This window comes from Tasmannia lanceolata, unplaced genomic scaffold (assembly GCF_043159265.1).
Source record: "Tasmannia lanceolata isolate RefF3 unplaced genomic scaffold, GAP_Taslan_0.1 ptg000026l, whole genome shotgun sequence".
Lineage (NCBI taxonomy): Eukaryota > Viridiplantae > Streptophyta > Magnoliopsida > Canellales > Winteraceae > Tasmannia > Tasmannia lanceolata.
In genome coordinates this window covers 7,590,154-7,732,967 of record NW_027518703.1, presented here as the reverse complement: position 1 = coordinate 7,732,967, position 142,814 = coordinate 7,590,154, and the positions used below count along the sequence as shown (strand labels likewise).

Sequence of the window (142,814 nt, the reverse complement as noted above, 5' to 3'; positions counted from 1 at the left end):
CTCTTTCTTTCTTCCCTCTCAACCATATTTCTAAGGGCATTTCTGTCATTTTCTCCTCAACTGGAGAAAGCCCCTATTTAGTACACACTTTTTCCCTCTCTGGCGGTTTATGGAATTGAAGGATTCCCTGCCCTTTTACCCTTTTCACTTTTTGTTTTTTTATTTTGACATTTACTTTTTTGTGTAGAGAGCACATGGAAAGAAACCGTCTTTCAAGGCCCAGCTTCCGGAAAGAGGCAGACACGTGTCACTCATATCTGCATCCACCGTTCGTCGCATAACGACTCTTCACTTTGATGGGCCCCACCCATCTTAATTGTTTTCATGGTTTCAAATTTCGGTTTCTGAATGGGTTTCGGTCCTCACCGAAACTGAAATTTTAGCCGAAATCCGACGGAACCATTAGAATTAATATTTTATTCTACACCAAATTTCGGATTAAAAAATCAATTTTTTGGTGAAATTCCTAAATTTTCTAAATTTCGGGAAAAGCGAAATTCCAACCAATATTCAGAAATTTCAGTCGAAATAATGTAACGTTTCGGGTATCCCCAATTTCCAATTTAGGTTTCGGGGTTGACCGAGACCTGAAATTTCGGATTTCGGTCGAATTTTAAAACCATGATTGTTTTACATTCTTTTGTTCTATTTTATTCAATTAGGTCTTTACCAAAGTAGCCCCGGAGCTAATTAATAAGTTAAGACGGGTAGAATTGGGTGAATGGGCATTTTAGTCCAGTCATTCTATGTTTATTTTAAGCAGCCGAAACCAACTAACCTCCGAGGAAAGGAGCTAATCTTCATTCGGCTCTTCCATTTTATTATTTCTCACTAAATAGATAAAGTAATTTTCTTATTTTTTTTAATATTCTGTTTTGTTTGACATTTATGGTCAAGTAAGGTGAGCCCCACGGGGCTGTTAGGACATCAAAGTCATAACATAAAAAAATAAAAAATAAAAAAAAACAAACTAATATAGTAATATGAATATCTAAATAGAGGGATTAATGGCATATTCGATCTTTGTATTCTATTGTTGAAAAATAAAATTATTTTATTTATTATTTATGGATGAGGATTGATCTTGTCAAATAAAACAAAGTCAACCGATTTGTGGGCCCTTAATTTATTTGATGCCAAAAGTAGGCAATTGATCCAACGGTGAGGATTGATCAGTTGGTGGAATGTTGCGGCCAGGTCAATTGATGGAAAAATAGGCTGAGAATACTTTATACAAGGGAAATTATATCCCCCCTTCTACTGTTTCCACCCCCTTTTTGTTTGTCTTTCTGCTTAAAATATCTGCATTTTCACGTCCGTTAAAAGCGGTGCATTTTCACATACGCGGTGAGTAAAATGTGGGACCCACAGACTTAAATTGGGAAGTGATATATTTGCCCCTTTTTTACCTGGGCCAGCCCCCTCTACCCTACAAGATGGTGGCCTAAGATATAAAAAGGGGGGCGAATATTTCATTTCCCTTATGAAGGCAACATCACCATCCATATCCTTATCCCATCCCATGCATCCGCTAAACGGAGTTAGTTCGTTAACCGTCTATTTCCTATTTGAAATTACCAAAAAACCCTCCAATGTGTCTGAAAATAACCAAAACACCCCCCCCTCAATGGCAACAGGTTTTATTTATTTATCATTTTCTTAAAAAATGGGTCGGAAAATTCATAATCACGACGAAAACCGAAGGGAAATAATACATTCGCCCCCTTTTCTTCCCTGGGCCACCCCTTGCCTTGTAAAAAGTGTAGTCATTATCACGGTCTTAAACCCGAAACCGAAATGGCAATACCCGAAATATTTTTTTCCGAAATTTCATCTGAAATTTAAGGAAATTCAACCATAAATCTCCATTTTTTTAATTATTTAATATTCTCCTAAAACTTCGGCCGAAATTTGGTACGAAATAAAATAATATTATTAATTCTTTAGTCAGATTTCGGCCTAAATTTCGGTTTCGTTGAAGACCGAAATGTATTCCTAAACCAAAATTTGAAACCATGATCATTACTCATTACTACACTAATGGGGTGTGAGCCGGGAAGAAAAGGGGGAATTATGTAGGCTTTCAGTGTGGTCTTGATAAATAAGGTATACGGAACAAAAAATAAAAGAAGAAATAGAAAAAGGAGAAATCCATTTTTCCTAATAATTAATTAATAAAAAATGAAAAGGATAATAAGAAGAGAAGAACATAACCACCAAAGTCCAAACCCATATGAGACAGACAATCAAAACTAACGAATATTTTTTCCAGATTAAGAAAACAGATTCCACTAAAAAAAACTAATCTAACTACTAAAAAAAACTAATCAAATCAAAGACCCAGACAACTTTAGAAATATCGCGAGAAATTCAAATCTCAACCCTCCTTTTACTTCTTTTTATTTTTTAATTTAATTTCTATAAAAAAAATAGATTTATTTTTCCTGGTTTATATTCAGACCATCTGCATTGCTTGTTGGGTTGTGTGTGGGAAGAATAAAGTGGGCCTCTTTAGAGAGAAGAGAGAAGAGAGAAGAGAGAAGAGAAAAGGAAAAGTAATAAAAGGAGAGGCTTTTAAGCTGTGTTATAGCTGTCCTACGCGTTAGAAATTTACTCCGGAACCCTTTTTTTGTCCCTCCAAACCCTCTTTTTTCTCTCTCTCTCTCTCTCTCTCAGAAAAACAACAAACAAGAGATAAGAAGAACGCTGAAACCCTAGTTCTGTCTCTACAGAGAAGAGAATGAGATGAAGAAGAGACTACATTTTCAGAATCTTTTCCTCTTGTTCTTCATTTTCTCTTTATTGCCTCTTCTATTTTCCTTACCAGATTTATTTTCTTCTGAAAGAAATGTATTTCAAAGTGGCTTATCAGATGCAGAAGCCACATACATCAAGCAAAGACAACTTCTCTATTACAGAGATGAGTTCGGAGACAGAGGAGAGAATGTGACTGTAGATCCTTCACTGATCTTTGAAAATCCACGGCTGAAAAGAGCCTACATTGCTTTACAAGCATGGAAAGAGGCGATCTTGTCCGATCCTCTGAATCTGACCGGAAACTGGATCGGATCTGGTGTCTGTAACTATACCGGTGTGTTCTGTGCTCCGGCACTCGACGATCCGAAGATCCAAGTCGTTGCCGGAATAGATCTGAATCACGGCGATATTGCCGGTTATTTGCCGGAGGAATTAGGGCTTCTTGAAGATCTTGCTCTTTTTCACATAAATTCCAATCGATTTTGCGGAACTGTTCCTCATAAGTTCATCCATCTGAAACTCCTTTTCGAGCTAGATCTGAGCAACAATCGATTCGCAGGTCGTTTTCCACTCGTAGTTTTGAAATTACCGTCATTGAAATTTCTAGATCTACGTTTTAACGAATTCGAAGGGAAAATTCCGAGCAAACTCTTTGATAAAGATCTAGACGCGATCTTCATAAACCACAACCGATTCAAATTCGATATCCCTGATAATCTCGGAAACTCTCCGGTCTCCGTTATCGTCCTCGCGAACAACAAATTTCATGGCTGTGTTCCTGCAAGTCTTGGAAACATGTCCGAAACCTTAAATCAGATCATACTCATGAACAATGGCTTCAGATCATGTGTTCCTGAGGAGATCGGCATGTTAAAGAAACTCACTGTACTAGATTTGAGTTTTAATGAGTTGATGGGGCCATTGCCGGACTCATTCGGAGAAATGATGAGTTTGGAGCAACTCGATGTTGCTCATAACATGCTCTCAGGGGAGATACCGAAGAGTATTTGTGAGCTACCGAGTTTACAGAACTTCACGTTTTCTTACAATTTCTTCACCGGAGAGCCACCTGTGTGCTTGAACTTACCTGATTTTTCAGACCGGAGGAATTGTTTGCCGGCTAGACCTGCTCAGAGGTCTGATAAGCAATGTAAGTCCTTCTTATCCCGCCCTGTTGACTGTAATTCCTTTAAATGTACTCCTTTTGTCCCTCCTCTTCCACCTCCCCCTCCCCCTTCCCCTCCTCCTCCAGTTTTTTCGCCGCCGCCTCCTCCTCCACCACCTCCGCCACCACCACCACCTGTATACTCTCCTCCATCACCACCACCTCCTTCCCCGCCACCGCCATCTCCACCACCGCCCTCACCTCCCCCGCCATCTCCTCCACCACCTTCTCCATCCCCGCCGCCGCCTTCACCTCCACCACCATCTCCCCCACCACCTTCTCCAGCCCCGCCACCACCATCTCCACCACCACCATCTCCACCACCACCTTCTCCATCACCGCCACCTCCATCTCCACCACCACCATCTCCATCTCCACCGCCCCCACCCATCTACTGCGTTCGATCTCCACCACCCCCACCGCCAAATTCACCACCTCCACCGCTCCCCTCTCCACCACCTCCACCCCCAAGTCCATACTACTATAATCCGCCACCGCCCCCTCATTCACCTCCTCCACCTTCACCACATTCACCTCCTCCACCGCCCCCTCATTCTCCTCCTCCACCTTCCCCACATTCCCCACCGCCACCCCCGCCTACTTACTATTATAACCCACCTCCACCCCCACCTCTATCTTCTCCACCTCCACCCCCAAATTCGCCTCCCCCACCTCCTCCCTGCATAGAACCCCCACCACCTCCTCCTCCATGTGAAGAATATCCACCCCCACCAGTTCACTACTTGCCACCACCTTCACCCTCTCCACCCCCACCACCAATTGTCTACAATTCTCCACCCCCACCGCCAATTGTCTACAATTCTCCACCTCCACCTTCACCTTCACCTCCTCCACCACCCATTTATGAGAGCCCACCACCTCCTCCGCCTGTTTATGAAGGCCCATTACCACCAGTAGTTGGGGTTTCATATGCCTCTCCCCCACCTCCTCCCTTTTACTATTGATTCTTTTGAGAACATCTCTTTCTACCCTATAGTTGAAGCGGAAATATACCATTTATTTGCGCTATTATGGCTGCACTTCTTTTGCATTTTCTCTGTCAATCCCTCTGTTTTTCTCTCCCTGGGCGATTATCTCTCTGGCAAAATGGGGCGAAATGGGAATTATCCGGTGTTGATGGAAGTGACAGAGAAGAGAATACAGGGAGAGAGAATGGGAAATTCTCCATATTTATTTGGATTATGGATGTTGGAGTTGTGAATAAAAATGGTTCAGAGAGAGAGAGAGAGTAGTTTCAGGGAAATGTAATGTATAGGCATGAGATTCATCAAGGATAAGCAGGCATGCTGCTCTGGTAATTTCTCTTTATCATACTTTGTTCATTCTTCTTCGTTTATAATATGATGATTACTTATGTATTTTCAGAAATTAGTTTGGGAACCGATCATTTATTCTTTTTCTTCTTCTTTGATCTAGTATAGTTGTGCTTCTTTGCTGTATTCTCATGGGTGATTCTTATGTTCTTGAGCTATGCTTGTAGTTTTCTCGCTGTTTTTTTTTTTTTCCGGATGAGCTTTGAAAGAGGTAGGAAACATGTTTCTTCTTGTTAGAATTCACTGGCTTTATTTGTTTTTCCCCTTTTTTTTTGGTTTGGTTTTCTTCCATTATTGACGTCAAAGAACTTATTTCCAGCCATTGATAGTCGGGTTTATGACAGAGAGAGGTGGGAAACATGTCTTTCTTTCTCTTGTATTGAAAAACCTGTGATTTTGATCATGTTATCATGGGTTTGAATTTTTACTCTGATTTGATGTTTGAAATTGAATATCTTCCTGTTTCCAGCTATCATTTGACAGAGAAAGAAAAGCACAGCCCAAGACTCTCTAGTGGGCTTTTGGGTTTTAATTTGTGGCTTGGATTACATAAGATTTCTGTTCACTCTTGTTCTTTACTGCCCCCACTTGATTAGGATGATATATGTCCCTTTCTTGCCATTAAAATATAAGGGGAATGCTGATAAGGATGGCCAAAAATGTGGTTGGTCTCAAATTAGGAAAGAAACCTCCAGAGATAAATTCAGTTTGTTTAAACTGTAGACTGAACCTTGATGTATAGACTGTAGACCATCTCTAGCTTGCATCCAATTAAGAGGATGGACCCATTGCAAAGATTCCACCTACCAAACAAAAACTCATTACACATCTCAAGATAAGAAAATCAGGAAATGGCCATAACTGCAATTTTTTTCTGGAATTCATGATAAACAAATAATTTTTCCACCCCTTTTCAAGCATTTCTAACCCCTTGAGTTTCTCTTCTCCACAAAATGGGAAAGGGGCAATCAAACCCCTTGAGTTTCACTCTGATTTGGGCACACCAGTTGGATCCAAACCATGTCCATTGTATCTATATCCTAAGGTCCGAAATTATTTTGAATCGTGACCTTGTTGTGGCTGGAAAATCTCTGTCAATGTAAATGGGTATATCCATGTAATTAGATTAAAAAGTGCCTAATAAATTCACGAGGGTCATTATCATAACAACGTAAGAGTGTGGATGGATTTCTTTTTCCTAAGATAAGAATTGGGTAAAGCTAGGGCCTAGGCCTAGGCATTGACTGAAGAAAACTAAACTGTAAAAATAAAAAATAATAATGAAACTCTCCTAAAATATGAATAAAAAGAGTTCTCTTATCAGAATTTTCTGGTCACCAGAATACATGTGGCATATTCCAAGGCCTCGTGACTGGAGGCACGGGTCCGACAATGCCCATGCTTTCTCCTACCTATCTTCTTTTTCCTTTGAGACACCCCATGCCCTACGTTCTACCTTTACAAGTAATATTTCTTCTTCTCTGATCCTTTATTTAACCACTTCCCATTGATTTATCTAGGAACTCAGGACACCTGAAATTTTATTGATGAATAACATAAGTACAAGAGGGGGACATACCCCCTTACCTCAAAACCAAAATAAAAGGAAAATCACTCACGACGGATATTAGGGATGTCCTGCTCCTAGCCTTTCTAGGAAGGTCCTTTCACTACTTATGGGGCACTTTTGGTCTCAACTCTAAAACCAAAGATTGAAGCTCATCCCAATAATATTCAATGGAACATGGGGTTCCTTCTTGTCAATATTCATATCGATCGAACTTTTAGTGTCTTCTTCAAGCCAAATGTTAGATAGATCAAATACTTTAAGGTACCTCAACCCATCTAAAATACTTCTAGGCCCTGCCTGCAAGTTAGTGCCATTGTAAAACAAATAAAATCTCACTTTTAAGGTTAATTCCTCCTCCACCTGATATGAAAGGATTGCCTTTGAAGGCACCATCCTTGTTCAATTTGCTACACCAAGTCCATCAAAGACATCAAATTCAAGGGTATCTCCTAAAAGGGTTTAAATTTCACAGTGGCACCTGTGCAACACATCATGTAATGTTCCCTCAATAGCCCCGAGTCAGCCTAACCCACGTGATGTAGCCTTGTACCTGAGTAGGACTCTTGGACCCACAAAAAGAAGTACAATAGTGAAATAAGAAGACTAGGACTACAGTGTGGAATGCTTTACAAGTCGTAAGTTAAGACGGGTATTTACAAGAGGATAGGTCTCACCTATTTATAGGCTACTTCCTCTCGTAGCAATGGTTTGGATCGTGCCACCTGGCAAGCATTCAACATTCTAGAACCAGCCTAAAACTTATAGATCCGCTAGAATTCTACATGTCTCACCAAAGACAATACAAGAATACTCTAAAAATTCCCAATTTTCACATGCATATGCACTATTAGACTTATACAAAAGTCTAGACTTCTAGAAAGTTATCTGCTCCTCCAATGCCTATTTGAGCCTTCCATTAGGCTTATAAAAGAAAGTGATAAACCCTAATGCCCTGTTTGGATTGCAGGAATTTCTTGGAAAAGTTTGGAAAGGTAAGGTTCCTACATTTTTTGACAGACAGATAGATAACCTGGATAAGATAGAATAGAAGAAATTGATTCATGTAGACGAACCCAATTGGTGTCAGGATTAGACTTAGTCAATTTGAGCCGGGTAGATCCTTTCACCTTCTTCATGAAAATTTTATAGAGGATTCATTAGCCGACCCCAACTAGTTTGGGACAAAGGCTTAGTTGATTTGAGTTGAGTTCTTAAGCGGTGCTCTCTCATCTTCTCCTCAATTGGTTCCCCTCCCACCTTTTTACGGATGTCTTCATTTTTAATTCGATCTAACCTTGTGTGGCCGCACATCCATCTAAACATTCGCATCTCCAATACACTCATCTAAGCATTCGATCTAAACTTGGAGCAATACTATTCAATTTTTATGTAGAGGGACCTTCACTTTAGGATGATGTCCCTCTAAATTAACCAAAATCATTCTAATCCAAACGGGGCCTAATTGGCTAATTGTCACCCTCGACATTAACTCAAAATTTATAAGTCTAAGATTGAGAAATGATATCCACACTTCCTTGTTTAAATAATGGCCCTTCATTCGTTACTTTACACATTCTTACTTCAATTTTTTAAATATTACTGACAGAGGATGCTTTCAAGAGCCAATCAAAGAAGCAGTTTAGTCCGCCTAACCCTAGCTTACCCATAAAAATAAAATAAAAAGAGAGCCAGAAAGCCATTATTGAAACAAGGAACTGCAAATATCAATCCTATTTTTATTTTTATTTTTTCGGTGAATCCGTTTTTGTTTTACCATAACAGGCTACTACTTATCAGATTGTTAGGGTTGTAAGAATTTTTTAGCTAAATCTCATCCAAGAGGGATCCTGTCAATCGGACGGTCCAGATTGATTGAGTTTGCACCAATTAGCCAGTAGGGATGATGTGTGATAGAGGACTGTTTCTTCTGCACTTTTTTATTTTTTTGGGATTTGGTAGGAACGGATTTTGCTGGAAAAAAAAAATTAGGGAATGATGTATGATATGTTAGTTAGATTTCGGCTTAAATAGAAAGGAGTAGTTGAAATGGTGTGGGACAAATCTGGGTCATTTTCAGGTAAAAAAACAGAAGAGAAGGTGGGCCCTAATGTGATTGAAAGTAGGTTATTTATTTATGGCTCTTTTTAGTTAGGTCACACCTCTCTGTCGTTTTCTCCTTGCCCTCTTTAGATGATTTCCATTCCATGTATTGTATTAGTGATTAGTTAATGTTAGAATATGACTAATTCTACAAAAGTTTCTAAGATTTTAATATACATGTTGACTTAATTCCTTTGATTAGTGTAATATGTAGAGCCCAAACCACATGTTTTAACTTCGTCAAAAAAGAAAAAAATACAAGTGCATGATAGTATGATACACACCTCATTACCATCACACGAAACCCTCAGAATTTTCCTCTGATCATGATTTTGACACCCTCAGTTTCCACTTTTTCGATTCATTATTGGAGCAGATAGCAAGAACCATTTCATCGGACATGCGTCTTTTTTATTTTCTAATGAATTTACTTCTTTCATTAATGGAAATTGTTTGATGTAGTGAGTAATAGGCTCTGGTTGTTCGCCGTTCAAGAATTCTTGTTTAGGAGTTTTGATCTAAGATTTCAATTCTTCCATGTTTCAAATTTTACGCTCAGTCTCTGTTTCTTTCGACATAAAATGGGCATAAAACAAATTTTATGCGCAATTTTGCACTTAAAAATGAGCTTATGATTTGTTTTACCTGTTTTAAACCCATTGAATGTTTGGGGTGGGGGGAAGGGGGAAACAAGAGCCCATTCTATGCCAATTTAATGTAAAATTTGTTAAACCCACTTTTCCATTTAAAATGGAGGCAGAGGTAAATTTTATTTTACTCACATATTAGGTTGAAAGAAACAGTCTCAAGAAAAGATGCTCTTTTATTTCTCCTTTTCTATCCAAACAACTTGAATTGAATGATAATTTTGGAGTCCTCACTATGTCATTCAAATAGAAATAAAAATAAATAGATTAGACAGAACAGAGTCCTTAAATTGCCTTAGCTGGCTAGTTAGAGGGAAGGGAACTGAGTATGGATGCAGGGAGGAGTGGGACACTGTGTGTCATAGACACAATTATTTTTGGGGAAATGATGTACTCTCCCCTTCTATATTTTTAACTTGGGACAGTCCCCTGCAGAATAAAGAGTAGTCAGAATTCAGAAACACACTAGACTACTAGAGGGGCTGTCCCAGTTAATTGGATGGGACCTAGATTCTCCTAAAAATGTCTTTCCGTGCCACATATTCGGTACTTTATATAGCAAAAGACAGAAAATCACATTCGAACGAACAAATTCATGTCCATTGGTTGATGTTAATTATTTGAAGAAGGTTTAGAAGAAAAAAAAAAGTTTACATTTTAAGTGTTGATACAATATTTCTGTAATTGAGATTACTACTTGGTTTGAGAGAGCATAAATGAGAGGGTGACAATTTACTAGAAAATGGGGGGGATCAAGGTTTAAAATTTCGGTTTCGGACCCTGAAATTTCAAATTTTCAGTCGAAATCTCGTACAAAAATGGAAACTAATATTTTATTCAGTATTAAATTTTGGTCGAAATTTCGGTGAAATATTAAATTAATTTTTAAAAAAAAACAGATTTTTTGGGTCAAATTTTGGAAAAACCGAAATTTCGGCCCAAATAAATGACCGTTTCGGGTTTTGGTGGTTTCGGTGTCGGTCTCCACCGAAATCCAAAATTTCGGATTTCGGTAGAAATTTAAAACCATGGGGGGAATAGATCGCATTTTGAGTGGGTTTATATAGCAAAAGACAGAAATTCGCATTTCCGGTGCATAGAACTCAACAGAAATGTCTGCGCTCCTTTGTTTAATTATAGGTCCCAAGATATGAACAAACAACCCAAGAAAAAAGTGTTTAATAGACGAAGGGAAATGATATCAGCACAACCATGTTTTGATATTTTTACTAATTCATCTTGTCTTTTATTATTTAAAAAGCTGTCAAAAAGTTATTACAGCTCCCAAAAAGCTCACAAGCCAATTAAAAAAGAAAAGACAAGCTGGGTCTGTCAATTATTAAAAGATGGTTGTGCTGAATTCATTTCCATAATTTAAATGCAGTTATCAAAACAAGGGAGTGCGGATATCACTTCCACATGCAGAAATTCAAATCCCATCTTACTTCTCTCATTACAAACTACCATTCAATACTCGGATAAATGATTAACATCAAAATATCCATTTCTTGTTTTCATTTTATTCCTTACACAATAAAATTCAGTTTTGCAACAACACTGCAAACTGCATTACCAGTTATAGGGTTAAGAACTTGCAGAAATTCATTCATCTCTTGAAATAAAACATAATTATCAATGCACCATTAAAAAAACATAATTATCAAAGCTCACCGGCTACTGGGAAGGTCCGATTCATGCGAGCCGCTTGCAATCTGTGAAATTTCAGTTGGCAAAAAATGGGGAAATTCCACAGTTTGGTATTTATTATATGCAAAATCCATAGACGTGTAAGATTAGGATGTAGATCTCCCTCAGAATTCCCTGCAGTCAAAGTCATGTATAGCTTAATCTACCATCTTTGGTTAAAACTAAAAACCAAAAGAAAGAGAAGATAATTCAGAAGTACTAGTAAAGGTAATGTTAAACAAGAAAGAAAACTACTTACCATTATTATTTGATCTCTTGGGCCAAGCCAAGAAATTCAATATTTGCAAATAGATTCAGGATCCAAGAATTGAATTGGTCCTTTTTTCCTGAAGTCACGGGGAATCAAGTTAGCTTGCCCAATTCTTTGGTGTCATTACTGGATCAATTCCTCCCCGATAGAGGAGGTTGGGCTAGCCAAATGATGATTATCGGTTCAAGGATGCGAGGTGACCTTAATTTTTCAGGGGCAAGAAGGGGTATAGAAAATGCCTCAAACCAACGTCCGTCCTAAGAGATCTAAAGCCACTTCAGCCATGACGATCGGCAAGGAGCCTTTCTTACGATCTATCATACCTATTTCTTCCACCACCTCTCCAAATGATCCACACTCCCCATATCAGGCCAGCTTCAAACCTATCTTAACTCCACTCCGCCCCAAGTCCATCCACCAATGAGCCATGACTAGTGTTTTTTTTACTACAAAAGCATTATTCAAAAGGCCCAAAACCTTGTTAAACGAGCATTCCTCCGTCTTGCCATTTTGTAAGGGGCTTTGAACAGCTTTTAGATCGAGGTCCCACGGATGGCGCCAATCTGTTAGACCTAAAATCGGTAACAGATACGGCAGTGACGTCAGAGCTGAGCTGGAGGACCCGAGGAGCCAAAGTGAAGGAGCTAAGGAGTTGAGTCCTGCGCAAGGAGCAAACGAGGTCAGAAGACCAACCCGAAGCGTTACTCCGGACAGGCCCTTCGACACTCAAGTCAGTATGAGCAAGAGTGCAGAGCTAGTTTTAAAAGTGGTGGAGGAGAGGTTATTACCCATTGGTTTGAACCTTGAACCCCCTTTTATAGAGGGAAACTGGGTGACGTGGGATTACCCACCCCAGGACAGGTGTCGGTATCCTATAGGCTTGAGTTCACCTACTCCAGGACAGGTGTCGGCCTGCTATAGGCTTGAGTTCACCTACTCCAGGATAGGTGTCGGCCTGCTATATGTTGCTATTTTTATACCCCATCAGTTGCCCCCCACTTCTCCAAGTCATTGTAGTGATTTGGAGAAGTGTGGTGAGTCACATTCCAGATCGGGAGGAGTCAGTCCGGAAAATTCGTCAGTCCGGAAAATTCGTCAGTCCGGCCTGGAAATCAGTCCGGAAAATTCTTCAGTCCAGCCTGGAAATCAGTCCGAAAATTCTGTCTGGCCTGGGCCATCCTGTCCGGCTTGGGCCGGACTCATTTTTGTCGTTTAGTGAACGCGCCATATCCTGTCTGGCTTGGGCCGGACTCATTTTTGTCGCGTAGCCATTGCGCCATATTCTGTCCGGCTTGGGCCGGACTCATTTTTGTCGTTTAGTGAACGCGTCATATCCTGTCCGGCTTGGGCCGGACTCATTTTTGTCGCGTAGCAATTGCGCCATATTTTTGTCGCGTAGCGATTGCGTCATATCCTGTCCGGCTTGGGCCGGACTCATTTTTGTCGTTTAGTGAACGCACCATATCCAGTCCGGTTTGAGCCAGACTGAGTTTTGTCAACGCGCCATATCCAGTCCGGCCCAGGCCGGACTGAGTTTTGTCAGTGCGCCATATCCAGTCCGGTTTGGGCCGGACTGAGTTTCTTGACGGGCACAATCACTTTAAGAGCTATCCCTCACCCGAGCGCTTCGCGGATGCCCTTAGCCTCTTGGAGATATGCATGTGTCCGCTCACACCCTTGCCTCGAAGTATGTGTCCATCATCAATGAAAGACACGTGGCACCATTCAAGGGCCTCGAAGTGCGTGTCCTTCATTAAATGCGAACTCCCATGACCAAGGCTTATAAAAGGAGGGTTTTCACCCTTCATTTCTTACTTTTCACTTTTCTCTCCTTTCTGCTTTTTGCTCTGCCAGTTCGGCTTCGCGTAGCTCGTGGTTGTGTTCGTCTGTGGATTTGGGAGCTTTCAGTTCTGACCGGTAATCCTCTTGAGCGCGCTTTTTATTCGTTTCTTTTTCTACGTCCATGTCCTGTAGTAGCTCTAGTTCTGAGTCCGGTTCAGGTGAGTCGTCTTCCAGTAGCTCAGGGTCTAGTTCGTCTAGTAGGACCCAAAATAAGCCGATCAGGACTCCAAGGCCAAAAATGGCAAGTCCTGATGTCAGCGTGGAGATCGTAGATAGTGAGTACGAGGTTATAGAGGAGGAGGTGATTTTGGATCTGAATACCACCCCGCTCCCAACGGATAGTTATCTCCGAGCAGAGGCGAGTGTTGGTAGTGACGCCGCCGAGGCGTCCACAACATTTTTCCCTGGCTGGGCCGTTGAGGTCGTAGCTAGGGCCCGGATGGACGCCAATCCTAAATACAACGTACGGGCTCTTGACGAGGAGAATTACCATGATGAGTCCACGATGGGGGACATTAGGGATAGGTACTGTATTCCCCCAAGGTTCGGGCTGAGGGCAGCGACAGAGGGAGATAGGGCTTGCAACAAAAGCTCTGATGTCTGCATATACGACGAGTCGTTAAGGCCGGACTCAGGTTCCCTCTACACCCATTCTTCACCGCGGTCCTTCGATATTATGGGTTGGCTTCGGCTCAGGTTGTGCCGAACTCATGGAGGACGCTGACTGGGTTCATGTACCTCGTCCATGGCCGGCTTGAAAGAAACGTGTCTGTGTCGTTATTCCATGCTTGTGCGCACTTGAAGAGGCATAAGAACGGGAGCTGGATTTGCATTAGCCAGCGCCCGGAGGTGAAAATGATCACTGGCATTCCTTCTTCCATTCACTTATGGAAGAACAGGTTCTTCTACGTCGAGGACAGGGAGTCCACCGAGCCTTGGCCGGTTCCTCTAAAATGGGACGCCCTAGATACACATGCGATGAGCCGCAAGCCATTCCTTCAGGGCGAAGATGCGAGAACGTTCACCCTAATTTGTGAGGAGTTGGAACGAGGGGGCCTCATTCATTGCTCAGAATTATTTGGGGAAGCGGTTCTGGTCGGGCTTGGCCTTAGTACGGCGACCCCGGCACGTATGTGGCTTGTCTTGTTTTAAAACTCCTTTTCTTCTTTTCCTTGCTTCTGACTGGTTTTGTTCGTCTATGTTGACTTTCAGAGATGCAGCAGCAGTCCAAGATAGAGAGAGTGAGATAGGGGGCATTCGGGAGGGCCCAGCAGGGCCAGAAAAGGAAAGCCGCTGAGATATCGAGCCCGGCTCCGACCCAGGAGACGCCGCCTCCCAAAAGTAAGACTACGGTGAAGCTGGTCGGCGCCTATGGTAGGAGGGCGGGATCCTCAAAGTCGGGTGGAACATCCACCGGAGCCCGTCCACCTCCTGCAAGGTCTGGAGACAATAAGAATGACACCGGCCTTGGTGAGAGCCGGGTTGCTAAGGAGCTCCTCACCAAGTTCTCCTTGGCAAAGACAAGCTCCAGGTTCTCAACGAACCTCCAGCTGCAACGGATGAGGCCATATTCTCTACCCTTTACCAGGTAAGATGGCCTGTGTGTCTGCTTATCTTGTCTTTTGTTTTTCTTCTTCGTTGACACTTGCTCGCGTGCAGATTTCATTGTACTACAACAATCTTCGGGAGAAGAGTAAGAAGTTGTGGACCCCGATCCGAGATAGGCGGTGAGGGAATGAGTTCCTAACACCCTCTGGATCATCCACGTGTATGGGAGAGCTCTGCCAAGGAACTCTCGAAACGGATGTCACCCTCATAGCATAGCACGAGTGGCGATATAAAAAGAAAGAGATATGCCTCGATCCGGAGCCAAGGCTCGAAACCAAGACATATCTGAAATAAACTCAGAGTCGCCATCCATGGATATGCCATGGAACCCTAAAATCAAATCCTCTGTGCAATGGATAACCAGAAATATATATGGGTTCGTGCTTGGTTACGAATAGAGAAGGTCTGAGAGCACCTCCAATTCGTCCGAGTGCAAGCACTTGGTCTCTTATGCCATTTTCATTAACTCCAAAGAAGTTTGGGTAAAAATCATGTGAAATGGGAACAATCATCAGGAGTCGTCTACCTAAGCATGCATTTCCTGAGAATACAAATAATAAAGAAATATAAAATAAAATGAAAGATGTGTCACCTAAGCATAGCTAGGTTATGAGTGACAAGCCTAATGGGTGTCTAAGTTCTGATGTGCAAACACATGCAAGCTATAGCTAAGGGTATAGGATCAGTACAAGAAAGTAAGAAAACACATCAAAGCATAAGACACAAATCGATCATATATATGACAGGACAAAACAAATCCTAACTCTAATGCGACTTGACTCGGACCAAGATGGCCGTCCATCTCAGCTGCTCTACGTATCCCGGCCTCGGGAAGAATCGGAGTCAACGTAGTTCGATGACCTATTCTAACTACGATGCCTAACCATCTAGAACCACTAACCTAGACTCGATCCACTAGACTCGACTGATTTTTAAAGCTTTTTGTATAACTGCTTAAATTCATATGAATTGTTATTTTTAGGACTCTATATGTCCTAACTAATGCAAGTTGATTAGCCTTAAGCTAATGCAGGTGGGTCCTATAACCTATGTGTATCTAGGCTGTGCAACCTAATGAAAACCATGGGCTGACTATATGCTTCCTAGTCTAGCCATCGGTTCGACTAAATGTCTAACCGGTCAACTCGAGGCCTCCTAACTCTAAGGACACTCACACAACAGGACACACCATATCAAACAAATCAGGACAGACTCCTAACTCTAAAACAAACCAAACGGCTAGGACAGACTCCTAACTCTAGGGAAAGATCTCTTTGAAAAATGTTTTGAAGAAGTTTTAGCATTTTTGGAAGGTTTGACAAATTTATTTTTAAAGGTTTGGCTGGACTTGGGATGAAGATCCCAAGCTGCACTACGTACCTCGTGAAAGATGATCAAGCCAACGTAGTTCGAAACGAACTCCCCTAATGGCTAATTCTAAAAAAACACTCAACACTTTCGGTTTCTTTAAGGTTTTTCAAGTATTTTTGATGTTTTGAATTTCTAATGTTTTTGAGTTTTAAAATATTTAATGTTTTTTGGATTTTAAAACTTTTCCAATGTTTTTGAAGTTTTAAAGAGTTTTCACCATTTTGGTCATAGACCTAAGGGAATATACAAAGCAAAACCTTAGGGCCAAACCCTAGGGCAAACAGGGGAAACCCCTAAACCGAAAAAAAACTAGCTATCAAAAGCAACGAGATTATCTAAGATCACAACCAAGCAAAGCTTTAATAAGACTGTGCTAGTCTCTAATAAAGAAAAGCGACGACAATATTAAGGAGAAGCTCCTAAAACAACTATAGGGATGGGGAAATGAGTCAAAGACTCTCTAATACCGCTATCTAAAAGAATAAATGAGTCGCAAACTCTCTAACATTCTATAAGGGGGGACAAATAAGACATAGAATGTCTTTTAACTCAAAAGAGAGACAAACCAGAGAGGTTCTACAAATGAGGCACTGTATGCCTCCAATGGGAAAAAGGCAGGCTCTAAGCTACGAGGCTTGCTCCCAGAGGAGAGCTGCCTAACAAGACAAAGCGTGTCTCCTAAAATGGAACTCGCTAATAAGACCACAATGGTCTCCTAAATGAGGAAGAGAAACTATCATCTATTGGTTTCTAAAAGACTAAAGAAGTCTACTAAATAGAGGGGGGACACTACTTGGACTAAACAAGTCCCCTGAGGCTGGGCTCGCTCTATAGAGACACAAATTATCTCTCTGAAGGGGAGGCTCCGACTATCGTCATCATTGCCCGTACAATGATAAAGGGTTCTAAAATCTAAAGGTATCTAAAGATTAAGAATGTCTACCCAAAGAAAGAAGGGTGCACTTTTTGGACTGTGCAAGTCCCCTAAGGATAGGCTTGGGTTAGCACCTTCATCGCCTTCAAACAGAAAGGGTTACCTAAGATTTAAAGATCTTCAAAAAACTAAGTAAGTCTACCACGCAACGGAGGGAGTAATACTTGGACTCGGTAAGCTCTTTAAAAGACGGGCCCAGGTCTGAGACAATCAAAGGGAGAATGCATGACCTTAGAGCACCATCCAAAATCGCAATTATAAAGCATAGAAACTATAGGTCAGCAGATATACACTAATGGAGAGCAGATATATGCCTTTTAACATCAACCTAATCACAATTATGAAGCGCAGAAATCATAAGACAGCAGTTATGCACTAGTGGTCAGCAGATATGTGCCTTTTAACATCAACCAAATTACAATTATGAAGCGCAGAAATCATAGGACAGCATACACATTTTTTTTTATCACCAACAGAATCATAATAGTGAAGGATATAAATCATATTAGTAGAGTATAGAAACCCATAGGATAGAATTTGTACAAAACAAGGGCTGATCTATTGTGCAGAAAAGGTGCTGAATAGGGCTGTATTTATCAGAAATAAGGTGAAGGATGTGAACACCAAAGTAGTAAATGGGATCTACATATCAAAATAGCGATGTAGCTGCCAACCAAAGATTCCAAGAAAATTAGGATCTTCCACACTTAGTCATCAAAAGAAATCAGCAAATAAAGGGATAATAGAGAGATTGTAACCTGAATATGCTATCATTCCAGATCGAAATCAAAATCAGCAGAAATTATACGCAACTATAGGAAACCATAATAGATCTTGACAAGATTGGCATAATTCTCAACTAAAATTATGATCGTGCATCATTAAATGAATTATCACATGAATATCATAAACCATAAAGAGCTGAATCATACGAAATTAAAATCTGAGATCCAAATCAAAGTTTCCACAGCTATAGCAATTCAGGAGAATCTCAAAGGGAAATGATCTTCTTTCTCCTATTCAAACCTTGAGCTAATGAGGAAATGCAACTAGTAAATTCAAGCTGTGAAAAAGAATCTGCCTCATTATCTATGTAGGGATACAAATACAGAGAAGAAAAATAATGCTCACAAGTGAAATAATAATTATCAGAATCAATGTGAAATAGATGCTACCAAAATATTAAAGTAAAATACAACAAACATATTAGATGGGCATTCATACAGTAAGATTTTTCATGTGATAAGAATCCAAATACAAACTATACAAAAGATAACCATAAAAACTGCCATTACAGCGTTTCTTTTTGAAATAGTATTGTGATAAAAACCTACCCTCCAACTATAATTTTATCTTTATGATGTTCCTCAAGATATATTCACAAACAGCCTACGAAAATTTTAATAGTAGAAGAAAACTGTTTGGATAAAAAAAAATCATGCGTTGAAGTAGAAGGAACTAATATCAACATACATTTTGCCAAAACTGTAATGATCACAGAAATGTAAACTCCTCATTGTTTCAGCCAATGGTATTTTTAACAATAAGTGTAGGACTCAATCATGATAAAATGCAAGGTAAAACATCAAGAGATTGGCATTCATTATTTGAGAGAAATGCAAGGTAAAACAGTACTATTACTCAATCATGATAAAATTCATGTCATTAACTACAATATTACCATTGCCACCTTATGAGCATCATTACAGGTAACATAAAATTTGTAAAATTGAAACAATAACTGTGTAATGAATTATATAGATGAAGGTATAAGACAGATATTCAATTCTTCAAACTGTCACATATTACACATCATAACAACCACCCATGCAACTCATTAATGTTCAACTAAAGCTATGAAGACAGGTTCATCTTTGTACATTCCCAGCAGTACAATACAAATGTTGATAACTAAAGTATACCTTACAATAACAACAAGCTCGGCTCTATATTAATCAAAGCAAAACAGACCCTGTTATGATGAAAATCATTTTTAATATGAACAAAACCAAGCCAATATGACTAGTCAACATATCCAAACAGTGCACAAATTCCGCATATATCTATTGATCCTATTGATCTATAACATATGCCATGGATCATGAAATAAACACATGAATTTTGGAGATCATATAAAAATACACTAGGAATCGGGTCTGGGCTAGCATCCAGACAATTAAGATCTATCCCATCTGTTCATGTCAATTTGATAGACACCCATTTGAAAACATCAATTCGCTCACGCCAAGGTAAATTCCGGCTCAAAGCCTCAAGTATATTGATTTGAAATTTACAATACCCATACCCTTTGTATGTCTTTCATCACATACAGAGTAGATATATGACAAGAAAATTGGCCTACAAATTCTAATAAAAATTGATGTACAACACTGTGTAAACATATCATTAAGAAATTAACCTTATAAACAATCTCAGATTTCAATCTTAAATTAATAACTCAAACAAAAAGAAATATGCACACCTAACCCTTTCTCATCTAAATAAATAAATAAATAAAATAAAATAATAAAATAATAATAAAAAATGCAATCCATTAATCAATTCCTAGAAAGAAGACCTAAATCTGAGCATTCATCATCATCCCATCACAGCGACATGAACACAAAGTAATGAAACAAGGATCATACCTGAAATTTGAGATCAAAACCGTAAGGTACCTTGGATCGGATCCAATCTCCTGCCTCTTCTTCTAAAACATGCTCTGATTTACAGCTAAAAAGTACAGATCCAAGCTTGAAATGTGCAAATCTGAGATTTCTGAATTCAGATCTAAAGTAATTGCTCAGATCTCCACCATATATGATCAATTCCGAGCCAAAGTTAACTAGATCTATGAAAAGAATACAAGGAACAAAGGTGTAGAAGACCAGATCTAGGATTACTTAGAATTGAAGCTCTCTAGGGTTTCAGATCTAGACTAGGAGAAGCTGAATCATAGTCAACGATCTTAGATCTAAGATTTTCTATGAAGGAGATGATGAATAAAAGAAAATCAAAGAGGAAAATTGAGAGAATACACTGGCCGGAGCCTGAGCCGAAGAAATGGTCGGAAAAGAGAAATGATCGGAGAAGATGATCGGAAAGGGGAGAAAATGTGCCGATCGGAGATTAAATTCCGACCGGTAGATCTGCCGGAGAAGAAGGAGTAACCGGAGAAAATGAAGGAGTTATGATTTAAATCAGACAAATGAGATTATTGATGGCTGAAAAGAAAGATCAAGAGGCAAAGGCAACTATTAGAGATGAATTGAAAGATAGACTATAAAATGACCGGCCGGAGCTCCGGTCAAGCCACCGGAGAAAAGAAACTTCTCTCCACCTCTCTCATTCTTTCTTTCGGATTTTTACGAAAATCAGCTCTTCCTCCCTCACGTCTCAGATTTGAGATCTCAGATCTGAGATTTCAGATCTGAGATCTTGGAATCTAGCAAAGATACGGTCGGAGCTTGGAGGTGGATTTGGGGAAGAAGAAGAAGAAGAAGAATAAGATGGTGGAAGGAGGTGGTACGGCTGAGAAGGGAAGGAGATGAAGGGAGAGGTTTGGCCGGAGCTCCGATGGGGTGGCCAGAGAATGGTGGTGGCGGTGCGATTTCTCTCTCTTCTCCTCTCTCAGATCTCTATTTCTCAGCGAAAATGAAATTTTTTTCTTTCTTCTGATTTTTTTGGTTTTTTATATTTAAAACGAAAGCCACCGATATTGGCACTACTATACTAATGGGCGCACAAAATTGATAAGCGCACAATGATGCCGCGACAAAAACGGGCTTATTCACCCCCCTTTTACATACAGATGATATATTTACCTCCTTTTTCCCGCGGACAATCTCCTTTTCAGATGCTTCACCCCCCTTCTGGTCTGCACTGCGCACATTCTCTCGGCTCGTTCACTGAGCAAACGCGCTCGGATCTCGACGAAATTTTACCGAGACCTATGGGAGACCTTAAGCTACCCCAGGGTTCAATTTGGGATCTCAGCTCACTGATTTAACGAGGCTTCGCAGAAACATAGCGAACCTGGGTCTGGTCAAAATGGGGTGTCTACAGAAGTTCTCTGAGGCAATAACGAAGTCCGAGGAGGAGAGCGAGTAGCTGATGAAGGAGGCAGAAGAGTTTCAAATGACCATTGGCAAGACGGTCGAGGAGAACAAGCGGCTCAAAGAGGAGTGGTCGCTCAGAAGCACAAGGCAGCCGAGGCCCTCAACAATCAGAGAGAGAGAGAGAGAGCCCAGGAGAGGCAGATAGCGGCCGTTCAAAAAAAGGAGAACGAACTCTTCAGTTTGTCCAGCGAGTCCTACAAGATTGGATTCTTTGACTGCCTTGAGGAGGTTAAGGAATTCAACCCAGTCGTGACTTTGACGGGACTGGTTCTCCCTGACCCACCGGCGCCTGACGATGACGAGCCGACCACCACCGCTGCACCCGTGGTTCCGGAGGCGGATCCAGCACGGGCTGGCAGCCATGGGGTGCCTTGAGCTCCCCTTCTCTCTTTTCTTTTGATTGATTTTTTTTTGTAATGGTCCTTTGAAGGCCCAACTTTTGTAACAGCCTTTTGAGGCCTTATTTTTGTAATGGCCCTTAGAGGCCCGACCCTTTCATGAATAGAAATTGTGTTTTGTTGTCCATTCTCTACTTGCCTGTCCCTGGTTAATACCGTTTGATTCTAACATTGTGGGCCAAGAATACTACGGGCAGACGTGCGAGGCGAACTAACCAGTGAGGACCCAAGTTTTAGTGAACTGGGTTTCTAAGCAGCAAGTAGCCTAGTTTTAGCGAACTGGGTTTCCAAGCAATGAGTACTCGAGTTTTAGCGAACTGAGTTTCCAAGTAGTGAGTACCCGAGTTTTAGTGAACTGGGTTTCCAAGCGGCGTTGGTTTTTGCGTCCGGGCTGGTTCCGAACCAGGAGTGCGCTCCCGGTCTTTGTGGAGACGAGCCGTGGCGAACCAAGCAGCGAGTACCCGAGTTTTAGTGAACTGGGTTTCCAAGTAGTGAGTACCCGAGTTTTAGTGAACTGGGTTTCCAAGCGGCGTTGGTTTTTGCGTCCGGGTTGGTTCCGGACCAGGAGTGCGCTCCCGATCTTTGTGGAGACGAGCCGTGGCGAACCAAGCAGCGAGTACCCGAGTTTTAGTGAACTGAGTTTCCAAGTAACGAGTACCCGAGTTTTAGTAAACTGGGTTTCCAAGTGGCGTTGGTTTTTGCGTCCGGGCTAGTTCCGGACCAGGAGTGCGCTCCCCATCTTTGTGGAGACGAGTCGTGGCGAACCAAGCAGCGAGTACCCGGGTTTTAGTGAACTGGGTTTCCAAGTAGTGAGTACCCAAGTTTTAGTGAACTGGGTTTCCAAGCGGCGTTGGTTTTTGCATCCGGGCTGGTTCCGGACCAGGAGTGCGTTCCCGGTCTTTGTGGAGACGAGCCGTGGCGAACCAACCAGCGAGTACCTGAGTCTTAGTGAACTGGGTTTCCAAGTAGTCTTGCAAGGAGATTTTCAAAAGAGTTTCTATCATTCACGTTCAGTATATATTTACAAAGTCACTTCCACGCCGGGTGGTTTACTACTGATAGTACTTTCGGAGGTTCTTTGAGTTTCAGGCATGGGGTAACAGGTGCTCCTCCAATGTCTCCAGCTTGTAACTTCCCGGGCGGATCACTTCTTTTACTCGGTACGGCCCCTCCCAGGTCGAGGAGAGTTTTCAGACCTTTGGTTGGGAGACAGCAGCTTTCCTTAGGACTAGATTTCCCACTCGGAATTCTCTGGGGCGTATCTTCAAATCATGATAGTTGGAAACTTTCTGCTTGTAGGCGGCGATCCTGATTCGAGACTCTTCTCGGGCTTCTTCCAGTAAGTCCAGATTTGCACGGAACCCATCTTCATTGAGTTTCTCATTGAAGTTGGTAACTCTTGGAGACGGGGCGCCCACATCGACGGGTATTACGGCCTCCGTCCCAAAGGACAAGTTGAATGGCGACTCCCCTGTTGATGTGCATGGGGTGGTACGATATGCTCACAGGACATGATAAAGTTCATCCGCCCATCGGCCAGCTTTCTCGTCCAGCCTCTTTTTAATTCCCTGAAGCAGGATTCTGTTCGTTACTTCTGTCTGCCCATTCGTCTGAGGGTGTGCCACCGAGGTAAATCTATGTTCGATCTTTAAGTCGGAACAGAATTTTCAGAAGTTCCTGCAGTCGAATTGTCTACCGTTGTCCGTTATCAAGATGCGCAGGATCCCGAATCTGCAAACCACGGATTTCCAAAAGAAGTTCTGCACGTTCTGCTCTGTGATCTGGACTAGCGGTTCAGCCTCCACCTATTTGGTGAAATAGTCAATAGCAACCACTACGAACGCGCGTCTTCCGGAGGCCGGCGGAAAGGGGCCCAAGATGTCCATCCCCGATACTGCGAAGGGGAGTGGGCTGATGATCGGGGCCATTGATACAGCAGGCTGGTGGATGGTGGGAGAGAATTTTTGGCATCTCTCGCACCTTCTGACTAGGTTCAGTACGCTTGTCTTAAGGTAGGCCAGTACAGGCCTCTTAGCAACACCTTGATTGCCAGGGCTTTGCCCCCAGATGTTCTCCACAAATCCCTTCGTGCGTCTCTTGTAGGGCGTATGCGGCGTTGCTTGGCCGGAGACACTTTAGGTATGAGAGGGTGTATGACCTTTTGTATAGGTTCTCACCATCAAGGGAAAACCGAGCTGCTCTCTGCGTCACTTTGCGGGCATCCTTCTTTGCCTCGGGAAGCTTTCCACTGCGTAGATATTCAATGATTTCATCCATCCAGCAGGATTCGTACTCCAGCTGCATTACTTCCGTGGCCTTATCTTTGATACTGGACTTCTATAGAAACTCCATGCATATACTCCCGAGAATGGTGTATCCGGAGGCGGCCAGCTTAAACAGCACATCTGCTTTTGTATTTTCTGTTCTGGGGATTCTGATGACCTCAAAACTTTTGAACTTGCTGGCTAGCTGGCGGACCTGGGAGAGGTATTTGATCATACGCTCGTCGCGGGCCTCATAGACCCCTTGAATCTGGTTTGCTACCAGCTGGGAGTCACAGTATGCTTTCAGCCTCTGGGCGCTGGTCTGGACTGCGATATTCATTCCGGCAAGGAGGGTTTCATACTCTGCCTCATTGTTGGATGCGTGGAATCCGAACCTTAGGGCATAATCTGCAGTGAAGTTGTCAGGTCCGGTGAGAATTAAGCCGGCTCCACAGCCACCCTTATTCGAAGATCCGTCGACGTACACTTCCCGGATTGGTTCGGTGGTTGATGGATCCTGATTTGCTGGTGCGGGGATGATTTCTGTTTCAGTCCCATCTTCTGTTCGCTCCTCAGTCGTGGTTTCTATCTCCACAGCCGGGGTTTGAACAATTCCAGGTTCGGTGCTCGGCTGACGGATGGTGCATTCAGCCACAAAGTCTGCCAGGACTTGAGCCTTTATCGCAGGCCTAGGCACGTACTGGATGTCGAATTCGCTCAGCTCCACGGCCCATTTTACAAGACGCCCCGAGGTGTCTGGTCGGTGGAGAACTTGCCTGAGCGGCTGATCGGTCAAGACCTTTATTGTGTGGGCTTGAAAATACGGCCTCAACTTCCTGGCTGCCATCACCAGCGCGTAAGCCAATTTCTCGACCCGTTGGTACCTGATTTCGGCATCATGGAGAACTTTGCTGACATAGTGGACAGGCTTTTGCTGACGGTGCTCTTCACGAACTATGACAGTTGCTAGAGCCGTGGGGCTCACGGACAGATACAGGAGTAGCTCTTCACCTGGTTCCGGCTTTGTCAATAGTGGCGGAGAGGACAAGTACTGCTTCAACTCCTCGAATGCGGTCTGGCACTCCTCTGTCCAGGGCGCAGTCTTGAGTCTTTTGACGGCGTTGAAGAAGGGCAGGCACCTCTCTGCGGATTTTGAAATGAAGCGCCCCAGAGCGGCCACCATTCCTGTGAGCCGTTGTACTTCTCTGATGGTTTTTGGTGGAGTGAGCTCCACCACGGCCTTGATCTTTTCTGGATTGGCCTCTATCCCTCTTCGGCTTACCATAAATCCCAAGAACTTTCCCGAGCTGATGCCGAAAGTGCACTTGGTGGGGTTGAGCTTCATGTTGTGTCTTCTTAGGACTTGGAATGTTTCTCCCAAGTCGGACACATGATCTTGTGAGCTCCGGCTTTTGACTAGCATGTCGTCGACATAGACTTCCATGTTGCGGCCAATCTGATTCCGGAAGAGCTTGTTCACGAGCCTCTGATACGTGGCCCCGGCATTTTTTAGACCGAAGGGCATGACACGGTAAAAGTAGGTCCCTTGATCTGTCACAAAGGAAGTCTTCGGTATATCCGACTCATACATTCGGATCTGGTTGTATCCGGAGAAAGCGTCCATGAAGCTTAGTGATTCGTGACCTGCGGTGGCGTCAATGAGCTGATCAATTTTTGGGAGCGGATAGCTGTCCTTGGGACAGGCCTTGTTCAGATCAGTGAAATCAACGCAGGTCCTCCACTTTCCATTAGTCTTCTTTACCAGGACCACGTTTGCCAACCAGTCCGGGTATTGGATTTCTCGAATGAAGTCAGCCCTTAAGAGGCTCTCCACTTCTTCTTTTATCGCCTGCCGCCTTTCAAGGGCGAAATGTCTTCTTTTCTGTTTCACAGGCCTGCAGGTTGGGTCAACACCAAGTCTGTGCCTGCTGACCTCCGGGTCTATGCCGGGCATGTCAGCGGAAGCCCACGCAAAGACGTCTGCATTATCTTGGAGAAACTGGGTGAGGTGGTGCTGGATGCTGCTGCTTAGAGAGGAGCTGATCTGAACGACTTTCTCATTATCGCCCTTGCACAGAGGGATGGAGATGAGGTCTTTGGCGGGCTGAGTCCCCTGGGCTTTGTCCCTCAGGTCGAGTAGCTCAATCGGCAGCGACTCCATCGCATTCTTGCCTTTGAGTGCCATTGCATAGCACTCCCTAGACTGAGGCTGGTCTCCCCGGACTTCACCCACGCCGTTTGGCGTTATGAATTTCATCTTCTGGTGATACGCTGAAGCGACTGCGCGGACCAGGTTCTGGCCAGACCGTCCCAAGATAGCGTTATAGACCGAAGTGGCCATCACTACCAGGAAGTTGACCATGGTGAAGGCTTGGCAGGGCGGCTCTCCGACGAGGACTGGGAGTTCAATCTGTCCCTCCACTTTGACGACCTCTCCTGAGAAACCGAACAGATCTGAGTTCGCCGGCCTTAAGCGGTCGTCACCTATCATCATTCTTTCGAAAGCATGATAGTACAAAATATCAGCCGAACTCCCATTGTCGACCAGGATTTTCTTCAACTCCCAGTTTGCGACGAGCATGGTTAAAACCAGGGCATCGTCATGAGGCAGTATCAGGTTGTCGAGATCCGCATCTGAGAAGGAGATCGCATTCTCTGTCTTCATCTTCTTGCTGCATGTGTGCACGGCGTTGACTCGGCGTGCATATGCTTTTCGAGCAGCAGACGACGTGCCCCCAGCGGCGGGTCCGCCCATAATTGTGCCAATGACCCCCCTTGGCTGGGATCGATGTGCCTCTGGTTGTGGACTGGATGGAGGAGGAGATTGGTTCTTCGCAAGGGGCGGCTGCGGCCGTCGAGGGCTGCGGCCCTGAGGACTCTTCTCTCTGCGCTCCAGTCTGTGGCCGTCACTTCGGACGTACTTTTTCAAATAGCCCCGGCCAATCAGCAGTTCGATTTCTTCCTTGAGCTGCCAGCATTCGTCCGTGTCGTGACCGTGGTCCTTGTGGAACCGACAGTACTTTGATTGGTCTCTCTTATTTTCCTTGGAGATCATTCTGGTCGGCCACCTCACAAACTCTTCTCTACTGATAGGGGTCAGTATGAGTCTCCGGGAGGTGTTGAGAGGGGTGAAGTTCTCTTCCCTCCTCTGCGGGGACTTCTCTTTTCTGGGACCCTGTCATCCCTACGCTGCCTGGTAGGGTTTTTATCCTCAGAGGTTCTCTTCCGATTTGAGTCCAGGGCCGCCAGTGTCTCTTCAACTGCTATATACTCCTCAGCTCCGGCCATTAGATCCACCAGCGAGTGCGGATTTTGGCGAGCCACTGACCTACAGAAATCGTTAGATCTGGCACCCCCGAGAAGCGCATTTGTGGCGGCTGAGGGATCTAGATTTGGCACTTTGAGCGCCTCCCTGTTGAATCGGCTTACGAATGCCTTCAGAGGTTCATTATCCTCCTGCGGCAGGGCCATCAAGGATGCTGTTGTTTTCCTTGGCCTACGGCTGCTCATGAAGTGGCGGACCAGATCATCCCCAAAGTCCTCAAAGTTGCTGATAGAGTTCGGTTTGATCCTTGAGTACCAGTCCCGTGCCGCACCAGTCAGTGTGGTCGGGAAGGCTCTGCAGAGGAAGCCATCGGAAGCGCCGTGGAGGAGCATCATTGTCCTGAATGTCTCCAAATTGTCCACAGGGTCAGAGGTCTCGTCATATTGCAGGACGGTTGGCATTTTAAATCCCCTGGGCGTTGGGGCGCTCATGACATCGCCGGTGAAAGGCGTCCTTCTTGAGAACGTTCGCGGAGCAGGACGGCTATGATCTTTTGCCAGCTCTTCTATGCGGTGGTCCATTTTTTCCATCCTCCGTAACATAGGATCAGTTCTACGGTCTGGTCGGTCTGGTCGGTCCAGTGACCTGTTTCTCTCCGCTGACGGGCTCGCCGCAGGGCCGGACTGACTTTCCGGGCTCCTTCGACGAGGCCGGGATTTTTCTCGCGGTGCGTGGTTTTCGTGGGCTCGATGCTTTTGTGCAAAGCGGGACCACGACCTCCGGCGGCGGTGAGGCTCCTTGTGGGCGTGCCGGGCTCTGGAGTGTTGAACTTGTCTCATGGAGTGGTGAGTCTGGTCTTCATCGTGGCGCGCTGACTCTCCCCTGTGACCGCGCGACCTTTCCTGTACAAGTCGTGGAGCTTCTGGAGGATGTTGGGGAGGCGCTTGGATCAGCTGCTGGTACTGACCAACAAGAGCAGTCATCTGTTGAAAGAGAGCTTGCACTTGATCCGGAGTGGGTGTAGGATTGAGGTGTTCCGAACGAGCCGGGCTCTGTTCGGCAGTAGCAGAAGTAGCCACCACCTGCGAGGCGATTCGCTCACTCAGGGTGCTGCGAGGCAGCACGGCACGAGTAGTCCGTGCAGTTGGTACCCGAGCATTCCTCCGTCTTGCCATTTTGTAAGGGGATTTGAACAGCTTTTAGATCGAGGTCCCACGGATGGCGCCAATCTGTTAGACCTAAAATCGGTAACAGATACGGCAGTGACGTCAGAGCTGAGCTGGAGGACCCGAGGAGCTAAAGTGAAGGAGCTAAGGAGTTGAGTCTGCGCAAGGAGCAAACGAGGTCAGAAGACCAACCTGGAGCGTTACTCTGGACAGGCCCTTCGACACTCAAGTCAGTATGAGCAAGAGTGCAAAGCTAGTTTTAAGAGTGGTGGAGGAGAGGTTATTACTCATTAGTTTGAACCTTGAACCCCCTTTTATAGAGGGAAACTGGGTGACGTGGAATTACCCACCCCAGAACAAGTGTCGGCCTGCTATAGGCTTGAGTTCACCTACTCCAGAACAGGTGTCGGCCTGCTATAGATTGCTATTTTTATACCCCATCACTGGCCTTCATTCAAACCAGTTTCTTGGATTCTGATTTATAAAATAACTTTCAGCATGAATGATAGTAAAAATTCAGCCGAAACACAAAATCTTCCCCATCAGTTAAAATGCCCATTATCATCACCGACAAACAAGAGACTACTTCTCCAAAGCCGCATCGGAAACCCTCCAAGTGCAAGTAATGAAGCTCAACAACACTTGTTCTTCAGAAAATGTAAAGAACTCACTTTTCTGTGATAATCACTCACGCATTTCAACTCCAGCCATACCCTGACAAAGTGAAAGATTCAATGACCAAGGCACACCATCCACAGTAACAGAAAACAATCTCTGGTTAAGAGAATGTTTAAAAAGGAAAAAGAAAGAGATGTGAATAGTAACTGATGCACTCACCAAAGGTACTTTATCAGTCAGTATCATTCTCCATACAATAATTACCAACAAGAGTTTGGTCATTGACGGTGTTCCTCTGATTAGGTCCCTGAGGCTCTTTAAGTAAAATTAAGAACCTCTCTCATCTGAGTGCTGGTCATCCCCATGGGCACTTGCTCATTTGTTCCAGGGCTCATATTTCTGGGCCTCTTCATCTTCGTAGCCCTATCAACGGCTACGTTTGGTTGGGACATAATATTATCGGCAACATGGGCACTTGTTTCAAAGGGTAGCAGAGGCTGCAGCAACCCATTATTGGATAAGTCCTCCAAATTCGATATCCCTGATAATCTCGGAAACTCTCCGGTCTCCGTTATCGTCCTCGCGAACAACAAATTTCATGGCTGTGTTCCTGCAAGTCTTGGAAACATGTCCGAAACCTTAAATCAGATCATACTCATGAACAATGGCTTCAGATCATGTGTTCCTGATGAGATCGGCCTGTTAAAGAAACTCACTGTACTAGATTTGAGTTTTAATGAGTTGATGGGGCCATTGCCGGACTCATTCGGAGAAATGATGAGTTTGGAGCAACTCGATGTTGCTCATAACATGCTCTCAGGGGAGATCCCGAAGAGTATTTGTGAGCTACCGAGTTTACAGAACTTCACGTTTTCTTACAATTTCTTCACCCGAGAGCCACCTGTGTGCTTGAACTTACCTGATTTTTCAGACCGGAGGAATTGTTTGCCGGCTAGACCTGCTCAGAGGTCTGATAAGCAATATAAGTACTTCTTATCCCGTCCTGTTGACTGTAATTCCTTTAAATGTACTCCTTTTGTCCCTCCTCTTCCTCCTCCCCCTCCCCCTTCCCTTCCTCCTCCAGTTTTTTCGCCGCCGCCTCCTCCTCCACCACCTCCGCCACCACCACCACGTGTATACTCTCCTCCATCACCACAACCTCCTTCACCGCCACCGCCATCTCCACCACCGCCATCTCCACCACAGCCATCTCCACCACCGCCATCTCCACCACCGCCATCTCCACCACCGCCCTCACCTCCCCCGCCATCTCCTCCACCACCTTCTCCATCCCCACCGCCGCCTTCACCTCCAGCACCATCTCCCCCACCACCTTCTCCAGCCCCGCCACCACCATCTCCACCACCACCTTCTCCACCACCACCACCACCATCTCCACCCCCACCGCCGCCACCCATCTACTGCGTTCGATCTCCACCACCCCCACCGCCAAATTCACCACCTCCACCGCTCCCCTCCACCCCCAAGTCCATACTACTATAATCCGCCACCGCCCCCTCATTCACCTCCTCCACCTTCACCACATTCACCTCCTCCACCGCCCCCTCATTCTCCTCCTCCACCTTCCCCACATTCCCCACCGCCACCCCCGCCTGCTTACTATTATAACCCACCTCCACCCCCACCTCTATCTTCTCCACCTCCACCCCCAAATTCGCCTCCCCCACCTCCTCCCTGCATAGAACCCCCACCACCTCCTCCTCCATGTGAAGAATATCCACCCCCACCACCAATTGTCTACAATTCTCCACCCCCACCGCCAATTGTCTACAATTCTCCACCTCCACTTCACCTTCACCTCCTCCACCACCCATTTATGAGAGCCCACCACCTCCTCCGCCTGTTTATGAAGGCCCATTACCACCTGTAGTTGGGGTTTCATATGCCTCGCCCCCAGCTCCGCCCTTTTACTATTGACTCTTTTGAGAACATCTCTTTCTACCCTATAGTTGAAGCGGAAATATACCATTTATTTGCGCTGTTATGGGTTATGGCTGCACTTCTTTTGCATTTTCTCTGTCAATCCCTCTGTTTTTCTCTCCCTGGGCGATTATCTCTCTGGAAAAATGGGGCGAAATGGGAATTATCCGGTGTTGATGGAAGTGACAGAGAAGAGAATACAGGGAGAGAGAATGGGAAATTCTCCATATTTATTTGGATTATGGATGTTGGAGTTGTGAATAAAAATGGTTCAGAGAGAGAGAGAGAGAGAGAGAGAGTAGTTTCAGGGAAATGTAATGTATAGGCATGAGATTCATCAAGGATATGCAGGCATGCTGCTCTGGTAATTTCTCTTTTTCCAACTTTGTTCATTCTTCTTCGTTTATAATATGATGATTACTTATGTATTTTCAGAGATTAGTTAGGGAACCGATCATTTATTCTTTTTCTTCTTCTTTGATCTAGTATTGTTGTGCTTCTTTGCTGTATTTTCATGGGTGATTCTTATGTTCTTGAGCTATGCTTGAAGTTTTCTCGCTGTTTTTTTTTTCCTGGATGAGCTTTGAAAGAGGTAGGAAACATGTTTCTTCTTGTTAGAATTCATTGGCTTTATTTGTTTTTCCCTTTTTTTTTTTGGTTTGGTTTTCTTCCATGATTGACGTCAAAGAACTGATTTCCAGCCATTGATAGTCGGGTTTATGACAGAGAGAGGTGGGAAACATGTCTTTCTTTCTCTTGTATTGAAAAACCTGTGATTTTGATCATGTTATCATGGTTTTGAATGTTTACTCTGATTTGATGTTTGAAATTGAAGATCTTCCTGTTTCCAGCTATCATTGGGTTTTAATTTGTGGCTTGGATCACATAAGATTCATGTTCACTCTTGTTCTTTACTGCCCCACTTGATTAGGATGATATATGTCCATTTCTTGCCATTAAAATATAAGGGGAATGCTGTAGACTGAACCTTGATGTATAGACTATAGATCTTCTCTAGCTTGCATCCAATTAAGAGGATAGACCCATTGCAAAGATTCCACCTACCAAACAAAAACTCATTACACATCTCACAAGATAAGAAAATCAGGAAATGGCCATAAGTGCAATTTATTTCTGGAATTCATGATAAACAAATAATTTTTCCACCCCTTTTCAAGCATTTCCAACCCCTTGAGTTTCTCTTCTCCACAAAATGGGAAAAGGGCAATCAAAATGGATGAAATGTCTTGAAAAGGGGGAGGAAATGTCATTTCCCTTGACCAAATAGGCTTCTCTCAATGGGACCTTGGCACATTCTGATGGATCCAAAGGATTTGAACGGTAATGGACAGGATTTGGGCACACCAGTTGGATCCAAACCATGTCCATTGTATCTATATCCTAAGGTCCGAAATTATTTTGAATCGTCACCTTGTTGTGGCTGGAAAATCTCTGTCAATTTAAATTAGATTAAAAAGTGCCTAATAAATTCAGGAGGGTCATTATCATAACAATGTAAGAGTGTGGATAGATTTCTTTTTCCTAAGATAAGAATTGGGTAAAGCTAGGGCCTAGGCCTAGGCATTGACTGAAGAAAACTAAACTGTAAAAATAAAAAATAATAATGAAACTCTCCTAAAATATGAATAAAAAGAGTTCTCTTATCAGAATTTTCTGGTCACCAGAATACATGTGTCATATTCCAAGGCCTCGTGACTGGAGGCACGGGTCCGACAATGCTCATGCTTTCTCCAACCTATCTTCTTTTCCCTTTGAGACACCCCATGCCCTACGTTCTACCTTTACAAGTAATATTTATTCTTCTCTGATCCTTTATTTAACCACTTCCCATTGATTTATCTAGGAACTCAGGGCACCTGAAATTTTATTGATGAATAACATAAGTACAAGAGGGGGGGCATATTAGGGATGTCCAGAGTCACATCTTAAGGTGCTCCTAGCCTTTCTAGGAAGGTCCTTTCACTACTTAGTATGTATGATTCTCTTTTCTTTTACAGGTAAAATTAGCTGAAGAGTCGGCAACCTAGTTAGTTTCTCTAAATTTATGGGGCACCTTTGGTCTCAACTCTAAAACCAATGATTGAAGCTCATCCCAATAATATTCAATGGAACATGGGGTTCCTTCTTGTCAATATTCATATCGATCAAACTTTTAGTGTCTTCTTCAAGCCAAATGTTAGATAGATCAAATACTTTAAGGAACCTCAACCCATCTAAAATACTTCTAGGCTCTGCCTGCAAGTTAGTGCCATTGTAAAACAAATAAAATCTCACTTTTATGGTTAATTCCTCCTCCACCTGATATGAAAGGATTGCCTTTGAAGGCACCATCCTTGTTCAATTTGCTACACCAAGTCCATCAAAGACATCCAATTCAAGGGTATCTCCTAAAAGGGTTAAAATTTCACAGTGGCACCTGTGCAACACATCGTGTAATGTTCCCTCAATAGCCCCGAGTCAGCCTAACCCACGTGATGTAGCCTTGTACCTGAGTAGGACTCTTGGACCCACAAAAAGAAGTACAATAGTGAAATAAGAAGACTAGGACTACAGTGTGGAATGCTTTACAAGTCGTAAGTTAAGACGGGTATTTACAAGAGGATAGGTCTCACCTATTTATAGGCTACTTCCTCTCGTAGCAATGGTTTGGATCGTGCCACCTGGCAAGCATTCAACATTCTAGAACCAGCCTAAAACTTATAGATCCGCTAGAATTCTAAATGTCTCACCAAAGACAATACAAGAATACTCTAAAAATTCCCAATTTTCACATGCATATGCACTATAAAATTTTCATGAAGAAGGTGAAAGGATCTACCCGGCTCAAATTGACTAAGTCTAATCCTGACACCAATTGGGTTTGTCTACATGAATCAATTTCTTCTATTCTATCTTATCCAAGGTCATGTTCTTTGTTATATTCCTAGCCCTCGAGTCTTTCCTTACTGTTCCTACCGAAGTTGTTTTCGGTATGCCCCTACCTCTTTTTACTCCATCAACTTGGCACAAGTCACTTCTTCTCATTGGAGCATCCAAAAGCCTACGTTGGATATGCCCAAACCATCTTAAGCGGTGCTCTCTCATCTTCTCCTCAATTGGTTCCCCTCCCACCTTTTTACGGATGTCTCCATTTTTAATTCAATCTAACCTTGTGTGGCCGCACATCCATCTAAACATTCGCATCTCCACTACACTCATCTAAGCATTCGATCTAAACTTGGAGCAACACTATTCAATTTTTATGTAGAGGGACCTTCACTTTAGGATGATGTCCCTCTAAATTAACCAAAATCATTCTAATCCAAACAGGGCCTAATTGGCTAATTGTCACCCTCAGACATTAACTCAAAATTTATAAGTCTAAGATTGAGAAATGATATCCACACTTCCTTGTTTAAATAATGGCCCTTCATTCTTTACTTCACACATTCTTACTTCGTTTTTTAAAAATATTACTAACAGAGGATGCTTTCAAGAGCCAATCAGAGAAGCGGTTTAGTCCGCCTAACCCCAGCTTACCCATAAATAAAAAGGGGCCAGAACGCCATTATTGAAACAAGGAAGTGCAAATATCAATCCTATTTTATTTTATTTTTTTCGGTGAATCCGTTTTTGTTTTACCATAACAGGCTACTACTTATCAGATTGTTAGGGTTGTAAGAATTTTTTAGCTAAATCTCATCCAAGAGGGATCCTGTTAATCGGACGGTCCAGATTGATTGAGTTTGCACCAATTAGCTAGTAGGGATGATGTGTGATAGAGGACTGTTTCTTCTGCACTTTTTTATTTTTTTGGGATTTGGTAGGAACGGATTTTGCTGGAAAAAAAAAAATTAGGGAATGATGTATGATATGTTAGTTAGATTTCGGCTTAAATAGAAAGGAGTAGTTGAAATGGTGTGGGACAAATCTGGGTCATTTTCAGGTAAAAAAACAGAAGAGAAGGTGGGCCCTAATGTGATTGAAAGTAGGTTATTTATTTATGGCTCTTTTTAGTTAGGTCACACCTCTCTGTCGTTTTCTCCTTGCCCTCTTTAGATGATTTCCATTCCATGTATTGTATTAGTGATTAGTTAATGTTAGAATATGACTAATTCTACAAAAGTTTCTAAGATTTTAATATACATGTTGACTTAATTCCTTTGATTAGTGTAATATGTAGAGCCCAAAAAAGATTTAAAAAAATAAAAAATAAAAAATACAAGTGCATGATAGTATGATACACACCTCATTACCATCACACGAAACCCTCAGAATTTTCCTCTGATCATGATTTTGGCACCCTCAGTTTCCGCTTTTTCGATTCGTTATTGGAGCAGATAGCAAGAACCATTTCATCGGACATGCGTCTTTTTTATTTTCCAATGAACTTACATCTTTCATTAATGGAAATTGTTTGATGCAGTGAGTAATAGACTCTGGTTGTTCGCCGTTCAAGAATTCTTGTTTAGGCAGTTCATACCATCCATACATAGTGTTTTGATCTAAGATTTCAATTCTTCCATGTTTCAGCAGTAGCATATGTTTCAAATTTTACGCCTAGTCTCTGTTTCTTTCGACATAAATTGGGCATAAAACAAATTTTATGCTCATTTTTGCACTTAAAAATGAGCTTATAATTTGTTTTACCTGTTTTAAACCCATTGAATGTTTTGGGGGGGGGGGGGGGGGAACAAGAGCCCATTCTATGCCAATTTAATGTAAAATTTGTTAAACCCACTTTTCCATTTAAAATGGAGGCAGAGGTAAATTTTATTTTACGCCCATATTAGGTTGAAAGAAACAGTCTCAAGAAAAGATGCTCTTTTATTTCTCCTTTTCTATCCAAACAACTTGAATTGAATGATAATTTTGGAGTCTTCACTATTGTCATTCATTGCATAAATAAAAATAAATAGATTAGACAGAAGAGTCTTTAAATTGCCTTAGCTGGCTAGTTAGAGGGGAGGGAACTGAGTATGGATGCAGGGAGGAGTGGGACACTGTGTGTCATAGACACAATTATTTTTGGGGAAATGATGTACTCTCCCCTTCTTCTTCTTTTTAACTTGGGACAGTCCCCTGCAGAATAAATGAGTAGTCAAAATTCAGAAACACACTAGACTACTAGAGGGGCTGTCCCAGTTAATTGGATGGGACCCAGATACTCCTAAAAATGTCTTTCCGTGTCACTAATTTTGGAAAAACCAAAATTTCGGCCCAAATAAATGACCGTTTCGGGTTTTGGTGGTTTTGATGTCGGTCTCCACTGAAATCCAAAATTTCGGATTTCGGTAGAAATTTAAAACCATGGGGGGAATAGATCACATTTTGAGTGGGTTTATATAGCAAAAGACAGAAAATCGCATTTCCGGTGCATAGAACTCAACAGAAATGTCCGCGATCCTTTGTTTAATTATAGGTCCCAAGATGTGAACAAACAACCCAAGAAAAAAGTGTTTAATAGATGAAGGGAAATGATATCAGCACAACCATGTTTTGATATTTTTACTAATTCATCTTGTCTTTTATTATTTAAAAAGCTGTCAAAAGGTTATTACAGCTCCCAAAAAGCTCTCACAAGCCAATTAAAAAAGAAAAGACAAGCTGGGTCTGTCAATTATTAAAAGATGGTTGTGCTGAATTCATTTCCCTAATTTAAATGCAGTTATCAAAACAAGGGAGTGCGGATATCACTTCCACATGCAGAAATTCAAATCCCATCTTACTTCTCCCACTTCAAACTACTATTCAATACTCGGCTAAATGATTAACATCAAAATATCCATTTCTTGTTTTCATTTTATTCCTTACACAATAGAATTCAGTTTTGCAACAACACTGCAAACTGCATTACCAGTTATAGGGTTAAGAACTTGCAGAAATTCATTCATCTCTTGAAATAAAACATAATTATCAATGCGCCATTAAAAAAACATAATTATCAAAGCTCACCGGCTACTGGGAAGGTCCGATTCATGCGAGCCGCTTGCAATCTGTGAAATTTCAGTTGGCAAAAAATGGGGAAATTCCACAGTTTGGTATTTATTATATGCAAAATCCATAGACGTGTAAGATTAGGATGTAGATCTCCCTCAGAATTCCCTGCAGTCAAAGTCATGTATGGCTTAATCTACCATCTTTGGTTAAAACTAAAAACCAAAAGAAAGAGAAGATAATTCAGAAGTACTAGTAAAGGTAATGTTAAACAAGAAAGAAAACTACTTACCATTATTATGTGATCTCTTGAGCCAAGCCAAGAAATTCAATATTTGCAAATAGATTCAGGATCCAAGAATTGAATTGGTCCTTTTTTCCTGAAGTCACGGGGAATCAAGTTAGCTTGCCCAATTCTTTGGTGTCATTACTGGATCAATTCCTCCCCGATAGAGGAGGTTGGGCTAGCCAAATGATGGTTATCGGTTCAAGGATGCGAGGTGACCTTAATTTTTCAGGGGCAAGAAGGGATATAGAAAATGCCTCAAACCAACGTCCGTCCTAAGAGATCCAAAGCCACTTCAGCCATGACGATCGGCAAGGAGCCTTTCTTACGATCTATCATACCTATTTCTTCCACCACCTCTCCAAATGATCCACATTCCCCATATCAGGCCAGCTTCAAACCTATCTTAACTCCACTCCGCCCCAAGTCCATCCACCAATGAGCCATGACTAGTGTTTTTTTACTACAAAAGCACTATTCAAAAGGCCCAAAACCTTGTTTTCCAAAAAAAAGGGCAGAGCATGTTAAAGTGTGGTTTTGGACAGAAATTAGACCTGTTCAAGTCACTTTGCAGTGTCTACCTCCGTGCAACTGCTGCATTAGAACATAAAAGTTAATAGTTATCATTAGATATTAGAACTGATTTGCACACTGCTGACAAAAAAAAAATCAAAAACCTAAAATTCCAGGAAATGTACCTCAGACAACCACCAGAATAGATTCCATGCCAGCAAAACCAAGCTTTTCCACTTAATACTGCTAGTTCTGGCCTTCATTCAAACCAGTTTCTTGGATTGTGATTTATAAAATAACTTTCAGCATGAATCATAGTAAAAATTCAGCTGAAACACAAAATCTTCACAATCAGTTAAAATGCCCATTATCATCACCGACAAACAAGAGACTACTTCTCCAGAGCCGCATCGGAAACCCTCCAAGTGCAAGTAATGAAGCTCAACAACACTTGTTCTTCAGAAAATGTAAAGAACTCACTTTTCTGTGATAATCACTCACGCATTTCAACTCCAGCCATACCCTGACAAAGTGAAAGATTCAATGACCAAGGCACACCATCCACAGTAACAGAAAACAGTCTCTGGTTAAGAGAATGTTTAAAAAGGAAAAAGAAAGAGATGTGAATAGTAACTGATGCACTCACCAAAGGTACTTTATCAGTCAGTATCATTCTCCATACAATAATTACCAACAAGAGTTTGGTCATTGACGGTGTTCCTCTGATTAGGTCCCTGAGGCTCTTTATGTAAATTAAGAACCTCTCTCATCTGAGTGCTGGTCAGCCCCATGGGCACTTGCTCATTTGTTCCAGGGCTCATATTTCTGGGCCTCTTCATCTTCGGAGCCCTATCAACGGCTACGTTTGGTTGGGACATAATATTATCGGCAACATGGGCACTTGTTTCAAAGGGTAGCAGAGGCTGCAGCAACCCATTATTGGATAAGTCCTCCAAACCCTTAAGGTCCTGTTGCAAGCGGTTAACATGTAAAATAGCATGTTCTAGAACAACAGGATCATCTGGAGGGTTTTGGAGAAGGCTAAGTAATGACTGTCGATAAGTTTGGGCTGCTAATGATGGTCTTGCAACTTGACGATTCCTACATAAGATGCCCACCTTAATTACATGCTTACAAAGATTGCCCATCCTTGACCACTGGCAATCACAAAGTGAAAATTCTGACCCGGGATTCCAGATAGTATATGCCAAGGTCCTGTCAGATTGAGAAACAACCTTTACAAAGAGGAGGTCTTCCTCATCCAATATCACATCAGATTCTGCTATGTGCAAGGCCAGGCGCCAGGAATTTGGTTGGGACTCTTCCCTCAGATTTCTAAAGAAACCACTTTCTTCAGCATATTGGTCAAACCAATACAAGGAGTGGAATTCAGCAGTCAAAGTGTGGACTAGCCAGTCAACCCTCACCCAAGAACTAGCATGAAGGTCACTGAATAGTTTGGTTTTCAGTCTCAAATGATAGGACTCAATCGCAGCATACAACTCTAGGTTTGCCATAGGGAGAGTCCTCACTCCACTGACCCATGCCTCTGCAAGACAAGAAAAGAACTAAACAACATAATATGGGAAACAGCACATCCAAAGCATGGTTTGAAATTTCGGCCGGGACCGCCACCGAAAGTACATAAAGAAATACGAAATTTCGCCAAAATTGCCACCAAATCTTGTAAAATCTCGAAATTGTTTTTCCGAATTTTACATGATTTCGGACGAAATTTTCGGTTTCAGCTGTGCCCGAAACCGACACCGAAACCAACATTTAAATCCTTGATCTAAAGATCAAGAGGTCAACCATGATAGACTACCTAACCGTGGCAGCCAGCTGTTATTGAAGTAATCCACGAATGCCCGCTGATCAACAAAAATTTGCATAAACTCTTCTACAGTATCGATGACATTTGGGCTGTTCCTTGTGCAGTATATAATCTGGCCAAGGTGCTTAAACATTTCTCTTTGCACATCAAAATTGCAGGACTTCTTTAACAGGTTCCTTATCCAAGCTCTGCGCACATGCCAAAGGCATAATAGGACCCGACAATGGAAAGTTTCTCTGCACGTTGAGCTACATTTCAGCATAATATGTATTTTGAATCAATACTACCAAAAAAAGGGATGATGTTGGAGAAGAACCTGATAACAGATGCATCAAGAGATGGGTCGTCTATTAAAAAGGCATGCGGTCTCCATCTAGGGTCCTTTGTTCGGACTCTATCAACAAGGGCCCCCATCCATCTTTGGATATCTTGGCTATTTGAGCTAGATGAAATGACCCATGCAATAGGTATCGCATTTTGGCATGAGTCAAAAACTAATAAAGTACACAAAGGATACTGTCAACAGAAAATGCAGCACCAAATATCAGCTGACAGTGAATCATTATTAATGAAATAATACATGAGAGAAATAAATTCAAATACCCTGAACTTATTCAAGCCAAAAGTTGAATGAGAAGCTATGGAACTGTTTTGCCCATAATGGAACATCTGCTGCAACTGCCACTCCGTTTGTATTCCTAAAATAAATGATTCCGTAGGTGAGGCATCTTGGAAGAAAATAACATGTTTTTGGTGGCGTTGCACCCACATCTTTATGCTATATGAATCATTTGAATGTAACTCATATGTTGAATGTCGAACAACCCTTTCGATGTTTCGGACATCATTTCGAGTGAGAAAATCATCACGGTTGCTGGGCCCACCATGCCTCTCCACTTCTTCAATGTGATGTTGAATAATGTTATCCAAAGAAATCCCAACATAAAGCATCGACGTGATTCTTTGTCTTAGTTCCTCTGAAATCCGAGGAGCATACATGGCTCGGGTTCCTACGGCATCTCTATCTAATATTCCATGACAGGGTGCCCCAGTTTTATCAACATGATTTCTCTGATTGTAGATAATGAGTGCAAGGAATGGCCGAGTGTACAAGCGCTTCACGGTGAAATGACAGAGACACCCTCTCATCATGTGCCGCCTTCCGGGCCTACTACCCTTGCCTGATGTTGGTTTAATGTTTGGACCATCGCCAACCCCAGATTCACTGTCCCTATAATCTTCAGGACCATAAGAACACCAATATCTACAGAATGGATGAACTAAATATTTAGACAAGTTCAAAATAGGAAATATGCACAATAATTAGTTACTTGAAGGCATACATACAGTGTATATTCAAGATAGCCGTCAACCCTTGGCTTGCTAATGCTTCCTTCAGACCGTTTTCTTCTTGACTCGATGCGGAAACTTGCAGGGCACTCTGCATTAGTTGATTCACCTTTTACAAAATCATCCACTCTACAGAAGGGAATTAGAGCAATGTCATCACCGCCTTGGCGTCCTCCATCTACCTTTACCCAGTTTATATGAGCTGCAGAAATTTCAGTACAGGGAGGATCCTGTACTGGAAGATTCAGAATGTCCTCCATCCGCGGCATCTGCATGAAGGAACGATAAAATATTCAAAGACATGATAAATGAGCATCACAAAAAAAAAAAAAAGAACCATGTTGCGGAGTTTCTAAGGGCATTCATGGTATTACTGTTTTAATCATAATAATCATTTTCAAGAAATCAAATAGATGACAGTAATCCAGAGGAAAGAGGGTCTGGAAAAACAAATGGGTAGAAATAAGAGCATGCACAGGCATGATCTCAATTGCCATGTCATATCATGGTAAGTTCCATCAATGCAGCCGTGTTACCAGAAATTGGAAGTTAAATATAAGAAGCATATGAGATAACATCTACACAGAACACAGTCCCAAAAAGTATTACTGGTTTGTTTTTTATTTTAAATAATTTTTCATGAGAAAAATATCGCTTGGCAAATGCATTCTAACAATTTATGCATGGTACATTATCGGTTCTATCTCAAGTTTCAGAAGCAGCCACGATTTCATACAATCCCAAACCAATACAAAGGATTTAGCAAATCGTTTTTTGTATTTTTTTTTTAAACGGTCAGAATTTCATTAAAGCCGAAAGAACCGAGATCGTCAAATACAAGCAAAGAAAGAAGAAAAGCAAGAGAAATACATAGCTGCAACTAATAAAGATAAAGTGGGAAAAAGTCTGCATGCCAATAAAAAGTGGTGGCCTTGGTATTCGAAGAATTAAGGAAATGAACATTGCACTCCTAGGAAAATGGCTTTGGAGGTTTGGAAAGGAGGAAGCTCAACTTTGGGTGAAGGTTATAGAAGGGAAATATGAGGCCTTACCGGTCATTGGCTATCAGAGGAAGCTCACCTTTGGGTGAAGGTTGTAGAAGGGAAAAAGAGTTGCGTGTCACAAGACTGCATAGGCAAGACTATGGGCACCAAATCCAGGAGGAAAATTCATGGTCAAAACCTTCTTCAAATCGCTATTCCCAAAGATCGAGCCAGCATTCTCGTGGAACGGAATGCGGTACGACCCGGTTCCAACCAAGGTTCAACCATTCACATCGGCGGAGGTCAGAAGAAGGATCAAGTTATGTGACAGATTAAAGAGAAGAAAGCTACAACTAGCGAACTGATGCACCATGTGTAAAGTGGAGGATGAGTCAGTAGGTCACCTTTTGATTCACTCAAGGAAAACAAGGAAGACTCAAAGATATGGTCTAAAGTATTTAAAATTTTAAATGGTTTGAAATCAGTGGGGTACAGCTAAAAAGGAACGAGCGAAGACTCAACGACAAGGGAAAATCATGAGTGATAACAATGAAGTTTAAAATAGTATTGGCCAATTGGGTATTTTCTAGGCCATTCAAAAAAATCAGTATTTTTCGAAATGAAGCAAGAGTACTCTACATAAACCATTTGCGGAAGTGGTCAAAAAGTTTAGTTGTACGAGGCGCGAAGAAGAAAATTAAAGCACGATGGAGACCCCCCTCCTCAAACTTTATTAAACGTAGTGTTGATGGTCGCTCCATGGTTTTTCTCCTTTTTGAATGATGAAAATTTTATTGAAAGAACGACCGAGATGGTCCAAGCAAGAGAGAAAAGAGAGAAACAGGAAACAAGATAATAATAGAAAAAGAGAACATCCGGTCAAGTGAGAGAAAGTCGAAGATCTCCAAGCTCTCATGGTCCACCCTGAAACAGGGCTAAGCGATTCACCTCACTATTGGCCGATCTCTTAACATACCGAAAAATGACCTGATGCCCCTCCTTTCGGTCCTTGATTTCCTCCACAAAGTCTATAAACCTCCAAGGGAACATGATTTTCCTTTCCATCCACCTAATTACATTTAGGAAGTCTCCTTCCACAATCAGTCTGCAAGTCACCTCTATGAACTAATATTAAACCTTGAAGAACCGCTCTAACCACCACATCATTTAAGTATCGAAGCAGAAAAAGCCTGTCTCGTAGTGTCATTCTCATCTCTAAGGATGTCCCCTATGCCAAATGTGTCAGGCAGTGTTTAAAAATGCGGATGTGACATGGTCGAGTACTCGGTTGACGCAGTTATAATTCGGGAGAGTCTAAGGAGTTTTTATTGACTCCGTATGGTAAAACGCGGAATGTGGCGGCAAAACAAGGAACGCGACCAAGGTAAAAGGGAGTCGACTCGGGGGAGTCCACGATAACGCGGAGGAGTTTTAAAACTATAGCTCCAGGATTGCAAAAGCTTAATCCATCAAAGCTAAGCTTAACCCTCCTTAGATTCGGCGCACTCCAATGAGGAACTGATGGATCCCTCTTTCCTTATTTCCGCAAAACTCCTTCTAGCATCGCCTCGGGATCAGAGGGGAAGACAAACATAAAGCTCAACAAAATCCCGGTCGCAAGGGCAATAATCGGCGAAAACATGAAGGCTGATCCTTTAACTGATCTTTTGAAATGCAAGCATTTCTCTCCTTCCAAATTACCCAGGCCACGATGCATGAAACCAGGTGTCAAGAAGATCAAAGAGCCTAACAAGAAAGAATTAAGACACCCCAAATCTCTTGAGGATGAGACCCAAAATATCTTCAGAGAATCTACAATGAAGGAACATATGGTTGACCATCTCCCCATTCTCCACACATAGAACACAATGATCCACAATTAGCACCTGGCGGCTTCTCAAACGGTTAAAAGTTCGGATCTTATCCTGGCACGCCATCCATCCAAAGGCACGGACTCTTGGAGGTGTGGGTATGCTCCAGCCCGTATGCACAAACGGAGGAGGAGAACTGGGTTATGGTTGCTCCATGGTTTATTCTTTCTGGTTTTTCAATAAAATTTTCTTCAAAAAAAGGAAGCTTAGTTGCTGATTTGGAGAAGCGATTGGATTGGTAGAAGATAAACACAAGAAATTACAATGTTAGAGAGGACCAACCTTTCTTGTTACTAGTAACAATATCATCTTTTTCTTTTTTTTGTTCTTTTTTTGGTGTGTATTGCATTAAAAAGAAGTGTAGGTGGTGCTTACGATCTAATCACACAATTTCAAGCAGCCTGGAAATAGATGGTTAAAAGAGATAGTTTTTTTGCCCCATATTTACGTGCCAATGATCGAACATTAACTATTCCCAGATCATATGAAATCTTCGCTTAACAAAGGCCCATTTACAATGGACCCAGTGATATTCTACATTAACATGCCCAATATACAGCAACAACAAGATACGATGAAATAATTAATATCGAGGCATTCAATTGTGTCAGCTTTCAAAGGAATGGTGCACTGTGAGTTGAGTATACTGACTTTTGGTTTTTTCTCACAGTTATTTTATCTTGGGTACACAATTATTCTCTTGGATAGCGGTGGTTACAATGGTAGTTGGCCAAGCCTCATTAAGACCATTCATCTCTACTTAAATTTTCCATTTGTTATCTATATGAACTAAGACACTTGACAGGCTCTGATGGGCTTTTTACTTTCAAAGGAATTTTATATGATTGATTTTAGGTGTCGGCAGGAAAGCTGAATGGTATGATCACCTCTGTAACTACATCAATATCTTTAACATGTAGTACTCTGTTGAAAAAAAATTCTATATTAAACTAAATATAATAAAAAGTTATTAACAATATATACACATGTATGTGCATACTTCCTTTGGAAGTAGGTTTTTTTAATGGCTTTGAAAAACAAATTCTTTAACCACAATTGTGGTCCCACAGTATTTTTAACAAATGCATCGCATGGGCAAGGTGCTAGTCTTTCTTTTATAACAGCTCACCGGGAAAAGGGAATTTCTGAATTATAAGGAACCAAACTTTCCCAGCAATCCAAAAAACACGATCAAATATACACTCAGAAGTCCTCACCAAAAGCATTTTTTACTAGACACAGCACTCTCCTCGAAGTTCCCACAACGACCGGCTTTCCTTCTAAAATTGTTTGACTTTGTTATCTCACAGCTGTCCTCATAAATGAAGTAGAAAGTCCATGGACATCCAAATTAACTTTGAGATTACTCATTACTGCCGATGCCCATGGCAGTGAGCAAAAACAAAAAATACATGTAGATCAACAAGATGGCACGACAGTCACAGATGGGTGCCAATCCCCATCTCCCCCCCCCCCCCCCCGCCAATAGGGCTCCCGAATCAAAAGTTTCGAAGTCTAATTTCTAACGAAAGAAACGGCACCTAAAAATTCCTAGTATTTTGAGAGTTAAGACAGAAATAGTGGAAGTCGTCTGTTTTCAGCATGCTAATTGCGAGCCTAGTCTGATTGAACGACCATAACTCACCCAATTAAACTCGAAATTCAATGAAATTTATACTCAATCGAACGTTTTAAAGTCTAGTTTCTAAAGAAATAAACGGAACATAAAAATTTATAGTATTTTGAGAGTAATGACAAAAATGGTGAAACTCATCTCTGGCAGCTGTCCTCATAAATGAAGTAGAAAGTCCATGGACATCCAAAGTAACTTTGAGATCACTAATTACTGCCAGTGCCCATGATAGTGAGCAAAAAAATAATAATAATACTGTTTGGGATTGTTCGTCAGAAGATCCATCATACTTAGTCGAAGGCAAATTACAGAGAAACTCACCTCTAATCCTGAATTCCCACTTCAGAGTCAGGAACCATGATATCTTGCCTTGTAATTCTCTTCTTGAACAAAATAGTGGGGAGAATCGAGTAGAATAAGAATATTTTATACTATAATGGCTTATTTCACATTATTAAACTAGTAAGAGTCCAGACAAACCCCAGCTTACCAAGAAAATTAATGGAAGGTTTTGAGCAAAGGCTCGATTCCTAACCCATATATAAGAGGAATTACCAAAAGCTGGAATTTTAAAACATTCTGTACCACATCAACACAACTCAACTCAACTCTACTCAAACTAGTTTGGGGTCAGCTAATGGATCCTTAAGAAAATTCTCAAAATCAACAACAAAAAAATCAAACATTCTGTACCACATCAACAACAACAACAAAAAAAACCCAACAAAACAGATAAATCAAAATCAAACATAAGGGAATGTGACTACTCTCAAAAAGGCTAAATACTGGATTCCAACTATCAAAACAAACAAACAAAAAATGACCAAATTTCCAACTTAAAAAAAACCCACAAAAGGGAATGCAACCAATCTCAAATGTACCGAAGATTCAAGCCTTCCAATCCTAAAACGAACGGAATTAGAAAAAAAAAACAATATCACATTTTCCATGAACACAAGTAGAATATCAAACTGAACCAATTAAAGATATTCTAAAATTTCTCACAATAATACAAATAGACGTCAAATATAAACTCTCTCAAACAACAACCACTTGCATTGAAGAGAAGAAAAAAAATCTACCTTTGGATCATTGCTCTTCATGGTTCCTTTAATTGAAGAAACCCCAAGTTCTTTTGGCATCCAAACAAGCTAAATCAAAACCCACCTATAGCAAATAATAACAAAACAATATAAATCAAATACAAAGAAAATGAAAGGCCAAACATGTAACACAAAGACACCAAAGAACAAACCCTACCCAACTGAAGGTAGAAAACCTACAACCCAAAACAAAAAAAAGGGCGCTGATATTCCCCCCGCCCCCTCTTGTAGGCTATTTTCCCCCCTTGACGGCTGGCTAACGTTAAACGTTAGGATTTAACGTATATGTCACTTTCCCACCATTTGACCGGTCTCTCTCTCCACACACACACAACAGGATTAATTGGTGGGCCCAACAGAAACCGTTGGTGGAATGGTGGGCCCATCTTTGAACAACGTAGGCCCCGCCCATACCACACCATAGGATAATCCAAACCGTCCATTTGATGGGCCATAAACGTAAATAGGTTGCGTCCCAAAATATCATTTCCATAGGCTGATCCTAGCCCTCCGATCTAACTAGAAACTACATCTTATGCAACCTCTATAGATTGTAGGGTTGTGATCATCCTATGGAAATTATTTTTTGGGACACAACTATTTACATTATGGCCCATCAAATGAATTGTTTGGATGATTCTATGGAGTTGGTCGTAATGTAACATTAAGGCCCGTCCACAACATAGGACGATCCAAGCCGTCCATGGTTTGGATAATCCTATGGAGTTGGTCGTACAATAACATTAAGGCCCAATCGTAGGCCCCACCGATATTTTTTCAAATTGAAGTGTATCGTCCACAACATAGGATGATCGAATGGTGTGGTTCGAAAAGTAACATTAAGGCCCAATTTAGGCCCCACCCATATTTTTGAAAATGAAGTGTACCGTCCAGACAATAGGATGATCTGAGCCGTCCATTCGATGGGCCATAACGTAAATGGGTTGTGCCCCAAGAAGGGTTGGCCCATCAAATGAATGGTTTGGATCATCTTGTGGTCGTACAGTAACATTAAGGCCCATCCACAACATAGGATGATCCAAGCCGTCCATGGTTTGGATAATCCTATGGAGTTGGTCGTACAATAACATTAAGGCCCAATCGTAGGCCCCACCAATATTTTTCAAATTGAAGCGTACCATCCACAACATAGGATGATCCAAGCCGTCCATGGTTTGGATCATCCTATGATGTGGTTCGTACCAATTTAGGCCCCACCCATATTTTTTAAAATGAAGTGTACCGTCTAGACCATAGGATGATCCGGGCCGTCCATTTGATGGGCCACAATGTAAATAGGTTGTGCCCCAAAAATCAGTTCCGTAGGATGATCACAACCCTACAATCTATAGAGGTTGCATAAGATGTAGTTTCTATTTAGATTGGAGGGCTAGGATCAGCCTATGAAAATAATATTTTGGGACGCAACCTATTTACTTTTATGGCTCATCAAATGGACGGATTATCCTATGGTGTGGTATGGGCGGGGCCTACGTTGTTCAAAGATGGGCCCACCATTCCACCAACGGTTTCTGTTGGGCCCACCAACTGTTCCTGTTGTGTGTGTGTGTGGAGAGAGAGAGAGAGAGAGAGAGACCGGTCAAATGGTGGGAAACGTTAGCCAGCCATGTGTGTGTGTGGGGGGGGGGGGGGGGGGGGCGCATATCAGCGCCCAAAAAAAATCTATCAAATCGACAGGAAAAAAGGAAAGATGTAACAAAATAGAAAAGAAAGTACTTATTTACCTCGAAATTCTCCTTCCAATGCCCACTAGTTTTGGGGGTTTTCATAGCAGTGCTCTTTCTCAAAAGCGATCTTCAGAAAATTGATGGAAATAAGGTCCTCCTAATGACGAAAATACTCTCGATAGAACCTATCAATACAGGTAGGGGTGGCAATGGTTCGGTTTTGGTTTGACCCCCAAACCAAATCGAACCGAAATTTGACCAAACAGAAACCGAACCGAAACGGTTCCGCCAATTTTGCCACCCTTACTCATAATAATTGGAAAGATGTAACAACTTTTAAAGCATCACTGAAGAGATTGTGGGAGATAGAATATAGTAACAACAGAATTAGTACAAGCATGAAATGTTTGATATAATAGCTTTAAGACTTCGTGCAATATTTCTTTGTAGGGCATAAATGGCTTTGAACTTGTTAATGAATAGAAGAATCTAAAGTGCAATAATTTCATGACAAATAAATAATGACACTAGGCACCCTTTAAATGAATACAAACACAAGGTTTAAAATTTCGGTTTCGGTACCGGTTTCGGACCGTGAAATTTTGAAATTTCAATCGAAATTTCAGTTGAAATCTGGTACTTGACCAGAAACTAATATTTTATTCAATATTAAATTTCAGCCAAAATTTCGGTAGTTTAGGTCGAAATTTCAGTGAAATATTAAATTAATATTAAAAAAACATATTTTTTGGGTCAAATTTTGAAAAAATCGAAATTTTGGCCGAAATAAATGACCGTTTCGGGTTTACTCGATTTCGGTGTCGGTGTCGGTCTCCACCGAAATCCGGATTTCGGTGGAAATTTAAAACCATGAATACCAAAAGGAAAATGATATGGAGACCTAGAGTACCACCTAAAACGGGACCTGCAATGAGAATATGCCATGTGTTAAAGAAAAATTTACATTTTGGAGATTTCCCTTAACTTAAGGGATTGCTCACGTCATTAGTGATGTGTGGCATGAAACAATTTGTTTGGTCCCCTTTTAGGTCCTACTCTCGGTTTCCCTAGCTTTACTCAATACCAAAATATTAAGGAACAGAAACCAAAAATAAAAAATACAACATGATATTATGTGCAATAGTTCCACAAAGACAGATAAAAACACATTATTCCATAAATTGAGTTTGAAGAGGGAATAACAGTGTAAAACAACAGAAAGAGGAAATCCCTAACAAAAATGGAAATTCTCAACTCAACTCAACTCAACAAAGCCTTTGTCCCAAACTAGTTGAGGTTGGCTAAATGAATGAATCTATGAAGCACAGGTACTTAAAATCACCCGTCGTACCCGTGTCGGGTGCGTATCCGGTACCGGTACGCTCGGGTACGTCCCGGGTACGCACCCTAGAGATTGTTTTTTAAAAAAAACATTGTTTTGTGAATCCGGTGCGTGGTGCACGCACCCGACACGTTTAACTTTTTTATTTAAAAAAAAAACTTAAGTTAGGGGGGTGTGGGGGGTAAAAGTCTGGGGTTAAACATACATACAATGTAATGGGGTGGGTTGTGTGGAGTAAAAGGTGGGGGGTGTTTAAAAAAACCCTTAAAACTTGCACGAATTAGGTTTTATTCAAACCCTAACTCATATCTCTCTCCCTCTTCCTCTCCCTCTCCCGACGGAATCTCCCGCGGGCTCTCCTCCGGCTCCCTCCTCCGAAGAAATCTCGCTCCGGCTCTCCCTCCTCCGACGGAACCTCCGGCTCTCTCTCGGGCTATCCCTTCCACTCTCTTAAAGGTATTTCTCTCTCTCTCTCTCGCTCACCTCCCTCTCTCACCTCCCTCTCTACTGCTCTCTCTCTCTCTCTGTATACAACTCTCTCTGTATACAACTCTCTCTCTCTCTCTCTTTCTCTCCCATTTTTTTTTTCTTTTTCCTCAGATTATGGCAACTGATTGTGTTCCCCAAACCTTTTCCCTCAGATTAATAGGTTTAGGGCTGACAATCAGTTGTCATAATCTCCAAACTTAGGCCCTTTTCGTTTGAGATTTTGGCAACTGATTATCAGCCTCAAACCTATTTAGGGCTGACAATCAGTTGTCATAATCTCCAAATAGGTTTTGGGCTTTTGGCATTTTGGGAGCACAATCGGTTGTCAAATTCTGAAACGAACAGGGCCTTAAATCTGAAACTGTTGTATATGGAATTTGCTAGTATTTTGGGATTTGCTAGTATATGGGATTTGCTAATTGCTAGTATATGAAATTTTCGTATTTGCTTGTATATGGGATTTGTATATGGGATTTGCTAGAGAATAGGCTTTACTGCTGCCCCTGTTTTTCAGTCCACTACTAATTATTGGACTGAAAATGACATTGGGCTAGCCCTTACCTCCTCACAATCATCTCAGCCCATAATATTTTTTTTGTCCTTATTGAACCTCTTCATAGTCATATGCTGGGCAGCAATTTGTTCATCTCCCTCAACCTTCAAATCCCCAGCCCCCTTCCCTCTTTGACATGCAAACTACATCCTAGACAACTAAATAGTACATTTTACTCTCCTCCTTGTCATTCCTTCAGAACTTTCGTAACTTCTGTCCACCAGGTAAGATTCGCAAGAATCCCTTACATACGGAAATCTAGAAGCTCATTTTTGTGATTAGTTTAGTTATCAAACATTGAGTTTGCCTCTTAAGTTCTAAATTCGTGACATATTGCTGAATCATCAGTCAAAGAATATCAGGTATTTTCTCAAATTTTGTATTAAGTCTGTTGTTTTGGTTAGTGTAAGGTTGTTAAATCTCCAAACTCTATTCAGGCATGATTAGGGTCTGAATCAACTCATGACTTGGTTAAGTAGTTCGTAGAACCAATATACTTTCATCGTTTTGCTTGCAGTTTCATTTGCAGATCTGCGAACGTGCTGAAAGACAGTAGCGGAAGATCCAATATGGCTTGCGATTCGATGATCTTCCCCCTTGATTCGCTTATGTTTCATTTTTCTTTGTATTTTCTATGTTGTATCTTTCTCTTTTTGCTCTCTTCCCCGTGTCTCTTTGTATTTGACCGTCTCAGTCGTGTTTTATTAATATAATTGGCTGCTATTTAAAAAAAGAAAACAAAAGAAGAAGAAATAACTAAATATCCAAATTAACTTGTTTGTGCTTTGTCAGTCAACTCTTTCTTTGTGCTTTGTTCGGTCTTCTGATCCTTTTTTTTTTGTTTCTCTTCCTCTTTGTAATAAGGCCCATTTTATTCCAAAAGAAATGTAAACAATAAAAAGGCTAGTAAAGTATAAAACACAACTTGGTATGGTTTGAATTAATTGAAACATAGGAACGGCACTTAAATGCAATACAATTACAAATTTAAGTGCAAAGTTTTCATATATCATTAATTTATTAATTTAAGTTTATTTTGTTCATTTAAACCATGCCATGAATGTTGCAAATTACAAGATTCGCAACTAATTAACTAAGGAAGTGTTTGGATGCAAATTCTTTTCGAAATAGATTTCCAAGGAAATTGAATTTACGTGGTTTGGATATGTTGATTTTCATAGAAATATATGCGAAATGATAAGAGTCTTCAAGGAGGTAGGTATACATGGTCTAGCTGTGAGGTTGAGTTGATTCTCTATCGTTTGGATCGTTTCCTTTTTTTCTGCCGATTGGGAGGAGTGTCCTTGAGGAAGAAATTGTCAAATACTTCCAATCATCTTTAAGGTCTGCGAGAGATTAGATCATGGATTTGTGGTGACAAGCCCTTCCTCCTTGAGAGCTTCCAGGCGAGTCTAGACGTTGCCTTATTTAAAGATGAAGTTTGTGAGAGACAAAGCTCCGGGTCTCGATGGTTTATTGTTCCGCTTCTTCTACGAGTTTTAGGAGATCATTGCTAGTGATATCATGCAGGTTATGGAAGAACTCTTATACTGTTAGGAAACTTATGAGGCTTTCAATGCCTCTTTGATTTCATTAAACCCTAAAACAAAAATGCCTTAGATATTAAGGATTTTTGCCGATGAGTCTCATAGGGGGTAATTTTTTTTATGGGTAAGCTAGGGTTTGGCAGGGACCCCTACTGGTTTATTAGATAAAGAGAAAAATGATACATTTACGGGCACAACACACCATCCCGAACACATGAGAGAGGGAGATCCAAAACTCGGGCTAGACAGACACTAAACCTAAGAGTTCGAACTGCTCAATACTTGTGAGTTACATAATCGGGTAGCTTGATCAGAGTATGTTGGGCTATTTGGGAGCGTCTTAGGCAATTTTTCTTTGGAACTTCCTGGCATGGTTCATTTGATTCATCTTGTTCTGGACTCTCTTCTTCATTGTCCTCTTGCTCAACTGGGACCAGATTGACTAGATGACGCTCATCCGCCCATGATACTTCTTTCGAGCTTCTTTGCAACCTTCGGTGGTATCCTTTGTTGAGATATTGAAGGAGTTATCAGATTTTTCTTCCTCACTCTCCTCCATGTACTCTGTTTCTGAGTTTGTTGAGTTGTCATTTAGGCCAACATTACCCTCATTTAGTAGCATCTGCACCCTTGATTGGAACCCGGTGGTGGAAAAGCTCCAAACTAAGCTGGGAATCTTGGCAATGTAGATACCTATTGCTATTGGCAAGATCACGCTCTTTAAGGGCAACCTTCCTATCGGTGTGCCATATTCCCCCTCTGATAGAGAATTGCATTAGAAAATCCAAAATTTTCTTTGAATGATGCGCCCCCTTATCTGAGAGTTCATCTGATCCATTGCCAACAAGTGTTCCAACAAATGTGGGATGGGGGTTCTTGGAATTAAAAGCATTGAGGCCAAAAGTCAGCTGTTTTGGCTAAATGGTGGTGGAGTCTATTTCACCCCAAAATTGACTTGTGGGCTCAGGTAATCTTCTCTAAGTACGAGATGGATGAAAAGAGTTGTGGCTTGGTCAATGGAGGCATGGGGGCTCACATATGGTACTGTTGGACAAATGAATTCCTCTTGTTTTTCGAGAACATCTCCTGCTCTATAGACAATGGAAACATCGCCGTTTTTTGGATGAACAAATGATTTGGATTATCCACTCCAACCAGGTAATTCCCAGACTTGTTCGCCAAGGCTGTCTGAACAGTCTACCTTGATCAAGTGAAGAGGTGAAGAGAAGAGAAGAGGAAAATCATATGGGAGCAAGTAGAGTAATTCTCAGTGATTACAATGTGATTTCTAATTATATTTGTGCTAGTACAATGTATTTTTCCATTATACCCTTAATGAACAGTACTAACATAGAAGTAGTATTTTTTTACTTCTCTAACACTCCCCCTCTAGCTCACGTGTGCTCTGATACAAATGTAGCTTGTCCATAACCACTAGTGTGCCCTTTTTTGAAGATATCTCTGCAACTTGATCTTTGCTTCCGATAAATAATGGACATATTTCTCCACTTTCCACCTTTTCTCGTATAAGGTGAGTCTATCTTGACGTGTTTCGTCCTAGCATTAAACATTGGATCTTGACTCCTGAGATAACTTTATCGCACTCTGATTTTCCCGATAAAGAGCAGTGGAGGAGTTAGGGTACATGTGGATCTCCTATAGACGATGTCTCACTCATGTTATCTCTATCTGCAGTGGTGGATGCCATCACTCTATAGTCAGCTTTTGCACTGGATCTTGCAACTGTACATTACTTCTTGCTGTGTTCCATGACACTAAAAAATGATTTATCATTATGCAGAAGCCGGCAATAGATCTCCTAGTGGCAGTATCTTTTCCCCAATCTTCATATGAAAATCCCTCTATCACTAAGCAACCATTTATCATTATGCAGAATCCAGTAATAGACCTCCTAGTGTTTGTATCTCTTTCCCAATCTGCATATGAAAATCCTTATATTTGACTCCTCCGTTTTCACGTTTGACATAGTGCAATCCGTAGTCCAGTACAAGGTTTTAAATTTTGGTTTCGGACATAGCCGAAACTGAAATTTCGGCCGAAATCTTGGATTTTTTTTAAAAAAAATTACAATTTCCCGAAATTTGGACTGGCTGAAATTTCGGTTTCAGTCTTGACTGAAATCCGAATTTCAGTATTTCGGCTGAAATTTAAAACCTTGGTCCAGTATCCCACATTCCCACAAATGTATCTCATGATGTTTCTTCCCACCTAAAGTTGTTCTTCTCTTGGATCATGCATGAATTGATAGATCTGACTTACTACGCATATGATGTCAGGTCTAGTAAATGTTAAGTACTACAGTGCCTGTACCATGATTATGTATGCAACTGGATCTCACTTAATTCCTTCCATGCTGTTGCCCTTGTTATGCACTGCATTTGCAAGTGTACTGCAGTCAATGTAAATTCTCGGGCCTTTATCAGAACTGGGGCATACCAAACTTTCCTCCACAGAAATGATTCTTTATTATGTGGTAGTAGCAATCCGAAAAAGCTGACTTCAATATGAAATTCCCTGTAGGACTGTGCCCATACATTTTTATCCTTGCATAACTGTGACACAAAGCGCTCCTCAAGAATAACACCCCCCCAGCATTTGTAAAATGTTTACCTCTATCTCTTACTAACTTAAAAAGATATTTTCCAACGCAAGGGCAGTCCCAAATACTAAAGAGAAAATTATTCTACTTTGCCACCAAAATTATTTTCCAGCTTCTCCAACCTTTCCCTTTCCAGAAAGGGGTTATTATGAGAGGAGTTGGGTCAGTTTCACACCTTCAACTTGTTGATGGCATACTCATCTTCATTAAGGTAAAAATAGAGCAGGTAAGAAAACTCAAGATTATACTGAGATGGGTTGAAGTTATATTTGGATTGAAACTCAAGATGTGGAAAAGTTTACGTCTATTTTTATCTGTGGATAAGAGTCTCCCCTACTATAGTGAACAAGAAAGGAGAGAGAGAGGATCTCCTTGTCGTAGACCCCTTGAGCTAGGGAAGAATATCCTTGGGAGCTGTTAATGATAATTGGGATTAGGGTTTTATATATGCATGCTCTCATCCATCCACACTACTTTCCTCCAAAGCCCATCCTATTAAGGATATTATCAGCGAAATCCCAATCAACGTGATCATAAGCCTTTCCCATATCAATTTTGTAGTCTATTTCATATATTTTTCTCTTTCTTCCATATTTCTTAACATTCATTGGCTACGAGTACCCCATCAAGAATCTGTCTACTCTCGACAAAGCTCCCTAGAAAGGAAATGTAATCTTTCAAATCACCTTCCTTATCCTTCTTTCCCGAGTCTAGGCTAAAATCTTGTATACAGTTCCCACTAGACTCATTGGTCTATAATCCTTTACCTCCTTAAATCCCTCGTTTGGGATGAATGTGATAAACGCTGCCTTGATGCTCGAGTTTAGGATACTTCTTTCAAAGAATTCTTCCATCACATCCATAATGTCACCTTTTAGAAATTCCCATCTCTTGAAAAAATGCAAATGTGAAGCCATTTGGATCAGGAACCTTATTTTTCTATTGAAAACACAGCTTCTCTCGCCTCCTCCCCCCCAAACATTACTTCCAACACCTCACTTGATTCCCTTGACAACAATTGTCTTAAGCTTAACCCTTCGTACTTAGGTCTTCATTTTTCCTCCCTACTAAATAGGTTTTTATAGTATTTTATAATTTCCTCCTCAATCCTTCCTCCTCCACTAGTTCTTCCATAGTCAACATGCTTTCTAAATGCTTTCTTCTCTTTCTTACTGAAGCCATTCATGAAAAGATGTGTTTCTATTCGCTTGTTTCAGGCATAACACCTTTGTTCTTTGCCTCTATGTTTATCTCTTCCATAACAATAATTTTTATACTCTCAAAACATAATTTCTCTTTGCCTTTCCCCTCACCTTCAATCTTTGTCTGTATTCTTATCCCTTCCCATAGCAATAATTTTTCATTCACCTGACACATACTTTCTCTTGGGTTCTCTTGCGAGTCGATCAATGATTGACCAAAGGAGTTCTTAGACAGTGGTATGAATAACACATTTTACCTACTAGTTTAAATATTTCATCATTTGATAGGCCAGTTTTTGTATACTGGTAATTGCAAAATTGTTTGTCTTGACAATATCTGATGATTGGATCAGTGGATCTCCTTGTAATTCCATCCAACAGCTTGACAGAGACTTCGGAGCAGTGATTTATCCTAGACTTTCCATTTGAAACCTAATAAAAAATGAGTGGATATTCCTTTTGATGTAACTTTTCTCTTTCTTTGTATTTTTGTGGACCATCTCGGTTCCATTCTTTCAATATATTCCCATTTCAAAATAAAATAAAATGAGTAGATATCTGCTAGGTCTGGTGTTTGAGAGATAAAAATCTACTTGGATGTTTTGGAGCAATGTGAGACTTGAGCATGGAAGCATGAACTTTTATCTCAACTCGAAAATCGTTTTTAGTTCCTCTTGAGTTTTAGGTTGATAAACCGATCAGGTCGTCGTGAATAACCCGTCAAGATTTTCCAAGTTATTAATTGGATTTTTAAGAATATTAAGAACATCAGTTTGTTGTTAGTGATTTTCAATTTATTAATCGGATTTTTAAGAATATTAAGAAACATCAGTTTGTTGTTAGTGATTTCCATTTTTGTTAGTCCTTTCACTTTCTTCATGAAATTTTTCTAAAGGATTAATTTAGCCGACCCCAACTAGTTTGGGACAAAGGCTTTGTTGAGTTGAGTTGAGTTGAGAATTTCCATTTTTGTTAGGGATTTCCTCTTTCTGTTGTTTTACACTGTTATTCCCTCTTCAAACTCAATTTATGGAATAATGTGTTTTTATCCGTCTTTGTGGAACTATTGCACATAATATCATGTTGTATTTATTATTTTTGGTTTCTGTTGCTTAACATTTTGGTATTTAGTGTTTGTATTCATTTAAAGGGTGCCTAGTGTCTTTATTTATTTGTCATGAAATTATTGCACTTTAGATTCTTCTATTCATTAACAAGTTCAAAGCCATTTATGCCCCTTTTTACAAAGAAATATTGCACGAAGTCTTAAAGCTATTATATCAAACATTTCATGCTTGTACTAATTCTGTTGTTACTCTATTCTGTCTCCCACAATCTCTTCAGTGATGCTTTAAAAGTTGTTCCATCTACTCCATTCTATTGTTACTAATTCTTTGAAAGGATCAGAATCTTGTTGATTACTTGGTTGTTTTCTCACTCATATTTCCCATATTTGGTTGGTGATGTTATATTCAGTGATTTATGATTTCTGTTGTCCAGGTGCTGGTATATTGCTCTGTTTTTTAACCTTTTAAGAGCATAAAGGACGCTACTTCTTAGTCTCTCCTCTTAAATTCACAATGGGGGATGCAGAAAATGCCGTAGCTCCTTCTAAAAAGAGGGTTGCAGGGAGGGAACTATCTCGGGACAACCCGGGTCTTGATGATGAAAATGATGCCCCTGAACAAGAGACTGGGACTTTTCAGAAAGCCAGCGATGAAGTGTTGGCATCCAGAAGGATTGTTAAGGTGCGCCGGCATCAACCCTCTCCGATTGCCTCCTCCAATCCTTTTGCCGGGATCCGCTTAGTACCTCAGACTAATTCTGGTGAAGCAAAGACTACTAGTGCCACTGACCAGCATCAATATCTTGGTGATAGAGGAGTTTCCGAGGAGGTAGATAGTGTTGTCGTGCAGGAAGACACTCATGATGAAGAAACTGAAAAAGGGGCTGGTACAATTGAACCAAACGGCACTGATGAGAGCAATAAAAAGTCGAAAGATGAACGCGACAAGGAGGCCAAAGAATCTGTTGAAGAGGAAAGCAAACCCGAGAAAAGTGATGGAAAAGAAACTGGAGGAGGGGAAACTGAGAATGAAGTTAAAGAAGCTAATGGCCAAGAAAATAGTGCAGCGGTAGCTGCGCCCGTGAGTTCATTTCAACAGCTGTCTAGCACCCAGAATGCCTTTACGGGACTTGCTGGAACTGGGTTTTCGAGTTCATCGTTTTCATTTGGGTCAATTCCAAAAAATGGCTCTCCATTTGGTGGGGGTTCCGGGCCTCTTTTCGGTCTAAAGAATGAAAAGATACCTCTCCCTTCCTTTGGCACTTCGACATCGAATGTCACTAAAATTGAGGGGAGTGGTCAGCCATCGATGCAGGAGGTGAACGTTGAAACAGGGGAAGAGAATGAAAAGGCAGTTTTTACCTCTGACGCAGTATTGTTTGAGTATCTAGATGGGGGGTGGAAAGAACGAGGGAAAGGGGAGCTGAAAGTGAATGTCTCTACCACAGGTGCAGAAAGAGCCAGGCTTGTGATGAGGGCTAGGGGTAACTATAGGTTGATCTTGAATGCTAGTCTTTACCCAGACATGAAGCTCACCGATATGGAAAAAAGAGGCATCACTTTTGCATGTATGAATAGTGCTGGTGAAGTTAAGGATGGGCTGGTTACTTTTGCTTTAAAATTCAAGGATGCCTCTGTTGTAGACGAGTTTCGAGGAGCTGTAACCACGCACAAAGGTAAAAAAACCGCTGTTTTGAACACGCCCGAGAATTCTCCAAAGGCTTCTGATGATTAAAATTGCAGATTTTGATACATAAGATTCGGCCTCCTGGGAAGTTTCAGCCTGGGTAATTGCTGCCTTTAGTTCCTGTTTCGATTCTCATTTATGGACCTATGGTCTTAAAGTCTGTTATGGTCTCTTAACATAGTAGAGGTGTAGCTTATAGAATCATATGAAACTGGTTGGGTTTTTTTTCTGCAATCTAGTCACTTCTGCATCAGGTCTAAAACAAGGGTCTTTAGCATTTTTCCTTGTGTAATCTAATGGCATATCATCCTGCAGTTTTGCTCCCATGGTTTTATTGGGTTGGAACACTTTGACATTATACTCTCTGAACTGTTTATCCTTTCTTGTTTGAAATGACTGCATGAAATATTTAGATTGATTTTATTCTTCAAATGTCATTTATCTGTCTAATTGTGACGGGATTAATACCATTCTAATAATGCTTTGAGGAATTCCCTTTATGGCGCATAAGAACAATAGGCTGTTTGATGTAAGGAAAGATTTTTCAAAGATTTTTTTGCTAATTCACTTCCATGGAAAATATTTACCAAAAAGGAGAATGATAGACTGAAGGGTGCCCAAACAATAAATGCACATGTTGCCAAGGACCAATGGGGGCGCCCTTGATTCTATCATTCCTCTTTTTTGATAATTTTTCTTTATGCCCTAGATCCAAACGGCCTTTGTTTTATCCTTGGATAGATTTGCTATCCTTTGGTCGTCTCAACCTTTTACGTAGATGAAATGATTGATGGAGGCTGTGTTTAGCTTCGATCCTTGCAATCCAAAAAAAGAAGAAAACCTTACTTTTGGATTGCCCGGTTCAGGAATAGGAATTGGCTTCATATTCTGATTCCGATATAAATCTCCTGTAAATGGAATGAAAAATAAAATAAAATTTTAATTCAAAATTTTCATTTGGGCAGTCTTTGGAACCAAACACCGGAATTGGGTGGAATCGGAATAAAATGCCAATTCTACCAGATTTAGCAATATTGAACACCTCTAGTGATTTGTTTTGCTGTGCATATTTGATAATTCAATACATACCACATTTCACATATAGCTACGTAACATATATATATATATATATATATATATATATATATATATATATATATATATATATATATATATATAGAAGAAAGTGTTTCTACTCGGTCTCCTAGATAAGCTTATCTACTCCTCCCTTTAAAAAAATACAGTGGGCCCACGCTGTTTGGATGATCCAAAGCATTCATTTGATAGGTCTTAACATAGATAGGGTGTGCCAAAAAAATCAGCACCAAAGGGTCATCCTAGCCCTTCGTTTTGTTGGGCACACCGTGTCCAAAATGGACGCATATAAACGTGGACGTTTATATGTGTCCATTCTGGGCACCACAAGGCACTACAAAACGAAGGGCTAGGATGACCCTTTGGTGCTGATTTTTTGGGCACACCCTATCTATGTTAAGACCTATCAAATAAATGCTTTGGATCATCCAAACAGCGTGGGCCCACTGTATTTTTTTAAAGGGAGGAGTAGATAAGCTTATCTAGGGGACCGAGTAGAAACACTTTCCTCATATATATATAGGGAAAGGTGTGCGTACTCGGTCGAGTAGATAAGCTTATCTACTCGGTCGGGTTAAAAACAGTGGGGGCCCACATTTTTTGGGTGATCCAAACCATTCATTTGAAAGGCCCTTACCTAGATAGGGTGTCCACAAAAAATCAGCCACATAAGATCATCCTAACCCATCCAACAGTGGAGGGAAAAATGGGCAGATTTGTGGACAAGCTGTGTTTGTCCATTTTTCCCCATTTTTCCCTCCACTGTTGCATGGGTTAGGATGATCCTATGAGGCTGATTTTTTGTGGACACCCTATCTAGGTAAGTGCCTTTCAAATGAATGGTTTGGATCACCCCAAAAATGTGGGCCCCCAATGTTTTTAACCCGACCGAGTAGATAAGCTTATCTACTCGACCGAGTACGCACACATTTCCCATATATATATATATGAGGAAACTGTTGGTTAAGCTTAACAAACTTATGGTGAGCTAGCTTGCTCAATCACATGGGTCCCACATTTTGGGGAGTGATCCAAACCATTCATTTGCAAGGCCTTATCATAGATAGGGGGTGTACCAAAAATCAGCTCCATAGGATCATCCTAACCCCTCCATTTGTGGAGGACAAAAATGGGGTAGATTTGTGTCTGCCCATTTTTGTCCTCCACAAATGGAGGGGTTAGGATGATCCTATGGAGCTGATTTTTGGTACACCCCCCATCTATGTAAGGGACTTTCAAATGAATGGTTTGGATCATCCTAACAAAGTGGGCCCCCATGTGATTGGGCAAGCTAGCTCACCATAAGTTTGGTGAGCTTAAGCTCACCAACAGTTTCCTCTATATATATATATATATATATATATATATATATATATATATATATATATATATACCATTAATACACTTACGATTTTAGCTGCGCTATGTGTTTTTGGTTTCGGTAGGGCTGAAAACAAACAAAAATTGGTTTCTTCGTGTTAGTAATGATGAAGATTTTAAAATACAATGAAGACGCAAAGAAAATTTGGTTGTTTCCTTTTCATCACCATAATCTTTAAGAAAAATAGTATGAGAATCCAACTCATGGCCGACTTGGAAACCTAAGAATCACATTATGACATGTGGACCAAAGATCATACACTTATGTATGTGTTTTTGGTTTCAGTAGTGCTGAAAACAAAATAATTTGGTTGTTTCATGTTAGTAATGATGAAAATTTAAAAATACAATGAAGATCAAAAGAAAATATGGTTATTTCCTTTTCATCACCATTATCCTTAAGAAAAATAGTATGACAATCAAACGAATGACCGACTGGAAACCTAAGATTTTCATTATGACATGTGAACCAATGAAATTGGAGAATCACTCATTTTACTGCTAAAATTACGAAAAATACTCTTTCGAATTTCAAAACAAATGAAACACGTTTCCTAACCCGAGATAGCATTCCTTCAACCCTTACCTGAGCCTTGGGTCGAAGATGGTCAACCCACCTCTAAATCTCTCAACCCTAACCTGACCCGTTTAACCTGTTTTTTCCAAATCAGGTTGGGTTGAGGAGTGCATGTAATTTTGATTCTAATAATCAGTTTTTGGACTCAAAATCCAAAACAAACAAGGCCTGAGGAATCGAAACATAGTAAGTTAGTAACCATTGTAACAGGTGGGCTAGCCTAACATCTGATTATTTATATATATTAAGAGTCCCCCCCCCCCCCCCCCCCCCAACGCGATTGCCATTTCCCAGGAATAAATTCCGTTCTTAGTAGTCAAAATAAAAGAAAAAGAAAAGCAGAGGCATCGTGCAAATGATTATATCTCCGCTTGTTTTTTTCCAATCAAAGTTGATTTGAAGGCTAAACCGCACCCTACTTTATTATAAAGAGGGATCATTCACTTTTTTCATGTTATCTTGTCTTTTGTAGCCTTCACAAGGAAGGTAAGAATTTTGTTTAAGACTATGTCTGGCATCCTTTAAAAAAAAGGGATTTGCTAGGGTCCATCGCAAAAGGCACGTCAGACCAGCCACTGTGAATGGAGACAACAGCTTTTGTCTCCATTCACAGGGTCGCTGGCTGGGTCGCTGGTCTGGTGTTCAACAGACCAGCCTCAAAATGCCTTTTGCGATGGACGCTAATCCCTAAAAAATTCTATGGAATATTTGTGGGGCTATATGTGAGAGAGAGTCGGAAAAGCTCCTAAAAAATCAGGAAAACAAAATACCAATTTCAGAAAAGGTAAAATTTTTTCACTATTTTTAGGGGTTTGCTAATGCTCTCTTCACTCCTACCAACTCAAGTCTCTCCCTCCTCCGCCACTCTCACACACTCGGGCCCATATAATAATCTTTCATGGTTTCCAAACATTTGCCTAAAATTTGAGAATAATTCACTGAGGCAAATGTTTGAAAATTTGAAAAGTGTTTGGAAAGCGTTTAAGGAAAAAAAAAGAATGAAAGTATTTTTCTTTTTTCATTTACAATAAATATAGGGCAATGTTATCAGCACAACCAACCATGTTTTGATATTTGCAGTAACACATCTTATATATATTTTATTATTTAAAGAGCTATCAAAGGTCATTATCGTTCCCAAAAAGCACTGACAAGCCAACTAAAAAAGAAAAGAAAAGCTTCATTTGTCCAAATATCAAAACGTGGTTGGGCTGATAACATTTCCCTAAATATATTTACAAGATTTTATATGATGAGTGGGCGTGCACTGCACTTGAAGCAGTGCCGCCCTTGATATTTGATCTAACAGCAGCCTCTTCGAAGGAAAAATATGCACATGCCGACAACCTTTTGTCACAAGGACATGTATACATAATCGGAATCTTAATAAAAAATAAGGCAATCAGACCAGCGGTGATATATTCACCCCATTTTCTTATCGGGGCTACCCCTCCAATGTGTTTATGACTGCTCTTTCACCCTATAAGGGGGTGGCCTGGGAAAGAAAAGGGGACGAATATATCATTTCCCTTTTTTTTTAAATGCAACCCTATTTACTAGTGAGGAGTGAATCAGTCGGGCGCAACCTCATTGCAGTATGGTGCAGCAAGCCCACTACAAAATAGTGGGTCCTACTTTTGAATGATCTGAGCCGTCCATTTGATAGGGTTTGCTTTATTCTATAGCCCAAAATCACGCCAATCATGCAGTCCTAAGTTTGTGGTTGAGTGTGGACCCTCACCCGATGTAGTTTTTTTTATGCTCCATCTCTAATGAGAGAAATTAGATATTATTGGATGTAATCATGAGTGATTCCCGTGATTTATTTGTGATATCAAATTGAAAGCAAGACCTGCTAAATGGACGGCTCAGATCATTCAAAGGTGGGACCCATATGCCAAAGTGGGGCCTTTATTTTTGTGCGTATTGAAGTATGGGTAATGACTTTTTCGCCCCCACTGTAGGATAATCCGCCCCTCTATTAACGTGATTTGACGTCAAAAAAGCGTTAAAGTCCGCCCACAATTTAAGTATACCTCTACAATCTACATTACCACATTTGATTCTTTTTTATCCCTTAAAAGGAATTGCTAGCGTCCATCGCAAAAGTCATTTTGCAGCTGGCCTGTCGCATGTTGTTGTCTCCATTCACCAGGTAGATGGTCTGACATGCGACAGACCAGCCGCGAATTGACTTTTGCGATGTACCCTAACAAACCCCTCTTTTTTAAAATACAAGGGCTTTTTCGTAACTATGAATCCGAAATTATCTTTCCGGTGAAGTAGAAGAATGGTTCGTCCTTCTACATTACGCTCTTTTTCCCAAACGAAAAAGCATTCGGCGGGAAAAAGAAGGAAAAAAAAATCCTAATCTCTCTCTCTCTCTCTCTAGAAAAAGCTCTAATAAAGCAATCTCTCAAACAGACAGACTCTCTTTCTCTCCGACATTAACGCTCGAATTAATGCTTTTAGAAGAAGCTTCTTCCCGTATAGATCTGGAGCTAAAACAGTTTCAAATAACTTTAAATCTATTTTTAACTTCTTTTCAGGCTTGAATCCTCGAATGAGGAAAAGGAAATCGAGGATCCGAAGTGTTCTTGCTTTCGATTTCAGGTATAGATCGCAATTCTCTTCCATGATGTTTATTTTCCCCTCTTGATTTTATGCCTTTGATTACTGTTTTCCTTTTTTTTTCTTTCTTTTATACCAATCTATCTCAACATCATTTCTATAATGCTCTTTTAGATCGTTTAATTGCATTTCCTGAAAATGATTGACATTACTATGATAAGATTAGGGAATTCTACTAATGTCGGTTGATTTTTATTACCAATAATCAGTGATTATATAAGCACTTACAGATAAACATGACAATCCTAATCTAAACCATTTCCTAACTACCTCTCATCTTCCATCTAATATTTGATGATCCAACGGTCAGATCTCATCAGATCTAATACATAGCAAAACAGTTCCTACTAAGGCTCTCAATTTTCACCTTCCGGTGTATAGATGGCATGATCTTATGTGAATTTGCATGATTTTCTTTGAATTTCATTATAAAAAAAAAGTCTTGAAGATATGTGGATTGGTGAAAAATTAAAAATACTTTAAATACATGATTTATTTCGTTTCGAAATATATGATTTGTTTCTCAAAAATATCGGATCTATTTTTTAAAATTTTGATTTTATGAATTTGTAGGATTTTTTATCTTCTTTTTTCTGCTATTCTTTCCAAAGATTGAACGAAAGAATTGCATTTTTTTAGATTTTTTAGTCATTTTCATTCTTAAGAGAAGCAGCTTGTTACTTACGTGAGTAAAAAGACCAGTACTGCCCCGCCTTTTTGGAAATCACCTACCTAAGCCTGTGGTCACAACTATAAAAGAGAGGGGTATTATCGTCTTTCGAATACATCTGTGCCATGCATTGCCCTTTAGACTTATACGATCCTACATTTTCTCCAAACACGCTTCCTTTTTTCTTCTCTTTTCCCTATCTGGAAGATATTTGAATTCTGTTATTTTCGTAGATTCTCGATCATATACAAGAAGGTATAAACAACTTTTTTTTTTTTCTTTTTCCTTTTAAATGTCGATTAGATTGAAGAGGGTGTTGTAGTATTTTTAGTTTTCATCAACAAAACTTATAGTTCGACAGGGTTGCAAATTTGCAGTTTTTTGGGAGGGAGCGTTTTGGAACAGCATTTGTATTTTGTAGATTTTCTTAACCCGGAATTTACCTTAGGCGGCACCTACAATTTTATTAGTAGGAAATAAAATTTACAAGAAGATGACACAAAACCTTGCCTCTAACCCATCCAGTTTCTACAATAGTTTAATAATAAAATCCCTTCCCAACATAGTTTTTTTATAGGTAAACTGGGTTTTGGTGGGGACCCTTACTCGTTTATTAGATAAAGAAATAGATGATACATTTACGGGCACAATATATGCCATCCCTAACTTGGAAAACATGAGAGAGAGAGATCCAAAACTCAGGGTAGACTAACATTAAACCTAAAAGCTAGAACCAATGTTTAAAAACCCGTTAAATCGACTCGGAACTCGTACGAGTCGACTCCCTTTTACCTTGGCCGCATCCCGCATTGCACCGCATCCGCATCCGCATTGCACCGCATCCGCATTTTGCCCTATAGAGTCAGTAAAAACTCTTTTGACTCTCCCGAGTTATGATAACGCCCGTGCTGAGTCGACAAGGATACTCCCTTTTACCTTTGCCGCGTTCCGCATTCCACCGCATCCGCATTCCGCATTTTACCCTAGAGAGTCAGTAAAAACTCTTTTGACTCTCCCGAGTTATGATTGCGTCCACGCTGAGTCGAGAAGGATACTCCCTTTTACCTTGGCAGCATTCCGCATTGCATCTTATCCGTATCCCGCGTTTTGCCCTACTGGGTTAATAAGAACTCCTTTGACTCTCCTGTTATGACCGCATCAACCATGTCAACCGCGCTCTTGGCCACGTCCGCGCCGAGTCGACAAGGATTTTTCTTGGCCGTGTTCCGCGTCACATTCACATTTTTAAACACTAATTAGAACTGGTCAATACTCATGAGTTACATAATCGCCTAGTGTGATGGGAGTATGTTGGGTTCTTTGAGAGCGTCTTAGACAACTTTTCTTTGGAACCTTCTGCTATGATTCATTTGATTCCTCTAGTTCTAGGCTCTCTTCTCCATTGTCCTCTTGTTCAACTGGGTTCAAATTGACTAGATGATGCTCATCCACCCATGATACTTTCTTTTTTCGAGCTTTTTGCCTAGGCTCTTTGTTTCTCTTTGACTCATCTTCAATAGCTGATTTTGAATGACTCTTCGGCTCTGGGGGTTGAAACTTCGGGGGCAGCCTTTTCACAAGCATCCTCTTTGACTTTTCCCTCTGGAACTTCAATGGAGTCTTTTCCATCTGCATCTACTTATGCATAATCTCTGACTGATAATTAGCTTCATTCCCCGTTTCTTGGTCATCTGGAACCACAAGGAAAATAAATCTGTTCCTCGAGGACCTTTGTTTGGTGTTTGGGACTTCATGTTTCTAGGTTTCCTTTGCTCTACTTTCCTCTTTGTGGGATATGATCAATGTCTGCTTTGGGAGATGGCTCTACTTTCCTCTTCTATTAGGGGCTGTTTGGATACACGGATTTTAGAATCCGGGATTTCTTCAAAATTGTAGTTAAGAGACAACAGAAGAAGCGGACCAGCCGTCGTTTTTGACTCATTTTTTACTTCTCACCCTTCTTTCCGACAGCAAGAGAGTAGCAGATCCTCCCATATTTCCAGGTATTAGAAATCTCAGGATGCAGGAGAGATTTTTAAAACCCGAATTTCTCACTTAAAATCCAAGAAACGCTGTCAGGACGCTTGATCATGAACCCTCCTTTACACTGTTTTCAAACTAAAAACCTGGATTGTAAAATCCGTGTATCCAAACGCCCCCATCATTGAAGTGAGAACAAGCAAAAAATTATCTTACTTTTACTATCTCTATTTAGGGGAGTGATAAATCAACCCCATATATCTTAAATCGACTCCCATGTGTCTTTCTCTCTCCTCTGGGTTAGAGAGATAAAGAGGAGAGAGAAAGACACAGGGGTAGATTTAAGATATTTGGAAGTCGATTTATCACTTTCCTTCTGGTTAACATATTTGGCAGATGCATGTTTTCTTCAAGCAATAGTGAACTCATCAATCCCTATAGCAATTAAATACCTTATAAATGTAAATTTCTTTATAGATATTAAGTACCTTGCATTTTAAGCTATGGCTCTATGTTTATATATCCATACGAGGAGTGCTAGATGCAAGGGCACCCTTGCATAAAGAGCAGGAAAAGGGCCCTTGATTGGATCACACCACATCAATTTCGGTAACTTTTTAAAATCGGTTGAGAAAGTAAATTCAGTTGCACTAAATGACGTGGATCCAATCAAGGCCCCTCTTCCGGCTCTTTATGAAAGGGCGCCCTTTTATCTATCATTCATCGTATCATTAAAGCATGTATATTATCTTTGCGTGAATAACATGCATGCATAGTGTGTGCCTATTTCTTGTGCCATTTATTCTTAAAATGCCTCCCAATTTGATTGCAAATTCACTCATACACACTAGGGGTGCAACTCGGGTCGGGTTAAAAAAGATTGTGTCGGGTAGGGTTGAGTTTGGGTCGGGTTCGGTTCAGTTTACCCAACTTGGGTTGAGTTCAGGTTGAGGGTTTGGGCCACTTGACCCGAGTTCAACCTGACATTTGTTATGAAATTTTTTCTGTAAGCCTAAAAATTCGGGTTGGGTCAGGTTGAACTCGGCTCGGGTCGGGTTGGGAAAAAGGGTTCCTCGGGTCGGGTTGAACATTGTCGGGTTAGAAATCGGGTTGGGTCGGGTCGCCCTCAACCCGACCCAACCCGGCCTTAGTTGCACCCCTTACACACTATTTCCAAAATGTCCTTGTCCATTAATTTGTAACTAACCGTTAATTTGTAGGATTCGGTATCTTTTGATTACGAAATGTGTCTCTTAGCTTCTGCTGTACATTTGTGCCACCCACAAGGGAGAGAATTTCAGAAAGTCACCAAGAGCCTTTATCATGTGGGTGGGTCCATTATACCGACCAATTAGGGACCAAACTCCTAAATAATTATGATTCTTCATACTTTCTAGTAATTGATGTACTATGATTCTCTGCTCGAGTAAGGTATGACTCTTTTAGATCCACCAAAACAATATATCGTTTCAATGAATTAATGATCAAGACCACTCATCCTGTGGCCACATGTATACTCATCCTGTGGCCGCATCCATGTTCGATTCAATCATTGTATTTTAAATTCTTAATCAAAGTCTCCCTTTCTCTTCATGGGTCCCACGTGCCTGCTATCTGTATAAAGGGACTCTATATACAAAATTGGTTTGGAGATCTCTTCTCCTTTACATGTTATCCTAGAAAATAGGTTGCCATAAGCAAACTAAACGTGAGGTTCAGGTGATTCTAGAGATTACTCCACTGAAAAAAAGGGAACTAGAGAAAGGGAAGTGATATCTTAATTATTGCAAAAACCCAGCTTGTCTTTTCTCTTTCAATTGGCTTGGAGGGCTTCTTGTGAACTGTAATAGCCTCTGACAGCTCTTTAAACACTAAAATACGAGATGAGCTAGTGAAAATTTCAAAACAATATGGTTGTGCTGTTATCATTTCCCTATTAAGGAAAATGGAAAAGAGAAGAGAAGAGAGACAAAAAAAGAAAAAAGGTGTGATCCTAAACCACCCAACAAAACAGAAAAAGAATAGAAGCTCTCTCTCAAACCATACAGACAACGAAAAGAAAATCTCTCCCAAACAGAAAACCAAAAGGAAATAAAGCCGTCTCTCTCTCTCTCTCTCTCTCTCTCTCTCTCTCTCTCTCTCTCAAGCAAATCGGTTGGTAAGGCGGTTTCGTAGCTGCTTTTAGTGCATAACCATCTTAGCTAAAATTGCATATAGCGTGCCGTAGCAACCAAAACCACTAGACAGCATTTATTTCCCAATAAACTTGTATAGTTGTATTCACTATAAACGTAATCTTGCTAGAGAACAAGCAATGAGTAGAGTAGAATTTGGGTTTTCTTCCTTCTCTCCATCTGGTTCTTGACAGAAACTGATTATTGGTTGAATTACAGGAGAAAGAAGAAGGAATTATCATCGTGAACCAAGGGAAATGAGGTCTCCTTGCTGTAATAATAACGAGCGGTGCGGAGAAGAATACGAAATGAAGAGCAAAAGATACATGGAGTTAATGGAGAAGTCTTTCTGTACCCAGTTCTTCATGGGACCCAATCCTTGGATGGCAAGATATGTTTATGGCTTGATTTTTCTCTTAACCAACCTGTTGGCGTGGATGGTACGGGACTATGGCCAGAGCACGTTGTCCGAGCTAGAGAGTAAGCATCTTCTTTCTCTTCTTCGTTTCTGATTCACGTATATTGCATATATATAGTTTGAAATTGAAGAAGGGTTTCTTGTCATACACTGAACTTCGGTGTATTCGAATATTAAACAATGGGTCTCATAAGTTGGTTGGTTTGCCTGCCACCAGAACCGAATCACCGATCATAATTTAAAAATATAAAGGGATTTAAGAACTACAAGAAAAGGGCAATTGCTATGGGGTGCACATTATTCATGCAAAAACTACATGCTTTTATTAATAAATTCTTAGAAATAGAGAAGGAGCTGAAATTTTAAGGTATTTAATTAATAATCATGAATAACTTTACATCTATAAGGTATTTAACTGTTAAAGAGAAATTTCATGTATAAGATTTTCAATAGCGATAAACAAATTTACATTTATAAGGTATTTAACAGTGGGTTTTAAATTAATAACCTTAGTTTATAAGATATTTAATAAGCCGACAGAAATTTCCATGTATAGAATATTTTAATAGCCATAAACAAATTTACAGTTAGAGATTATAAGATATTTAATACTAAAAGGAAACTTTACATTTACAAGGTTTTAGATAAGCTTACAAAGTAATGTAAAGTTTACATGCAAAGTATTATGTATATGAAATGATACATTCTCCCTCTTTTCTTCCCCGGGCCACCCCTTGTAGTGTAAAAGGAGTAGTCATAAATATATTAGATTGGGTGTCCCGGAGAAGAAAATGGGGCGAATATATCACTTCCTATTATTATGTATAAGCATTATATAAATTTCATCTAAAATGTGGTACTTATGAATTTTTAGAGATTCATTGTCACACATGTCACTAGGTGTCGATATCATTAAACTGTTACAGATGATTGCCCTACTTCTACGATGATTTTTAAGCATATATTTGTGCTTAATTATTCTAGCACTTCTTGAAGTTTAATTTAAAAAATTCATCATTCACCTATATTTCTATATAATTGTATGATTTTACAAGATTTTCTTCAAAATTTTTAATTGAAACAAACATATTTTCATTTTTTTATGGCTGAAATGTATACCAAATTCAAATTTGAAACCTTGATTGGTACTAAATATTTTTAAATATACATGACAAATTTGGACTCTTAAGGGTGCTATTTCGGTAAGTAATGGGTCACAAACTTTGATAAGTTGCAAATATTTTTGGACTATTTAGGGTGCTATTTCGGTAAATATTTTTTTACCCATAAAAAAAAGTTACAAATTTGCAAAGTAATAGGTCGAAGAATTTAGGAGATATTGTTGTAAGGTACAAAATTTTTAACATATAAGCACTACTTTGAGGTGGATTTTGGAACCATGTAATTGAATTTTGGGAGCATTTTGTGTGGGGTCTATTATATCAGGGTGTGTAGATTGCGATAGCCTTTGCCCTGACATAATACACTATCTTCTTGCTAGCACTCCTTTATATGTTATAGTACAAAAGATCTCCAACAGCTAAAGCTTTTGGAGTGATTGGTTTTTTCATATTATAGCCTCATGATTTCTCTCTACTCTAATGTATCTATGTAATGGGGACATCTTGTCCCCATAACCATCATTGGTTTATTAGAATAAAATTCTTTGGTACCTTCTAAAAAAATAAATTCAGACGGTTCTTTCATAGATGCTATCTACCACCACACCAATCCCACTATTGCTTGATACGGACCGTCCGACATCTTGACCCCCATGAACCAATGATCCCTCAGTGGATGATCCCAGCCATCCGATCAATGTATTTATGGGTGTTGCATGTGGACTGTTGACATGTTCCTTTCAACTGCCCATTAACAGGTACATTGGACGGTTAGGATTGTCCGATGCCCGGATCATTCACTATAAAATGTTGCCCATCCACAACATTGTCTCACTTGTTAAGGAAACATGAAAATTACTTACGAAAAACACAGGACAAAAAAAAAAAAAAACTAAGAAATACTAAGAAAAAAGTGGGAAGCTGGTGAACTTTTTCTTCTTCTTATTCATCTTTTTTTAATGTTTGTGGTTTGTGCTGCTTGTTTTGTGGGGCAGGATTAAAAGGATGCAAAGGAACGAGGTATTGTCTGGGTACAGAAGGTGTGCTGCGCGTGAGCCTGGGTTGCTTTGTATCCTTTCAAAACTACTCAAACGGCCAGCTTACTAATGAGTTTAATGTTGACGAAAGTAAGTTTGAGAAAAAGTGGGATGTCTCTCTCAAAACCAAGGTTTAAAATTTCGGTTTCGGTACCGGTTTGGGAGTTTTTCGAAATTTCGGTCGAAATCTGGTACAAAACCCCGAAAGTAATATTTTATTCAATATTAAATTTTGGCGAAATTTCAGGAATTTCGGCCGAAATTTTGGTGAAATATTAAAATAATATTAAAAAAAATATTTTTTTGGTCAAATTTCGGGAAAACCGAAATTCCTAAATTTCGGGAAAACCAAAATTCCTAAATTTCGGTCGAAATACATGACCATTTCGGTTTTTATGGGTTTTGGTGTCGGTCTCCCCCGAAATCCGAAATTCATGCTCAAAACATGAGGGTGCAAAATAACAGTTCCCCTTTATACCAAGAAGAAAAATAAAAAGTTCATTCTCCCCCCTAAACGCTGTGGGTATTTCATTTGGCCTTATTTTGAGGGTACAAACGATTTCACAGGTAGAATTCTCTACAATTTAAGAAGGGAAATGATATCAGCACAACCATATTTTCATATTTGCACTAACCCATCTTGTCTATTATTATATAAAGAGGTATCAAAGGTCATTACAGTTCCCAACAGACTTTCACAAATCAATTAAAAAAGAAAAGACGAGCTAGGTTGTGCAATTATTAAAACATGGTTGTGCGGATGTCGTTTCCCTTTAAGAATTCCCGAAATTACAGTAACTGAGGATTTCCATGCTTGTTAGCAGCAGTGTTTGAAAACTCCTTGACACGACAAGGAACTCGCCCGAGTAGAATTTTTCTCAATATGTAACTATTCTTATTCAATAACTGAGCTTTAATTCTGAGTTAGATATTCTATTTCACGATGTTTCTTTCAACGGTTGGTACCACAAAGTTGAATGGGCCTCGAGACTCATGGCAGTCTGGGTGGTGGTCTGCCAAGATTCTCATGTGGATAGCTTTCATGGGGCTTCCATTTTTTGTTCCAACGCAAGTTATTGAGATATACGGTCAGATTACTTAACCTCAACTACTAACCATAATTTTGCTTGTGTTTTTCCAAGTTTTGAAGCTCTGAAGCTGATTTAGTTGCCCACTACTTGTCACCTTCCAACTAATGAATAATGCTTTTGCAGGGAAGATAGCACACATTGGCGCCGGGTAACTTTCCTGTTGATTTTTCTTTGTCCCAACTTGTCTTTGCAAATCAAGTAACTCCCTCTTAGATTTGTATCTGGAGAGCATCTTTTTAATCTTTTGCAAATTCTTTCCAGGTTCTTCCTGCTAATTCAACTCATCAGTATCATCAGTTTCATAACATGGCTGAATGATTGTTGTCGTTCAGAGAAGTATGCAGACAAATGGTATGAATCACATTCTCACAATAAATATTGTCACTACAGAATGCCTCTGAGGCGGCCAGATTTTATTTCTGATGACCTCAATTATATTCTATTTACTACTATCTTTTATTTCTAAAGCTGAAATAATAAGGGAATCACCCATATATCTTTTTTTTTTTTACATTTGTGACTGGCAGCTGAAACTGCAAAGTAGAATAAGATAACGAGATGATATAAGCTTTGGACATGTCAATTGCCATATTGAACTAATTAATTAGTGGGCTATTTTCTTATAAAATATGCTTCTCTCTGCATTTTCAGAGACTGTACTTTCAAGAACATGTTTTGAACAGAATGGGATATCCTCTCCTCACCTAGATTCACATTAAAGAAACTCGACATTATTAGGACCCACATTTTTCTGTCAGAACTGCTTGAAGTGAGCACTTGTCTCTTCCAAACTGTTGGTGAAAATGCCAGGGAAAACAGAATCACAAGAATGCTGACTCCGAGTCTCCTTGGGAAGCCCAGTAAAGGTTGCATGCATCAAACATGACAAGGTTATTCTGGGCACACCCATAAAAAAATGGGGTTATTCGGGGCACTCCTGGAGAACCCTATATTGGAACTTTCCCTTGAATTGGACTTTCACTAGAAGGTATGGCTCATAGAGGGAAGAAACAAAAACACAGGCCAGCAACAATGGTTTAAGTACCATGCAGATGGAATCCAAATAAATGTTGATAGATGTATCACGCGAAATAATGACAAACTTAGAAAATTGGGTTAACTACATTCATATCATACTAGAGTAAACTAAACTAAGGAATGTGATCCAGTACTCTCTCTTTTCTTTAGAAATGTGATCTAGAATTGCATAATCTAAAAATAGAGATAGGTGATCATTTTGGAAGGATGAAGGGCTCCATGGCATCAGAAAGCCAGAACCAGTTAGCAGATGAACACCATTCTAGGTATTTTTCGTTTTTCTTTCTCTGCAAGGAAAAAGCACCAAGAAAGGCTAATGAGCGTAACCTTATTTACTAGCAACAATTGTTCCTAATTACAGTGCTCTAGCTGGAAATGATGCACAAACTTTTCCAACAAGTTGGCAGTGTTTATGATAATAGTACTAGTCATTTAATGTTTATTTTGCTCACTGCAGTAGTATGGTTATTTCATTTGTGGTCTATTTTGTTGTCTTACAAGTAGCAAATTTTTTTGTGATTATCTATTGGAATAACAAACCAATTTTGACTTGGGCATATTCCTCACCCTCATTATTCAAGGTTTACAAAAGTGACTGAAGGATAGATCTTGTGAAGCAAGTCAAAAACTGATAAAAAAGAGGCTTTGAAACTCTGATGTAATGCATGGAAAGTTGGATAAATGATGCACTAGATTATTGCCAGAGGCAGAAAGAACTAACTAGACATGTGGTGGCAAAAAGAAAACAAATTTGCTAACTCATTGGTCTTGAAATTCAAGAAATTTAACTACGTAATGTTGAAATATGAACCCTACATGCAAAGTAGAGGCTTCCATATTAATATTATCAATAAACAAGATTCTTCGACGCTAATCTATGAGGGGATTTGAAATGCAGCCGCGTCCAGGTACTGTTAACTTCAGTAGCAGCCTATGTTGCTTCAATCTCGGGAATTGTAATGATGTTTATATGGTATGTACCCAAGTCGTCCTGCGTGCTTAACATTTTCTTTATCACGTGGACTCTTGTGCTCCTTCAACTGATGACCTGTGTTTCTCTCCACTCAAAAGTAAGTCACCTTCTATATTGTGTGGTACTGCAGTTAGACAAAGTTATTTCGATATTCCGTTTTATATTTTGTTTCTAGACTTTGCTAACTTTTCCGCTAGAATAGGTAAATGGAGGCTTCTTGACACCAGGGCTGATGGGTATTTATGTTGTATTTATCTGCTGGTGTGCTATTAGGAGGTATGTTTTCTGATTGAATCTGCTACTTGTTCCATGCTTATACTGCTCAGGTCCTGTGGTTGGCTTCAATAAACATCAACAAAATGCACTGTACAGTTTAATTTATTTCCAATTTTGAAATTTCAGTATAATATGGTAGCAAAACAGAAAACCTCCTTCCTGGCATGGCTGGTAAAATACTATTACCTTATTATTCATCAAGTACCACTCAAAAGCCAAAGAAGAGGAAGTCTGAAATTTATCAATTGGACTACTTGGGAGTATTTCTAAACCATAATAAACAACCCATTCATTTTGTAGGTCAAAAGAAACTTTTAGGCTTCAATAATTTATATGGATCATTTTATGATGGGCCACAATTTATTTACTTGCATGGAGCAAATTCTTCATACTACCTTGTTTGGCTTGTTGATCATTGAGAATGACTTTTGTAGCAATTTTGCCACATTCTTAGTTTTTTTATTTTATTTTATTTTATTTTTATTTTTTATTTTTTTATAATTTTCTTGTTTCTAGCTATAAGCTTGGTTAAATCTTAATTTTATTGTATCTCCATGTTTACAGTGAACCGCCAACTGAGATTTGCGTCCAGAAAGCAGAAGCAGCAGCAGGAAGTGCAGACTGGCTAACAATCATAGTAATATTCCAGAGTTACTGAAGAGTTTTTAGGATGGAAATTACAGAACTTCCTCTCCAGGAAATGACAAGATACCCACGCCTAATTTCTAAAAACATCCCCGATTGTTCATAAATCATAATTACTACTCTGTTACAATTTTCTAACTTTTCTAAAGTTCAAGCCAACGTTTTGGTTTTCAATAGAACGAATAAGAAATGATATCCTCAGCATTGGGGCGAAAAGCCTGGTCGGCATGGATGCTACAAAGCGGCAGGATGTTTTTCATCTTTGAAAACTTAAAAATACGTTTATAATTGTCCCTGGTTGTTGTTGTCATGTCGCTGAAATCACTAGAAAATTCTTGGAATCTTCCACCTGAATCATTCAGTGCAAATTATAGCTTACTGAACACAGACCAAAAGCACCTTGGTCTTGTTAAAATGAAACAGGTGTATTCTATCATTATAGTGGCAGTTTCGTTTTCTATCTAGCTTTATTATGTTTAGCCTGGTGCCTGTCATTTGTCCTAGTCTGGAAGTTCTGTAATTATCCCTAGGTTGTATGTCCACGAATGCATTCAAGTTATTTATGTCTGATCATAGACCTCATTTATGAGCAGAGCTTCATTATTGCATTACTTGCAATGGTTATAGCAACATTTGCGACTGGGATTGATTCCAAATCATTTCAGGTGCATCCACTCACAACACAACATTGTATTTGGTTGACTAAACTTTCAACTAGAATACGTCTGACAATAGTACATGCAGTTCAGGAAGGAGGAAGTAGAGTCAGCAGATGATGTTCCATATGGGTATGGCTTCTTCCATTTTGTTTTTGCCATGGGGAGCATGTACTTCGCAATGCTATTAATTAGCTGGAATGCGCATCACACCATGCGAAAGTAAGTGCTCACGTCTTAAACTCTATTCCTACCAAATTTATAGAAATATTCAATTTCTTTATAGAAATATTCAACTTCTTGGTCAAAAAAATGGAAATGACCCTGCATTTTAGAACTCAATCAACGTGCTCCCTAAATGATGAATGTTTTTCTGTTCTGTATTCCAATTTCTGTACACTATCGCAGAAGCCTTATTCTGACTTACCTCACTGTTGAGCTAGTTAACGGCCGCACTAATTATTACATATGCTGGATTGATTTTGTCATGGCATATACACATTTGTGAAGCATGGCGGGAAGATTACATTTTTGTCTATGAAGGGAGAGATCATGACAAAGAACATGACCTTGGATAGGAGAGAATGGAAGAAAATGATCCATGTAGATGTAGACAAACCCAACTAATGTCAGGATTAGACTTAGTCAATTTGATCCGGGTAGATTCTTTCACCTTCTTCATGAAAATTTTCTAAAGGATTTATTAGCCGACCTCTAGTTTGGAACAAAGGCTTTGTTGAGTTGAGTTTAAGGGAGAGATCCGCCTAGGTATCACATTTAAGGACAGAAAGAACTTGCTCGTGACACAAGAGCATGTGTGAGAATAATAAGGTTATTGACAGAGTGTACGCACTCATTCAGAAGGAAAGTGCTCCACTCACAACTATCCCAGTGGTCTTACAACCTTGACGTTTACCTGTTACTTCCCTTGAACTTTGTTCATCACAACTTCTCTACCTTCAGTAGAACCCGTGTAGTTTGATTGTATCAATTAATATGCAGGTTTCTTCTGTTTGCCATAATAACCATTTTGGAGCAATTCAGATGAACAATTGGAATATGGAGACTATGGATCTCTAATTGGTTTTGAAACACAAAGTTATCTCTCATGCTGGTTCAATATGGTGGCTGCATAGACTAGTAATCTATGTAAATATTTCAGCCTCCAACATGGAATTGAATAAACAATTATTCATTTTGAATGATGAATTGAAAAGCAATTATGGGGGAGTAAATATCTAGCGGAAAGACTGATGATGCAACTTCAATACTCATCCAAATAACAGATCAGATTCAATAGATTTCTGGTGATGAGGCAACCTTCCTATGAACTCAAACCCCCTAAAAGATGTCCCCAAGATATTTCAAGAACAGAAAAGATGAAGAGAAAGGGCAAAACTGCAGCTCCCAAGTACATACCTTCATTTAACTTTAAAGACATTTTTCATCTCACACCACAGATCTAGACAAGCAGACCAACATTCAGTTGCCCATTACAAAACTGGGAGCTGATGAGAGAGGTATGATTCCTAAGGGCTTCTTGGTTGGTCCCGTGCCTGAGAGCAGGAAGGCTTGAAAAGTTACAATTACGATAAGATTTTCAATCATATCTACATGGACAATTTGCAAGAACATTAGTACAAATTGTTTACAAATTACAACTGACTTATAGCATAATATAAACATTTAAATTTTAACACAAACATTTTAGTTAATTTTAATTGTATTTGTATATTTTATTATCATTTAAACAATTTTATATTTTTAGTCCCACAATAAATTTTGAAAAAAAATTGTTACAATCTATTGAGATGTTTTGATATTTTCGTGACAAACTCTTTTAACCTATGTTTTTCTTTCATTTCTGTTATTAGCGTCCTAAACACCGAAACTGTTGTGTTGGTTTTAGAATCTCAGAATCCAACCCACAACACTTTCTATGAGCCAAGCCAAGGGAATTCTTGATGTGATTTTTGGGACTAGCCAAACCTCTTCTTCTTCTAAATGCATCCGTAATGCTTCCTGAATTCACTGTGCTCAAAAAATCAAAACTGCACGGCTTACCCAATTGGGGTGAGTAAAGATGATAACTATATTGAAGTTTGGTTCCTAAAAGCCATTACTGAGCTCATCCATGATCCCAAGTCCTGACCATAGAAACTGAATTCTCTGGAAAACTTAATTTGAATTTGTGTAAATTCAATAGCAAAATTTTGTTCCCAACAAGTTTTTCACTGGTCACCAATCAATAATGCTTTTCATTTATGGAAAAGATGATATAATCTGAAAGGTAATAAAAGTTAGAAGAGTTAATCTTATTCTAATTATGTTGCCCTTTCTTTGCTAAAGAAATGCTCGTCTTTTGCAGATGGACAATAGATGTTGGATGGACCAGTACTTGGGTCAGAATTGTGAATGAATGGTTAGCAGCATGTATTTACAGTAAGTACTTGAAATCTCGCGAAGATGCCACATTATTTTTTGCTAAATTTTTTCATAATTAAAATATTTAACTGCTATTACTTTATAATCCTGATTTTTTAATGTCACTTTTGTTACATCATTCTGAATGTTATGGTTAATATGCTTGCAGTTTGGATGCTTGTAGCCCCCCTTGTTTGGAAGAATAGACAGACAGTAGAATCAAGTTAGAAAGTGTGGAAATGCTTCAAGATTATTCTTTCCTTACCTCATTCATCAGGTGTACATTAAGATCAGTTTAATAAGTAGCATTCCAAATTTATCCAAGCAATTTGGTATCGGTTCCCGCTCGTGCAAATGTAAAGACAATCAGTCCAGTCCAAGGTTATGAAAATAACCATAAGGGTACTGAAACCATTTTTTTCCATTTCAATGTTCCTTCACATTGGGCTTGACATGAACGTCTACATATCTTTCTTTTTTTCAATGGTACATCTACATATCTTTGTAAAGACACAATTTGGAAAACCTCACATTTTCATGGACTGACACCATTTTTCATGTGACAGCCATATCAAGTATCGATCAATTTAATTCTGAAGACATCATAAGAATACCTTTCTCCGGTGATTGTGCAAATAACTGGAAGTTAAAGCTGATCAAAGATCTCAGAATTATTCACCACATGTACCTCTTGTTTATATCCATAGTAGTAATCTGGGCATCCTGAGTTCTTTATATACTCTCCTTTTTCTTTTGGTTAAATCAGTGTTAATGAAAGCAGCGATTGAACATTTTAATGATACTTAAACCAGAAAAATTAGCCTTTTCAGTTCAACAATTTTTCTACCACTGCAGCATGGATTCAAGCACACACGTGATAGCTGTAATCTCTTAACAAGAACCTTCTTTGTCAGTTTATATTAAGTTTTATTTTGTAACGTGTCTTCCATTGTTTTGTATGCCCAAGAAGCATACATTTTGCAGTTTGTTTTTTGGGAAGTAACAAACAATTAAGAAGGCAAAAAGTGAGAAAAACAAGCAATAGATAACCAAAATATCAAATCATACAGGTCATGGCGCTTGTAAGTATTTACCCTTTCACGGGCCACCATCCAGCAAAAGCTTTGAATTTTCAGCAATGTGCTAGCGAACCAAACATGCGACCACTTGAATGAAGATTGGGGTCCCCTCACAAACAAAAGAAAAAATGACAAAGAGAGAATTCCCGTCTGGGGTCTGGGCCCAAATTCTCCATCAGTGATAAATGACGACACAAAGATATTGTGTAAACGACCAAGGAGATGAATCAAGGAAACAATCTCCTCATCCTTGAAATTATAATGCCACACCCAAAACCAAACTACCCTACCACACTCATAGCTATCAACAACACGACTTCCCTTCTCACATGCTAACCTATATAGTTCTCGGATACTTGTGACAAAGAAGAATTAACAACCCCCCCCCCCAGCGATAGGAACTCAATTTTGATGCCACAAATGGGCCTCCATGCACCAAAGCTTCTACCCCTACCTAACTCTCTCCACACCCATCCTTCCACTCCCCCTGTAGCAACACGCTCTTTGCCCAATCTCCAAAACCATTTACCGAGGAGAGCATTATTCCTCAAGCAAATGTTGTCGATCTCATGACCTTCCCTATCATTTGTGATAAGAAAAAAAATCCATGGGGTCCATCAGACAGATGGATAATTTAATGTGGGCCTTACATAATAAATGGGACAAAAAAATAGGCATGGAGGGGAGCCACCAGATAAAAAGGTCACCAAAGCACCACAGTCAGACGCCATGGCCTGGCATTGTGGTCGAGTGCCATGACCAACCACGGCAATAACCCAACAGCCCCACCATTACAGTCGGACCTGTTCCTCCCGAATAAGAAGACCACCATGCCTGAGTGCTATGGTGCTTCGCCGCAGACTTGTTATTCAGGGAACTGTCTTTTGAGGTCAATAATATAAAACTTATACAGAATAACGCAGAGGCAGAGATAATATAAAAATGAGGAAAGTGTTTCTACTCGGTCCCTAGATAAGCTTATCTACTCCTCCCTTTAAAAAAATACAGTGGGCCCACGCTGTTTGGATGATCCAAAGCATTCATTTGATAGGTCTTAACATAGATAGGGTGTGCCCAAAAAATCAGCACCAAAGGGTCATCCTAGCCCTTCGTTTTGTTGGGCACACCATGTCCAAAATGGACGCATATAAACGTGGACGTTTATATGTGTCCATTCTGGGCACCACAAGGCACTACAAAACGAAGGGCTAGGATGACCCTTTGGTGCTGATTTTTTGGGCACACCCTATCTATGTTAAGACCTATCAAATGAATGCTTTGGATCATCCAAACAGCGTGGGCCCACTGTATTTTTTTAAAGGGAGGAGTAGATAAGCTTATCTAGGGGACCGAGTAGAAACACTTTCCTCTATAAAAATAACAATTTGTACAAATTGATGATGCAGTAGTACTGGATTACTCAAATTTTGGTATTGCAAGCTGAGTAATAAGCCTAATATACAGGGATTCATTAAGAAAAAACATAAAAGAAGAAAAGAAGATACTATCACCAGAGGATTGATAGCACTCTCCATTCTCAGTTGGTCATGTTTGTAGAATGGATAAGGAGAAGAGGAAAGAAGAAGAAGAGTGAGGGAGAAAATAGTGAGTCTCCACTAAGGAGCTCTCATGTAATATGATGTATATGTAGGAGTCCAAATAGGGTTACATGGTACAAAGACTAAAATAGCCTCAATATTGCACATAATGACTAAAATACCCTTCCACACTCTTCAACAATGTTAAATGCCATATGAGGGTATGTTAAACGCCATCAGCTTCAACACTTGATCAGTTCAGCCTTAACAATATCCCATTCCATGAAAAGGCTTTTAGCAACAATTACATCAATATATACAAGGCATACCTCATCTGCGCAAGGAGCCTTGTCTCCGAAGCCACATTTGCCCTTTCTGGGCCATAATTCTATGTTTGGCTGCCCGCCCTGATAGCTCAACTTGTTTGATATCTTCAGAAACCGGCGTTGAATTTTTTGAGCTGAACATCATAATTTTTTTCTTTTCAAAAGGTAAAATTCCAACAAACCAGTCATAGACAATATTCCTCCGGAGTCCAGATGTGCACAGTAAGCGAGTAAATGATCAATTTGTATATGACCTGAATTTGACAAGAAAATAACATAGGTATAAGATTTTCTTTTCCATATAAGTAAATAAACAGTGTGAAGATTAAACACAACACTGAAGGAAAATCTCAATCACTGTACTCAAACTAATTACTACTAACCTATACTTCCACTTGTATACTCTGCTGGGTTTCTTGTATAATTGCTGAATAGAAGCTGCAGATGAATCAATCTAGCAAGAATTCTTTGAATTTCCATACGCTAAAATGACAAAACAAAATTATCCCCAGTCTCGGATGTGAAAAGCAAAACCATGCGGAGGCTTCTTAGATTCTAGCAAGCTTTGAGAAGCATTTGCACTTCTCTTTCCACCAACAAGATAAACCTCCATTTCATCTTTTATCTCTATCCAACTACAACCAGGCTCCTTCATTCCCCTACCTCTCATCTCATTTCTGACAATCTCCACATCAACCCATCTCCCGTGCATTGCATATATATTTGACAGCAAAACACGAGCCGCTGAATCATCTCTCTTGTCACCAAGAATTTTCCATGCTGCTTTCATTCCTAACTCCTCATTCCCATGGATTTTACAAGCAGCCAACAAAGTTCTCCACACCATTCCACTGGGCTCCATCGGCATCTCGTTTATAAATCCGTGAGCCTCATCTAACCTCCCAGCTCGGCTAAGTATATCAACCATACAAGCATAGTGCTCCTCCAGTGCCATCACTCCACTATCTTCTTTCATTGACTTGAATCGGATAATCCCTTCATCGACCAAACCAACATGACTACAAGCTGACAAAACAGCTATATAAGTAATATGGTCTGGTTTTACCCCCTCCATTTGCATTTCCTCAAACAGCTTTAGTGCCTCATTTGCACATCCATGTTGAGCAAAACCCGAAACCATAGCATTCCAAGAAACCAAATCTCTTACTTTCATCTTCTTAAACACATCCCACGATTCCCTTATGCTCCCACATTTGGCATACATATCTACCAATGCGTTCCCTACAGACACATCGGACTCGAGTCCGCTATGAACCACAAGGGCATGGACACACATTCCCTGCATAAGAGCGGCAGAACTTGCGCAAACACTTAAAACACCCACATAGCTAAAATAATCTTGATTTACTTGCTCCCACTTCATCAATTCAAACACCTCAAATGCTCTATCTCTGTTTCCAATCTGTGAATACCCAGTGATCATCGCATTTGACAAGACATCATCTCTAATTGACATCTCATCAAAAACTTTTCTCGCCCCGTCTGTGTATCCTGACTTAGCATACATTGACACCAATGCACTTCCTAAGCAAATATCCGAAATCAAGCCCATCTTCAAAACATAGGCATGTATTTGTTTCCCTGGTTCAATAGCTGCCAAATCAGCACAGCCTTGTAAAATAACCGCAAAAGCAACTGGGTTAGCACGCAACCCAGTCCGGTGCATCTGATAGAACAATCTCAGAGCCTCCCTGCTATTTCTATATCGCAAATAACCTAACATCAACATAGCATAAGAATTCGCATCCTGCCTTTTCATCCCAAAGAAGGATTTACAAGCATCGGTTATGCTTCCACATTTGACATAGAGGTTTGTAATGGCATTTCCGACAATAACATCGGAAAATCCAAGACCACTTTTGATTATACGAGAATGTATCTGCTCACCCACCTCCATGAGCCTCAGATCAGCACAGGCCCCAAGCACAGTAGAAAAGGTGAAGTGATCAGGAACCATTCCCATCTGATACTCCCTCCTGAAGAGTTCAACAGCCTTCCCAGCTTGAGAATTCCAGCAATAACCAGAAAGCATAACATTTACTGAAACCACACTGTGTGGGGAGACCATGAAGGAGGACAATCTACTAGCAGTGTCCATATACCCACATTTTGCATACATGTGAAGAAGAGATGTTGTCAAAAAGTCACAGAACTCAAACCCGAGTGTTAATACCAATGAATGGATCTGCTTGCCTAGTTCCATAGCCCGAAGACCGGTACACGCATTGATAGTTGTGGCAGCAATATATTGATCCAAAACTATTCCAGTTTTTCTAAAAGCACAAAAGAGCTCAAGTGCTTCACTAAATTGATGGTTCTGAACATTGCCCGCCATGATAGCAGTCCATGAAACTAAATCGCGTACTGGCATCTTAGTAAATGATACAATTGCATCCTCCATTTTTCCACTTCTTATGTACATGGAGATCAAAGCATTGCCAATACAGAGATACGACTCATAGCCAACTTTTATAATAAGACCATGGATCTGTCCACCCTCGTCTTTACCGAAACACAAGTTAAGGATACTGAGTAGGGCTCCTTGGTTCAAATTCAAGCCAGAGACAAGTTCTTCCACAAGTTTCAATGCCTTTTCTTTTTTACCATGTAGATGAAACCCTGAAATAATTAAAGAAAACAATGCAGCGTCAGGATTTTTTAAGGTATTGGAAATCTTGCTCATATAGGCTACCTCCCCAAGCTTTGCTAGCAATCTGACAAGCTCTGTAACAACAAAATTATCAGCACCCAACCCAACTTTGATGGAATATACATGAATATTTTTACAAAATTCAATCCTCTCTAAAGCAGAGCCTGCACTCATTACTACTCTCAGTGTCACTAGATCCATTACCCAACCCGCCCGACACATATCTCGGCAGAGTTCCACCGCATTGCCGAAAAACCCATTCCATACATACCCAGAAATCATAGTGTTCCAAGAGATAGAATTCTTTCTCGGCAACTCATCGAACTGTTTATGTGCATCAGGTAAAACCCCACATTTTGCATACATATCAACAAGGCCAACCATTACAAAACTATCAGAACCAAACCCAGTTTTAGTGATAAACCCATGAATTTGGAGCCCAAATTCTAGAATCCCAGAGGCAGAACAGGCCTTTAGAACCGACGCAATTATAAACTGATTCGGCTTCAACCCACATTCCTGAGTTTTCTTGAACAACTGGAATGCTTCTAGATCAAAACCATGGCTTACATAACAATAAATTAAAGTAGACCAAGATACTAAATCTCTCTCAGGAATTTCATCAAACAGTTGAACACAGTTCCTCAAAGCTCCTAACTTAGCATACATATCCAATAAAACATTTGAAATTGAACATTCTGCTTCAAAACCCAATTTGATGAGATGAACATGGACTAACCTACCCATTAAAAAATCGTTAGTCTTGATCGATTTTCTCAGTAGACCCATGTAGAAATACAGGTCTGTGGAGGGGAAGAGATTATCTAAACGACCAATGATTTCTAAAACATCAGTGACCCTTCCTTGTCTATTACAAGTTGGTGTTTTGTAAAATTTCTGTTTCCGCATATTAAATAGAGTTAGATTCCTGCAGCATTCCTTCATGTAGTTGTGTTTGAGTTGAGAGAAAGATGGGGAGAAACATGGGAAGGAAGCAAGCAAAGAGGTCCTCCTCAGCATGCCAATCATAACAATAACTTGAAGATATTGCAATGTGGTTTAGGTTTGAGATGGGCATGGTGGGAGATTCAAATTCAAAACACCATATATCTGTTGAATGTTTGAGGTGAGAGAAAGATGGGGTGAAACATGGGAGGGAAGCAAGCAAAGAGTACCCCCTCAACATCCAAATCATAGCAATAACTTAAAGATACTGCAATGTGGTTTTGGTTTGAGATGGGCATGGTGAGAGATTGTGAGGTTTTCAAATTCAAAACCCCATATATCTGTTGAAATGATCCTATATACTCTGTCTGATTATTTTCAGAGTGCTTTTGGGATTGTACACAATTAAAACTGGGGAAGGATGAGGGAAGAAACTTGAGAGAGGAGAATTCATCGAAATGAAAAAACCAAAAAATCAGACGTTGTTTGTGGGTTGGAACTTTGGAGTAGGGCTTTTAATGTTACAAAAATGCCCCAACATGAATAAATATATATAGGGTATTTTCGTACATATAAAGGGTATTTTCGTACATTGGTGCCTTCCATTCGGATCTAGAATGCTTTGACGGCCCCATCAAGTTTTTGGGGGCTAAGGCTGGGTCATGATCCGAAATAATTTTAGACATTAGGATTTGGATCCAATGGACATGTTCGGATCTAGCTACTATACACCAAATCATGTCCATTAACATTCGGATCCTTTTGATGGATCCATCGGACTGTCTGGGTCCATCCGTCCATTCAGCATGGCACCTGACTAGGTGGGTCAACTCATGATAACCCACCATATCAATGGTCCTAATCACACATGTCGAATGAGACTCAAAGGTGTGTATATCAAAACATGGAGGTGAAAACGTCAAATCTAGGGTGTGTCTATCAGAAAAGGGAGGTAAAAATAAATCAAACCTTATGGGTCATGCTGCCAAAGTGTTCATTCCCTCGTTCTGACACTCGTTAAAATGTAGGGAGCATTATACCATGTTATAATGTATACATTTTAGGGATTTGCTTGGGACTTTTGCATAAAGGGATTTCGCGGCTGGCTGTTGCACGAGAGAGCAGCCATCTCAGATGAATTAAATGAATGGGTCAAAATCTGAGCAAGCCGTGAATGCCTTTGTTCAAGAGTCACTAGCAAATCCCAAAATGATGCCTTGATAATATTCTGATTTCATCACTTTGTGACTGTTTTTTTGAGCTTATTGTGTCTTCCACCATCATCTTTCTCCAACAAGTCCTTATTTTTCCTCTAAGTGGTTGAGCTCCTTTATCTAGTTAAGCTCTGATGTCAGTCACTACTTCAAACTCTCAACACAACAATGTTTAGACATTATAGCCCTCTTCACTATATCACCCACTTTCACATTAATGAGAAAGATGAGGTACATCCATTTATTGTTAGTGATTTTGCATTTTCAAAATCATGTATATTACATGTTTTAGTGTTTTGGAAAATGTTTTATCAAAAGCGTTTGGGAAAAAGAAAATATTTTCTTGGAAATATTTGCTTTTACAAAAGGATGTAGAAGTGTAGTTGAAAAAGATAGTTCCACATCGGATGAGAGAAAAGAAAGAGAATGGCTTATAAAGCACTACATTTTCTAACTCTTGTTGATTGCACATTGGGTTGAACCTATGGTTGGACCCGCGGGACGGTGCAACGCACCGTTCGCACACGCGCACGCGCGCGCACGGCGTGGGCAATGGGCAATGGGCTATAGGGCGCATAGTGGCGCTTTATTGGCGCTTTTTTAGGCGCACTTTGCACTTCGCACCGTTGGATCAAGATGAAGGTGGGCCGGTCGGATGGGTGGGTCAAATGGTTCGCAGGCCCATCAAGCCGAATGGTTCAGTTGGGTTGGGCTTCGGTTCGGGCCTAACGGTCTGCCCAACGGACCCATGACTCCAACGGTCAAAGGGTGTGATCAAATGGGTTGTGTCCCTTTCCCCAACGGTCATGTGCCAAGGGGGTGCGATCCACACCATAGATGGTTGATCTAACGATGACTGGGTTGGAGAGAGGTTTTACTCAAGCCAACAGTCACATCTAGGATCGATCAGGACCGTTCAATATCAATGGGTGCGATCTAACGGTCAGATTTCAAACATTCTGGAAAGGTGCCCTGTAGAGGTGTTTTTCATACTGAAAAGACACCAGATGGTCTATAAAAATGTGCAAACTTCAGTCATTTAATATAGAAATCGAATTGGCAATTCTGACTGATTTTACACTCTCTTCTACACTCCTACAAAAATCCCCAAGTATTTCTACATACTGTTTTTCTTTTGTTTACTGTTCTAGATACTGTTTTTCTGCAGAAACAGAATCTAGAGATTTCTCTAAGGCTTGAAATTTCGGAAGGGCATTTCGGGTTTGATTCCGCTAGTGCTACGCGTCATCAAACATTAGTAGGGCTTCCCTACTAGGCTTCATTGTATCTTGGAGGCAATTCGCGGATCCCCTTTGCACACTACTAGTGGGGGCGAATCTTGTCTTAAGGAAAGTGATATCACGCCTTGAAGCAACAAGTTTATGTTTTCTATCATCAACAGTACCCTCAACAAATTTTCCAACAATCTTAAGACAAGATTTTTCTACTGTTGTTTCAATGGCACTTTATTCAGTTCGTCAAATGACCCAAGACTTTGTCAAACTCGAACTTTTCGACAAAGGAAATTTCAAGCGCTGGCAGAAGAAGTTGCACTTCATTTTGACATCACTCAAAGTGGTCCATGTTCTCACTACTCTAAAGCCGCCAGCAAATGAAAATGAAACTTTGGCGGAGGCTCGTGCAAGGATGAAGTGGGAACAGGATGACTACATTTGCAAATGGCACATCCTAAATGCTATGTCAGATACACTATTTGACATATATCAAGGCATGGGATCAGCAAGTGAAATCTGGAATGCACTTGAAGCCAAATACTTGGCGGAAGATGCCAGTAGCAAGAAATTCACTGTGAGTTAATTTTTAAATTTTTAAATGGTAGATGATAAGTCTGTTATTGATCAATTACATGAAATACAACATGTAATTAATCAAATTCATTTGCAAGGCATCCTTCTTGATGATTCTTTCATTGTCCCGTCAATTATTGACAAACTTCCACCAAATTGGAAAGACTTTAGAAAAAGTCTAAAACACAAGAAAGAGGAAATGTCTATTGAAGACTTGGCTCAATGCCTCAGGATTGAGGAAGAGTCAAGAATCAGAGACAAGAAAGAAAATGAAACTGTATCCTCTAAGATCCATTTGGTGGAAAATGTCAAGAATTCGAACCAACAAAGAAAAGGCAATTGGAAGAGAAACAAACACCCTGAAAAGAATACTAATAAGAATAAGAAAAGAAAGGGTGCTTGTTTCAACTGTGGCAAACCAGGCCATTACAAGAGTGAGTGCCGACTTCTTAAGGATAAGAAGTCGGGTGCACCAACAGACAAAGAAAAGTTTGTCGCCATGATTTCAGAGGCAAATATGCTTGAAGATGGCAATGATTGGTGGATTGACTCTGGTGCGACGATGCATGTCTGTAAAGACAGGAACCTGTTTTCAACTTATGAAACAGTTGAAGATGGAAGCGTGTTATACATGGGAAATTCGTCGACAGCAGAAGTCAAAGGCAAGGGCAAGGTGGAACTTGAGTTCACATCCGGCAAGCGACTCACTCTAACTGGTGTCTACCATGTACCAGAAGTTAGAAAGAACTTAGTGTCTGGAAGCATTCTCAACAAGAATGGCTTCAAACTTGTATTTGAATCTGACAAGTTCATTCATTCTAAGGGGGGTACTTTTGTTGGGAAGGGATATATGTATGAAGGGATGTTCAAACTTAATATCAATAAAGTGAATGTCTTTGCTTATGTTTTGAATTCTTCTTTATCTTTATGGCATAATCGTTTAGGACATGTAAATACTAGGAAAATAAATGATATGGTTAAGTTAACCTTAATTCCTAAATATGAAAATGACTTAGTAGATAGATGTAAAACATGCATGCAAACCAAGATAATCATTAAGTCATTTCCTAAAGTAGATAGAACTTCTAACTTGTTAGATTTAATTCATAGTGATGTATGTGACATACATAGTGTTCCCACAAAGGGAGGTAAAAAGTACTTTGTTACATTTATTGATGATTATTCTAGGTACTGTTATGTTTATCTACTTAGTCATAAAGATGAGGTTTTAGAAAAATTTAAGATTTATAAAACTGAAGTAGAAAACCAATGTATAACAAGCATTAAATGTCTCAGATCAGATAGAGGTGGTGAATATCACTTTCCTCATTTCTGTGAATCAGTAGGCATAGTCCATGAATCTTCTGCCCCTTATACACCACAACAAAATGGTGTAGCAGAAAGGAAGAATATGACACTTACTGAAATGATTAATGCTATGCTTGTTAATTCTGGTTTAAATAAAAGTTTTTGGGGTGAAGCCTTACTTACAGCTTGTCACATTTTGAATAGGGTACCAAGTAAGAAATCTGATATAACCCCTTATGAATTGTGGAAGAAAAGGAAACCAAACTTAAGTTACCTTAAAGTTTGGGGTTGTAGATCTATAGTTAAAGTCCCTAAACCTAAGTTAAGAAAATTAGGTGAAAGGGGTATTGAGTGTATCTTTTTGGGATATGCTAGTCACAGTAAGGCCTATAGGTTCTTAGTTATAGAACCTAATGATTTCATAGATGTCAATACCATAATTGAATCTAGAGATGCCTTTTTCTATGAAAATAGGTTCACTTCAATTCCTAAAGAAATTGAACCTACAACTTCTGTAGATCATCATTTAGAATCACAAACAGAAGTTGGTGAACCTAGTGTACAACCTAGTAAAATAAGAAGAAGTTCAAGAGATAGAAGGGATAGGAGTTTTGGCCCTGACTTTGTAACCTACCTGGTAGAAGGGACAAGGGAAAAACTCCAAGGTTCTGTCTTGTTAAACTTTAGCATAGAAAGTGACCCTCAAACCTATGGAGAAGCCATAAAGTCACAAGATGCTGCTTTTGGGAAAGAAGCAATTAATGACGAAATGGATTCTATCATGGGTAATAAAACTTGGATTTTGGTTGATCTACCACCTGGGTCTAAACCTATAGGATGTAAATGGATCTTCAAGAAGAAGATCAATGTAGATGGGACCATAGAAAAGTTTAAGGCAAGGTTAGTTGCCAAAGGGTTTACTCAAAAACCCGGTATTGATTACTTTGACACATATGCACCTGTTGCTAGGATTTCTACCATTAGAGTGTTGATTGCCCTTGCTTCCATATACAAACTTCACATTCACCAGATGGATGTTAAAACCGCATTCTTAAATGGTGAACTTGATGAAGAAGTGTATATGGAACAACCTGAGGGATTTATTCTGCCAGGCCAAGAGCATAAAGTATGTAAGCTTATCAAATCTTTGTATGGGCTTAAGCAAGCCCCTAAACAATGGCATGAAAGATTTGATAAAGTCTTAGTGTCAAATGGTTATAAGATACATGAATCAGATAAATGTATATACATTAAATTTAAGGGCGGCAAAGGTGTTGTTATTTGTTTATATGTTGATGACATGTTAATTTTTAGTACCGATATTGAAAGCATTCAATGTACTAAATCATATCTTTCTCAAAACTTTGATATGAAAGATATGGGTGAAGCTGATGTGATTTTGGGTATTAGAATCATAAGACAGGATAATGGTCTTATTCTAACACAATCACATTATATTGAGAAAGTTCTCAAAAAGTTTAACCATTTTGAATGTTCACCAATTTCAATACCTTTTGACCCAAATATAAAATTGTATCTTAATACTGGTAGGACTATCTCTCAACTAGGGTATGCTAGTGTAATTGGTAGTCTTATGTATGCTATGACTTGTACTAGGCCAGACATAGCATATGCTGTAGGTAAACTTAGTAGGTTTACCAGTAATCCTAGTTTTTCTCATTGGAATGCAGTCTATAGAGTTTTAAAATATTTAAAGAAAACTATAGACTATGGTTTATGTTATAGTGGGTATCCAACTGTAATAGAAGGATACTCTGATGCTAGTTGGATAACTGAGCGTATAGACCATTTATCAACCAGTGGGTGGATTTTCACCCTTGGTAGGGGAGCAGTCTCCTGGGCCTCTAAGAAACAGACATGCATAACAACTTCAACTATGGAAGCAGAGTTTATAGCTCTGGCAGCATGCTGTAAAGAGGCGGAATGGCTTCGGAATTTGTTATTGGAAATTCCGTTATGGTCTAAACCAATGCCATCGATTTATGTCCATTGTGATAGTCAGGCCACACTATCAAGGGCATATAATCATGTTTATAATGGTAAGTCTAGACATATAGGACTTAGACATAGTGCTATAAAAGAGTTACTTACTAATAGAGTAGTAACTATTGATTTTGTGAGATCGAGCCAAAACTTGGCCGATCCATTCACTAAAGCTCTTGCAAGAGATCTGGTGTGTAAAACATCATTAGGGATGGGGTTAAAGCCATTAACCAATAGTCACCAATGATGGAACATCAACTCAACACTTGAATAAACATCAAGTCTTGAGTTCAATGAGTTCAAGTACATCATATGGAGTGATTGCAAGCACTATAATCTGTATTATTTGCCATCCCAAGGTAAAGTGCTTGGTACCTGTAATGTTTAAAAGGAGAAGGCTGAGTATTTAAACTCTTAATAGGCTTATAACATAATGTTGGAGTGTCTTAGTTACAGGGGCACTCTTGATAAGCCTACCTATGTGAGTGTGGGAGTGGTGCCACTTCCTATGAGACCTGGCTAGTCTCTAGAGCGCTCATGAAACCAAGATATAGACACAAGGCCAGTTCATGTGTCGGTTTTAGAAATTGCCCAAAGAGGTGAAATCTTGTGTGTGAAACGTATCCGGTTAATCATATAGAATAGCTAGTTCAAAGATACGTCTACTATGCAATTCTGGTTAACTTTGATATGTCCTCACTAAGTGAAGGTTCAAATCGAGAGATATCTTCATCTATGCATAAGATTTCCAAGCCTGATGAGAAAATTTTCTTTGATTTTGAAAATGGTGGGGGATTGTTAGTGATTTTGCATTTTCAAAATCATGTATATTACATGTTTTAGTGTTTTGGAAAATGTTTTATCAAAAGCGTTTGGGAAAAAGAAAATATTTTCTTGGAAATATTTGCTTTTACAAAAGGATGTAGAAGTATAGTTGAAAAAGATAGTTCCACATCGGATGAGAGAAAAGAAAGAGAATGGCTTATAAAGCACTACCTTTTCTAACTCTTGTTGATTGCACATTGGGTTGAACCCATGGTTGGACCCGCGGGACGGTGCAACGCACCGTTCGCACACGCGCACGCGCGCGCGCGGCGTGGGCAATGGGCTATAGGGCGCATAGTGGCGCTTTATTGGCGCTTTTTTAGGCGCACTTTGCACTTCGCACGTACGCAACGTCGCGAGGAGCGATTGGAGCCTTTAATTTTTCCAGATTTGATCTGCACCGTTGGATCAAGATGAAGGTGGACCGGTCGGATGGGTGGGTCAAATGGTTCGCAGGCCCATCAAGCCGAATGGTTCAGTTGGGTTGGGCTTCGGTTCGGGCCTAACGGTCGGCCCAACGGACCCATGACTCCAACGGTCAAAGGGTGTGATCAAATGGGTTGTGTCCCTTTCCCCAACGGTCATGTGCCAAGGGGGTGCGATCCACACCATAGATGGTTGATCTAACGATGACTGGGTTGGAGAGAGGTTTTACTCAAGCCAATAGTCACATCTAGGATCGATCAGGACCGTTCAATATCAATGGGTGCGATCTAACGGTCAGATTTCAAACATTCTGGAAAGGTGCCCTGTAGAGGTGTTTTTCATACTGAAAAGACACCAGATGGTCTATAAAAATGTGCAAACTTCAGTCATTTAATATAGAAATCGAATTGGCAATTCTGACTGATTTTACACTCTCTTCTACACTCCTACAAAAATCCCCAAGTATTTCTACATACTGTTTTTCTTTTGTTTACTGTTCTAGATACTGTTTTTCTGCAGAAACAGAATCTAGAGATTTCTCTAAGGCTTGAAATTTCGGAAGGGCATTTCGGGTTTGATTCCGCTAGTGCTACGCGTCATCAAACATTAGTAGGGCTTCCCTACTAGGCTTCATTGTATCTTGGAGGCAATTCGCGGATCCCCTTTGCACACTACTAGTGGGGGCGAATCTTGTCTTAAGGAAAGTGATATCACGCCTTGAAGCAACAAGTTTCTGTTTTCTATCATCAACAGTACCCTCAACAAATTTTCCAACATTTATACTGCATAGCCAATAAACTTATATCCAATAAACTTAAAATAGATTTTCAATTATATGATTTTGGTTGGATGCGTGATGTTCGGTTGAGCCTTTGGGAGACCTCTTTCCAGACTTGCTTTTGGTAGCTTCTAACAAGAAAGCGCTAGTATGTGAATGCTTTGATCGTATTGATGGTAGAGTGATTTGGAATCTGAGATTCAGGAGGAACTTTGATCGTGAACTAGTCTCTATTTCCCAGTTATTAGATATTATTAAAAGGTGTTACATAAAGAGAAGTGGATCTGATAAAAGAATATGGATTTGGAACACTTCCGGTTTTTTTTTAGTTAAGTCTTTATACTTTCACTTTGTTCCATCCTTCTAAAGTTGCTCTGTCAGCCCAAGTGTGGAAATTTCATTGTCCTCCTCTGGTTAGTTTCTTTGGTTGGGCTGTGTGTAGTGGTCGTATTCAAACTATTGACTTCTTACGTAAAAGGGGTATGATATTAATGGATAATTGTCCTCTTTGTTTGGAGGATGGAGAATCTATAGACAATTTGTTTATCCATCGCAAGGTAGCGAAAGAGATTTGGGGTCACATTTTATTGAGGTTTGGTATTTGTTGGGTGTTCCCAGAATCCATCTCCGAAGTAATCAAAAGTTGGGATTTTGCTCCTTGGAAAATAAAAGGGGAGGTGGTGTAGTAGCAGAGGCAAACTAGATGTAGTAAGTGGGAATGTTTGCCTGCTCCAAGTATTAAGCAAAATGCAAGCACTTGAGAGAATCAATGTCACTCAAATGTAATTCCAAATGAAGAATTAGTGGAGCCGAAGCATAATCTGAACCGCTTAGAAACAATTCTGTATACAGCCTGTGGTTGGGAGATGTGTGAGCTACGGGCGAAGTGACGCTTGATTGGGAGAGTTGGCTATCCAAGTAGCTTGTGAATCAAGGACTTATAAGTGAGGCTGATCTTACTTTTGCCAATGTAATAGAAAGGAGGGATAATCAACTCGGTGGACAGTGAAACATTGAATGGAGAAGGCTCAAGTCATTAAAGCATTAAAGCAAACACAAGGTCTACAATTGAAGAGGCCAATTAATAGTGGGTTGGAGAAATAATGGGGTGGGCATTAAATCAAGTAGAATGGCTGCAATAAAAAAAAAAAAAACCAATCACTAGTGGTCTATTAAATAATATTAAATAATAATTTAAAATCTGATTTTTTGGAGATATTCCCCGAAATTTCGCGGAAAACAAAATTTCGATCGAAATTTTGTAACATTTCGATTTCACCCCATTTCGGTTTCGGTCTCAACCAAAATCCGAAATTTTGGATTTCGGTCAAAATTTAAGACATTGGTTAGAACAATACTTTTTTATTTTGAACAGGGTTTGCCTACATGGGTAGAAGATTTATAGATAGTGGAGTTGATGGGTCTGGGTTAATTTTGCTTTAACACATTTCCTCGCCTATTCTCTGTCGAGGTGAACCGAAACTCAAGTGATGGTTAAACTTTGAGAGCTCAAGTACCTTGTCTTCTGCTTTAGGGTAGAGGAAATGTGCCATGCTGGATTCTGCACCAATACATAGGTGGTGTAGGACTAGGAAGAGAAATAGAAGAAGAGGATTTTACTTAGGAGAGGCGAATGTGCCCTGTAGGAAATGTGTTCAAAGCAAGGCACTTAAAAGAGGAAATGTGTTCCAAGCACATAAAAGAGGAAGATTATAATACCCCACAAAGTTTGGCCATTCTTCTCTCTTTTCCCTCTTTTTCTATTTCTCTTCCCGGTCCTGCATTAAAAGGTCACCAAAATATCCCTTTTTCTTGTTCCCCTAAGTCACAAGCTGGTCCCGATCATTACTTCGGAACATGATTTTAAATTTCGACCGAAATCCGAAATTTCGATTAAAACCATTATTTATTAAAAAAAAAAAGTGTTACAAAATTTCAGTTCGAACCAAATTACCAAATTTCGGACCGAAATTTCGGTTTTCGGTGGGGTCCGAAACGGTTACCCCGAAATTTTAAACCATGCTTAGGAGAGGCGAACCATCACGCCCTTAGCTAAGTTCACTCGGCTTCCGAAGGTACGGATAACTAATATGACTGGGTTAATAAACGTGGTCATAGTGTAGGGAACAGCTGGATAGGTTAGAAGAAAATGGAAACTGGATATGCCTGTGGAACTGATGCAACGTTTTTTGTTTGTTTGTGGTGAGGGCTAACTTCCTTCTAGAGTATTTTTGAATACTGTATTTAAGGGTAGTTCTACCCTCTTTTAGTATTTCCTTCGTGGGGTATTATAATCTTCCTTTATAGCCTGTTTGGTTAGTAGGAAAGTTTTTTCCTCCTAGGAAAGCCTTTTCTTTTCTTTTCCTTTCCATAAAATCCTTTTTTCATTGATTGGTACAACAAACATAAAAAAGAAATCTTGTTCATTCTCATTCCTCTCGTCTGTACATCATGTTGTTTGGAAAAGAAAGAGGAGCACATTTACAAAGGCAATTACTCAATGTTGTGATATTACAGTTAGCACTATCATGGCAACCTGTAGACGGTTAATATCATTGTCCATATGATACTATATGGAAGATACATGAAAATTTTGTGAGCTGTGTTTCAACTCCATGATTTGAAGAATAGTATTTGCCTTTGTATTTTCCAATGCTGTTCGTGCATGCATCTGCATGTGGAAATTCCTAATGAATGAATCAAACCCCCTTCCCTCTCTGATCTTGTTACAAGAAATTATCCACATGCTTTGAATATTATTTTTCTTGTGCATTTCCTTCATTTGATCCCTTCAGATTGGGATTGCTTCTTTCTTAAGAACAATCAAAATCTATCTAGCTTAAATATAACTGCATGTCTCTTGATTGACCAAAGTTGTGGCACAATTCTCAGAACCTTGGTATTAGACATTTATTTCAGCCCCATACATATAGAGGATTTAGCTATCTTTCAACACGTATCCAAGTCTTGAATTCCATCTACCTCAAAAGTCATATCAGAGTGAAGGCATGATACAGTAACAGTGCAGCTGATCCTTATTACTAGGCAAGGTTATAGTGAGCTTGTTTAAAGGCTGAAACAGTGCTCAACCATAGGGCCAAAATTAAGCTCAGGTCCCCAAGTGACTGAAGCTCTATAGCTTGAAAAAATTTCTACTCATTTGTACTAAAGGGTGCCTTTGGATTTGTCCCTGGAATCAGCAATCTATTCCGATTCCACCAGTTCTAGCGTTTGGTTTAAAAAATGTACAGAATCAGGGAGCAAAATTAACAATGGGGAAGAATCAAAGTTGGGAATTTGCCAGAATCTTTCTCCCACACCACCCCTCCCGAGGTGGTATTCTGATCCCGTCCAGTTTAGAAGGAAATTTTAATTGAATATTTCTTGAATAATTTTTTATTTTATTTTATTTCCATTTTAAAATTAGATCAGGAATCTGAATAGGATGCCGATTCGGATTCCTGATTCTGATGTTCTCTAATATCCATTGGACTTCTAATTGGACTCATGAAGACCCATTATTTATTGTGGGTCCCACCCACCTTATTTTAGTCCAATAAGAAGTAACAGAGGACCAATCAAGCATTTCTTGGGATGACCCACGTGGGGCCCCTCGTAATTTTTTGCGCCACAGTAGTTAGAAAACTTAGAATAGCACCAACCAAAAAGAAAACATAAAGATCTGGTAGGAAATTTCGCTGAAAGCAAATTCGCGGCAACTTCTGCACAGGAGAACAGCCACATCAGATAAATAAACGAATAAGACAAAATCTGCTAAAAAGTGAAGCGGTATGGGCCGTATGGCTGCTCCCTCATGCAAAAGTTATCCGCGAAATTCCTTTACCCGAAAGTTTCTAGCATTCCTCGAAAAAGGTAAATTATCTAGGGCAATGATGAACTCGCACCCCCTGTAGGATAATTCGCATCTCATTAAGGAGGATATGTAATATGCGGCAGACTTTAACGCTTTTTTAACGTCAAAGTGGTGCGAATTATCCTAGAGGGGTGCGAATTTATCATCGGCCTCAAATCTATCAAACTTTCACACGTAACTCGAATCTAAAAGCTTTTTGAGAAGAGAATCTTTTTACCATCGGCAACCACTCGTCCCCCGTTTCAGCAAAAGACGATTCAGTCGAGGAAAGAGAAAAAAAATCTCGCAATTTCCTTCTCGGATAGAAAGATCGGAAAACCCTAACCTTCCAAACCAAGGCGTGGGAATTCATTTCAAAGATTTTTTTTTTCTTTCCTTTTCCGTCAAAATTAACAAACCCAGGGCTTTTATTTCTCGTCCTCGGTTGGATTTCGATTCGTCTGATCGGTGTTAGGGTTAAGAAAAAAAAAAAAATCTTGTAGAAATTCGAAGACTTGAATTAGGGTTTTGGAAGAATTAATGGCGGTGGAGGGAGAAGAAGCGGAGTATGAGAGCGATCCAGAGGAGGCGGTTTTGCAGTTGGCAACGCGTAGGAGGGAGGCGAGTGATGATGAGGAAGGGGAGGGAGAGGAGAGGGAGAATCAAATGAGGATAGATCTTAGGGTTGGGATCGGATCTGATGGTGAATCGGACGGTCAGGGTGGGGCGCCAGGTTATGAATATCAAGAAGAATCAGAGATTGAAGAGGAAGAGGAAGAGGAAGAGGAGGAATTTAGGGATAGGGTTAGTGAAGGAGGAGGAGGAGATAATAAAGACGGAGGAGAGATTGATGTTCGGGCTTTGGTGCCGGAATCTGGTAGGGATGAGGGGAGATCTGGTGGAGAGATTGAGGGTTTTGGTGGGGAGAATGAGGGGGAAGAGGAGAAGAAGGAGAGTGAGCCTTTCGCAGTGCCCACAGCTGGTGCTTTCTATATGCATGATGATCGGTTTAGAGATAGTGGGGGAGGTCGGCATAGGTAATTTTCTATATGATTGTGATCTTTGATTTTTTTTTTTTTGGGGGCGGTTAACAGTCCTTTCATTTTTTATTTATTTTTTAGTTATTGGCTAGATTTGTTGAAAGTTCGATCTTTTTTGTGTTTCATTTTAGAATACTTTGCATGCATTATCGTCAGGTTTAATCAATGAAATGTGAAGATGGAAGGGGGTAAAGAAAAACTAGAGGAAGTTGAATATGTGCAGAATTGCTGATTGCACACACCATTAAGAAAACATCCGGAAGGGAAAGAGAATTCTACAACGGGGCTCCTTGACATTTGCTTTGTGTCATTTTTTTTAGATAGTTGTTCCCATAAATGATTCATGTAGACGAACCCAACTAGTGTCAGGAGTAGATGTAGTCAATTTTAGCCGCGTAAATCCTTTCACCTTCTTCATGAAAATTTTCTAAAGGATTCATTAGCCGACCCCAACTAGTTTGGGACAAAGGCTTAGTTGAGTTGAGTTGAGTTGCATTGTTCCCGTAAACATCACACCCCTTCCCCCTTTTTTTGGGCTTGTGGTATTAACTCCTAACTTGGAGTTCTATTTCATTTATCCTTTCTTTAAATGAAGCGTCTGGTACTTAAAATTTTGAGCTGTGACTTTTGGATACTATTGTTGCTTATGGACTCACATAAATCATGTTAACAACTGTACATGGAGTTAATGTTCAATTTGAGGTGCTCTACATGTTGTTTTCAACAACTCTACAATCATAAGTCCCAACTTTAATGTCAAGTAACGCATGGTCTTCTTCAATAGTAACTTCCACTTCTCATATTCTCACACCTCTAAATGCGGTAATGCCTAGTCCTGTTAGGTTATAACTGGATTTTTTGTTCTGGGAGATTGTTATTGTTTGGCTGTTAGCAAAATGGCCTGATATATCCACTATTTGTTACCTTAGACTTAGTATGAAGTACCCTCCTTCCCTTTATAAGGAGTTTTAAGTTCTTACCACCTCTATTTACAGCAATTAGCTGGCCAATTCTAGGTTAGTTATGACTGGTCATATCAAGTGGTTCTTATTTGCAAGTCAAGAATATGCTATCTTTTGGCAAGCATTAGATTTACATTCTCTTGATATACGAAAAGACTGTTCAGTGGCGATACCGCATTGGCATCTGCATTCTTGCTTGGAACTTGTACTTGACTTTGATAATGTCGTATGAAACCTAGGAATTTGTTGGATTCAAACACTTTACATTCAACTACTTCAGTATCAGATGAATGCATACTGAGTTGGGGAGTCCTGTGGCCTTATGTCAGAGCCGAGCCAAGTTGACTTCAGTTAGTGAAGCATAGTTGTGCGATTTTCTACATATTATTGTACATGTTGTATTCTTGTTAGATTCTCAGTGTGAGGGAGGGAATATACTGTTTTAATTGGCATTTTACATGGTTATCTTAGCCTTCCTTATTTCCTTATTTTCTCTATGCCATTATGTCTTGTTCATCGTACATGTACTATATCAGATTTCATATTCGATAATTGGTTTTTATCTCCCATTTAGGCGCACTCCTGGTGGGCGGAAGTTGTGGGAATCCAAAGATGACCGGGCATGGGTGCATGATAGGTTTGAAGAGATGAATTTGCAAGATGCTCACTATCACGAGGTGAACTGTTTCATAGCTTTTCTTGATTGCATGATAGCCCTGCTTTTTGTTCTTGGTTCTTTCTCTTATGTAGGCACCTGCAGGGAAAGAACTATGTATTATATAGAGTTGACAAGGGTTTCTATAACCTATATGTACTGTCATCTAAAAAATTCCTTCACAATTGTTCTTATTCCCAGGAAAGGAGAACTTCCAAAGGTCATTTTAGAGGTCGGGGCAAAAATCGAGGTTTGGATCGTGGGTATGTGAAAGGAAACAGGTCCAGAGGTTATGATGACACAAACAAACAGAAAAATGCGGCTAAGGGTGTAAGGGGAAGAGGTCCCAGAAGATATGAACCTCCTGTGAAGAACAACAGCGAGAACTATGAAACTCAAAACAGACAGTATGCAAGGATTTTCTTTTTTCCTTTATTATTATTATTATTATTATTATTTTGGTAATTTGGTTGTATCATTGTCGTTATTTTTTTTTTCCTACACATTGCTCATGCAGATATGGAAAATATGTGGACACAACGTCACATACTAGTTCAGGGAGATTATCTGCCCACACATCCAATGTACAGACTGAGCCGGTTCTCCCGCGCAAAAATGGTTTTGCCTCAAGCTTGAGCTCTGCTTCCCCTCCATTTTATCCCTCAGTTTCTTCCAGTAAAGATTTCCCTGTAACACAGAAAAAAGATGCGCAAACTGGAAGTATCATTAGGAACGTTTCTTCTTCTGTGCTGTTGGAGGAGAATATCTCCGCATCACGTTCTGGTGCCTTGCTGCGAGGGAAAAACATTGCTGATCCTGTTGTTAAGGATCGGTTTTATATGGATGATTCTATTCGTCCCATTTCTGGGAAATCATTGACCAATTTGCAATTGCAGCCTTCGGGATCTTCTTCACCTGTCAGCACAATGCAGTTGCCTCAATCCAGGGTTCGGGGAAAGGGTTTAAGTATCTCAAGTCAGATTAATTTTCAGCCAACCTCGTCCCTTAACCACGTCAATCGAGGTTCTTCACTGGCACAAGTAACTGTGGTCCCGCAAAGGTCAACTCAGAGTCCTGTTCAGCCTGCTTTACGAGCTTCTACTCGGCAGTTGGTTCAGCGTCTGGGCAGTGGAAATCTGGCTTCTTCTCCTCCTCCTCAACATCCATCAACCAATTCATCTGAAGTTGGGGATGTGGAATCCCCACCAGGATCAAGTAAGTCTAAGCTTGCTTTGGTTGGAAAGGGAAAACCCAGTATTCAAGGAAATGGAATGGGCTCTTTTCTGTACAACGGGGCCCAGGTTATCGGAGCCACAGGGGCTATGGGTGTTTCTCATGGTGATAAAAATTTTCCTGGCACTCCTGCACTATTGCCAGGTAAAGCTTCTGGGATTACATTCCTGTAATATTTTTTTGTTCCCGTCAACATCTTTCATACTCTACGTTTTTGGTCACATCATCATACTGATGTAGGAGCACATCAAAAACAATTTATATCTATTTTTAATCTCAAGTTCTACTTCTGGTTACCAAGTTGATCTGATCAATATGATCAAATGTTACATTTTGCCTGTTGCTTTCTTCCTGTGAACCTCTCTATCAGGTTTTTTCACCTGTTCCATTCTATCGCTGTAGTTGAAATTCATCTGATTTATTCTTTATATTCTTATAAGAGAACACTTCTCAGGTTCATAAGTTAAAATCATCATCTTAAATAAATAAATGTTTATAGAGTTTTACTTAATTATGAATTCAGTTATTCTAGTTGTGACTCTTATTTTTGCATGTGTGCATCCTCAGTTATGCAATTTGGAGGTCAGCATCATGGTGGCCTTGGGGTTCCTGCTGTTGGTATGGCACTTCCTGGATATGTTGCCCAACCACAACTTGGTTTTGGTAATTCTGAAATGACTTGGTAAGTTAGTTCGCTTATTAGTTTTTGGATTTTTGCTATTTTCATTTTCTGATCGTCTCCTCTTTTACTCGAGTTCCTTTAATGCTTGAGGAAGTAACTCCTTTTTCCATCCATTCTGTTTGGCAACTTATTTCTATATATGTCCTTTACTAGTGTGTACATCTTCTCATGAATTTTAGATTTTTGAGGAATGGTTGATTGGCTCATTGGAAGATACTATTTGTTTCTTACCTGTTTCACATGTCCCTTGGTGATTAATCTGCTTTGTGCTCAGGCTTGATTTTTTTTCTCTTCACATCATACTTCTGGCAAATCTTATAACAATAATGCCATATTTTCTATGTCCAGGGTGCCGGTCTTGGCTGGTGCTGCTGGAGCTTTAGGAGCGTCATATTGTTCACCCTATATATCTGTGGATGGTGGTTATTATGCTCTTCCATCAGGACAAACATCTTCCATGGGTGCCTCTAGGTAAGCAGTATTCCATCACTATCTTGACCAATATTTGGGGTCTTATGTTCTATAGTCTATCTCCTGCTGTTAAATTTTTTGTTTCATTGTAGCAAAGTGTTCGGTTATATGGCTCACACTTCTATTTTATGGTGTTTATGGTGCTGGATGGGATGTTGATTAAATGGTGTACGATTGTGCGCTCGTGTTTGTGTGCGCGTTCGCATGTGCGTTTCCGTGTGTATCTGGGCAGCTCTAACTCATATACACGTGTGTGCATGTCCATGTGTGTATTTGGGCAGTGCTTAAAAACACTAACTCGGTGAATGAGAGTCGAGTGAGGCAAGTTAGTGATTGAAGTGGTTAAATTTTCATTAACTTGGGTGGGTTGGACAACTTTTTGATTGACTCAATAGAGCCAAACTCGGGCTCATAAGAGAACTTGGCCAGGATAAAATAAAACAGATCGACTTGGGCAAGTCGATGATTGACTCCTGCAGTTTCTAAATAGTTTAAACGTACACACACATGCATGCAGGTGTCATATCTAAGAATTCTGATGATTTGTCCTATTTAATTCACCTAGTGAAAAGCATCTTTGAGGTTCACGATTTTCAGTTTTATCCTATGATGCTAGATGCCGATATGGACATGTATAGTGATGCCGAGAGTAAGGGTACAAGATACTTAAAAAAAAAGTTGGGCATGAATGTGGATACATGAATGCTATATCACAACATAAGTCATATATAAATAAAAAATTAGAAATTTACCTTGATTTAACTTCGGAAAAGGAATTAATAATTTACTGATTAAAGCATTTGCAAGATTTAATTAATAATTTACTAATTTAAGCATTTCCAAGGATTACATGCTCAATATTTAATGAGAGTTTGAAGCATGATAGTTAATTCAATAAGCCATGACAAATTTCGTAATAGCATTGCTATTTTATCATGTCAGAAAAGGAATTAATAATTTACTGATTAAAGCATTTGCAAGATTTAATTAATAATTTACTAATTAAAGCATTTCCAAGGATTACATGATCAATATTTAATGAGAGTTTGAAGCATGATAGTTAATTCAATAAGGCATGAAAATTTTTGTAATAGCATTGCTATTTTATCACGTCTGACACTGAACCTTGGACTCATACAGGTATTCAAGTATCATAAGTTTTCTTTGTATGATATAATTAAAAATAAATGGAAAATGATCCCTGGTTCATTTTTTTTTTTTTTTTGATACATGTCTCTTTTGTTTTACAACTTCATCTTGGCTTTGTGTAGTTGTTCTGACATGATGTACTATAACTAATTATGTTATATTATAAACGGTAGGCACAGTCAAATTGGCACTTGCTTTTTTTTGAATGGCAAATTTCATTCCAATAAGAGACCGAGGAGGTCTATACAAGGAATCAAGAAAAAAGAGAGAAAACAAGTAGAAACACAAAAGAAACAGAAAAGAAGAACTGTCAAGGAGGGAGGAAATCAAACAACTCCAATTCCGTCCTAGCGATACCCTCTCTAGTAAGTCTATCGGCAACTTCATTGGCCAACCGTCGAATATGAATGAAAGATACCGTAGCCACCCAGCCTATCAAGAATCTCGTCAAAGAAAGCGGCAAACCTCCAGGGAAACGAGTGGGAACCCCTAAGCCATCTGATTACATTAAGAGAGTCCTCTTCGATCACCACTTTGTTAAGGTCAAAATTGTCTAGAAGCTTGATAACTTGATGCACCACTCACACTTCAGCTTCATTTCCATGTACCCCCCCCCACAATACCAGAAAGACCCGGATTTCCTAAGCTAGAACCATCGAAGTTTAGCTTAAGAGACCCGCTCACTTGAACAGCCTTTGACGCCTGATTAACGTCATTGCAGATCTCTTTCCAACCATACCAAAGGTCGTGGGCTGACACAAATTGGAAGAGGGGTAAAGTCCTCACCCAAGAGATACTTAGGGCAATTACCATATTGAAGAGGATTAGCTCTCTCTTAGAATATCCTTTAAATACCCTCGCATTGCGTTCTTTACCTAAGACCCAAATAGTAGCTAGGAAGGATACTTTCCAAAGAATCTTCTCTTTTTTTCTCAATGGAGCCATGGACCAACTTTCCAACAAATCAATAAGCTTTGCAAGGAAGACCCATGAGATCCCAAATCTAGATAGGATACTACTCCAAACTCCATTAGCCACTTTGCAGTGCATAAGAAGGTGATCCACGGTCTCCCAACTTCAATACAAAAAGCGCAATGATCCACTGTCAACATCTCACGGTTTCTCAAGAAGTCAACTGTTTGGATTCTTTCCATAATAATCGCAGCCCAACTATAGGTACATACCATAGGTGGAGCTTGGATGCCTTAAACTTTGGCAACTTTGAAGGGAGCAGGGCAAGGTACAAGGTTGAGATTGAATGATTTGACAGAGAATTCGCTAGGTGAGTTTCAGATCCATATCCTTTTGTCTGACCCAGATGGCTTGATGTAACATCCTTCCAGCGTTTCCAAAAAGTGGGTCATCGTATTGAGTTCCCAATCAAAGAAGTTTCGTCTGAAGATAGGATTCTAGATCACCCGATAATCCCTGTGCTCAAAATAGTCCTTGACCAACGCCTCCTTAGAAATGGCCAAAGTAAAAAGCTTAGGAAATGAATCCTTCGGAGGGGAGGAAGGACACCACTTATCAAAGCAGATTTTGATCCTGTCTCCAGAGTAGGCTCTAAATCTAATCTCTTCTGAAAACTTATACTTAAATTTCATTATGTCTCACCCTAAAGTCACCCCTGTCTTTTTTAAAGAGTCCAATGATTCCCAGTGACCAGGAGCCGACCCATACTTGCTATCAATAACTCTAGCCCATAACTGGGACTTCTCCCCATATCTCCAAGGCCATTTTCCTAGTAGAGCTTGGTTAACCGCTTTTACCTTCCTTATACCAAGACCAGCTGCTTTAATGGGTTTGCAAACTTCCTTCCAATTGACATTTTTTTTTTTTGAAAATTTCCTTCCAATTGACACTCACTGTACATTCTTTTTCATGTATGCAGCCAATTCTACAAGGATACATTGTTGGTATGGCGTGTGTATTCTTTAATGCTAAACATCATAATATTTATAATTTATATCACCATTTGTAGTCTTTGGTAACTGATGTGAACCTAGCTCAACTCAACTCAACTCAACTAAGCCTTTGTCCCAAACTAGTTGGGGTCGGCTGATGTGAACCTAGCTCTAATACCAAATTGATGCGACCTAACTCTGATACCAAATTGAAGCGAATTCGGGGTTCGTAGATTACTTTTCTGGGAGGGCGTGCCGGGCTTTGTGCCTTGATAATCCGCTACATGCAATGTTTGAGAGGGAGAAGAGTGCTAGTTGGAGAGAGGGAAAGAAAGGTTGTTCACAACCAAGATAAAGAGAGAAAAGAATAGAAAATAACGATCAAGAAGGAAATCAAGATTAAGATAGAAATCAAGATAAAAAAGGAAGAAAGACAGGGGTAGAAGGGGGCAACTTATGAACCCAACCGTGGACAGTGAGAGAGGAGTAGAAGGGGCAGCTTATGAGCCCAACGAGGGAGTTGTGAGAGAGGGTAGAGAAGGAGGTGAAACGGATGAGAGAAGAGAGAACGGTAGGGAGAGAAGTGATGGAAGTTGAGAGGGAGAAGAGGGGAGGAAGGTGAAGGGAAGAGAGAGAGAGAGAGAGAGAGAGAGAGAGAGAGAGAGAGAGAGAGAGAGAAGTGGGGTTTGGGATAGTGGTGGTGGAGGTCAAGAGGGAGAAGAGGGGAGGAAGGTGAGAGAGAGAGAGAGAGAGAGAGAGAGAGAGTTGGAAAGAATATGAGAAGGGAGAATAATAGGGAGAAGTGTTGAAAGTCGAGAGGGAGAAGAGAGGGAGAAAAGAGAGAAGGAGAAATCGAATAGAGAGAAGGAGAAATCGAATAGAGAGAGTGTTTGTGTGAGATATCAAGTAGATAGAGAGGTAGAAAGAGAGAAGTCGAAGTGGGGTTTGGGATAGTGGTGGTGGAGGTCGAGAAGGGAGAAGAGGGGAGGAAGGTGAGAGAGAGAGAGAGAGAGAGAGAGAGAGAGAGAGAGGAGAATGAGAGTTGGAAAGAATGTGAGAAGGGAGAATAATAGGGAGAACTGTTGAAAGTCGAGAGGGAGAAGAAGGGAGAAAAGAGAGAAGGAGAAATCGAATAGAGAGAGTGTTTGTGTGAGATAGATAGAGGGAGAAAGAGAGAAGTTGAAGTGTTTTTGTGCTTGTCTCTCTCGAGGTGTGATGGGATGTAGCCTCCTCTCCAGGTGGGAGGGGTCTTTTGTTGATTTCCACATGCTTTTTGGGAGGGGAGGGTGTTAGTGTTTTATAAGGAGGGTTTTTTTTAGCTTAAGTGGTGGGCCCAAATGCTAGTCAATAAGGGTAAAAGGAAAGGGATTTAAGCGAGGGGGGGGGGGGGTGGGTGGGTGGGTTATGGAGGACCATGATATTAGCCAATAGGATATAAATTTTTTTTGATGGGTTAACTGATGTATATTGGCCAAAAGGATATAAGAGAATTTTAAGGGGTTAAGTGATGTGTATTGGGCCATGAATTGATGTGGACATCCTCACATCTACTTTAACTAAAATGTAATATAAATACTAAAATAGGAGAAATAAGACACGTCCATCAGATCGGTAAGATTTTTGAAAATGGCAGACAATATCATTAAAATAGAAGGATCGAGATGGTCAAATGCAACTGATAAGGAAAAGAAGAAAAATAAAAATAGTACAAGATAAAATCAGGGGGGGGGGGGGGGGTGGGAGGGAATCATATAAAGCCAAAGCCTCCAATGAGACACGCTCTCTAGCTAAGCCATCCGCTACCGAGTTTGCGGATCGCTGTACATGACGGAAGACCATAGAGGAAGACTTCACCCAATCTCCTATCTCATCGAACAATCTATCAAAACGACACGGGTGTTTCACCAAATTGTTAAGCCATCGAATTACTTCCAATGCGTCCGCTACACCAATGGGACCCGCATACGCCCAAAGGACCTCCCCTATATCACTTCTCAAAATGCCTCCAATCCCGGTCGGGCCGGGATGACCAAAACTGGATCCATCAAAGTTGAGTTTCAAGTAACCGCTTGGAGGGGGTGTCCAATCTTGCACTATCTTTTCTTTTCTTTCACTATTTGAGCATACCTCTCTCCAACGTTCCCCTCTCTCAAAACGCCTCCAATCATATCGGTAAGATAAAGTCTAATCATGAGTTCCTGAATCACTTCATTAACATTGTACCCTGAGCTCCTGATTCACATCTGTAACATTGCTTATTGGACACCCCACCTGGTTAGGAAACACATGAGCATCATAATTCATGTACATCTAATCTTTGATTCTAGGTGGGTGGGGATCTTTTATAGCTATTTATTAGATGGGTTTGCTTGTAGAGTGAGCGTCTTGATCAATGGTTGGTATTAATGCTTGGATTAGAGTGTTTTTCGAGTAGAGGTAGTTGTATGGCAGGCATTTTTGAGTTAATGAAGTGTTATGGATTTTCTCTCTCTTTGAATGTGTCCTCAAAAAGCTCCTGTCACTATTGCTCTGTGCTGAATATATTCTGCTGCTACATCTAATTGGTGGTATGATGTGACGATATCGATGTCTCTTTCTCCTGGCTCTAATTCTTTTAGAATAAGATTAGATTTGCAATTGGATTGAATAGGTTATTGCTCTAAATTCTTAAGATTGTTCTAATTTTGGCTGTGTTTCTTATTGTTGGAATTTTCACATTAATTTGGTATCAGACCAGATTAAAGCCTGTACTAGTTTTCCATGCATGAGCTCTAATTGTAAGGTTACTTGGACTCAAGCTTTTCTTTCATCACAATAGCTTTATCTTGCTTCTTTCATTTACAATTCACGCATGGTGTAATTATTTTCAAAAGTTGCTGAGCAGCAACGTCAGAAATAGACACATTCTTATAAAGTACATAATGTTTTGAGTTCATTATCTATCCAATTCCCATGTCTGATGAATTACTTGCTATCCTGTTATTGTTTCATTTTAATATTTCCGGAGAATCTAATCGCTAAATTCTTATGCAGCAGAGAAACAAGTTCAAATAAACCTAATAATGCGTGGAAATCCCCTCAAAGACCTGGTAAAACTTGAGTTTGTACATTTGCCTTAGTGGGTAGTGATTTTGTTCTTCTTGCATGCCATTGTAATTTTACTTGGATTTTTTTAATATTCTTCTCTACAGAGCTTGGTAACGATGAATTTGGGCAAAGGCAAAATAAGCCTCGCAGGCAAGTCAAAAACTCTTGACCGAGTTTAAAATTCAAGAAGGGCATTTGAACATCAGTGTTGGACTTCTTCTGTTGCTCCTTTCCACACATGCTCATTGCTTCTTTATTTGCTGAATGGAGTGAGCTGCTTTTGCAGATACTCGGAAATGAACTTTGGCCATTGAAGTACATACATAAAGATTGGGTGTATTTGAATAAGCAGCTAAAGGTTGGTTATCTCTATGCCTACCAAATTACTGTTTTTTAACTTGCTTTTGCTATTTTCTCAGTTATGTTAATGTTGAATATGGCAGGCCTACTTCCCCCGGCCCTTTGTGATCTCCAGCTTATTTTCTGGAGCACTTTGGGCAGCTTAATGTCTCAAGATATGCTTGGTAAGTGTTCTGTTTTCCAGCTTATATGAACCTGGGATTTTTTCATATGTTATCTTGGGGTCAGTTAAAAAAAACTGAATTCTAAATTTTTTTAAACTGGAAAAATTGTTTGAATTCTGGGTTCGCATTTTAAATTCTTCACAGGTAGAGAAGTGCATGGTGGAAATGGGATTTTCTCACATATCTGTGGTTGTGGCCATATCTGTTTCACCCTGTTAGGAATATGGTAGATCTCTTTCATCAGTTTTGGTTGGAAATTTTGGTGTAAATCTTGTAAAATCTTGGAAATGTATGAAGACATGCAAATGATAGACTTTTAAGATGAAACTTCATGAAATGTTAGAATAAGCACAAATACACATTTGAAAACTATCGTATATGCAAATGATAGACTTTTAAGATGACACTTCACGAAATGTTAGAATAAGCACAAATACACACTTGAAAACTATCATATATGCAAAACAGCCACTCATAATGGCTTAACAACACTAAACACCTATGTCTGATAATTAATAATTAAGTACACGCTTGGTGGAGGGTTATCAAAAGAAAATATGGGACGCGCCGGGGGGATGGGGGGATTGAGAGGTTGAGGCTCGGTATGGAAGTCCTATCCTGTAGCATCTTATGCAAGATATTAGATTTAGAATTGGGGATGGGAAAAGAGTGGGGTTCTGGAGTGATTCTTGGCTTGGTGAGGGTCCTTTGTCCCATACTTTTTTCGAGCCAATCAGATTGCTAGACATAAGAATGCTCATGTTTCCAGTTGCTACAATTGGGTGGGGGTACAGGAACATCAAAGAGTCAGAAATTCCTCGTTTTTGTCAACCTCATTTCTATCTTGGAAGATTGTTTTACTTTTATCTAGCAGTTGCAGTAGGACTATCATATGGAGTCCTAACTCTAGGAGAATATTCTCGGTTAAATCCTTTTATGGCTTCCCTGGCTCTCCATTGAAGGCTACCATTTCATGGCATTTAATTTGGAGATGGTCCATTCTGTCATGCATCCAAACTTTTTGCTTGACAAAGATGTCTAGGAAAGTCCGTACTCTTGACTGACTGTTGAACTGAAATTTTAGTTTGGCTAACAGATGTACCAGGTGCATGGAATGCGAGGAGTCAATTGACCACCTTTTCCTTCATTGGAGTCTGGAATCTCTCATTTGGAGTTAGGTCTATAAATGGTTCAATGTTTGGTGGTTGGCGGCAAACAGCTTATTGAGCTTCTTGCAAAGTTGGTGTTTCGGTGGTTTAGGTGCACCAGGTGTGATTCTTTGGAAAATGGCTATGTTTGTAGTTATTTGGGAGATTTGGAAGGGAAGGAGGTAAGGGTGTCAATTTTGGCTCGGGCTCGGAGGCTCGCTCAAGCTCGGCTCGAAAAAAGCTCGGCTCGAATCCTTAACGAGCCGAGCCGATCGCCAGGCTCGTTAAGCTTAACGAGCCGAGCCCAATTTAGGCCAGGCTCGGCTCGGCTCGTTAAGGCTCGTTAAGAATTTAATATATTTAAATATATATATTATATATTAATTTATACATTAAAAGGGTTGTCCAGGGAGTGAAAGGCGGGGGGGGGGGGGGGGGGGCAAAATATGTCATTTCATTTTTGGAACCCCATTTGTTACTAGGACCACCCCCCATAGTGTAAAAAAAGTAGTCAAATTACACTAGTAGGGCTGTCCAGGGAAGATGAGGGGTGTGAACATAATATAACCCGAGCTCGGTAAGGCTCGCGAGCTGCTCGCGAGCCTGACCGAGCCGAGCCGAGCCCGAGCCTGGTTCGAGCCCGAGCCGAGCTTTTGAGCTTAACGAGCCGAGCCGAGCCTGGCCAAGCTCGGCTCGGCTCGGCTCGTTTACACCCCTAGAAGGAGGTATCACAATTTCAAAGATATGCAGCTTTCTCTTGATCCGTTTTCTTGGAATATCCGCCTCAACTTTGCGAATTGGGATTTAACTACTTAGGTGTTTTGAGGCTATTCTGTTGATGATATTCTTAGAAATTGGAGTTCTATTATGATGGGTAGAATTCCGAGACTTAAAGCTTGTCCCCGTTGGAAATCCCCTCCTTAAGGCGCTCTTAAGCTTAATGTCAACGGTTGGCGGTTGCTCTCTTGACGACTTCGACGTAACTAGTATTAGAGCAGTTTTCAGGGATGGTAACCGCACCATTGTTCACTGGTTTTTCAAGCCTCATTGGTGTCACAGATTTGACGGAAATGGCAAAAATAACTTATTCCCATGTGAAGAGAGGAAATGCGGGTGGTTTCCATAACCACCAACCTAAATCAAGCCGTGATTCTGGAAACCACCAACCTAAATCAAGCCATGATTCTGGAAACCACCATCCTAAATCAAGCCATGATTCTTTCTACATGTTGAGGATACAATATAGACGGAGATGCCAGTGGCCAACCATCACCTCCATTTGGCTTGATGACACATATCCTAGCTTTGATCGAGATGGATCCGAACTTCAGAGCACATATTGTCCACAGTTTGAGATACGTTCTATTATTAGTTTTTGCTAGACTACTATTAGGTCACTGTGGGGTGCAACATTTTTTTGTGTCTTACGTGTTTATTTATGTTGTTTGTCACATTGTATTGAGACAATTATGATGTGCCATGTGTCAGTCTGTCTTTTAAAGTGAGAGCCCCCAAGTAGATTTTTTCCCACGTACGGTTTGTATCAAATCCACTTCTACCGCTACCTTGTTCCTTGTTCTCCAATCTTGTAGCTGCATAGGGTTTGGGCATTTCAGTTCCGCTAAGTTTGTGCATTTGTGCATTTGCCCCCACTAATCACGGATATGTTATGCTTGACTTGCTTCTTATGGATTCACTAGGCCCAGTTCATTTGTTTATTTTGAGAATTGATTTAAACTGAATTTTGGACTCGACATTGCATTTAATTACGAGTCCAATAATCAGTTTTGGACCCAAAATCAATTCTCAAAATCCAAAACGAGCAGGGGCTTAGCATTGTTCTTAGCTACACTTTTTTTTATATCTTTGGATGTTTGTAGGAATAAATTTAGTTATTTCGTTGCATGATTACTTACCTTTTCTATGGTTTTATCCATTACAGCTGTATAACGCCCTGCTCATGCTGCGATCGATTGGAGAAGAGCATTGCAGTTGGACGGGTGGCAATTCCACATTTGAATTGCGGTAAGATTCAAGGATCAGTCTTCTTCTAAGTGCTTATTATTGTGAACCTGGCCTTGAATCTTGTGGTTCTGTGCTGAATTTCCAGGTTTTCTTCCTTGGTGTTTTGTCTGAAGCTTGTGTGAAATGGAAATGGGCTTCTGTTTAGAAAGAGAAAGAACAAAAAATTGTGACTGTTTGCATTGTTTAGGTTCCTCGTCATCTCGTTTCCCTTTTTTTAGTCCATTTTTTCTACCCTATGATATACTTCTGGTTGGTTTGTTAATGCATAGCCATCTTTCTGTTTTTTGCTTAGGCTCCTTATCTTCTCTTTTCCTTTTTCAAGTCCATGTTTTCGTTGATATGGGCCCGCTTTACCCTGGATATATCCCGGTTTCTTTTATATTTTAGGAAAATGGCATGATAAAAGTTAGAGACTGGAAAGTGATAATAATATAATACCCCTATCGTTGGGTTTATTTTTTGAAAATATAACACCATATAACCAGCTCATGAGGTGGGACAAGACCAATGCTGACCAATCCATGGATTTAAGATTGATTTCTGACTGATTGGTGGACCCTTTCGCCCCTCCGGTGCTCTATTGACTCTTGTCTTTTGTCTGGCTACAGGTGATATCTTTTCTCCTCTCCAAATTTTAACTTCTGAAGTTGGGTTGTTTTTTGTTTCCTATGGGAGTTATATGGGTGCTGGTAGTGGTATCTGCCATCCCTAAATTTGGGCATTGTCAAATATGGGGTTCTTTCGATTGACTTTTACTTTTGGACATGTAGGCCTAACATGGCATTGGTGGCATCTCTAGTTTTACAGTGCCCCAACACCAGAACACTATAAATAGGTAGCCCATCTTGGAAGACATTCAGTTTCAGATGGGTTAAAAGATGAAGTAGCAGATGGTCACATGAGTTTTAGCCCAACCCGAGGGCCCAAAACCTCTACCCAACCTGAGCCTCAGATTAAGTGAGGTCAACCCTAACCCAACCTGCCTTTAATTCTTTCAATCCTTACCCTACTCGACATTTACCCAATATTTCATATAGTGCCGGGTCCGACTCAAAAACAGGAATAGAGCCAAAAAATAAAAATAAAATCGGGCTGATCCTACCAGGTTTGGGTTGAGCCTGACCCAAATTGGACGCCTAATTTTTATCCTCCACCATTTTATATCGCCATCGGTAACCATTCTGGAACTGCATCTATTCTGGAAACGGATGGGGGAATCAGGGATGGGAATGTTTCGCTTCTCATGAATTCCACCTAAAAGCACTTTTTCTTTTAAATTCCATCCAAACCCGTGCTAGATTGGGCCAAATGCAGTTCTCCAAAACGAAAGGGGCCTTATATTACGTGGTCTACACTCATCAAGGTACATAAATATCATCCTCATTTGCTAGTGGGGATGTTTTAAACTGAAAAACGTCCCCATTAGTTACAGCTCTTATCTTAACTTACTACCTACATATGTCCCTCTCACGCACTGTAAGCAATGGAAGACTACCTACCTAACATTGCATGCAATTTTTTCAAGTATGACTGTTTTTTCATCAAAATCTAGACAATTTTTAGTGCAATGGTTTACTTTAATAGATCTATTCTTGTAATATTAACTTCTTTACGAGCATAGTCTCTGACATGGGCTTGTTTTATAGTGAAATTGATCTATTTGATTTGTATTTCTTTATAGAAAAATATGACCTTATTAATCAAATAATGGATAAACTAATTCTTGGATACGACAATGTTGGATAAACTAATCAAGAAAGAATGGCTCCAGTGGCTACATTTATGTAAAGTCTGCTCGCTCGGGCCCTTGTACCTTTTTATTATGGTATGGTACTGTCACATCCGAACATAGGGCTACTTTATTTGTTTGCCATATCTTCCCTAGGTGTTTATGGAATTATTACAGCAGGTCGGTCTAGTAATTAGGGGGGCGGCCGTTCGGTCGCCTATGATACTAGGACGAATGGGTCAACAAACGGAGAACATAAATACTTCCAAGTTAGAAACAATGTCAACCAACAGAAGATAAAACCAACTGAGGATGAGTTATCCATGACAATAGTTCAGGGCAAGAGCTTATTCCAGATAAAACCTAACCCGAAATCCCTTTAAAAAATTCTCATTTGTTTGAAGATTTGGTTAATGCTTCTCCCACACCATAAATAACTTTCCCATAGAAGACTTTTGTGGATTGGATTTCTCTTGGGACTTCAGCCTTCAGCAACCAAACATGTCACCTTCAATCTCCAAGAGCCCAAATAGATGGCACCTCTCCTTCTTTCTTTTTTAAGGCCCACACCACTCAACTTTGTCCTCATGAAACCCTAAGTGCCACCGACACCCTTGTTGTCAGCAGGCATTGCATGACCCTCCTTGACAACCATCATCACATGCACCAACCTGTATAAAAAAGAACTCTCCAACTTTAAGTATTTATGCACTCAATAATTCAAAAACATCATAGAGAGCATGCCTTTAATAATTTCACACTCTCTGTCTCTGTTGGTGTATTTAAAAAAGCCTAGGCAACGACAAGATTCAAGTCCTTCGAGTCTCATTTTCTTTGAATAGTTTGTTTACTTTTGAGGACTGTCCATCCACCATTTCCCCCTCTTAGTCTATTGCCTTCAAAAATCTGTTTTCTTAACACCTAGATCTTCCGGAGTGAGTGGGAGTGGCTAAAATTTTAAGTGAAAGAAAAATGATATCAAGAGACATGCTTGTGTGAGGGTTATACTAAGCAGCCCTCCTATGTCTGTCTGGTATTTGAACAAAAGGACCCTTATTTTTGGGGAAATGATATTATTTGCCCCTTTTCTTCCCCGGAACACACCCTTATACTGTGAATAGAGTAGTCATAAATACACTAGAGGGGGTGGCTCGAAGAAAAGGGGGTGGATAAATGACTTAAGTTTATAGGGTAGCCCTGTATGGAGCCCACATAATTCATTTGTTGGTCCTGCCAAATTCTGTTTTTTTGTTGAATGGCCCCAATAATCTTATTCGTAGGATGATCCTAGTGTAAAATGAACTGCATGGTATAGAAACCTCCACAGATCGGAGGTTAGGATCATCCTACGGAGAAGATTTACAGGGCACGGCCTATCGATGGAGGGGGCCAATGTACTTTTTGGCTGCACACGCATAGCCCCATATAAAAACGCTACTTTGTTAGAAGAAAATATTCATTAATGGATATTGTTTGACGAGATTTTATATGGTGCAAGGGCTTACAACAATACGGTAGGGGTACCGCCCTTAATATTTGATCCAACAGCAGCTCACTTTTTGAGGAGCTGCTGTTGGATCAGATATCAAGATGGTACTTCCACCGTACAAAGACCTTATTGTTGTAAGCCCTTACACCGTATAATTTCTCATTGGTTGACTGTTACGAAGATCCTTGACACAGTTGTGTCTTTCTCCTAACTGCCCGCGCAAAGGAAATTGATGTACATATCAGAATGATCATAGGTGTATCAGAGTCATGGCATGACTCTGCGATGATGGTTAGAATAAGGGAGGCATAGCTTCACGTCATCAATAAGTCATGATCTAACGGTGCAGATCATTCCGCTACGCGTGGAGGATAATAAAACACTTGAATATTACAATTTAAAAGTTATGATGCCAATCCAGTGTTTTTAAAGCAAATGTGGGATTTGGAAATTGTGGGACCAAGGCACTGTGCAGAGGCGCTTTAAATCTTAAAAAAAAAATGATGCCAAGTCTAGTAAAATATGCTTGAATATATAGTGTAAGCCATCACAACATATAGCATGGGAATTTCTAGCATCTTATATAGTTTTAAGACCTCTTTGGATGTCACCAAAATTGATCTTTATTTGTTAGTAATATTATTTTAATTTAAGGGGAGTGATAAATCGACTCCCAAATATGATAAATCGACTCCCCATGTGTCTTTCTCTCTCCTCTTAGTTAGAGAGAGAAAGAGGAGAGAGTTAGACACATGGGGAGTCGATTTATCATTTTGGGGGGTCGATTTATCACTGCCCTAATTTAATCTTATATCAAATGGGACATTAAAGCCTGACTGGAAACCATTAACTATTATCTTATTTCAATTAAGACATTAAGGCCTCATTAGAAACCATTAACTATGTAAGATTTACAACTATTATAACCAGTATTTGCATAACACCTGTCAGTTTGTAAATAAAATTTGGCATAGTGCAAAAAGGAGGCTAACTACTAATTATTAAATGTAAGGGTGTTTTGGAATTATATAAAAAAGAGGGGCTTAGTTATAATTTTCTAAGTTTAAGAGAATGTTATAATATAGAAGGTTGGACTTTGTTAGAAAAAGCCCTTTCTTTAATTGTTAAAGTATAAAAGATTAAATAACGCCATCTCCAATAGTTTAAGCTTTTGGAGTAAATGGCAGTTTCACATGGTATCAAAGCAAATGCTTGGGTTCAAACCTCCTTGATAGCAAAAATCCACATGCAATGGCCAAACCCAAAAGAGGGGCCACATGTGCCACGTGTAGGCCAACGCAAAGAAAGAGGGAGCCACATGTGAGGGGGAGTGTTAAAGTATAAAAGATTAAATAACGTCTTCTCCAACAGCTAAGCTTTTGGAGTAATTGGTAGTTTCACATTAATATTGCACATTCCAGCCAAACATTCACATTCACATGATATCATAAACAAGATGCTTATCCAAAAGCCACCTATAAATGCCCATATGCTGTAGTCTAGATATCACATTTCATCAAGCCCGAGAGGCTCCTCCATTGCTTCATGTGGTTTCAATATGTTTTTTCCCCTTCTTCTTTGACTGCATGGGGTTATGCAAGACTTCAAGTGGAGGCTGGTTCTTTCTTGGGTTTTGAAGTTCCTTTATCTTTTCTAGGCTCACATGAGTTAGATGCCCCAATTGGTTTTTGACACATGAAACTACCCTTGATAATCCCTTTTTGGAGTTTGTCAGTGCTTCTTCCATTGGCTGTACACATGGGAAAGTGGGTCTTGATTCTTTTCTTGAATTATGCAACTTTCAACAATTGTTTTTAAGTCATATTTCTCCTCAAAGGTCATAACAAATTGGGTCTGACACAGTGACACTCTTAACCCAATGCTATGTCCACTTTTCCTCCTATAAATTCCTGATTATTTTGGCGCAGATGAGGGAATTTTCTTAGTGGGATTTCTTGCTAAGCTTACTTTCTGTTTTTTAGCAGGTTGGTTTAATGGGCAGGTAGTTTCTGGTGTTAGGGTCAGGGTTTGTATAAGTTTTTTTCTCTTTGTATTCTAGAAACTGGCCACATGGGGAAACTGGGTCTTTGCAGGGTGTTGGATTGCTTTTGTCTTTCTGCTCGTTCAAACTCATGTTTCTGCATGAACTCATTAGATACCCAAGATGATATTGAGAGAAAGGCTCTGGTTGGAAGTGAAGCAGGTCAGATGGTGAGAATTGGGGATGTTGTTGGTGGAAAGCAGACACTGGCTTTTCAGTTAAAGCCTAAGGTGATATAACTCTACTATATATATAATTTCCTCAATTTTCTTTTTAGTTTAGCCTGTCTGATGAAACTCAACTCAACAAAGCCTTTGTCACAAACTAGTTGGGGTCGGCGCCTGTCTGGCGAAACTGTCTAAGAAAAAAATGAGAAAAAAACAACCCAAGGCTAGTGAAATTAAGGAACATCAAACTATACATACTAGTTTTGGGTTTTAACTCCTTGGGATATCATATCAGTTTCAGCCCTAATGGTAATAAAATGCTTGCCATGTTCAGAAGTTGATAGAGATGGTTAGCTTTCATTTTCCTCTTTCTGTAAATTTCTTTTCTGTTCTTCGTTTTCATTATGGGATTTTGAATCTTTTAATTTCTAATGTGGGTTGTGTAGATGGTGGTCTTAAGGGTATCCATCCACTGCAGTGCTTGTGCAAAAAAAGTGGAGAAACACATCTCAAAGATGGAAGGTATGAAATTGGCCATTCTCCTTTCATAATATTTCCTTATGACACCCCTAATTCAAGGTTGATCACCAAATGATTCTTGGGTTTTAAAAAGAGGTTGTTATAAGGAAGTCATGATGAACTTTTTATATTGTAACAACATCCTATTAAACCTAAAAATCGTAAATAAGCTCCTACTTTTTTGATAATTTAAAAAATGCCCTCATCTAAGAAAGAGATGAAATCTCTAATCTACACAGATATTTGGGTTTCAAAATAAAAAAGGCTCGTGGAGGTTATTATGGTTATGTTGCAAAAATGGGTCATTTTGCACGTGAAAAGTGAGGACCCTTATGAACTATAAGGGCATTTTTAAGATTATGTAAGATGTGACCATAGTTACCTTTAATAATAAAAAAAGAAAGAAAAAAGAAACAAGTTTTGTAGGTTGTCAATTTAAAACTTTTACATGAAAATATCTTGTTTTTTTAGGAAAATATTTTACGTTAACTCACTATATTTTGTAAATGGCAAAGTCTTAAATATTTTGTATTTTTGCATTTGAGCTTTTTTTACAACATTTTTTCTGAACTACTACTCAACTCAACTAAGCCTTTGTCCTGGACGAGTTGGGGTCGGCTAATGAATGCTTTAGAAAATTTTGGTGAAAAGATCTGCCCAAGTTTTTCTAAACTATTAAAGTAAAAAAATTTCCAATCCCGTTTTTCTTTCCGAATCACCTTTTGCCAACTATGGATGTGACCACAGCATAGAAGGATAGTGTGGACTTTCTCATAAAGGAACCCTTTTGAAATTGGCCCAACATACCCATGTGCACTTGAGACTTTCAGAGGATATTTCATCACTTTTCAATATTGATCAGGTAAGCATTTTTGTAGCTCTTCACAAACTTCCACTGTGTTACTATGGTGACCTATTCGCTAAATGTCGACATTTCATAAAATTAGGGCATGATTGGCAACCATGAAAAAAAATGAGGAATGATAGAATGAAGTGTGCCCTTGCAAAAATCTGCTCCAAGGTCTCCCCTATTGGTTGATTTTTGCAAAGTAAGCGAGGAAAAAGTGGAAATGCGCCTAAGAAGGTGGAAAATGTGTTGACTATGAGCGCTTCAACTTGGCCACTGAAGAAGGCGAAAGCTGGGCCAACTTACTGCTTACTGCCATGCCATGGTTGAAGCTTTAGGCTCCGTAGACGGAACTAAGTACTAGGTATTAGGTATTAGGGGGGGGGGGGGGGACACCACTCAGCTTCAAAACGGGAGCTGCACTTTGCAAAAATCAACCAATAGGGGAGACCTTGGAGGTGATTTTTGCAAGGGCGCCCTTCATTCTATCATTCTTCATATTTTTTTCATGGAATACTCATTTTCCTACTAAGCTCCACTCCTTTGGACGTACAGAAAAGAAGAGGAATGCTACAGTTTTGACCAATGAGGGCGCCCTTTCCCTGTTATTTTGCAAGGGCTCCTGTGAGTCTAGCATTCCTCCAGAAAAGAATTAACAGAGAATTTTTTTTCTTCTACGTTTTCATACCCCAGTTCATGCTCTCCTCACTCACCACACTCTCTCACCAGCCCTAGTACGTCTCTATCGCCTTGGGTAAACAAATGTTCCGAGAATTTTTCTTCATGGTTGCCAAACACGCCCTTAGTCTTTGTTAATAAAGCCAAAGATTTGTCTGATTTGTCACAATTTTCAAGTGTGAGGACCACCACTTGCTCACATTTGAATTGATGTGAGATCTAGACATGCACTTTGATCCTCTCTGGATACATCTGAAAATTATTTGCATACAATAATATTATAGGCACATGGTTTTGAACTTAAATATTTAATATAGTTTTATAAATGGGATAAAGCCTCTTTCTTTATATATACCACCAAAGTTGGCCCGTATCTGCAAGTAAGATTATTTTAATTTAATCTTGTATGCAAATGAGACGTTATTTGAAGACTGCTAATCAAAGTTATTTGCATATAATCTTGTATGTTTTAATTGCAAATAATATTATTTCAATTTAATCTTATTTGCAAATAATGGGACATTCACACCTCATTGGAACCCATTAACTATATCATTTCTAAAACCATTATAACCATTATTTGCAGATAATCATATTTAACTTCTAAGGCCCTGACCGATTGTGGAGTCCCCAACCGATTATTGGACCCAAAATTGCACTAAATTTGTGTCCAGTAATCGGTTGGGGACTCCACAATCGGTCGCCATAATCTAAAACAAACAGGCTCTAAGCCATTTGCATATACTATTATCTGTAAATAAATTTTATAGCCATCCAAAGAAGCCATGCTTAATGGCTTCCAAAGAGGCCTTAATGTCCCATTTGAATAGGGTTAACTTCAAATAATCTTATTTATAAATAAGGATCGATTTTGGTGGCATCCAAAGAGGCCCTTAATCATCGTTAAGTCAAGACGAAAAGTGGTGATTTTTCAAATCCAAATTTGCTGTGGACTCCCGCATGCATGCCGTTCCTTCTAAATGGATAATTAGATTAAATTTCTCTAAATCTCTTTCTCATACTTGAAATCATGTGTTAATCCCTCAATGTTTTGTGTGTGTTTAGGTGTGACCTCCTTTGAAGTGGACTTGGAGAGCAAGAAGGTGATTGTTATAGGAGATATTCTTCCTTTTGAAGTGTTGGAGAGTGTCTCCAAGGTCAAGACTGCAGAGCTTTGGGCCTCTCCTTGTTGATTGAGAAGCATGAGACCACCCACAAAGTTCCATCTTTAAGCTTTGCAAGCTCTCACCTTTTTTAGGGAAGGTAATGGGGTGGCATAAATAATCAAATCTCAAAGTAGCTTCAACACCATATTTTTTGTTCTCTCTTGGGGAGCTTGGATTGATGGTCTACTTCCATGTTTTGTATCTAACAGGTGACATAATCATTTGACACTCTTATTTGGTGGTTAAGCTAGGAATTCTAGCTTCCCTTTCTCTACATATTAGTGGGATAAGAAATGTACATATTGAAGGAACCCTATTAGAAATGGTCATTTATATCTTGAGATATATGTTTGGCACCGGTTCCTATGGTTATCTATTGTAAGAGAGGCAGGAGAGAAAGTGAGATTTGAGGGGGTGATGAGTGAGGAGAGCACGGGATGAAGTTGAAAACAGGGAAAATAAAATAACTAGTTTAAATAGGGAATTTTATTTCTCTGTTTTCTAACCCAATCACATGCTCTCTTCACTTCCAGCTCTCTCAAATCTCTCTCTTACCTGCCCTCTCTACACCTCTGTCACTTTGGCTAAACAAATATTCCTTGAATTTTATTTTGTGGTTGCCAAACATGCCCTTGAAGGATAACATAAATCGTATTTGGATAGGCACACTGAGAATTTAATAATCTTTGAGGGTTTTTCATAGAGGAAAACCCAAAGCATTCTATTGCACTAGATTTACGTTTAATTTTGAGCCCAATAATCAGTTTTGGAATCACAGTCCTTTCTCAAAACCCAAAGCAAATAGGGCCATATTTATAACTTATGGATTAGGGTTAGGTCTCCCAGTGCACTACATCTCATACTAAGTTTAGACCATAAGAGAGATTAATGTTAATTGCCTTCAAAACCATGTTTAGAAAACCACTAATCCTAATAAACTAAGAGGGACTATTGGGCCACCCTTATGAGACATTTCTAACAAATGAATGGTTTAGATCACCCGCTTATGTGGGTCCCAATGTATCTTTGTTGGTTACAAAACTACACATTCTTTGTACAGAATCTTTTAGCAAGTGGTGAGATTGATGGCCTCGCAATTCTTATCACCATCTAATCTTGATCAAATGCTGTCAAGAAACACCTAAATATTCTTTGTACAGACTACAGAACCTCTAACCCTAAATCATTCATCAACACTACCAAGGCTAAGGATTTGGTACTAAAGAAATGCTTGAAGGAGTTTCTTATTAATGTTTAATCGTGTTAAAGAGTAGTCCAATTGATACACTGGTGATGAGATAATTATGGCTCCGTTTAGTTGCCTTACCCTTGGCGTGTTTGGTTGCAATCGAAATAGTGTTTCTCTAGGAAAGGAAAGTAAAATGATGTTACTTTTTCTTCCATGGGGATTTGGTTGCATTGCACCCTTCATTCTACCTTTTGTCAACCAATGGCACTCTTCAATTCTGTATGCAAGGATTTTTCTAGATATAATAGCCGTTTTAGTTTCCTCCCATATCCAGAGAAAAGGGAAAACAAATTTGCCTTATTTTTACTTGGTAAATAAAGTCATTTTTATCTGCCATTTTCATTTTCCGGAAACAACCAAAGTGAGCTAGGACTTTGGGAAATTATCTAATACGAAGTAAGGGTGCAACTCGGGTCGGGTTGAATCGGTTGAGGCCAACTCTAGCCCAACCCAAGATAGCATTCCCTAAACCCTAACCCGACCCAACCCGAGCCGAACTCACATCTAAATCTCTATGGTCGGGTTGATTCAAGTTGGGTTCAGGTTCACCTATGGCCAAACTGAAAAATACAAGAAAAAAAACATAATCCTAAGAAAATCAGGATAAAATGAGAGGATGGAGGTTGGATTCGGGTTGGGTTCCCAAAATTAAATCTGGTTGGCTTTTCCCAACCCAACCCGAGGTAACGACGGCCCAACCGGAGCCAAAACCGGGTTGAACCAGTCCCGTTCGGGTTGAGCCCGACCCAAGACATGCTTTGGAGAGTGGTCCTGAAGATCACACATAACGTGTCCAGCTGTCATTATGAAGAAACGTGGCCTTATCTCAATCCAAAATCCTTTCCAAAAGTCAAACCCTAATCCAAACACTAGAAAATAAAGAAGAAAACTACTACATCATTCTTCAGGGTTCATAGATTTTTCCAGAAAGAAAGGAAAATGGCGAAACCCACTTTTCTACTCATCTCCCTTATCCTTCTCGTCCTGCAATCTTCTTCTTCTCTTTCAGTTTCCTCACAAAACCCTAACCCTAATTCAGCATACAACGAGCTGAAGAAGAACCGTTTTCCAATCGGTTTACTCCCTTCAAACGTGTTAGATTACACTCTCAACCAAACCTCTGGTGATTTCTCTGTAAATCTCGATGACCACTGCCAAATTACTCTCCCTCCCGATAATTACCTCGCTACGTATTCGCCTAGGGTTACAGGGAAGCTTCTAGAAGGCCGACTTGCAGAGCTTGATGGAATTAGGGTTTGGGCTTTTTTCAAGTGGTGGTCTATTACTGGAATCCGATCCAACGGTGAGGATCTCGTCTTCGAGGTTGGAATGGTGACTGCCAAATACCCTTCGAGGAATTTTAACGAGAGCCAATCTTGCGAGGGCCGATCGTCTTCGTGATTGCGTATCTGAGGTGCGTTTTTATTTTTAATGCTGAATTTTGAAGGTTTATATTTGATTAGGGTTTGTTTTGGATTTTGATTTGATGCTATGGTTCTAGTGCTTTTGATCTGAGGGAATTTGGTTTATTTTATGTTGTCGTTGTTTTGTGGGGTTCCTATTTTTTGTTTTTACTTTAAATAGTGTTGGATGCCATTTTTATATGTTGATTATGTTTCCTTTAGTTTATTTTATTTATTCGGTGTTCTAATTTTTTATGCTAATAACAGATTTGATTGATTTTGATGGGTGTAATGATTTATTAGGTTTTTGCTCATTCTCTCTTCATTTTGGATTTTGAGTCCAAATCACACATGCATATATATATATATATGAGGAAACTGTTGGTGCGCTTAAGCTCACCAAACTTATGGTGAGCTTAAGCGCCCAATCACATGGGGGCCCACTTTGTTAGGATGATCCAAAGCATTCATTTTAAAGTCCCTTACATAGATAGGGGGTGTACCAAAAATCAGCTCCATAGGATCATCCTAACCCCTCCATTTGTGGAGGACATAAATGGACAGACACAAATCTGCCCATTTTTTGTCCTCCACAAATGGAGGGGTTAGGATGATCCTATGGAGCTGATTTTTGGTACACCCCCTATCTGCAAATGAATGGTTTGGATCACCACATGTGATTGGGGAGCTTAAGCGCACCATAGGTTTGGTGCACTTAAGCTCACCAACAGTTTCCCTTAGCTACACATATGTGTAGCTACACTTTTCTCATATATATATATATATATATATATGAGGAAACTGTTGGTGCGCTTAAGCTCACCAAACTTATGGTGAGCTTAAGCGCCCAATCACATGGGGGCCCACTTTGTTCCCAATCACATGGGGGCCCACTTTGTTAGGATGATCCAAAGCATTCATTTTAAAGTCCCTTACATAGATAGGGGGTGTACCAAAAATCAGCTCCATAGGATCATCCTAACCCCTCCATTTGTGGAGGACAAAAATGGACAGACACAAATCTGCCCATTTTTTGTCCTCCACAAATGGAGGGGTTAGGATGATCCTATGGAGCTGATTTTTGGTACACCCCCTATCTATCATAAGACCTTGCAAATGAATGGTTTGGATCACCACATGTGATTGGGGAGCCATGTGATTGGGGAGCTTAAGCGCACCATAGGTTTGGTGCGCTTAAGCTCACCAACAGTTTCCTCTATATATATATATATATGAGGAAAGTGTTTCTAGTCCGGCCGACTAGAGATCATTCTCTAGTCCGCCACCCAAAAACACATGGGTCCCACATATTTGGGTGATCTAAAGCATTCATTTGATAGGCCTCATCATAAATAGGATGTCCACAAAAATTCAGCTTCATAGGATCTTCTTAACCCTTCGATTTGTGGAGTTAAAAAATGGACAGAGAGAGTAGAGAGAGAGAGAGAGAGAGAGAGTAGCGACCCAAATTAGCGCTTCAAATCGACTCACGACCCCAAATAGTAAACCAACTAAGATTACCCTCATCGTACCACGTATTGTGCTACAGTCGTACCTCATACCCATTCTCATAAAGCGTACCGAAACAAATTGCGTTCCAGTTAACATTGGTACAAACTCATGAGAACCCATCTAACCTCATCACAAGATTTTACACAATGCTAGGGAACCTTAATTTAGTAATATAGCCCATCTTAGGAAATGGTTATGGGGGTTTGGGGAGGAGAGACATGCTCTACGGAGGAAAGTTGTGGGGAATATGGGGAGGGATGGGGTGGTTGGGGGTAAGGAAGTTGTCTAAGAGGTCATGCTTGTGGAATTTGGTGGGTTCTTTTATCTGGGGTTAGGTTTAGAGTCGGCAATGGTAAGGAGATTGGGTATTGGAAGGATTCGTGGATTGTTGGTTGCCTTCTATGCAAAGCTTACTTGGTCCTTTATAGGACGGTAAGGAACAAAGAGTGTTTGATTTCATCTTGCTATGAGAGGTTGGGGGAGGGTAGTGTGGGTAATTTATTTTTATCGTAACTTAAAAGTAAGGAAATTAGGAGATTTATTAACATTGTTTTCTTGTTGGAAAGCTCTTTCCTCTCCGAGGTTGAGAAAGATCTAGGTTGTGGGCCTTCGATGCTATCGGCTCCTCAATGAGTTCCTTTTTTTTTTGGGAGGGGGGGCATCTTAGGGAATCCAAGAGACGACATTCAGAGAATCTCCCTCTACTATTAGGGAATCCAAGAGGCTAGTATCAATAACCCTCAGCCCTTGCAAAACTGCTCTATTATCTGCTTCATTGGAGTCCGTCGATCCCAAAGGGCCCGCGAATGCCATCAATGTCAGCCCCTGATTGTCTCTCAAGAGACCTCCTACTTCGGCCGCCCCATGATTATCCAAGCTTGATTCTTTGAAGTTCAACTTTAATTTACCTGGCTTTGGCGGGACCCATCTGCTATTAGGTACCTACACCTGCTCTGTACTGAAGCAAATACCTTTCCATCCTTACCAAGGTAATGGGCCAAAACAAATCAATAATCATGAAGGATTTTGACCCATGCAAGGTAAGGGCTATCACCTTAGTGTAGATATAATGAGATCTCTTTACCAAAACCTTGGAACACCCTGGCATTCCTTTCTTCCTAAAGAACCCATATAGTGGCCAGGCCCAGGAGTAATACTTTCCAAAGAATTTTCCTTCTTTTCCTCCACGGGACATAAAACCGGCTTCTCAACACATCTACCATGTTATCTGGAAATACCCATTCTATGCCGAATCTACTGAATATTGTGCCCCACACCTCCCTTGCCAATCTACAATGGAGAAGCATGTGATCTACTAATTTCCCCGCCTCTATGCATATCGCACAATGATCAATTATTGACATATGATGATTCCGCAGCTTGTCCCCAGTGAGGATTTTATTAAGGAACGCTGACCAACCAAAGGTGCGGACCCTTTTGGTGGTGGTGGTGGGGTGTGGGTGGGTGTTTTGGTGCGAGGGGATGCCCAAACCCTTTTATCTTCCCCTAATCTCTTAATATAACATGACTGAATTGTATCTAAAAGCATGGCAATCTGATCCATCTCCCTTTCGAAGAAATACCTTATGAATAGTAACTTCCATGATATTTTCTCCCCCTCCCATACAAAACAAGCCTTCACAAAGGCATCCTTCTATGAGGATGTTACATATAAGGATGGAAAAGTCACTTTTAGAGGGGAATCCTAGCACCAAACCTCATGCAAGAATTGGATTCTATCCCCCTTGTACACTCTAAACCTGATGCCCTCCAAATTTATTGTTCTACCTTAGGATTACCCTCCATACCGTAAGCACACTTGGCCTATAATAATCACCGAAGACCATTGGCTGGGCCCCGCCCCATATTTTCTAGTTATGACCTTTGCCCACAGGTGGTTCCCTTCTTCTCCAAAGCGCCACAACCATTTCCCAAGCAAAGCTTTATCTATTTCTTTCAAGCGCCTATTCAATCTTGGCTCTTCTTACGTGGCTAAAAACTTTTTGATGATAATTTGATTCTCCAGTGTTCATTGAGGAGGTTCGGCAAACACAATTTCGTGGGCAAATGGAATGATCTGTGGTCCGTGGAGGCTGACTCATCATATTGACTAGATCCGGGATCTTTGTAGGGAAATTCTGCACTCGTTCTTTAGTATTCCTTGAAGCGCCAATGATCCAGCTGCTCTTCCTGCTAAACCTGCCGTGCATGATGGGCAACCTCTGCATCCCTTGTACTACTCTTTCGTCTTTTATAAAAGCTATCTTTAAGGGGGAAAAAACCCACCCTCTGGAAGGAGAGGGTGGTACTTGAGTTCCACCACAAGCTTCCTAAAGTTGTAAATGTTTTAAAACCCGCCCTCACATGCATGCTAATGGTTCACTTCAGTAATAGTACAGTTATTGAAGTCGATTGTATGGCTATCTGACACCAACAAAGGGTTTTTTGATGGTCCAATGTTCTGGAAGTTGATGAGTATTTCTGAGCTCTGTAGATAGATTTTAGAGAGAATGAAGGAAAAACAAGGATTGAGCTCTGATACCTCGAAAAGAAAGTGAAAATTCAAAATAAGAGGGAATAATGTTTTCTTATAAGGATAGGATTAATGAGTCAAGTTGACTCATTATCCCATAAAATGCTTCATTATTTTCAAGAAATTACAAAAATGGCCTGTATTCTGAAAATAAAAATATAAAAACCTTACACAACTAGCTGTAACGATGAACAACTAAACACGAAGGAATGGACACATTGTGGAATATGGGGTGGTACACTTTCTTGCAATGTGTGCCCATTCATGAATTTTGTATCCAAATCATAGGTCTAAAATAGTAATGCACCAAGCTCTAACCCCTCAACACAACATTAAATAGTCCAAGTGATAGAAGTTTGAAAAGGATATTGCCAAGTCAACCTTAGTCCTGTTGAGAGGTATATGCTTCATACACATACTGCCTATAGGGTGTAAAGTGAACCCCTTTGAGGGCAACCCTCAAGGAAAGTCTATGCCACACGTTGAGACGCGTGTCAACTACAGTGTTGAAAATACCTCACAAAACCATCCTCTAATGATGAAAATGGTATTAATGCTACTCAATTTCTATGAAAAAAAAATTGTATTGATATTTTTTATGTTCATGTATTATAATTTCAATGCTGTAGTGAACTACTTGACAGTGCTAGATGAAAATAGAGTATCATCTGGATGTGTTGTCAGGGCTCAATTTGTGGTTTTTTGGTGAACTTTAAATTTCGATGAAGTAATTGTAGCTTGTCTGTTTCTTGCAGGATTTACATGATTTCCAAGGCTCTTTATGCTGGGATTCATGCCTCAAGGTACCGGACTTCAGCTCTCATAAATAAGCGTAAAATCTTTATGCTCTTATTTAAGTCTATTTGTGTTATTGTATATGCCACACACGTCTCTGTAAAAGACATCAGTTGTGTTTCTCTTGCTAAACCCAAAACCTGGTTATAACCAGTTCAAAACATGGCATCCACTGTCTTTAACCTAAGGTGTTATTCTCTCTTCTGGGTGCTATAATTCCTAGATATACACACGTATGAACGTGCTATCTTAATGCCTATTTGTGTGCGCAACGTAAACCAAGGCAAAGCGGCCAGCTGTAACTAGGAGTAATGAATACCACTCCAGAAAGGATAGGGAAGAACATCATACTCCCTCTAGGTTAGGGAAAAGAATAGTACCCAGAAACACCTTAGGCGGGTGGGAAACATGCGTCTCCGTAAATGCCGGAATGTGGAAAAAAATTGGGATACTTTTTCGGAATGCATGGGAAATGTATGGGAAACGCATGGAAAACATGGAATACTTATATGAAAACGTGCGAAATGCGTGAGTAACATCTAGGAAATGCAAGGAAAGCGCATGTGAAACGTGTGTGAAACTTATGAAAAATGTTTTGCAGAAATCACACACTAATGTGAGTCTAATTAGCCGCATAATCTTCTTCACTAGTTAGTCAAACTTACATTAAACCTTCTAAACCTATGATAATCCTATGTTTTTTTTTATATACGCTTCTCGGTTGCTTTCAATGAGGCTTGGTTGCTTTCAATGAGGCTTACTGCTTTATGTTGACTTCCGCCAACATGAAAAACGTTTTCTCCTTACTTGGAGCCTTTTGCTTTCCGGTCCTGCAATGGGCTATAGGGTGCATAGTGGTGCTTTATTGGAGCGATTGGAGCCTTTCATTTTTTCTGATTTGATCTGGACCGTTGGATCAAGATCGACTTGGATCGGTCAAGTGGGTAGACCGAATGGTTTGGTCGGGTTGGACCTGAGTTCGGGCCCAACGGTTGGCCCAGCAGGCCTAGGGGCTCAAATGGATAGTGCGTGAGCGGGTGCGATCCGAAGCATCGGATCGTAGTGTAACGGCTAGTGGAAGATGACCGTTGGATGGTGTCCCATCTACTCAATGGCCAAAGGCCCAAAGGGTGCGATCTGCACCATGGATGGACAATCTAGCGGTTCGGAGTTGAAAGAGATTTTACACAAGCCAACGGTCACTCCAGGATTGATCCGATCCATAGAGTCGCGATTAGACACGATCTAATGGTCAGAATTCAAACCCGCTGAAAGAATGTCCAGAAAGAGTGTTTTCCAACGGGAAAAGCCACCAGAAGCAGTAGAAAATACTCATTCTATAAAAACAATATTTTCTATAAAAACAGTAAAAAATACTCATTCTATACAGAATTCGGATTTCCAGCATAATTCTCTCTCTAAACCCCTACAAAGTTACTGTTTTTTAGAAATCCTTTCAAGTATTCCGTTTTCTGCAGAAACAGAACTCGTGGGTCTCAAATACTTGCAAAATTCAAAGGTGATTCAGGCTTGATTCCGTTCAGAACATCGTCAAGCAATTGGTTTGGAACCGGGCTTCATTGTATCTTGGAGGCGAGTTCGTGGTCCCCTTTGCACACTACTGTGGGGGCGAATATCGTCTTAAGGAGAGCGTTTACGCGCCTTGAAGCATCTTCTTATCTTCTTCTCAACCACTACACGGATAATTTCCAACAGTTATAACCAGTTAAAAACATGGCATCCACTGTCTTTAACCTAAGGTGTTATTCTTTCTTCTGGGTCCTATAATTCCTAGATATACACACGTATGAACGTGCTATCTTAATGCCTATTTGTGTGCGCAACGTAAACCAAGGCAAAGCGGTCAGCTGTAACTAGGAGCAGTGAATACCACTCCAGAAAGGATAGGGAAGAACATCATACTCCCTCTAGGTTAGGGAAAAGAATAGTAGCCGGAAACACCTTAGGCAGGTGGGAAACATGTGTCTCCGTAAATGCCAGAATGTGGAAAAAAATTGGGAAACTTTTTCGGAATGCATGGGAAATGTATGGGAAACGCGTGGAAAACATGGAATACTTATATGAAAACGTGTGAAATGCATGAGTAACATCTAGGAAATGCAAGGAAAGCACATGTGAAACATGTGTGAAACTTATGAAAAATGTTTTGCAGAAATCACAGAATAATGTGAGTCTAATTTGCCGCATAATCTTCTTCACTAGTTAGTCAAACTTACATTAAACCTTCTAAACCTATTATAATCCTATGTTTTTTTTATATACGCTTCTGGGTTGCTTTCAATGATCCACCAACATGAAAAGCGTTTTCTCCTTAATTGGAGCCTTTGTTACTAGGAGCCTTTTGCTTTCCCCATTTTCCTTTTGCTTTTAGACCTCTTGCTCTGCTTCTAGCATTCACTTTCCACTCTGGTAATTATAATCTAGATTAACTAAAAGCAGCGTCCAATATTTAGAGCCTGTTTGTTTTGTATTTTGAGAACTCGAAAACTGATTATTGGACTTAACCGTTCTCAAAATCCAAAACAAACAAGGCCTTAGTAGTGGACATGCCCTCTTAAAGTGTAAGTCCCAGACACTGATAATAAACCCAATTGGAATGATATTTGACTCTCCCATGTTTTGATAATAACATCCCATACTTTATTCTAAGCACGGTTTATATCGGCTGTTAGTAGCTTTTTTGTAATTGCCTTTTAAAGCATAAAATATAGAAAAGATCAGTTATTGAAAGGAGGGACTGTGGATACGAATGCCATTCTTCAATGGCATTACTTCTTAGATGTTGCCTATCTAAATTGAAGGCAACCAACAATAAACCTTGAAACTTTGCTTGATCATTGCTGTAATGTCTGGTGATAAAAAATACTGATACCATGTAGATTAATGGGATTGGAGGGTATATTTCATCATGGTCGACTCTTTCCTTGGCCTAGTTAGGATTGATGAAAAAAAATTTATTAGGAATTTTTTTCTTTCAAACAATTTAGAGAGAAATCATAAATTTTAGGGGGGATTTGCTAGCATCCATCGCGGAAGGCATTCTGAGGATGGTCTGTTGCATGTGAGAGCAGCCAAACAGACTCACTTTTCAACAGATTTTGTCTTCAAAAAAGGGAAAAGAGAACAGGGAGGTGATATATCTGCCCCTTTTGATTTCTTGGGGCGCCCAGCAGCAGCAGTGTACGTGGAAGTCAGCCACATTGAACCCTTCTGATGTGAAGTACATCAGCCCCTTTGCTGGGTGTCCCAAGTAATCAAAGGGCCGGATGTATCACTTCGCAAGAAAAATCTTGCAATCCAAATAAGGCCTTAACTAAAGTAATGCTTGTTCAAAAAGATTTTTCCAGATGTGGAAAAGATGGCCAACAATTTCATTCTCAAGATTGTGAGGTGCAAAAATCAGCGTCTTGAAGGACAATGAACCAGACTTGTGATGGCGCACATTATTCATGGACTCGATCACCGTACATGTGGCAATGGGTCCATGACGTACGATGATTGCCTTAACAAAAATAATGCTCGTACAAAAAGATTTTATCATTATTTTATAATATAAAAAGGAAAATGATTTCTGCCCTCCAGTGTTTTGATAAACATGCGCTCCACTTGTTTGTCGTGTAGTATTTAAAGGGATGTCAGAGGATATTACGGTTCTCAAAAAGCTCTTAAAACCCTTTAAATACTACACGACAAACAAGTAAGCTCATGTTTATCAAAACATTGGAGCGCTGAAATCATTTCCCTATAAAAAAGAAAGAAAGAAGAGGAATGCTAGATTCAGAGGCGCCCTTGCTGCCTTTGCTCTTTGCTGAAGTTAAATTAAAAGACTATGGCTCAGTGTAATTATATGCTTGGTGAATCAGAGCCATGAACCATCACAGGGCAAACTAGTACGTAGGTCTAGGTTTGATACCAAGTCGCGATCTCATTTGCAAGATTGAGGGATGTAAAAATTGATCATGAGTTAGAGGCATCTTAAGGATCATTGGATGAGCGTGGAACTAACGGCATTAAGTTAAGATTTGTGATCACTCACAATATTGATGGACCTCGTCTCGCAGCTCGTATGTATACCCTTAAGGGAGCTTTGGGTGCATAGAGAGATGTGGGAAAGCTTCCATGGCATCCAACATGATCGTCTTCCATGACGTCTAAAACTGCGATTTATAGAGGATTTCTCCTATCTGAGGTGCATATATAGAGAGAGATGTGGGAAAGCTTCAATGCCATCTAAAGCTGCAATTTGTAGGATTTATCTGATTTGAGGTGCGAATAGAGATGTGGGAAGGTTTATAAGAACAGAAACCTTAAAATGAACAATTTCACAAAAAAAAATATCTCCAAAAATGGGAATTTCAGCAGGAAAATCAAAGCTTGAGAATCTCCATAAGAAAAGAAAATCAAAGGTATCCTTATTTCGAAAAGCGTAACTAGAAATTTAAACATTTCCATAAAAATCAAAGTGATCTGCTTTTTTGAAGATCACTTGCATTCAAGTTTTTGTAATCTTCTTTGGAACAGAAAGAAAAAGGAAATATTTTGTAATCTTCTCCGCCTTGTGCGAACAAATCCACTCCTTCTCCCTTCCCTCGACGCCAAAATGCACTTTTATGTTGTTTTTTTTTTTTTTTTTTGCAACACCATTTTTGAAGGATTCCCACCCATGAAAAAATTCTTTAAAATAATTAATCAACTAGATAACTTATTATCCTAAACACTTTAGGACTTTGGGTTTATGAAGGACTGTTGAAGTATGTATCGGAGTTATTGGCTGATGAGGGTCCCGTGTTTAAAACCCAAGAAGTCCTTGATATTAAAAATCAACTTGTATGGCCAACGCCAAAAAAAAGGTTATAGACGTGTTGGGGGTTTCCACACAAAAGCAAGAAATCCCACATCAGAAACTCAAGCGGATGTATGGGCCTACGAGGGAATGGGCACCCTCCCTCTGATGGCTAGCTTTTAAGGGTGAGTTCTACCAGATTTTCCCTACAAATGGTATCGCAGCAGGGGTGTGGTAACTCTTGTGTGCTTCCGAGGACGGGAAAAGTCCCTTGGGGATGATGTTGGTAACCCCGGGTGTGCCTCCGAGGATGGAAGTTAAAGTTCCTTGAAGAAGATCTCGTAGTTCCCTCGTTGCCGCTGAGGGAATGAGCACCCTCCCTCTAATGGCTAACTTTTAAGGGTGAGTTCTACCCGGATCCCAACAACATGCATGTGGAATGGTTGCTCTAAAAATCGCATCCTAATACTGGCATGTGTTTTAAATTAGAGGATTTTTGGGACCAGTTTTAAATTAGGGGATTTGCTAGGGACCATGGCGGACAGGCTGTTGCACAGGAGAGCAGCCACATAGGCACAGATTTTGTCTTATTCATTTAGTTCATCTGAGGTGGCTGCTCTCTCATGCAACACACATAGGCACAGATTTTGTCTTATTCATTTAGTTCATCTGAGGTGGCTGCTCTCTCATGCAACAGCCCGCCCTCAAACTGCCTTAGGGATGGTCCCTAGCAAGTAGCAAATCTCTTAAATTAGAGGATATTTTAATGGGATGTTGGTTAAGTTGGGGGATTTTATTTCTGAGTCACTTTGTTTGACACTTGTCTTTTTGGCTTCTGATAGCTTCTTGAGAATTGTAAGGCGTGTATTATTCAACGCTTCTCATCTCTTGTTGTTTTAGACCAGACAAAATGGGACTCCCTTCTCTCCCACTCTAGAGTCAGAAATAAGAAAAAAAGGCCCTGTAGAACATCATTCTCGGCTTTTTTTTCATAGAACCACTGCCGAGAAAGGGCAAAGAACGTGTCCTTAATGGCCTTTAACCGGGGATTAAAATGTATAAAACAAGCTGGTTTCGTCCCATTATCAAAACATGGCCTTGCTTATTGAATAAAGTGACGTATGGTTATGAAAAGAAAGGACTGCTAATATCATTTATTTTGTGGAAATGGTATTTTCCTCCCTCTGATGGATAAAATCCCCTCCCCGCCCTAACGTTATTCGTTAGGTTTTAAAGGCAAAAGAAAAACGTTAAAGGAGTAAAGCAGGGAACCACTCTCACAGTTTACGGCGCCCGCGGGGGTGGGGAGATTATCAGCGCCCTCATTTTGTTAATTTATGATAGGACGTTACGTGAATGGATTTGCTTTCAATGGCGATACAAGTCATTTCCATGGGGAGAAGCAATCAGAGGTGCAGATTTCATATCAAATCATGACAGTCCGATGAAAGGAGAGGACATCCCCCTACACTGCTTGCCACAGGATCTGGTCGCAATCGCTTCCGAGGACTCCTCGGGTAAAATTTATTCTAGGAAATGAAGAATTTAGCTTCTTTTGTTCACTGGGTATTGTTCATTTTCTTTTGTCTCTTCCAGGCTGTGGATTGCCCCCTCTTTTGTAGCCCCACCATCGCTGATGGGTGCTTATATGTAATTCCAAGGGAGTTTGTTCCCTGTGGTGTGGCCTTCGAGCCCCCCTAACTTTGTAATCTTTTTCCATTTATGATATCTGGTTGGGGTCCTGCCTAACCCTATCTTACCAATACAAAAAAAAAAAAAAAAAAAAAGTCATTTCCATGAGGGGGACGTTCAGCTGTCCTCCTAACTCAAGCTCTTCAGTTTCAATTGGTGGCTAATATTGCTGCCATCAAAATTAGGCATTCCACCCCTATGCCACTTTTGTCCATGGTTTTAAATTTTGACCGAAATCCAAAATTCGGTCGAGACCGAAACCGAAATCACACGTACCTGTAACGCCGTTTATTTCGACCGAAATAAATTCCGTCTGAAATTTTGCTTATCCCGAAATTTTCTCCGAAATTTAAGGAATTTCACCAAACAAATCTAGATTTTTATTAATTATTTAATATCTTCCTAAAATTTCAACCGAATTCGATTTCTTTCGGCCGAAACGCAATCCGAAACCGAAATTTGAAAACATGCTTTTGTCCTCTGTGGACAAAATTCTAAATTCAAGGTAATACCGTCCTTTGTCTTATCCGGATCTAAAGGCATTCAACGGCAAAAGCGGATTTCAGGCAAGTGGAGACAAAGTAGACAACAACATTGAATAGAGAAGAGTCTCACATTTGTCATCACTCGTGACACTGATGCCCAACTTAAATACAAAAAGTTCAAATTCCCCTTTTCTTCTTGTTTATGACACTTGAAAATTAGAAAGCTTAATGTTGAAAAAGTTTGCATTTCCACCAATATGGAGAGTCCATACGTGGGCCCACGTTCTCTAGACACAGGGATAAGAGAGAAACAAAGGATATCAATACATTTCTCTTTTGAAAGGGAGGTGGTTTCTACTCACTTAATTAAGCACTTTGTTGATTGGCTATTGATACTTTTTATTAAATTGTGAGGAAAGTCAGTCTGGTCGGGTTTTCCAGAACCCTACCCTACCCGAGAAATTGCCAACCTCAAGTCGTCTCGAGTTGGGTTGGATTTTTCCACTTGCACTCATTTTACCTTGAGAATGTATGACATGAATAACATGCCATTAAGCAAAAGTGTAAGCAAGGACTTAATATTAGAGGACTTTTATCAATTAAAAAATTGCCATAAAATTTGGGTGATGATATATTCTCAACCCCGTGGATGATTCACACCCGTTATAACATGATTTGATGTCAAAAAGAGTTAAAAGTCTGCCACAATTCACGTTTAAGGAGTGCAGATCATCCTACAAGTAGGGCTGCAAACGAACTGAGCCGGATCACGAACGTGATTGGGATTGGCTCATTAAAAGATCGGCTCGGGCTCGTTCGTTTACTAAACCAGCCAGATCCGAGCTAAAAAATTAGGCTCATTAAATAAATGAGCCGAACTCGAGCTTTGTATAGTTCGGCTTGGACAAGCTCGTGAACTTTTTAGGCTCGGCTCATAAACAACCTGAGCCGAGCCAAGATGGGAAAAGAAGTGATATACTTCAAATATAATTATGAAGAATGATATTTTGGACGTTGTTAATATATATATATATATATATATATATATATATATATATATATATATATATATATATATATATATATAGAGAGAGAGAGAGAGAGAGAGAGAGAGAGGAAACTGGTGAGCTAGCTTGCCCAATCACATGGGTCCCACATTTTGGGGAGTGATCCAAACCATTCATTTGCAAGGCCTTATCATAGATAGGGGGGTTAGGATGATCCTATGGAGCTGATTTTTGGTACACCCCCCATCTATGTAAGGGACTTTCAAATGAATGGTTTGGATCATCCTAACAAAGTGGGCCCCCATGTGATTGGGCAAGCTAGTTCACCAACAGTTTCCTCATATATATATATATATATATATATATATATATATATATATATATATATATATATATATATATATAGTCCTTTTGACTTGCAAGTTGCAATTTTTAATTAATTGATGTTAATGGTATTTGTTTCATATCATATTCTTGGAATGTGTTTGGAGCTGTAAATTCCCGAGCCCGAACATGATAACGAGCTTAAGCCCAGTCTGTTCCATTTGATGAGCCGAGCCGAGCCGAGCCAGGCTCAAGTTTTGTTGAATATTTGGTGAGCCGAGCTCGAGCCCTATAGTATTAAGCTCGTCACGAACCCAAGCTGAACTCGCGCGTTTGTTCAAACTAACCGAGCCGAGCCCAAACGACCAAAGCTTGGCTCGGTTTGCAGCCCTACCTACAGGGGGAGCGAATTTATCATCTCCCTAAAATTTAATAGACCTAAACAGAAACTTGTCAATCTAGATCTTTCTATTTTCTTTTCTAAGGCTCCTCAAGTCATTAGGACAGGTAAATTTGGTTTTATTTAAGGAGTAAGATCAGAGTGAATGATTGAGATTAAAATTAGATTCATGGTTGATTTTGAGAATGTGTGTGTGCGTGTTAATTTTGTGGGATTTTTCAAGATAATATTACATTTCACGCAGCTTATGCTTCATTTTTTTAATCAAATATATTACTTCTTTTTCTTATTTGTCTGATCATTTACTTGTTTTCCACCCTAGAAGCATCTTAATCTTGCATTAAAATCAAATCTTTTTTTTTTCTTAAAGGATCCTATGTGCCGTAAACAACCATCTTTGGTGGTATAATGTCTATTTGTTAGGATTTGAAAGATTGTGACAATATTATACTAATTAAATAGTCACAAGAGCAAGTCAAGGTGGTCCATGTTGATTTCGTGCCATTTGAAGGCTAATAGGTCACTGCATCTTATAAATACCCTTTATTCTAAACTTTAATTTTGGGATTTTGTGTCTCTTCCTTTTTTTTCTTTCCTTGAAAGAGATTATGTCCCTCCAAAATCCAGATTTTAGCTTATAAAACTTAAGTTTTAACTTGTAAAATCTTTTTTTTTGAAAAGGGCAACAGAATATATATATATATATATATGTAAAAACAGAACCGAGGTGGTCCTGAAGGAATAAAGATAATACAAAGATTTAACTTGTAAAATCTAGGATTTCACAATCTTTGATTATAAAAACCTCCAAACGGACCCGGCAAAAAATGGTTCCTTGTCTTAGGCTGTGTTTGGATTACTAGAAGTCTGGAATCCGGAATCAGGATCGGCATCCTTTCTTTTCTTATTCCCTATTCACTTGTAAACATAGTGGAAAAAATAAAAATAAAAAATTCATTCCCAGCGAGAAGGAATCAGAATACCACCTCTTGGGGTGGGAAACATATTTCAGCATTTGCTCCCCGCTTTAAATCTGCACGGTGTTGATTCCACCCCTTGATTCTATTCATTTTATTAAACCAAATGTAGGAATTGAGAGCAGTCGGAATAAGACGCCGATTCCAACGCCTGATTCTAACAATCCAAACACACCTTGCATGGAAACCGGACTTTACAATGTAGTTGATAGCATATATTTCAAAATTGACCCTTGAAAAAGGAGTGTTTTATCATTTTACGAAAAATACAAGGGAGGTGGGTATGGCCCCACACAAGATTACAGCTGGTTGGTGCTTAATTCCTCTTGGACACGTGATGAGAATTGTTCTTTTTTTTATTGAAAATGAAAGAATGTTTTTCACTACTGCTGGTGCTGTTTTGAATCCAGTAAGTCAATGAACTTACTTTTCTTTTCTTCTCACGATGATTTAAAGAATGTTTTTTTCAGGGAAAAATTACCAATGGGGGACATCAAAATAAGAGAATTGTTAAGGAGGGACACACTTACGAAAATTTGTTAGAGGGTCGAAATGGGGGTTATCACATCTCTCTTAAAGGGGGCTATCACCTTCTGAATGGGGTTATCAAACTCTCAAAAGGGGATTATCAACCCTCTCTAACAATTTTTCAATAGTGGGTCCCCCATTGGCAATTCTCATATTTTGATGTCCCCCATTCGCAATTTTTCCTTTTTTCAATGTACAAAAAATCCAAGGAGGGTTTGGGTCGCAATTTTTCTAGAAGATTGGGAAAAAATTTCCATTTGAGGAAAAAAAATTGTGGCCAACAAAAGGTGGTCTGCTTTTTTTTGCGTGAAAGGTTATGAAAATATGGAGAATATTAAGAAAACCTATGCATTATGAGTAGGGGTGGCAATCCAACCGAAACCGAACCGATACCGGTTTCGGAAACCAAACCGATTCAAATTTCAAACCGAACCGTTGCCCCTGATTTCCAATGATTATGAGTAAGGGGTGGCGAAATTGGCCGAACCGAACCGAAACCGAACCAAAAATTCAAATTTTGGTTTGGTTTCAGTTCGATAGAACCAAACCAATTCAAATTTCGGTTTGGGGGTCAAACCGAACCGTTGCCACCCCTAATTCTGAGTGCCTTTTTGCACTATATATTTATAGAAAAAATTTTAGTTCCTATGAAATGCATGAAAAACACATGCTTAACTGCCTACATTTACTTGTGTTTAAAATTCAAAATACATAGACTAAAATAACTTCCTAATCTAATCTACTAGTATAATGATCCAACGGCCAGATCTTTTTATATCTAATCTATTACATTCTAACAGTGCACGATGTGTACCCATGTTTTTTTTTTTTTGCCAAAATGGAATCCCGTTTTACTAGGGTCTTTTATAAAATTTTGGCATACACATTACTTTTGTTGTAATGTCTCAAATAATTGTAATAAGGTCATTTGGAAACTTTTTATGGAAATATGTTTTTTCAAAGGACAAAAACCTAAAGTGGAGTCGGGTAGCAATTTTCCTACAAAATAGGAAAAAAATTGCATTTTAGGTCTGTTTCTTTCGATGTAAAATGGGTGATTTTGCACCCATTTTAATTAGGAAAATCAGCGTAAAATTTGTTTTATGCCCATTTCACTTCGAAAGTTATAAAACTAATCAAACCAAACTTAGAGAATGGAACAAATCTTTGTATTTCTGCAGATAACTCTATTACACTTTCTGTGTGTTTACAATGATTACAAGAGGTGTATATATAGAAGAAAGGTAAAACAGAAAAGTAAGAGATAAGGCTAAGCTGTAATATTTACAGTTGGAGTAAAATTAGGATGAAGAAGTTGAATGAGTGAAGAACTCTTTTCAAATTTGAATGAGAAGAGTCTGAGTTGTAATCTGTAATATCCTTAATAGAAAGAAATGGAGCTTTTGGGAAAATAATTCATGAAAATGAGTTAGCCAAATGCCGGAAAACGTGGAAGTTATATTTGTTTTACAAGACTTCTATAAAGTGAGTTTGAAATTCGTTTCCTTGCAAAAGGTGGTGTAGCCTTTAACTTTTTCCGTTTTAGCTTTAGTCAAAGAAATGCTGAGTGATGCTTCCATCCATTTTGGAGAGCTACTATGAAAATAGAGGCTGTTTCACTGCGTCCCAAATCAACCCATTCACTTATTTGAGCTTGGGCGGCTCCGTTTGGTTGCCGGAATTTTTTGGTTCATGGGACTTTTGTGGAATTTCTGCAGGAAACCCACATCTGGTTGCTAGGCCCAAAATAATCCCAGGAACCAAAATAACCTCGCACGAAACCCTACCCTAGAAAAAAAAATACTCCCAGGAACCAAAAATAAGCTTGCAGAAGAACTTTTTTTCTTCTCAACAGTTCAAGCAACCAAACAAAGTTATTTTTTTCCCCACCATAGTCCGATCAACCAAACAAGGGATTTTTATTTTACCGGGATACTTCCAAGGAGTTTTTTTTCCACCAATCTCTCAGGAAGTTTTTTGTTCCACAGAAATCTCAAGAACCAAAAAAATTCCGGCAGCCAAACGGAGCAGGGTTTTCTAGTCTCAGCCATTCACAAAAAAAGTAATTGGGTTGCAGAGGCGCCCTTATTGGATCGTGCATTAATTATTTCCTTACTTTTACATTTTTCAGTGGGGGCACCGTGTTGCGGCTGATTTTTGCACGGGCGCCCTTCATTTTATCATTTCTCTTTTTAGTTTGCTCGTGAATATATATTAATCCTAGCATAAATCTTACAAACCGTAAACCCTGTCTCTACAATCGAATTATTCCTATTTTCATAATTTTTAGATTGTGTAAGTAAATATAGACTTATTTATAATATAGTCCTCTAATATTCTAAACTAGAAGATCTATCTTCAGATTACGGGCTTCTTACTATGTTCATCTTACATTAGCTAAAAGGTAAAGTCACTTGAACTAAGCATGCTCCAGATAACGTTTAGGTGTTACAAGAGTGTCTTACAAGTGGCATGCATTTGCAACATGTTTCCTGACTTTTGATTGAAGTTAACAAGTTGAAGATGGTTGCCCCGATGACGTATGCAATTAACATTATAATACTCAAATCACGTCGAACTTTTCAATGGGAAGAACTTAAGAAGGAGACTCGGAAAAACAGATTTCTTTCTCAATCTATTAAAATAAAAGTGATTTTAGATGAATATCTGAGATAGCATGAAATACTTCAACCCTAACCGGAGCGACTCGAGCCTTGAGTTGAGAAGAGTAACCCAATCTGCCTCTAAATCTCTGTTATGATCCTGAGTGAGGGTTCTCGCCTGGGAATGGCACTGTGGAACCCAACCTATGGAGAGGACTACCTAGAAAGAGCTACCTAGTAAAAGTCATAATGAAAGCTGCCAAAGTGAAATTGACATAGAGTGGGCCACCGTGGCGACCTGTGGGAAGGACTAACTAGAAAAAGGGCCAGAGTGAAAGCCTTCACAGAGTTGGCTGTCTGGGACGGCGGATGTGAAAGCGTGGTGGACTATTAAGATTTTGAGTGGGGACTCGCCTAGGTATGGGACTGGGTGGGACCCAACCTAGTATGAGACAAGTTTAAAGGACCTTGCCTAATGCATTCCATCAGCTCTGAAGCTTATGATGTATTGGTAAGGTACCTAACAATCTCTCAATCCTAACCCAATCCAAATTGGGTGGGTTAAAACATATAAAAATAAATAATAGGTTCTGGGTTGACTCACTGGGCTTGGGTACGTTGCAATAAAATCACAACCCAACGCCTCAATCCTAACCCAACCCGAAATTCAATCAGGTCGACTTTTTCCAACCCTACCCGAGGAAAGGCCAATCCGATCAAAACCGACATCGGATTGAACCCATCGGGTTTGGTTTGAGCCCAACCCAAGTTGCACCCCTCATCCAAGGCTTGAAAGCACAAAGCACCTTCTAAGTGAGACACAGGCAGATGCCCAAAAAGGACAAAGTTATAGACCACATACTATTAAGAAAAAAGGGAACAATACACTTAGACCCCCTGTGGTTTTTGACATATTCAACTTAACCCCTAATGTTTAAAACGTTACAAGTAGACTCCCTGTGGTTTCAATTTGTGTAAGGTAGACCCCTCAGTTGACGATTCGTCCACAGATTGAAGGGTTAGAATGATCCAATGAGGCTGATTTTTAAGGCACACCCTATCTATGTCAGGGCCCATCAAATGAACGCTTTGGTTCTTCCAAACAATGTGGGCCCACTGTGTTTTTGGTAGTGTTTGAATTCAATCTATGGACAAATCGTCAACTGGGGGGTCTACCTTACACAAATTGAAACCACAGGAGGTCTACTTGTAACGTTTTAAACATTAGGGGTTAAGTTGAATGTGTCAGAAACCACAGGGGGTCTA

At 39.9% G+C, this 142,814-nt stretch overlaps 9 protein-coding genes across 20 annotated transcripts; 7 read left to right on the top strand and 2 right to left on the bottom strand.

Annotated features, from left to right (window-relative positions):
- Window positions 1–2,495: 2,495 nt before the first annotated feature.
- Window positions 2,496–31,491, top strand: LOC143858390 (leucine-rich repeat extensin-like protein 4). Of its 2 annotated transcripts, XM_077369030.1 has the most exons (2): window positions 2,496–4,750; window positions 30,887–31,491. In XM_077369030.1, exons 1-2 carry the CDS (start codon window positions 2,746–2,748, stop codon window positions 31,003–31,005), a joined length of 2,124 nt encoding a protein of 707 aa, XP_077225145.1. In that variant the 5' UTR covers window positions 2,496–2,745; the 3' UTR covers window positions 31,006–31,491. The 2 variants fall into 2 exon arrangements, with proteins under 2 accessions (XP_077225145.1, XP_077225144.1); XM_077369029.1 differs by lacking the exon at window positions 30,887–31,491 and having other exon boundaries at window positions 2,496–5,342.
- Window positions 29,110–30,870, top strand: LOC143858391 (uncharacterized). Its single transcript, XM_077369032.1, has one exon. It carries the CDS (start codon window positions 29,478–29,480, stop codon window positions 30,615–30,617), a length of 1,140 nt encoding a protein of 379 aa, XP_077225147.1. The 5' UTR covers window positions 29,110–29,477; the 3' UTR covers window positions 30,618–30,870.
- Window positions 31,492–36,822: 5,331 nt separating the features above from the next.
- LOC143858708 (uncharacterized) lies at window positions 36,823–46,796 on the bottom strand. Of its 4 annotated transcripts, XM_077369428.1 has the most exons (11): window positions 46,723–46,796; window positions 46,545–46,629; window positions 40,973–41,244; window positions 40,229–40,889; window positions 39,942–40,141; window positions 39,617–39,861; window positions 38,438–39,340; window positions 37,977–38,314; window positions 37,498–37,872; window positions 37,285–37,372; window positions 36,823–37,160 (listed from the first exon to the last, which is right to left on the bottom strand). In XM_077369428.1, the coding sequence occupies exons 2-7, from the start codon at window positions 46,602–46,604 to the stop codon at window positions 38,451–38,453; spliced, it is 2,328 nt and encodes a 775-aa protein (XP_077225543.1). In that variant the 5' UTR covers window positions 46,605–46,629; window positions 46,723–46,796; the 3' UTR covers window positions 36,823–37,160; window positions 37,285–37,372; window positions 37,498–37,872; window positions 37,977–38,314; window positions 38,438–38,450. The 4 variants fall into 4 exon arrangements, with proteins under 4 accessions (XP_077225543.1, XP_077225539.1, XP_077225542.1 ...); XM_077369424.1 differs by having other exon boundaries at window positions 37,285–37,872; XM_077369427.1 differs by having other exon boundaries at window positions 37,285–37,869.
- A 3,094-nt stretch (window positions 46,797–49,890) lies between these two features.
- Window positions 49,891–58,999, top strand: LOC143858711 (nuclear pore complex protein NUP50A-like). Its single transcript, XM_077369431.1, has 2 exons — window positions 49,891–50,051; window positions 57,507–58,999. Exon 2 carries the CDS (start codon window positions 57,587–57,589, stop codon window positions 58,805–58,807), a length of 1,221 nt encoding a protein of 406 aa, XP_077225546.1. The 5' UTR covers window positions 49,891–50,051; window positions 57,507–57,586; the 3' UTR covers window positions 58,808–58,999.
- Window positions 59,000–64,145: 5,146 nt separating this feature from the next.
- On the top strand, window positions 64,146–79,783 carry LOC143858602 (uncharacterized). Of its 5 annotated transcripts, XR_013238981.1 has the most exons (14): window positions 64,146–64,424; window positions 69,486–69,746; window positions 71,801–71,874; window positions 72,771–72,930; window positions 73,057–73,081; window positions 73,195–73,284; window positions 74,870–75,041; window positions 75,147–75,220; window positions 75,785–75,857; window positions 76,459–76,530; window positions 76,610–76,743; window positions 78,890–78,963; window positions 79,115–79,347; window positions 79,512–79,783. XR_013238981.1 is itself a non-coding variant. In XM_077369292.1 (13 exons), exons 1-12 carry the CDS (start codon window positions 69,524–69,526, stop codon window positions 79,171–79,173), a joined length of 1,230 nt encoding a protein of 409 aa, XP_077225407.1. In that variant the 5' UTR covers window positions 69,390–69,523; the 3' UTR covers window positions 79,174–79,222; window positions 79,512–79,783. The 5 variants fall into 5 exon arrangements, 2 of the variants coding, with proteins under 2 accessions (XP_077225407.1, XP_077225406.1); XR_013238983.1 differs by lacking the exon at window positions 64,146–64,424 and having other exon boundaries at window positions 69,390–69,746; window positions 79,115–79,326; XR_013238982.1 differs by lacking the exon at window positions 64,146–64,424 and having other exon boundaries at window positions 69,390–69,746; window positions 79,115–79,431; window positions 79,512–79,722.
- A 1,714-nt stretch (window positions 79,784–81,497) lies between these two features.
- On the bottom strand, window positions 81,498–86,002 carry LOC143858578 (pentatricopeptide repeat-containing protein At2g33680-like). Its single transcript, XM_077369246.1, has 2 exons — window positions 82,272–86,002; window positions 81,498–82,142 (listed from the first exon to the last, which is right to left on the bottom strand). Exon 1 carries the CDS (start codon window positions 85,586–85,588, stop codon window positions 82,391–82,393), a length of 3,198 nt encoding a protein of 1,065 aa, XP_077225361.1. The 5' UTR covers window positions 85,589–86,002; the 3' UTR covers window positions 81,498–82,142; window positions 82,272–82,390.
- An 11,979-nt stretch (window positions 86,003–97,981) lies between these two features.
- On the top strand, window positions 97,982–112,891 carry LOC143858516 (protein MLN51 homolog). Of its 3 annotated transcripts, XM_077369159.1 has the most exons (13): window positions 97,982–98,757; window positions 100,297–100,399; window positions 100,579–100,784; window positions 100,895–101,754; window positions 102,178–102,292; window positions 102,641–102,763; window positions 108,850–108,905; window positions 109,008–109,053; window positions 109,190–109,261; window positions 109,347–109,427; window positions 109,572–109,653; window positions 112,518–112,600; window positions 112,686–112,891. In XM_077369159.1, exons 1-9 carry the CDS (start codon window positions 98,261–98,263, stop codon window positions 109,215–109,217), a joined length of 2,034 nt encoding a protein of 677 aa, XP_077225274.1. In that variant the 5' UTR covers window positions 97,982–98,260; the 3' UTR covers window positions 109,218–109,261; window positions 109,347–109,427; window positions 109,572–109,653; window positions 112,518–112,600; window positions 112,686–112,891. The 3 variants fall into 3 exon arrangements, with proteins under 3 accessions (XP_077225274.1, XP_077225275.1, XP_077225273.1); XM_077369160.1 differs by lacking the exon at window positions 109,572–109,653 and having other exon boundaries at window positions 108,853–108,905; XM_077369158.1 differs by lacking the exon at window positions 109,572–109,653.
- Window positions 112,892–117,676: 4,785 nt separating this feature from the next.
- Window positions 117,677–121,581, top strand: LOC143858802 (protein SODIUM POTASSIUM ROOT DEFECTIVE 2-like). Of its 2 annotated transcripts, XR_013239049.1 has the most exons (4): window positions 117,677–118,089; window positions 118,473–118,548; window positions 121,136–121,333; window positions 121,446–121,581. XR_013239049.1 is itself a non-coding variant. In XM_077369524.1 (3 exons), the coding sequence occupies exons 1-3, from the start codon at window positions 117,889–117,891 to the stop codon at window positions 121,261–121,263; spliced, it is 405 nt and encodes a 134-aa protein (XP_077225639.1). In that variant the 5' UTR covers window positions 117,677–117,888; the 3' UTR covers window positions 121,264–121,581. The 2 variants fall into 2 exon arrangements, 1 of the variants encoding a protein (XP_077225639.1); XM_077369524.1 differs by having other exon boundaries at window positions 121,136–121,581.
- Window positions 121,582–123,339: 1,758 nt separating this feature from the next.
- LOC143858643 (DUF538 family protein (Protein of unknown function, DUF538)) lies at window positions 123,340–128,929 on the top strand. Its single transcript, XM_077369339.1, has 2 exons — window positions 123,340–123,899; window positions 128,689–128,929. The coding sequence occupies exon 1, from the start codon at window positions 123,425–123,427 to the stop codon at window positions 123,884–123,886; it is 462 nt and encodes a 153-aa protein (XP_077225454.1). The 5' UTR covers window positions 123,340–123,424; the 3' UTR covers window positions 123,887–123,899; window positions 128,689–128,929.
- Window positions 128,930–142,814: the final 13,885 nt, after the last annotated feature.

Excerpts from the sequence above, each read along its gene's own strand:
- LOC143858391 (XM_077369032.1), top strand. The coding sequence starts at position 29,478 with ATGGGCACTTGCTCATTTGTTCCAGGGCTCATATTTCTGGGCCTCTTC.
- LOC143858711 (XM_077369431.1), top strand. The coding sequence starts at position 57,587 with ATGGGGGATGCAGAAAATGCCGTAGCTCCTTCTAAAAAGAGGGTTGCA.
- LOC143858516 (XM_077369158.1), top strand. The coding sequence starts at position 98,261 with ATGGCGGTGGAGGGAGAAGAAGCGGAGTATGAGAGCGATCCAGAGGAG. Across the intron at positions 98,758-100,296 it reads AGTGGGGGAGGTCGGCATAG|GCGCACTCCTGGTGGGCGGA; the intron begins GTAATTTTCTAT and ends TCTCCCATTTAG. Across the intron at positions 100,785-100,894 it reads TATGAAACTCAAAACAGACA|ATATGGAAAATATGTGGACA; the intron begins GTATGCAAGGAT and ends TTGCTCATGCAG.
- LOC143858708 (XM_077369424.1), bottom strand. The coding sequence starts at position 46,604 with ATGCCAAAAGAACTTGGGGTTTCTTCAATTAAAGGAACCATGAAGAGC. Across the intron at positions 41,245-46,544 it reads TGAAGAGCAATGATCCAAAG|ATGCCGCGGATGGAGGACAT; the intron begins GTAGATTTTTTT and ends TCCTTCATGCAG. Across the intron at positions 40,890-40,972 it reads GGCTATCTTGAATATACACT|ATATTGGTGTTCTTATGGTC; the intron begins GTATGTATGCCT and ends TCCATTCTGTAG.
- LOC143858643 (XM_077369339.1), top strand. The coding sequence starts at position 123,425 with ATGGCGAAACCCACTTTTCTACTCATCTCCCTTATCCTTCTCGTCCTG.
- LOC143858602 (XM_077369292.1), top strand. The coding sequence starts at position 69,524 with ATGAGGTCTCCTTGCTGTAATAATAACGAGCGGTGCGGAGAAGAATAC. Across the intron at positions 73,285-74,869 it reads GAGAAGTATGCAGACAAATG|CCGCGTCCAGGTACTGTTAA; the intron begins GTATGAATCACA and ends TTTGAAATGCAG. Across the intron at positions 75,042-75,146 it reads GTGTTTCTCTCCACTCAAAA|GTAAATGGAGGCTTCTTGAC; the intron begins GTAAGTCACCTT and ends CCGCTAGAATAG.
- LOC143858802 (XM_077369524.1), top strand. The coding sequence starts at position 117,889 with ATGGGGAAACTGGGTCTTTGCAGGGTGTTGGATTGCTTTTGTCTTTCT. Across the intron at positions 118,090-118,472 it reads CTTTTCAGTTAAAGCCTAAG|ATGGTGGTCTTAAGGGTATC; the intron begins GTGATATAACTC and ends TGGGTTGTGTAG. Across the intron at positions 118,549-121,135 it reads ACACATCTCAAAGATGGAAG|GTGTGACCTCCTTTGAAGTG; the intron begins GTATGAAATTGG and ends GTGTGTGTTTAG.
- LOC143858578 (XM_077369246.1), bottom strand. The coding sequence starts at position 85,588 with ATGATTGGCATGCTGAGGAGGACCTCTTTGCTTGCTTCCTTCCCATGT.
- LOC143858390 (XM_077369029.1), top strand. The coding sequence starts at position 2,746 with ATGAAGAAGAGACTACATTTTCAGAATCTTTTCCTCTTGTTCTTCATT.